Source organism: Pinus tabuliformis, chromosome 7 (assembly GCF_031772625.1).
Source record: "Pinus tabuliformis cultivar Carrire ecotype Pingquan chromosome 7, CPIR1, whole genome shotgun sequence".
Taxonomy (NCBI): Eukaryota; Viridiplantae; Streptophyta; class Pinopsida; order Pinales; family Pinaceae; genus Pinus; species Pinus tabuliformis.
Genome location: NC_142293.1, coordinates 1,347,087,268 through 1,347,231,446, shown reverse-complemented (window position 1 = coordinate 1,347,231,446; position 144,179 = coordinate 1,347,087,268). Strand labels below are relative to the sequence as shown.

Genomic DNA, 144,179 nt, shown 5'->3' with positions numbered 1-144,179 from the left:
TTCATCATCCTCACACGAGCTCTCAAGTAATATTGTAAGGGTTTCTGCCATACTATGAACTCAGTTTAATTTCCTCACTTAGAATGAAAAGTACTGAAGGTTACTTATGTTACAGGTGTGATATTCAAGTGCTACCTTGTTCCTCCAATTGAATTGCAAAGCATGAGGAAGGTCTTTCCTCCAAGGTAAAGGCTTCAGGTTTACACTAAGAAATCCTGTGTTTCCTCTTTCGTTATTCCTGTAGAGAGGGTTAACTATCTCATGGTGATTACAGGTCATCAATTCTCCCTCACCTGGAGTGGCTCTTTCTTAGGTAAGAAGGAAACTTAAAATGTTTTAGGTCTTATATCTGGTTAAAAAAAATTTCACGAAATCCAAGGTTAAATCCTCTAGTTTTCCCTTGCAGGTAAACCCTCTATCCAGCGTCTTTGTTGAAGCGTAACTGTAGAAGGCACCCTAATAGCATACTCATCTTCTACGTATTCAGGTTGGTCTAACATGAAACCCTTCAACAACATTGAAAAGGGAAATTTACTTTGTTTGTTTTGTCTACTATTGAGAGTAGTTAAGGGTTTTGATAATTTAGCATATGAGAGGGTTTGTTGGCTTTAATTCCAGCTCGACCAAACATTTGGTGCGTAAATAGTTTTTAGCTTCCCTTAAGAGGGTTGCCTTGATGCATAGTTTGGCTATTTTCTTTTCTAGTTGTTTATGGGTGCTCAACTTGGCTGCACGATATCCTCATTGTGTATTTATATTTATGACTCAAATGGTTTATAAATTATAATGTTGTACTCAGGATATTGTTTCTCTGTTTATTTGAAGTTTATTGTTTCAATGGTTTCATTTAAACTCTGTTGATACGAGGTCAGTTGGCTTTCAGTCCTTCCTTCTAGATTGGACGAAGATCTGAAATAGACCATAACCGCTATGTCATGATTATATATGTATTCAACATTTTGATTGATGATTAAATGGAAGAAAAGTTTGATAGCTTTGGACTGATTGTCACCCTTCGTATGTTGAAAGGATTGCAATGTTGTTTAATTATAGTGATAAGTTTCCATCCAATTTATGCATTACGTTAATATGATTTATGGTTCTATTGTCAGATCGATGTTGTTTCTTTGGATTCTTAAACTTATTTTTATTGCTATAATCTCAAATTTCCTATGAGAAGGAATTATCTTACATGAATTTTGAGATTCTTTTCTCTATCATTGCTTGAGATAGTAGTGTGTCATTTATCTTATGTTCTTATGAATAAATAGTTAAACTTTAGAATGAAATTAACAATATCAATATTTTTTGGTCATGTATTTAATAGATTGTATCATTGAGTTACCTCAACCAAGAGAGCATAATCCTATTAAAACATAGAATATACATACTACTTCTCCATGCTTAATACAATAGAATATACTTAAAGATTTAGCCATAACAATTATTTTTTGTTCATGGTTGAAAATAATGCCTTTCTAGCAATTAAGTAATAAGCCCATTTTTCGTCACTTATCTATTTATGATTGTTTTAGAGTAGTACAAATAATTTCTATTTTTCTGGAAGGTCTCACCACCGAGCCATGGACCTAGCAATTAAGTCCATCGTTCCCCTCCGAGCACTTCCTTCTCTTCACAATTACTAGGCATACTATTCTCGAACCTCAAGTCGCATACCGGTTCGACTGTTAGCCATAGTTTTGTTTCCCACTTGCTACTTTTGCCTAGCTCAAGGAAAATCTCAGCAACCTTTCTTGTCCTCTGTCGCTCCCCTTTCCCCATTCTTTTCCCTCTTTTGGGAAGGAAAGGTGGCAACTATTTCTAACTATCCAAGGAGTTATGTAACTGTTTTCATTAAATTTTCTTAACAAACTGTTTAAATTATTTAAATAAAAATATCATAATGTTTTGGCTTTTCCAACCTTAACTCTTTAACAAACTCTATTAAGAAAAATAAAAGTTTTTGCAGTATTGCGTAAAACTTGGTAAAAAAATAAATGTATATGCAAGAAAGGGTGTTAAAGTTTCTTTATTTTTCTTGGAGCAAAATTACCATGGACATTAAGATCTTTAAAATGTAACTACTCTAGTGTACCAAATATATTAAGGCTCTAAATGTTTATGACATTTTTATTAGATAATGACATTTAGATGTTAATTTTTTTAATAATTTTATTCTATTTCAATAAAGTTTTAAATATTTCAAAATATTAAAAAAAAATATTTCGTATTGATAATATTTTATTATATTTTATTGTTTGGATATAAATTCTTAAAAAAAAATTAAAACGTTTTATTTTAAAATAAGATTTTGATGATAATAGAATTAGTCGTATTCAGAAAAAAAAAAAAAAGATTTTGAGAATAGACTTTTTTAAGAGTTTAACTATATTTTTTCGACTTTTAATATAATATAATAACTTAAATATAAATTTTATAATAAATATAAATTTATAAACTAGATCACCAATATTATAATTTATCATTTAAATTATTAATAAATTTTAATTAATCAAGAAATATCTATTGGGTATATAATTATAAGAAATATATATAAAGGTTCACAAACTAGATCATCAATATTACAGTGTATTTATATTTATTAATTTAATATTTAACACATTTTAATTAATTAAGAAATATCTATTTCCAGGAAATTCAAGAAATTCGTTCACTTAAAAAGTATATATTCTTAAAGATTCACAGAGTGGATTATATTTATATATATATATATATATATACACACTCCATTTGATGTTATTTTAGTTGTAATACTGTTTTTAACTATTATTTATTTCAATGATTTTGTTTATTGTATTTATACCAAATGAAAATATGCATAAGTTTTGATAAAATATTTCTTTTGTGAGGTTAATTGATTGGGATTGTTTAAAAGAAGTTTGAATTAATGTTAAGTGATTTATTAATGAAATATATTTGGACAATATATTTATTTCTCATCAATTCAAAATTTATGTTATTTAACTTTTCTATAAATAGTTTAAAAAATATCATTTTTATATACAGTAATGAGTAGTAAATATAATCCGTAATTTGGTAGAAATGGATATCATTATTCCATTATTCTTTTTAGGTAATTTCATAGAAACAAATATCACTCTTTTATCTAGACACAATACTACCATTATTTCACCTAAGCACAATCAGTAATTTCTTAGAAATAATTGTCACTATTCTATTTTGTAAAACCGATATTTCATAAATTCCATAGAAACCAACGTAATTTCGAAGAATCCACACTATTTGAAATACAAATAAAAAAGTATACCACTTAAACAAATCTGAAACCATACCACTTAAATTAAATTCCTTTAACTAAAAAAATTATCAATATCAATAAATAAAAAATTTATATTATTCTTTGTAAATTACTATAATCTCATCAGGTTAAATGTATCTCTCTAGCATAGCATACTTAAAACACAAATACCATTCCAATAGACTTATATATTATTTATTTTATTATAAAATTACATATAATAGCATGGATACGTAGAACACAACCACCATTGCTATATTAAACAATTATTTATAATAACAGGATAAAAAAGGGAAATACATGTATAATTCATTCTAGATTCATTTTTTTTATTATTATTATTATTATTATTATTATTATTATTATTATTATTATTATTATTATTATTATTATTATTATTATTATTATTATTATTATTATTATTATTATCATCATCATCATCGATTCATTTTATTATTATTATTATTATTATTATTATTATTATTATTAAAATAATAATATATTTTGTAAATTTTATAAAATAAATATTCGAGCGAGATAAGATATATTTTGTCTTTTATTTAAAAAAATAAAAATAAAAATTAACCATATTTAAAAATATATATTAAATAGTTAATATACAATGTATTATTATTTTTCTCACTTTATTTAAAAAAACAAAATTATGAGTTTATTCAAGATTTAAACCTAGTTAATAAACCATAGTTTTTCATTAAAATCGTATGAGATGATATTTATTAAATTTAATTTTAAAGTAATTCAATCATATTTTAAAAGCGAATAATAATTTATTTAATTTTATTAATATTATAATAATTATGTTGATAAGGATACTTATTTTGAAATAGGGATTTTAAAATTTTAATTGAATTATCAATAATTACTATATGGGTAAGAGTCTAACTTTTTTGGAATTTTCTAAAATATTTTTAATGGTGTATAGAAATCAAAGTTTAAGATTTATCTTCAAGAAAGTTATATCTTTTTTTTTTTCTTTTAATTAAAAAATGTTATGTGAACAATTGTAATGTACAACCAATTATGGGTTTTTGGGCATGTGGTTCTCATAAGTCATCGTATTGTAACTTAGCTTGTTTACACATGATGAATCTCATTGTAAAGTAAGAGGTAAATTTCCATGGATAAGGATCTTCTTCCATGTTTTTTCAAATGAACATATGTCTAACTTATATATTAATTCTTTTTATATTTAATAATAATAATAATAATAATAATAATATTAATAATAGAATGTTATAATTTAGTTAGCTTTCTGATTTTTTAAATTTTAGCAATTTAAGATGTTTAGATAATCTTCGGCAAATTCACATAACCAATCTTTTGTCGACACATTTCGAACCAACCAGTGTGGTTCATCGTCAGGACAAGTTGAAGAACCAATCCGGCTTAGCGTGATTAAATAGAGTGTGCAGAGACTCCAACAGCTATAATGCTAACGGCTAATTTTGACCTAATGATCCTGGTCAAACCACTAAATTAGTTAATTAATATTTCTCGAAAAAGCTAAATTAGGTAAATAAAGGAATTCATTTGTCAATTTAAAAATAAATAGGTATATTATTATTATTATCCCAAATATTAAGAGAAATCATAGTATAATATTAATATTTTAATTATAATGGTCATTAATAAATTATATCTCATAATATATATTAATTAATCTATATTTAATTATTATTCCAATATAAAATACAAGTAAAGGTAATCAATTACTATTATTTTTAGAATTTAGTTATACTAGGTAATTGTGTAATAATTATTTAATGGTCCTTGGTAAGTTAGATCTTGTTCTTTAGAATATATCATATTTATTATTTAAATGTAATGGTCCATTAAAATGATAAGTTATATAAAATAATATATGTTTATTAAATAATCTATATCTACTAATAATTAATAATACCAAACAAATTGTTAAACCATTATTATTCCTAGAATTTAGTTACATTAGGTAAATCCATAATCTAGGGTTGTTAAAGCTAGGTCTATTAATAATAGTATAACTAATATTATAACTAATCCTTTAAACCTAATCGTCAAATAGTCAATATTAGACCAAAATTTATTTATTCCAATAAAATATTAAAGGTAACTAAGACCTTAGGTAAATATATTATTACTTACAAGATGAATATCATAATTTAGGGTTGATATACCATAATTTATCCTTTAAACTTAATAAATATGATATATTCTAAAGAACAAGATCTAACTTACCAAGGACCATTAAATAATTATTACACAATTACCTAGTATAACTAAATTCTAAAAATAATAGTAAGTGATTACCTTCACTTGTATTTTATATTGGATTAATAATTAAATATAGATTAATTAATATATATTATGAGATATAATTTATTTATGACCATTATAATTATAATATTAATATTATACTATGATTTTTCTTATTATATGGGATAATAATAATAATATACCTATTTATTTTTAAATTGACAAATGAATTCCTTTATTTACCTAATTTAGCTTTTTCGAGAAATATTAGTTAACTAATTTAGTGGTTTGACCAGGATCATTAGGTTAAAAATTAGCCGTTACCATTATAGCTGTTGGAGTCTCTGCACACTCTATTTAATCACGCTAAGCCGGATTGGTTCTTCAACTTGTCCTGGCGATGAACCACACTGGTTGGTTCGAAACGCGTCAACAAAAGATTGGTTATGTGAATTTGCCAAAGATTATCTAAACAATTATGGATCACAGAAGTCTAAATTCCTTAATAATTTAAGATGTATTATGAAATAAGTGCATTGATGTTTATTATGAAATACTAGAATTTTCCAACAATTTAATTTATATGGATACATTAGTTATATGAAAGGTTACTTATTATTAAAAATAAGTAGAAGGTGTATAAATATTCTTTATTACATGATATCTTGGGTAAATATAATATATTCCATAAAGTTCAAAACATTTAAATAAGATATTGTTGGTATTTTCAAATGTTTTTGTTCAAATATAGTTTCCTAGAGACTTGTATCAACTCACATAGGTGTCCCTTTGCTCAAGTTGTAATACATAGTTATGGTTATTTGTACCTATCCTATTACCATAAATATGGGATATTATTGTGTTTCTAATAATTATTAGATGTAATATAAAATCTCTCAATATTTCTCATCCTTCTTATCTTTTATGATTTCGTATGAAAACCAGCTTTAAGTGAAAGAGATTAGTTTTTTTGTCTCAGATCTACCTGCTCTGAGCAGAGAATGGGTTTGATACAGTGAACAGTTCATGAAACGATAAAGACTAAGTGAGATCTATTATACACAGGATCTATTATGTCTCAGCCCATCCTAGAAGAGCATCTCCATAGTTACAATTCCTTAATTTCATATATCTATGTGAGGGTTTGAAGAGACCATAAATATGTTAAAATAGATTTACGAAAATAGGCGGTCATTGAAATGGAACTCTGTGAAGGCTGCAAATTACTCATTAATCACTAGAATATCCCTACTTACCATGGCGGTTGGAATAGGAAAAGCATAAATTAACTAAGAGAATTAGATAGAGGGTTAATGACTTCAGAGTTAATGAACGGAAGTAATTGCACAGATACTATACGTGTAAATAGTCATGAAAGCATGTGTATGAAAAACATGAATGTAAACTTTGAATAGGCGTGCAGTAGTCTAAGTTATTCTTCAATTGATTTTACCATACATAGCAGGAGGCGAACATTAATCTCTGTTATGAAATCATGAAACGTAGAAAGCAATGGTGCACAAATGGCAACCCTAATACGAAGAACAATGGTGCAAATCTCAACTGAAGTAAAATTATAAGTGATTAAATCATTTCTTAGGGTGGAAGAGGTCACATGCAAAGCCTGTAGGGAAGTGGAATTTCCCAAGGGGAAATTACATCCTAGGCCGAGGCTCATTACGGTATTACTGACAAATTACAAAGTTTATTCAAAAAGTAGGTGGCCAACAACCTTAAAATACACATGCAAGCATATAACAATGTAATATATATATATATATATATATATATATATATATATATATATAACGTTGAATAACGCAATTCAGGTTGAAATGGTAGACAATATCTCTATTACTATCATTAGGAGCCAAAACGAATCCGATTACAGTCACCTAGGTGACGGTATTGGAAATAAAATTTCTTCACTCAGAAGTGTATATATATATATATATTAAGAGGAGAGATCATAAGAACCTATATAAGTTTTTTTTAAAGAAATAACCAGACAATATCACACAATTCGCCATTAACATGCAAGGAACAGTGGTAGCTAGACCCATTATCCAGAGGTACAACAACTCAGTTCCAGAGCCAGCAAAATAGGAGTTCAATTAACCTAGAAAGTATCATTGAAGGATAAACACATTAGAAAAGGATACACCGAGGAGGCTGCAGGCCCCCAGAATAGTAAATCTTAAGGAGTGTGAAAATAATTGCATTCAAACCACCACATAGTAGACAAGACTAGCACATGCTGGAAACATTCCCATACCCGAATTGTAAGAAAAATATTTAAATTATAAAGTTAATTACCTGAGTAAAATACGGGGCGGAGCTCGGTCACCTATTTTGCCGACACGAAATCATCTAGGAGAAAAACAAGGAAATCAAGTCAAAGATTCATCCCCAGAACATGATAGACAAACTCATTTTAGAAGAAACCTATGAAACATTGAAAACCTTGCATTCGCTTACTTGAAAGAGACGGGACATCAAGCTTCAAGTTTGAGTACCACTGAGCGAAAATCTCTTGAAGGGTCACGGCATCAAGCCTCGGTATGGACAGGAATTGAGCAAAACTCTCTTGAAGGAGGCTGGTAACATGCGTAGTAGCCAGATTTATGCCACGGACAGAGGAATCACCCTTAAAAAAAAATACCTTATTAAAATGCTATAAACCATGAGTCCAAGGGCTTATACAAAAGAAACCCAAAATGAAACAAATTCTCATACCTGTTCTGGCAGAGGGATAAGTTGTTGGTTGCGGTCGCCATAAGGAATGACAGAGTAGCTAAATAACGCCATACCAACAAGCTCATAAACCAAAAAGAAACCGTCCCTCTCAATAGGGGGAATTTGTGACATCATTGGCAGTTGGAAAAATACATCTAAGGTAGGGAACAATATCTATGTAGGGTGCATTGGAATGAGCCATATAGTACCAAGGAATGATGAACATAACACACTAGAGGACGGGGCTAGGTGTAGGTCTCAATGAATGAAAGAGGAAGAAGGTCAGGAGAAAAGGGGTTTCGGTTTTCAACAATGTGCCAACGCCATCGTTATGGAGCCAAAAAACCGCATCGTTGTGTGAAAACCCAAGCCACTTCACCGCCCATGTGAAGGAGTTGAAGCGGCAAACAATGAATGGATCTCCTCGTACAACTATCGTAGTAATAACAAGTCAAATGAAGGCATTGTAGCAGGTCGAAGGACCTCAACATAGATAAGTCAAATAGGCATTAAGCCCTCAGCCTCGGTAAAGTGCATCAGGGATAATAACCTAAGTTAGTATAAATTTCATGTTGTTTAATAACCAAAGTGTGCCATGACCAAATGTACATACAGGTTTCAATATAAATTCAATATATGGTAATAACCAAAGTGTGCTATGTCTACATAAACATATAGGTTGCATTATAACAGTAGCACCGATGAGACTATCCACATGGCATACTAGCTATGTATATCACAATAGCACTGATCCATATTCGAATGCACTCTAGTGAGGGAATAAGATGAATAACTAATGAATAGAAAAGAAAAATTGACGTGTAAGTGCTTAAGAATATTTTAGTGATGTGACATAGGGTGTGAGAGCCCATATTCTCCACTATGCCTTAATGAACCATCATAGCAGAAATGTGTATGAATGGGAAAATTGCACATGACTAACCTATGTTTCATTTTATTATGTAAACAACTTGTTGATTAAGCTTATTTTTCCATATAATGCCTGAATAGGTACCAACGGGAGACACACTGTATGCGGAATGGGGGGAAGGAGCCACCCCCCTATAAATACATTCATGGAGGTCATACAAAAGTTATAATGAGAATTGGAAAACCTAAGAGACAATAGTGAATGAATATTCTGTGCTAGTGAGGAGCAAGAAAGGGTGATCAAAACTTCAACAAAGAAATCAAGTCAGAAGACAGTGGAAGCAAAAATGACTAAAGGAGGTGAGTTTGAGCTTGAAAAATCATAGAGTGAAGGGGAATCAAATAAGACTCAATTCCATAAGTTTAAGAGGAAAATGAAGTGAGAAGTGCAAGGAGAGTTTTTGAATATTAAATGCCCCACGGTTGACATGGAAATGGTGGAGAAAATAGTTTTGTAGGAGGAATTTTGTAAGCATTTCAAAAATCTCTACTTGAGTGAGTGATACTATGATGATCGTGCCAAATAATTTCATGAATTAAAGTTGGGACAACTCACTATGGATGAGTTTGTATCCAAATTTACTAACCTACTAAGATATGTTCCATACCTCAAGGAGGAAAAAGCTAAAGTACAACGGTTCATGAATTGCTTGCTTATAGGGTATCAGGTACGAATAGAATTTGATAACACAAAAACTAAGGATGAAGTGGTGAGAAATGCAAGTTTATGCTATCAACAATTCATAAATAAAGGTGAGGGGTTCAAGACTTCGCCAAGTAAGGAGAAGGCCAAGGTTAATATGGGAGGAAAGAGGTGAAAACTATGGTATCTCAAGAAGTTTGGTCAGGATCACCAACGGAAAAAGTTTGATAAGGTGGTTGTGAATCAAGAAATTACTTCATAGGTAGGATTGAAAGTTGATAATATGAGTGTTAGAAGGGGAATGCATACAAAGAGAAAGGAGTATTGAAGTGTTGGTGATGTGGTGAGCCTCACTTACTATGAGACAAACCACACAATCCCTGGTCAAAACAAAGCATAGAAGCCATTCATAAACCTTCTACAATAAATGAGATGTCCAGGAGCATTATATGGATCAATGCAACCATGGAGGATATTCTCAAAATGTATGTGATGGAAAATCCTACCCAATGAGAAGAATTTATATATATTTGGTAGAATTCACGTATAACAACAACTACTAGAGCTCCATCAAAATGAGCCCTTTCGAGGCACTGTATGGCATAAAATACGATATCTGGTATATATACCACTTAGCTAGAGTCAATCCGAGGATAAATTAATTCTGGGGCTAGATTTATTGTAGGAAATGGAAGAAATAGTGTGCATAATTCAAAAAAAATATTAAAGTCGCACAGGATCGTTAAAAGAGTTATGGAGATAAAAAAAGAACACATAGGTAATTTAAAATAGGGAACCATGTATATTTGAGAGTGAAACCCTGGAAGAGCACTCTGTGTATAGGAACTTGTCCAAAACTATCTCCATGGTTTTGTGGACCATTTGAAGTTTTGGATCGAGTTGGACCTGTAGCTTATCAATTAACTTTTCCTAGTCACATTAAAGTTCACAATGTCTTCCATGTATATTTATTAAATAAATATGTACATGATAGTACTCACGTAATTGATTGGAAAATACTTCAGGTGGAACCTGAAGGTGATTTACTATCAGAACCACTTTGCATTCTCGACAAGAGAGAGAAGTGGCTCACCAATCAAGTTTTCCTTCAGGTTAAAGTGAAGTGGAGGCACTTAACTCCTGAGGAGGCCACTTGGGAATTGGAAGGTGAAATTTAGGTAAAATACCCCGCATTGCTTTCATCTTAGAGAAAAAAAAACTAAAATTGAGGATAGTGAAGAAAAAACAGAAGGAGAATGTAACACCTATCCCTAGTTGAGAAAGAAGCATTAGCACTTTTATATTTTATAAAAGTATGCTGATGTCTGCCATAGGGAAGTGATGTAATAATTTTTTTTTTGAATTAAAATGGAATGTCTTAGAAATAGAACACTGACAGATAAGAGTATATTATAATAATCCTTCCATGATTAAAATATAGAAAGAGTCTGGATAATAAGAGTGGATGGAAGAGAAAGGTCCACTAAGAACTTAGTTGGAGATAAATGCTAAGTTGAGATTGACAAAAAGCAATACTAAAGATAAAAGCGAGATTTTGGAAAAAAAAGGGGAAAATCCCATAAAGTGGGACGTCGCTTTTAAAAGAAATCTCACTAGAAAGAAGGTATAAAAGTGCCTAATGCAAGAATCAATAGGTTTTTGATGCGTTGGTTAGGAAAAAAATTGTTTTGGGGAGAACTTGGAAGATACAATTCTACGGTTTGGTGGACAAAAACGTTCGATATCTAAAGGAATTTCATTAGAAATTTTCGGGTTAAATGATATTGATGGTATAATTATTTTGGGTTAGTGTAAATTCCTGGAATGTTTCTCTAAATAGTTAAGGTTATAATTTATGTTATCTACAAAGTAAGTATGGAAAATATTACTTTCATGTCATTGGATGAATATATTCCTTTTTTTTCTTTACTTTTATACAACAAATTTTATTATAATTATTGTCATGTAAGGAGGGTTACTGTAAATATGGATTGATGGATATTTTGAGTAAAGTGGAGGGATTGAATTGGAAATCTGTAAAGGCTGGAAATTACTCATTAATTAGTAGAATATCCCTACTTACCATGGCAGTAGGAATAGGAAAATCATAAATTAACTAAGAGAATTAGAGGGTTAATGACTTCAGAGTTAATGAACATAAGTTCAAGAGCACTGCACAGATACTATACTTGTAAATAGTCATGAAAACATCTGTATGAAAAACATGAATGTAGACTTTAAATAGGCATGCAGTAGTATAAGTTATTCTTCAATTTATTTTACCATACATAGAAGGAGGACAGTGCATTATGCTCTGTTATGAAATCATGAAAAAAGAAACCAATGGTGCATGAATGGTGACCCTAATACGAAGAACAATAGTGCACATGTGGACTAAAGTAAAATTATAAGTGATTAGATTATTTCTTATGGTGGAAGAGGTCACATGCAAAGCATGTAGGGAAGTGGAATGTCCCTAAAGGAATCTTATAGTCTAGGCCAAGGAGCATTTTAGTATTACTCGTGAATTACAAAGTCTATTAAGAAACTAGGTGGCCAACAAACTTAAAATGCACACGCAAGCATAAAAAATTGTAAAATCACCCCTGATATATATATATATATATATCTATATATATATATATATATATATATATATATATCTATATATATATATATATATATATATATATATATATATATATATATATATATATATATATATATATTTATATATTTATATATATATATCTATATATATATATTTATATATATATATCTATATATATATATATATATATATATATATATATATATATATATAGAGAGAGAGAGAGAGAGAGAGAGAGAGAGAGAGAGAGAGAGAGAGAGAGAGAGAGACATCATTGAATAATGCAATTCAAGTGGAAATGGTAAGCAATCTTTTTATTACTATCTTTAAGAGCCAAAACATATCTGATTACAGTCACCAAGGTGATGGTATTGGGAATAAAATTTCCTCACCCCAAAGAAAAAATATATATATGTACATTAAGAGGAGAGCTCTATTCAATTATGGAGGGTCTCCACATAGAAAAAAAAATAGACACTGAGAGCAATGCTCTCTGTAAATAAAAAGGGTGCATCATAAGCCCATGTACAAGTTCTCTTTAAAAGAAATAACGAGAAAATATCACACAATTCGCCATTAACACACAAGGAATAGTGGTAACCAGATCTATTATCCAGAGGTACAACAACTCAGTTCCATAGCCAGCAAAATAGCAGTTCAAATGACCTGGAAACCAACATTTAAGGATAAACCCATTAGAAAATATTTTGTTGAGGAGGGTGCAGGCCCCCATAATAGAAAATCTTGAGGAGTGTTAAAATACTTAAGTTAAGAACACCACATAGCAGATAATGTTAGCACATGATAGAAACATACCCATGCCTGAATTGTAAGAAAAATATTTAAATTACGAAGGTAATTACTTGAGGAAAAAAAGGGGTGGAGTTCAGTCGCCTATTTCACCAAGACAAAATCATCCAGCAGAAAAACAAGGAAATGGAGTCAATGATCCTTCCCTAGAACATGATAGAAAAACTCATTTTAGAAGAAACCTATGAAAAACTGAAAATCGTGCATTTGCTTACCTGAAAGAGTTGGGACATCAAGCTTCAAGTTGGAGCGCCACTGAGAGAAAATTTGTTGATGGGTTGTGGCATTAGTCCTTGGTATGGATCAAAACTGAGTAAAAATCTCTCGAAGGAGACTGGTAATATGCAGAGTAGCCATATTTATGCCACAGATAGAAGAATCGCCCTAAAAAAAATCTGATTAAAACACTATAAACAATGAGGCCAAGCCCTTATACAAAAGAAACCAAAAATCAAATCAATGTTGATACATGGTGTGTCAGAGGGAGAAGTTATTGTTTTCTTTCACCATAAGGAATGTCAGAGAAACTAAACAATGCTATACGAAAACTCTCCTAAACCAAAAGGAACCCCTCCCTCTCTATAGAGGGATTCTAAAATGATACTAGTGGTTGGAAAAAAACATCTAAGGAAGGGAACAATAGCCCTATAGGGTGCATTGGAATGAGCCATATAATACCAGGGAATAATGAACAGAGCACAATAGCAAATGAGGCTAGGCGATGGTCTAAATCAATGGCAAAGGAACAAGGTAATGAGAAAAGGAGTTCAGGGTTTCAAAAATGCACGAACACCATCGATCTGGAACCAATAAATCTCCACCACTGCATGAAAACCCAAGCAACCTCACAACCCAATTGAAGGAGTTGAAGTAGTAAATAGTGAATGGGTCTCCTTTTACAATTGTTGCAATCATAACAAGTCAATTGAAGGCATCATCATAGGTCGAAGGACCTCAACATAAATAAGTCGAATAGGCATTAAGCCATTAGCCTAGGTAAAGCACGCCAAGGATAATAACCTAAGTTAATATAAACTTCATGTTTTGTGATAACCAAAGTGCACCATGATCAAATGTACATACAGGTTGCAATATAAATTCAATATAGGGTAACAACCAAAGTGCACCATATCTACATAAATATATATGTTTCATTATAAGAGTAGCATTAATGAAACTATCCATATGGAATACGATGTATGTATATTACATTAGCACTAAACCGTATTCAAATGCACTCTAGTGAGGGAATAAGATGAATAACTAATGAATAGAAAAAAAAACTAAAATTTGATGGGTAAGTGCCTAAAAATATTTGAGGGATGTGACACATCCTTTGTATATGTGAACATATACAAAAGCCATATTCCATATATATTCATGTAACAACCCTAGTGGGAATAATGTCACTCCTAATCTAAATACTCTTGTGTTGTTAGAAGAGTTGGATAAAAAAAATTTAGTCTATCATGTTCATTCTAGTGTTGATTTACCCAATTAAGGTTACCACCCATCTTCTAGAGTATCATAAATATGACTAGGTTTCCTTATTAAATTCTCCTTCCAAGAGTGTGAGCTATTAGATTAAGGTTGTGGATTGTCCTTAATAGCCTCATTATTTTGTTACATTTGGGAAATTTTTCCACCGATATATATATATATATATATATATATATATCTATATATATATATATATATATATATATATATATATATATATGTATATATATATATATATATATATATATATATATATATATATATATATATATATGCACCACACCATTGGAGGCCTTATCTCACCTTATTATATGCCACATTGACCAATTATGATGGGCTCACCTCCACACTCTTCGGCCAATAAAACCTCACCACATTTTCCTTATTTGGTGGTCGATGCCTATGTAAAATTCCACTAGACTTCAAACTCTGCACTACAAATTGGCGGTGCCCACCATCACATAGAATATGTGCAGGTCCTGGAAAGATCCCTGTACATTGAAACTATGAAGTCATTGCAAGTGACATTGCGAGGGTAATGTGTATGGCGTTTATGAGGGGGTAACCCTATAGAATGAGAAAAATGTAGAGAACCATTGATCGCGAGACCAACGACCCACATTCACTCCTACAAGGTCAAGCCCATTTCCAAACCCTCCAAGGGCACCCCATAGAAGCAGGTTCTAGTTTTTAGCAGAACTACAATAGGTTTTCTTACATGTGCATGATGTTGACCTAGGACCCATGTGCCACCTAGACACCACACATCACTGACCCACCATGTCACCTTGATTCCTTTGTCATGACATCCAACTTGACCTTTTTATTTCTCACCTCAGGGTGGGGACCTCTCGGACACATCATCCTAGTTTCATCACCTCGATGTTGTTCTAACCTGCGTCTCTTGGGCTTCCACGGAGGAGCCTCTTCGGCACGTCATCCTAGCCACTTATTGTGGAACTATATATATATATATATATATGTATATATATATACATACATACATACATACATACAAAGACACATTGACTTAGAACCAGAACACTATGAATGTAAAAAGGGTTTAGTTGGGACACTTAATGTCTCCTCCTCAAACCCTTGTACACAAATTTCGTGTTGTTTTAACTCACCGTTGAAGAAAAATTCTTTAATATAAATTACAATCATCATACCCTTACCAATCATTTTGGTTGAGCAAGTAAGTTAAGGATTTGATTGATCATCAAGGGTTAAAATAACCTCTATAGTGCTTACTCACCCTACCTGGTCTTAAATGCTTCATTTCGAGCCCATAAACATGACATATTTTGATGAAGACTGAAAAACCCATTTTAGATGCCATCATCAAGGTTACAAGTCAGAGAGAATTTTTTATCAGTGTTACTACATAATGATATGAGTATACACAAGTGAGGTTGCCATTAGATCAAAATCATAGTCAATAGGACCATTTAGTAAGATTAATTTCCTTTCCAGTTATCACTAGAGTTTATGCAAAGTTCAAGTATTTCATTTCACCCTTCAACTTAACAACCAGATATCAATATCAGTGTTTGTAACTAGGTTTCTCTTTTCCGAGCCACATTAGCACGAAATTTAAACAAAATGATCAGTGACATTCCTTGACTATCGATACCATTAACCAAAAAGAGACATACAATCACTAAATTTTTAGGTATAACAAGAACACTTATCACACACACACACACACACACACACATATATATTGTTTTTTTCTATTTTTTATTTTTGGGAAACTAAGTCTACGACAGGGACAATTCTCCCAACAATAGACAACTACAACCGAAGGTCGCTTGTAGCTATCACCCCTTGAGCTAGATTCCAGGGAGTGAGGGACTTTGCTTCAGGAATTTAAACACCGACTTCTAACTTAAAGAGGGAATCGAGAGGCATCATTCCTCCACCCACCTACCTTTCAACATTTCCAAATGTAAAAGGTATCTAGAGGCTTTTCAAGAGAATCCAGAGAACATGTCTCCACCCTTCGAGTAAACGCGGTGGTTTCACGCACCTTGGGGAATCTAAAATCCACTATAAACAACACTACAAGAAGGCTTAAGAGGTCCTCCCTGCAGGAATTCAAGGAACAATCCTCCACCCCAACCATTAAGGGAATCTAGAGAAAGACCATCTACACCATCTCACTATACATAGAATCAAGAGGCCATTGTTCCTAACCTAATAAATACCTTCATCATGCAAATCTTGCGAACCAAGCTGATATCACTGTAATCCTTCTTTTTCTTCTAGTGTCATCCTACTTACCCTTCTCTTCTGCTATTGCTAAATGATGAGTGAATGATTGAGTGAGTGCATGAGGTCCTCCCCACTCTACGAGGTGCTTGAATGGATAAAAAAAATTGTATGTGTGAGGTCGAACACCCTACCCCCATTTCATTTTTATTTTACTCTTCTATGTAGATATTGATTTCTTTTTCCTTTCTACCTTGTAGTGTTTTCGAAGATAGCATGGTTCTTTTCCTTCTCTTCCAATTCCATTAAATTTAGAAAAAAAATATCATTGAAAACACACTAACCAACCTTTAATGACTGTAAAAAATAGTTCATTTTTCCTGCATAAGGAAACCTCTGATATTCTAAGAAATAAATCTCCTCAACTTTGGAATTTGTGTCCATTAACTTCCATTTATATGTACAAATTTGATAGATATAAAATTCATCTCTCCTATATGCAACTTATCTATAGGTGTTTTATGCATATTCAGAGCCCATATTTTGTATATGCACATATACAAAAACACATATATGCACATATATGTTGTGCATAAACAAAGAATGACATATTTATATATTTTGCACCTATACATAAACCATTTTTTGTATACACACATAAGTACAAAAGTTGTGCATATATGGAAGCCATCTTCCGAATATGCACAAACAATATACATATACACATGGTGATTTGGACACATGGTTTGGAAACATTACTTGACATCCTTTTGGGTTTGGGCATGGAGGGATAGGGAACTGGTGGAGGTTCCTTGGGACTAGGAAACTGGGTAGGCTATTCCTAGTTGCTTGGGTGGAAATTTCAATTGGTTAGCTCAGACACAACACAAGGTATGACATTTGTGAATCTCACCATCAACTCAACTCAAGGTATTAGGTATCCCTTAGCTCATTTCCGACTTTATTCTCATAAATTTGATTAACAAGTATGTTTCATTGTTATTTAATTAGCTTACTACAATTCTTTTTCTATGTATTGTTAAGTTACTTGTGTATGTGCTACATAGGAACAATGTACATTTTCCTATATGCACACTTCCATATCTATGTGAATATACAGAAAATGTGCATATAGATGAATTTCATAAATGCACAACTAGGTTGAAAGGAAGTCTTACTATAAGTATTTTATCCTGCTTCCTTCTTCGATCTTGCTCACCAGGGTCAAAAAGAATTTTATTTCCCTTCGATACAATATTAGTGCATAAACAACATTTCAAACATGTAATATAGAATGAAAATAGAAATAATATAGGTTGGGAAAGATTTTCATTATTTTTGCATCAATAATAGACTAGAGTACATAGAAGAGTCCTCATAACCTCTGCCCTAGTCAGTCTCGTAACCTTTGTGCGCATTCCTATCCAAACCTCCCTACACAAGTTCATGCCAAAGAAATCCCACCAGCATTTTGGTATGCAGTCGTTTTTTTCTCCCCCTTGGTGACTAATGGAGAGCTCTTCTTATATATATTTCCACATTAAACCTTGACATATTCTTGACCATATTTGGGGTTCTAGTAAAGCATCACCAAATCAATAATGACTTGATCAAACATGACCATATCAACCTTATCCATGCAATATCTATGTTTTGTTTCTCCTTTTCAATGACAAAAGGGCACTGTTAGGCTTTATTTTTCCCAAGTGCATATATATATATGTCTTCCCTATATGCAAAAAATTTGTATATTCACATAGATATGCTAGCATACATATAAAAAAATCACACATATGTTATTATTTAAGTGAGTCATCTCAAAAAAATAACCTCCTTGAAGAAGTCCACCAAATTTAATATGCACCAGAAAATCTAAATTTTTGTGTGGTCTAAATTTTTTTTTTTAAGACTAATGCACATATTAGTGTTTTTGGTATGGGAAAGTTTCAAATCTTAATGTTATACACACCCTGGGGTATGGGACATGGTTTTCTAGAAACTGTGTTGGGTTGGGTCAATGGCCATCTATTTTTGTAAATATGTTTTAACATATTTCTTATCTCTACAAACCCTCACATAGATCTATGAAATTAAAGAATTGTAACTATGTATATGCTCTTTTAAGCTTAGCTCAGACATAATAGATCTTATGTTTAATATATCTCACTTAGTATTCATCATTTCAGACACTATTCATCATATCAAAGTCATTCTCTACTCAGACCTTGTAGATCTCAGGCAACACACTAAAATCTTTCACTTAAACCTGGCTTTGATATGAAATCATAAAAGATAAGGAGGTTGAGAAATATTGAGATACTTTACATTAGATGATCCATATTACAAATACACAATAATATCCCATATTTATGGTAATGGGATAGGTACAACAGATAACCATAACAATGTATTACAACTAAGGAGATGGATACCTATGTGAGTTATACATTTCTCTAGGAAAAAGCATTTTAACAACACATTTGAAAATACAAACAATGTCCTACTTAAATATTTTGAATTTCATGGATTATATTTTATTTACAGACCATATCATGCAATAAAAAACATTTCTATATATTCTACTTATTTTCAATAATAAGTAAATATTGTATAACTAATGCATCTATATAAGTTAAATTGTAAGTGCTAGTATTTCATAAAAAAAAACCAATGCACTTACTTCATAATACATCTCAAATTGTTAAAATTCAAAAATTCATAATATTAAATAAAATATGAATTATTATTATTATTATTATTATACTATAAAATTAATAAATATATAAGTGAGTCATATATTCATTTGGAAGAAGATCCTTATCTATGGAGATCCAATCTCACTTTAGAATGAGATTAATAATTTATAAGTAGGCTTAGTTACAATACCATGGGAAAATACCATGGTTTATCAATAACACATGATCAAAAAACCATAACTCGTTTCCAATTACACTTGTTCATATGTCATTTTTTAATTAAAAAAGAAAAAAAAGCATAATTTATTTGAAAATGAATATTAACCTTTGACTTGTATATACTATTCATAATATTGTAGAAAATTATATAGATGTTAGTTTCCTATCTACATAATAATTATTGATAATTCAATTAAAATTCTAAAATCTTGTTTCAAAATAAAAATACTTATCAACATAATTATTATAATATTAATAAATTAATATAAATTGTTATATAAATTTTAAAATATGATTTAATCATTTATAAATAATATTTAATAAATATCATCTCATTACCATTTAATAAAAATTAATGTTTATTATCTATTTTTAAATTTTAAATAAACTCATAACAATTTAATTAAAATATCGTTAATTTTTTATGTTATTTTAAATAAACCGAAAAAAACAAAGTATATTTTTTAAAAATGTATTATATCTATATATCTTTATATTTATTATTATCTTATTTATATTTGAGAAGATTAAAAAATGTTTTGTTTTGTTTTTGTTTGTTTTTTTTTCCTTTTTCTATATTTCAATGTTTAAGTTGAGAACTTGGGTCTTTAATTTATTTTTTATGGTTAAAAAACACATATTTATTACATTGTTTTATTATTAATATAACTTTTTATAAATAATATTGATTATTATATAATTATAGGTTAAACATTAAAATTTTGGCTCTTTTGTTTGCCAATGCATTTACACGGAGTGCAACATAGCTGCCGACTACCTATCCAAGAAAGCAGCGCACAGGGATGATGGTACTTGGTTGATCCATGAGGAGAAGGATAGTGTTACCTATCAGCATTATCATAGACTGTTTAGAACCACAAGCATAACTGAAGGCTCAACATGAGTCAAGAAGCTTATTTTGTTTATATGTAAATATTTATGTTTACTCCTACACTACAATGTTTTTTGCTTTTTGATCAGCTTTCTCCCTGTGTGGAGCACTATATCACTTCTATTTATCTTTTTTGGATAATCAATGCCTTACTATATGCATATGCTCAGCTTCTACAAAACAAGCAATGCTTTACTATATGCATATCCTCAGCATCTACAAAATGTAATTTTCTCTTTCAATGAAAATTACGACTTTTTCCACTGAAAAAAAAGTTAAATATTAAATTATAATTATATTTTAATTAAATTAATAATAATTGTTTTTTTTAATTTAACCACATTTTAAATTTAGAAATAAAAAAATTGAAAAATCACATACACATATATATATTATAAAATGAATAGGGAATTAGTTATACATGTATAAATCTTTTTCTTTTTATTTTTCTTATTTTATTTTATCTACTTACTTCTTATAGATAATCAAATAATGAAATAAATATGCGGTTTATTGTTTATTGGAATGGTGCTTGTGTTTTATGTATGGTAAGTGAGAATTATATATTTAGTATGATGTGATTATAATATGTATGTGATTATAGTAATTTATAATGAATAATATAGGATTTTATTACATTAATAATGTTAAAATTTTTAGTCAAAAGAATTTAGCTGAAGCAGTATGGTTTATGATTCATGTCTCAAGTAGTGTGGTTTGAAGTCTCCAAAAACATGTTCATCTTTATTTCATTAATGAAATATTGGTGCTACCAGATAAATAGTGACAAATTGAGATATTATTTAACTAGAATAATGGCGTTGATTTTTACGAAATTATCTAAATTAAATAATGACATATTTCTATAAAATCACAAATTATTCGTACTAATCATTACTATATAAAATAATAATAACAATTCTTTTTATTTATTAATAATTTATTTTTAAATAATTTATCAATTTTAAATTAATAACTTTCCAAATATTTTTCAACCATAAACCACTTAATCATTAATTCAAACATTTTCTTATTCCATACCAATGCAACCATTCGAATAAATAATAATAAAAAACAATATTACAATTCAAGTAGCACAAATAATAATAGAAAACAATATTACAATTAAAACAAGAGAAGCTGCGAGGCAGCGAGTCCCTGCATGAAGTTAATATTTAAGGTCTAAGCCAGTTCGAATACCAGTCGCAGCAGTTTAGCTTGTTTACTCCGAAGGATTCTAGTTAGCATTCAAGCAAGCAACACTAGGAACAGAGGCCATAGAGACAGAAGCAGGGGCATCATCAACACCAATTGCATAGAAATAAAGGGCATCAGAGGTAGAGCCAATTTCAGATTCTCCGGTTACAGGGCATCAAGAGCAGCATTCAAGTAAGCATACCAGCCATCATGAAATGCATGTCATGCATCCAATATTACATAATAGAGCTGAATTTTAAGAAGCCTGAGAGAAGTCAAATTACTCCAAAACCTCTACTGTGGGATGATTGGCTGCCTCTATAAAAAATTTGGCCTTTACTTCACTAGCATTCTCCCTGTGACCAGTACGCAGTAGCAATCAAATTACTAAATTAGCATCTCCAACTTTGCAATAACAGTGATTATGGAATATATGTATCAAAACTAAATCTCAACAAAGTAGCCTATGCAATGCAGTGTTTTGTCAATTGAATTAAAAAGTACTTTCAAATCCCTGTCAACTTCCAAATGCTAAATGGTCTTGTGAAACTTAAATTGGATGGATACTGACCTGTTCAGAACACCACCTAAAGCAGCAGGGATGAGCACGTCACAGTCTTCAAGCAAGAGAGTTTTGGGATCAATTGAATCTGCTGCTTCAAATCCTTTAACAACACCATTAGTCTTTGTGTGCTTCATTAAAGCTGGAATGTCAAGGCCATTGCTGTTCTTTATAGCTCCTGAAATGTCACTAACTGCTACAATCTTTCCACCCTTTTCATGGATAAGTTCAGCTGCCCAGGAACCGACATTTCCAAAACCCTGAAAAGGTCAGAGAGGTTTTGGTTCAAGAATGTATTTCAGTCTGTAATGGTTCCAATCCCCTCGAATTGATGTTATTGCCATATTTATGCAGCCAATTTCATTTCATTTAGTGTCCATAGATATCCTTTGAGTAAAGCAAAAGCATGGTAATGAGTTTCTTTGATGCAATTAGTGCAACTAGTAAATTCAAAGAAAGGCAAGCAAGATGGTGTTTTTTTTATGCGGCTAGACTTACATTCACAGTAAAGGCTAAAGAGAAAAACAATCTACCTGGATTACAAAACGTTGACCTGAGATGCTTTTACCATACTCAGCTAATAAAGCTTCTGTTGCAAACATAACACCTCTACCAGTTGCAGCATCCCTGCCAAGGGATCCACCTAGATCCTATCCATCACAAAAGAATCTTTCTAACATCAAAAAGCTATGTAAATTATACACTCAAGAGGTTGGTGAGGTCTTTTGGAATAAAGATTTATATACTTACAACAGGTTTTTGAGTAACAATTGCAGGTGAGTATTCGTGGAATTTTGAATGCTCGTCTAATATCCAGGCCATTGTCTATTCACATCAACCATGTAAGCATAGTGGATATTGAAGAAATATGTATTAAATCTCGGAGCTAATAACATCTATGTGGACTCCAATCAAATCATGGATCTTCTGAGTAAAGACACGAGTAAGCCTTTCTAACTCACTGAAACTTAAACTCTGTGGGTCGCAACCAATACCACCCTTTGCTCCCCCATATGGTATGTTAGCTATAGCAGTCTTCCATGTCATTAGTTGTGCTAAGGCATTTACCTCATCTTGGTCAACCTGCATACCCCAGCGATAAATATATTATTTATAGCATTCTCTGAAATGATTGTTGCAGGGTACACACCTGGTATAATTCATCTGAAATAAGTCCCTTTCCATGTGCAAAAGGCACCTGTGTGCTGTCAAATGCTTCATCTGTAATTCCATTTCCAACCAGATAACCCTGAAAAACTAGCCATGCAACATCGATGCCTTTCATGTGTGCAGAACTGTAATACCTCCATGGAAATTGAAATTAGAGAAATGAGCAGAATATTTACAAAAGAAAAACAAAAGGAAATATGGCTACCTTAAATGCAACATCGAAGTCCATGTTGTTGACTAGCTGAAGAGAGCATGAACTTTGCTTCTTCAATTCAACTGATCACCATTGATACAAAATTAGATATCCATTAGACTACCAAAATGTTGGCAATAAAACATAACTATCAAATGCTGAATATAATTTTGTTTAATATCCTTCCTTGTACAATAAGGCAAACATTTTTGTTTAATACCCTTCCTTGTACAATAAGGAAAGCATAAAAATCATACATAAGATGCTCATACAATGGTGCACTATAAATAGTATATACTATTGTCAAACGAAAATCACTTTGTATTTATGCATTCTACAGTTCTATCAAAACCAAATTATGAAAATGAAACACAAAAAAAAAAGAGTTTTATATATTAACTACAAAGGACACCAATTAAAAAGTTTCAAAACCTTCTTGCGTCTGCAAATTGACTAACTTTGTGGTGAGCAAAGTCGCCAAGATTTTTTGGGCATTGGTCACTACCCTGGACAGCAGATGAAAAAACACAAAATGCAAAACATGCATAGACTGACATTCGAACTAAAAATTGCAACAGCTTCCCATGCCAAACGCATTTGTTGTAGATCATATTTCCTGTGCTTTTTATGATGTCTATGATATTATTTAATTCAATAACTCCGTTCTCAAAGATCATCTTTTTTCTTGGAATGGACAAGAAAATCTATGTACACAACACAATTATAGTTAATTTCAGACAAATAGGCAAAGAAAATTGAAGCCTATATCATAATATTATGACAAATGAACCAAAGCATATTAGAAGGAATTAGTATTATGAAGCTATTCACTTACAGAGAAACGTAAGTTCTCCTGGCTGAATTGTGACAATTTTGTTAGCCATGACTAGTTTTATGCCAGGTAACCTGTATCCTTGAAGTTGGCCACTGACAATATAAATAATATCGAGTTCACAGAATGATCAATTCACACACCTACAATCCAAGCCACAAGAAACAATAAGTTATAAACAAAAATAATCTAGCTCACAAAAGCCTGAGTTTGCACAGAATTCATTGTGTGCTATTAAGAGACAGATCAATGATCTCATTATAGTTAATTTCAGACAAATAGGCAAAGAAAATTGAAGTCTATATCATAATATTATGACAAATGAACCAAAGCACATTAGAAGGAATTAGTATTATGAAGCTATTCACTTACAGAGAAACGTAAGTTCTCCCGGCTGAATTGTGACAATTTCGTTAGTCATGACTAGTTTTATGCCAGGTAACCTGTATCCTTGAAGTTGGCCACTGACAATATAAATAATATCGAGTTCACAGAATGATCAATTCACACACCTACAATCCAAGCCACAAGAAACAATCAGTTATAAACAAAAATAATCTAGCTCACAAAAGCCTGAGTTTGCACATAATTCATTGTGTGCTATTAAGAGACAGATCAATGATCTCATGTGCTAAAAGTGAATTCCTCCCCGGTGATCCGACAATATTTGGACAATCCATCCAAACACGGTAATTGCATGCATTCGAAAGAAAGATTTTACCCTTGACAAAGAGGAGGGAGATTCTGCCAATAACCAAAGTTTAATCAATGATCCAAATAAAGCCTGGAAGCAAAATCAAGAACTGACCGACAGTATACTCCTTCGCCTGCCCAAAGAAGAAAATAAAAGATTCACATCAATGCCAAAAATTTCAACACAGAAATCGAAAATACATAAATTCATCTGCAAAAACCCTGCTAATTTCAGAGGGCGAGGCAATAAACTATGTGAATTTGCAGTTCTATTATCTTCAAACAAATTTAGCGGGGACCTGAAGCAAAAATCTAAATCTATGATCGGAGACTCGCAAAGTTCTGCATAAAGTGTAAACTCTGAGTTATCGCAAATTACGAAACAATCTAACGAAAAGACTAGGCAAAAACCTAACTCTATACGGAAAAAACGGCATTTGTTTCCTGTTTGGAACTACGAATACTTTAAATGTAAAGTTCGCGTAATTGCCGAAGAATTTAGCAGCAGAAAACTTCCTCTTGAAAAGGGATACAACATTAGAAATTCCTCAGTAAGGGAAGTAAACATTGTAAGTTCAATACCTCTCTCAGGTAAAGAAAAGGCAAATTATGCACCCGGGAAAAGGTAGAATCCGGTGTCGGGAACGAGAGTCAAGAATTATCACCAGCAACTTCAAGCGAGTACCCAGTAAGATGAGCTAGGGCGTTACAGGCACCTGTGTGCTGTCAAATGCTTCATCTGTAATTCCATTTCCAACCAGACAACCCTGAAAAACTAGCCATGCAAGAAGTCAGTAGGCCTGAATGAAGCCTATGAATTTCAATTAGATTAGCAAAGAGACTGGACGTAGTAATAAACAGGCTAGTAATAAAAAGAAAAAATGAATAATTAAAAGTTATATAAAAAATTATTAAATAAAATAATATGACAATTAGAATATATAAATATATAAAAGTCGCCATAGCTGGACCGCTGTACTTCATGCTACCGCATGGATACCAAGTGTCACGTTAAGTCCTGACGGAAAATCCCAATGGCACAATTCATGCAGTGAATGAATGGCTTCTGTGCGCAGCAGGTGAACCACTTTCTCTGTGCAGTGGGTGAACCACTTGAGTTAATGGCTTATTTGAATGGCTTCATGCAGTTAATGACTTGGGAGAGAGACTGGGGCAAACCGACAAGAAAACGGGCTTAGGCTTAGGCTTAGGCTCGTTGGCAGGGGAAAGTTTGGAGTGGCCTTCTGAAGAAAACGAAAAAAAAAATGCGGGGCAGATCTTCCGGGGGTTCGTTTTCCCCCAAATTGATTGTGCTCCTCTGCGTTCCTCAATGGGTCACCTGTTCTTGAGAAGCCTGATGGACAAGGCCCTGAGGTACGCCAGAAGGCATTTATGCTGTCTGTAGCATTTCTAGATATCCGTTGATTTTGATAATTGGACCTTTTGTTCCTCACAGGATCCAAACTGAAGCAGTTGGAGGAGAAGAAAGGCATTGTTATTAGATTCGTTATTGGACACAGTGTTACAGCTGGTGGTATTTTGGATCGTGCCATTGATTCAGAAGACGCACAACATCATGATTTCCTTAGATTGGAACATGTTGAAGGCTACCACGAGCTCTCAGCAAAGACCAAGACCTATTTTTCTACAGCAGGGATTTCTTAACTACATGAAGATCTTGCCGTCAAAGAGGAGGGATTTCTTAACTACATGAAGATCTTGCAATCCTAACAATCCTCCATGATATCAGTGTCGTCATCAAGCCTTCTAGGTAAGTTTTTCATATGCCCTTTATTCCTAGCAAGATCTATTTCAAAAGCAGCAAGCAGCTCCACTAATATGAAATCCTGTCTGAAAGAAGGTGAAGATACCTCGTTCTGGGGCAAGTTTTGATTTACCGCCTTGTTCGGTAAGATTACTCCCTAGGGTTAGGATTTCGAAGATTGAGAGGCTCGACCAAACACCACAGTAGAATAACACGACCACGCCTTCATGTTCCACGTATTATAATGGCAGGTATACGGGCAGGCCTATTGAAATTCAGACCTCTATTGTGATCCAGCAAAACAAGTTGCACAATGGAGGAGAGACCGTGGCAGACCCGGCTATAACAAAAAAAAAACGAAGACCTCACCTGCAATTTCAGTGAATTGGAGGATCAGTCACCAAGTTGCAGAGCTTTTTTTCAAGCAGAGGCCTCACTGCAAATGATCGAGCCGGAGATCAAGGGTAAGGGGCAAAAAAAAAAAACGTAACTGAGGACAGATTTAGCTATGGCACAATTTGTCCGTGGGAATAAACCCAATTATTTTTCTCCCAAGATATTCAGAAAACTCCCTCTTGAAAAGGGATACAACATTAGAAATTCCTCAGTAAGGGAAGTAAACATTGTAAGTTCAATACCTCTCTCGGGTAAAGAAAAGGCAAATTATGCACCCGGGAAAAGGTAGAATCGGGTGTCAGGAATGAGAGTCAAGAATTATCACCAGCAACTTCAAGCGAGTACCCAGTAAGCTGAGCTAGGGTGTTACTGTGCAAACGCTCTGCATGCAAAAGATATTAGATGGGTTACATAACACGCAACATTATGGAACAAAAGCCTTAACAGAAATTAAACCTGGAACAAACCCTAGACCTCTCAGTAAGTACCTGAAGGTGCTTCCCTGCCATATCAAGTCTGCGACACCGCAGGAAACCGGGGATGGTGTGTTAGCTAAATCCTGTCTTGAAGATTATCGAGAGGCATAGTAAAATGTTGAAAAGCAACTTGTTTCCGCTGAAGAGCATCAGAAGGAACCCTCACCTTAAATGTAAAACAACAAATCAAAGAATGTGTGAAATTCTGGAGGAAACAGAAGTTACTAAAGGCACTGCGCAGAAATGTCTGAGAAGGTCGAGCGACAGAGATCCCCAGCAGGCTCACCATGCAAATGACTCGCAAACCCCACGGAAAAAAGGTAGAATCCAGTGTCGGGAACGAGAGTCAAGAATTATCACCAGCAACTTCAAGCGAGTACCTAGTACGCTGAGCTAGGGCGTTACTGTGCAAACCCTCTGAATGCAAAAGATATTAGATGGGTTACACAACACGCAACATTATGGAATAAAAGCCTTAACAGAAATTAAACCTGGAACAAACCCTAGACCTCTCAGTAAGTACCTGAAGGTGCTTCCCCGCCATATAAAGTCTGTGACGCCGCAGGAAACCGGGGATGGTGTGTTAGCTAAATCCTCTCTTGAAGATTATCGAGAGGCAGAGTAAAATGTTGAAAAGCAACTTGTTTCCACTGAAGAGCATCAGAAGGAACCCTCACCTTAAATGTAAAACAACAAATCAAAGAATGTGTGAAATTCTGGAGGAAACAGAAGTTACTAAAGGCACTGCGCAGAAATGTCTGAGAAGGTCGAGCGACAGAGATCCCCAGCAGGCTCACCATGCAAATGACTCACAAACCCCACGGAAAAACCAGGTACAATTGAACCATAGGATCAAAACCTTATCTAACCGACGGTGATGCCGCTCCACATGTTAAACCAAAGTACATCGAGAAGGATCCAACAGCTGTTGAACCACCGCATGCACCAGCTGCCAATGCACAACCTTGTTATAACCTTACGAAACCCTGCAACCTTAGCATATACCTTAGCATATACATATACCTGTTTACGAAATAAGGAATTAATGCTAGCATTAACACTAGACCGTTGACAGTCAGGCATAATGAAACTGGGCGTAATTTTCAACTTAACCTATGTTCGGGCCTCTTCCGCCTCGGGAAGAGGCCAAATAAGATAGAAAAGCTTCAGCGGAGAAGCAGACATAGGAAAGCGCTGAACTAATGCTAACCACCGTATAACAGACCTTATTCTAACCGCCGTATAACAGACAAGGAAAGTGCTGAACTAATGCTAAGTCGAGACAGAACGATTACTATAGTCCCTGCCGGATGCCAGATGGCAGGGACTAATAAGATGATAAAAGGAAATATTACAATTAAGCTAGTATCAATTAATATTGATTTAGAGTACAAGTATATATATAGATAAATAAATTGTAATATTTTTGTGAATGTTTTTAAAATATATATAGGTCTAAGTGAACACATTTCTTGAATTTTGTATCTTTTAAATTATAGAAACGTGTATAACACATGTTAAAAAAAAAATTCTTAATTAATTATAAATTATTAAAAATTTAATCAATAAATAAAAATAAATTATAGTATTGATGATGTGGTTTATCAGATTATATATATATTTCTTATCATAATAAATTTATTAAAAAAATTATATATAAGTAAATTAAAATTTATTAAAAATTCAATTACTGAATCTAAATAAATCTATCTATATCTATATATATATATTTATATTTCATGGTTATAAATTTATTAGAAAATTATATTTCAATTATAGCATGAGAAAAGTGAAAAGGCAAAAAACATTTTTTTAGAAAAAACTTATTATTAAAATTTGATTTAAAATAAAACTTTTTTAAGAATATATATTCAAACAATAAAATATTAGAAATTTGAAATATTTAAAAAATATTGAAATAGTATAAATCTATTGAGAAAAATTATCATCTAAATGTCATTATCCATTAAAAATATCATAAATATTGAAGAGTAGCACACTAGAGTAGTTACATTTCAAAGATCTTAATGTCTATGGTTATGGTTATTGTTAAAATAAGTTAATTACTCCCACATGAGGAGTTGGCTAAAATTAGAGAGTCAGTTAACTAAGGGTTGAGTGTTGAGCCAAGTCGACTTAAGTGATAGATGACTTTTAGTGTGTGGTTTCAGGTCGAGATATTTTATGCAAGTCGCTAGTCAAAAATGTTTAAATACACTTCACCATGTTCATTGTAAGAATCATGTTTTTTGTGTAATCAATAGAAAAGTCATAGATCGTGTGTTTTGTGTGACTTTGTGTTTTCTCTTATCTGCTTTTCCAACAAATTGGTACGGTTACAAGGAGTCACAAAGAATGGATTAGCAAAAAGCCATGTGGGAATAGAAATTTTTTTCTTGTGATTAATGCTATAACACACATTATAAGTTATACACATAGTGTTATAACTCACGCCAGTAGTTACAAGAAGTGAACTTATCATGATTCCGAAACACTCGGTTTCTTGTAAGATGCCTAGTGTTATCTCACTAACGCTAACAACCTTCACATACAAGGCATTAAAACGCAACCCTCTCATACCAAGAGGCACGTGAATAGATCGAATAATGTATTTTCACTACTACATAAAGGGGGGTTTTAAGACAATAGTTGAGACATGTTTTGGGTAAATTGTCTTAACTTGAGACAAAAAGAAATATGTGTATTGTCTTAAATATTGTCTTTATGTTAGTGTCTCAAAATATATTGTCTTCAAAATTCTCTCTATAAAGACAATATATAACACAAGGATTATTGTCTCTTAGGGGACAATTTCATTTTTGTCTCTCTTGAAGCGATTTCATTTTTGTCTCTCTTGAGACAACACTCGGATTAGATACAATATGTATTTAATACTAGCTATTGTCTCTCTAGAGGCAATACAATTTTTATTAAAGATCACTTTTGTCTCTCTAGAGACAATATAAAACAATGAATCCAGAAATATCTCACCATTGAAATAAATCTATATAAAAATAAATTTAAATAAAAATAAACTACAAAATCATTGATTAATTCATGTTAGCACACGATGGAATCGAACCACCAGCCTCCTGCTTGTAAGGAAAATGCTCTTCCATTGAGCTATCGAAATCCAGAAAACTACATTTATAACCATTGATTTAAAAAAAATAAAAAAACTGACACATGATCTATACTATTTATAAAAACTATAATCATTCAGATCATATTTTTAACTTACTAAAACTAGCATTTGCCTGAAAAGGTGCAAAGAGAGGTGAGTTATATCTCTAGCAAAAAATTTCAAAATCTTATATTAGTATACATTTAAGTGTTCATGCATATAGGCTATCTTGCTATAGTGGCATATCCCTATGTTGAGATTTCATTTCATGTTAAGACTTATTTTTCTTCATATTCTCCTCCACACATGTATGTGTCTATTATTGTGTATATTACCCATATAAAATTCTATAACAAAATGTCTTGATTTCCAAACATAGAACAAACATAATTATAATTTTTGAATCCACAATCTGTGATTGAGTTGTTATCAAAGAAAAATAAATCAAATGGAGTGGATATATTGTCTTGCACCTTTGCAATCAGTTCTCCCTACTTAAAATTTAATAGACCTATAATATGTTTTTCCTTTGAATTTTAAGCTAGATAGATTCATGGCTCCATCCTAGCTCCACAATTATTTGGGGCCCTCTATGGCTTGGGAGTTCCACACCAGCCATTGTTTATGATAGTGAAGAGTATTGATGACCAAGAACATGTGATAAAAATTTCATCTATTTTGCTAATAAATGCAAAGATATATCATGATAATGAAAAAGTAAACAACAGGTTTCTTATTAAACAAGTGGAAATTGATTATAAAAAGGAGAGGACGACATAATGGAAGACAAACTACTCTTCAATATCGAGTGCCAAGAAACCATGGTGCACACTGAACAAAATAGATAAGCATGACATGTGAAAAGTTGCAAAGTATGAACTGTAAAGTAAAAGGTCAAATAACTTCATACCATAATTGATCCAGCATGAGCTATCCACGAGTATGGAGTACATGCAAGAATAGCGCAATTAGACCAATTGTGTTGGTGATCACATCAAAGAAATGATCTTGAGCATATGCCTTCACAATCTCATTAGTAAAACTTTGACAATACATTATGAGGAACAACTTCACAAAATTAACTGAAACCATAATTCCAACCACCCAATGCCATTTGTCACCATCTAAAGATAAACCATCCTCCTATGGAAATTTGGAAATAGAGTTGACAAAAGTTAATTCCTTGTATGAAAATTGGAAAAATAGTGTCTCTCAAAATACAATACACAAAATTCTGACCATAAGGTACATGATAGAGCAATCAACAATATGATATGAAGCATGGAGAAGAAAATTCATGGCTAATATGAGCTCAATATTAGGGTAATTTTTAAGACAAGGCATATGATTATAACTGCACAAAAAAAAAACAAGAGTATGTAAAATGACTTATTAAAAACAAAATTGTAAGAATTAGCATACAATTAGGTCCTGAGAAAGGTGCATGGGTTTTTGGTGTTTGGGTGTTGTCAGCCCATGCTTCCTTTTAATCTATATTCATAAGACTAGAATTTGTAAATAAAGGGGTACTTGTAAGATTTGATGTCAAGATAGAGGGGTCTCTACTAATGGCCATACAAGAAAACAAGTTAGAAAGATTTTAATTTATATTTGAAAAATAGAAAGCAATTTTGCCATCTATGAGAGAATATATAAAAGCATAAATGCAGGCTTTTCCAACATAGTTTTCCTATGAGAGATTATGGAAACTTCAAATGTAAAAAGAAAATGTCCATATAGCTATTCGAATTCGACATTCATAATGAAAAATTCAGAGTATCTTACAATGCACTCAGGCTCACCAAACCTCTCTCGTAGTGAAACAACAACATGTTTGACCTACAAAATCAACAGCATATAAATTCTATTAATGTCTAAAATGGAGCCCCAAAAAATCCTTGTTCATTTTAAGGGAGGTTATTATTTAATGCAATTTATACATTGTACAAGTACAAAGATAGCACAATACACAATCAATGAAGCAAAAGAATGAAGCTTGACTAAAAAGTGTATTATGATGTTATGGGAGGAGGAGGTTGCATGGAAAATCCACTCAGCTAAAAGCTCAAACAAGGAAAGACATGCGTTGATTTGGATCTATAATATCTAAATAAAATTCCAACTAAACTTGATATGTTCACCACTTCCCATATAATTCTAGCTTACATCTTCATGCAACATCAATTTCAGTAACAACGAGCATGATCTCTAGTAAGTGTGCTTCAATTTATATAGGTTTGGTTTTGGTCTAGCAGAAGCTTGATGTGAGTCTACCCCAACTAACCTAAGTTTGATTCTCACTATATGCATGGTTGGGTATCCCCAAAGTGACACATGCTAAGAATTTTGTACCCACTCAGGCCAAAATTTGCATAGTTCTTTCAAAAATATAAAAGACGAGGGGATGCTTTAGTATGTATTTAGGATGGGAGGGAGGGAGTGTGTCGGAAAGTAGTTGTTGCAGAGAAACCAAAAATAAAAAATGCCAAAGCATGATAGATACATGGTAGAAAATCTTAAGCCAATCACCTAGTCATATGGATGGTCTCGCTTTTTAGACCATTGATATTGTGGTTTATATGCACCCATAACAATCTCAGTATCTCTTGAACCATCCATTGGAAGTTGGTTAATATGTGATGACCCTAGAATGATGTACTCATCATATACAATCATACCCTTTGAATGGACATAAATCATAAAACAACGATTTTTTAGAGCCCGAGCCTTTGACATAAATAATTTCAGTAAAATTTGAAGGACCTAACATCCAAAAGGACAATATGATATAAGTTTCAGTAACAGTAAAGATTCGTCAATTTTGAACTAAAAATTTATGAAGCCAGTCGCGAAATTGAAAGTAACTAAACTAAATGCTATTTTGTAAATTACAGGAGAAAGCCATTTTCTACTAAAGGTATTTAACTCAAAATATTCCATAAGGAAAATTAGTAATTGATGACAGCATAGATCATTTTGTGTAGCGGTTGAGAAAAAAAAGTGTGGATAAATCACATGAGGTTTATTTTCTAGAACTACACTTGCAGAAGGTGCTTCATTATCATCCCTTACTTCACAATTCCCAAGACAAAATAATTTCAAATAATCCTGAGGATGATATGTATTTTCCAGACCCGCTTCTTCCAATGCCTTGAAAATAGTCTGATATGTCATCTTCATAGTTTGTCCCTGCAATGCCAAATAAAAGCTTAAGATACAAAATAACTGAATTCTTAAAACATAAATATTTTATCATTGTAATCTGTATGTCCAATATAAATGTATATATATTGAAAAACCCAACAAATTAGTTCAACCAAACATCTCCAATGTTGTTGGGCATTTGGCTAGTTCTGTGCCAATAGGTGACCGTTCATATACTCTTGGGTAAGTGCACTTGTCTACACTGATGAGTTTACTAGGCATGCCATACATGAATGTGATTAAGTATTTTTTCGGATTTTTCCATGAGGTCTAAAGTTTCAAGGACTAATTACATATCATATTAAATGGAAGACAAAAAATAATGGATCAAAACAAAAACTGACTTGAGTACGTCACTTCCATCAACATTCTCCTATGATCTTAAGGTTTCCAACCTATCTTTTAGATGTTGGAACTTGCATTTTGAACCAAATTTGCAGATGCCAATTTTCATACAGTACTGAGTGCAATAATATGAAAATAAACAACACAACAAAAAGCTAAATTAAACGACATCAAAAGAAATCAAACATTACAAACACAGGCTAAATTACAACCATATCAGAAGGATGTGTGTTATAAAACATTTTTTTTCTTTGTTTAACCTACAGGACACTCGGGCTTGCCTGACCTCTCCAGTGGGGACTCACCTCTTGTGGCAACAACTAGCACTTAGAGCCACAAAAAATATGTAAAATTATTGGTCCCATCAAAATTAATCATGTATTATAAAATGGAACAATGTTGTTGCCGAACTTACAAGATTGGATATACTCAATGAAAGGTTACAACAACCTGAAAGTTTACTCGAGCATTCTTTAGATTGAAATTTACAATAAACATGTAAATACCCAATAGGAAGTTCTTATGATAACGCTGCAAGCAGTAGTTCAATATGGTACTAGAAAAAACAATTAGAGCTACAAATCTGTAGGTGGGAAGTAATAGAGACAACAAGACAACAATAATAGTAAGGCTATTATTGTTGCTACAATCTAAATGTCAAGGGTGAAAAAACAATTGCGTAAGGATGGTGAGAGCCATACCATATGAGAGAATTACAATTAGGCCCACGATTGGGAATTTTGTTTGTTAAAGGAATAAATATTTCATAGAAACAAATTACTCCCTAATACAACTGAAATGTGCTATCTAAATCATAAGTTTAGACACATTATTTAGGTGCATATAATCCTAATACCTTGATATAAAAAGTTAATAACATATTAAAACTCGCATGTGGTAATCAATTTCCACAACACAATCCACTAATAACATACCACATTAATAAGTTTTCCAGACTGGAAGAAGGATGTCTATTTACTTAACAAACACGGATGTGTAATCAAGTCCGCCTATCTTTATTATATGTATTTTGATGCTAATCATATTGGAACACACACGAATAGTAACAAGTACTACAATAGAATTTCGAACATATAATTGTTGTGATAGCCAAGGATCTGTCAATTTTTTCAATTTAATCTACTCCAGGTGAAACAAATTACTCCATATTACAACTGGGATGTGTTATCTAAGCGTAATACCAGACATGCTATTTAGGGCCAAATAATGTTTATGCCTTGGTATAAAAAATTAATAACATACTAACACTTACATGCAGTAAAAATTGCTACACAACCCACAGTCCAGTTATTATCACATTAATAGGTTTTCCACACTGGAAGGCATATGTCTATTTATTTCACAAAAAAATAGATACATAATCAAGTGTTCTTATTCTTATTATATGCATATTTGGGATAATTCGATTGGCACACCCAAACAATAACAAATACTACAAACAGTAACAAATACTACAAACTAATCTGCCTATATACGGTGGACTCTTGCTAAATTGATTTCTGTGCTTCCAATTTGGATTTTTCATGAAGACAGTAAGATAGCAAGTGATTCTTGCTAGCTTAAAATTATGAATTCATCCACTTGTATCACAGTCTCAATGTACTATATATAAAGTACTAATGGATAAATGCTGGAATGAGAATTTCACATGGGATGTTACTATTTCGCCCATATCACACAGTCTCAATGTATACAAGCCATCTACTACTATATATGAATTGTTGATGGACGTATGCTGTTATTTTTTTGATGATATATCCGAAACTTCCACTAAGGGTTGTGTGCAATTATTGTAGCAGTTGCATAACAAGTCACTATGATTTGGATGCACATCTTCCTAGGTTTTCCTTGTATAGTGACTATTGTTCGATGAGTGATGCTATGATTAAATGAAGAGCATAAGTGAATGCCTTATTGTATTGATTAATTTCCTCTAGTGTCACTTTGGTGATGAGATTTTTTATGCATGGAATGCCTTATAGTATGCCATTATTGTATGAATGTTCTATATATTAATGGGCTTCTTAATAATTACTCTAATATCTTAGCCTCCATGGAAATATGAAGCATATACCTTGTAGTTGAATGCCTAAGTTTGTCCACATGGAGGGTGATGATTTTTTATTAAATTGGTGTAGCAATTGACTTATGTATTTCCTATGCCTCCATGAGATGATTTAGCATTTCAGTGGATATAATCATGCATACATATATAGTTTATTTTTCACTATGAATAATACCAACCAATTTTAGTAAGATGTCCCAAAATCATGGAGTTCACAAGAACACTAGAGGTATGAGTGGCCATTAGGATGGCATACTAGTCTACTTTTCTTGGCTGGAGGTAAGTATTTGAATTTTAGGCACATCATTGCAGAACCATTTAATCTCATGAAGCTCACACCTAGTTTCTCTATTTCTAGTTCATAAGGATAAGACCCAAGTTAAATTGCTTAATGATGATAGCAGAGCTTCATAAATTGTATTGTAAATGTATTAATGTTGTTGGACAATGTTCTTAAGGTATCAGCTAAAGTTGCCTCAAGTATTAATTTTTAGGACACACATCCTATTGCGTCACATGTTCAATGAACATGGGGCCCCAAATGGACCTGTCCAGTTACATAGGATCTTATACATGGTAACATGCTCCTATAAGGTCTCATTACACATTTCTCTATATAATGTGCTAACAAGGACTCTTTCCATATTGATTTTCATATATAAGCCCTTGACACTAAAGCTTATTAAATTAGATAATAATACAAAACAGAAAAATGTGGCTTTGAAAAGAAGGAAAATAGTTGATCTAAGTCTCATAGCAACAAGATTCAACCATATTGGCTTGTGCAATGATGAAATTCCACAGCAGTACTAAATTCAACAAATTTTTTGTACAGTATAGGTACAGTATGTTCAATCTAATTACTAAAACTATAAGCACCAAGATGCCCATAAAACTCACAAATATTTAAAAAAACGCTTAATCTATAAACTAAATTGCAGAATTTTCAAGAAGTTTATTATAATTTCTAGTTGGCTTAAGAATCCTATAATACTAAACAACATGGTAATAAGTGGGCTTGAAGCAATGCCACTACAATCATTTTTCCAACAACGTTATATCATGTAAACATCTACCATTTTCTAGGATATCAATAGGATATTAGAAACAATACTGTAGAACTCATATTCGAGGATAAATCCATTAGGGTCTTGAAACATTGAGATGGGAAGAGCCCAGAAAAAATTAACAAAGTCAGAAAAAGCTTGGAGAACCTTGAAAAATGAACAGAACATGATTTGTTTTTAATTCATTTTCTAATCCAAAAGAGTATCACTATCACCGATTAAACACCATGTTTCCCCTCTATTGGCACATTGAGCTAACTCTCACTGGCAAAACCAAAAGCTGAGAAAAAATTGTCCTCAAAAAAACATTTGACAAATGGTTTGAGCCCTATCAAAATAGTTTCTAGAAAATATCACCGATGACTCAGCCAAATCACAACCTTCTCAATAAATAGTGAGTCGGAAAGGAATTTTAGAACAATTTTTTGGTAGTAATTTCTTGTTCGCATTACAAAACAGCTTAATAAATAAGAGAAAAATCACGAAGGAATAATTCACAAGAACAAATAACCAACCATAGCTAAAAAGGACATATGGTATATGTTAGGCCACTATACTACTAGTGTAACCCCTTATTGTTATTAGTACAACCCACTTATTATATTGATGTACCCATGTAGTGCCCATATTGTTACTATTGTGCCCCATATAAGCCCACTATTGTTATTATTGTGCCCTTACATTATTATTGTTATGTCGGCTCTGATTATGTTATGGCCCCTTAGACTCCTATATATAGAAAGGAGTTTTTTTCATTTGTATCATCCAAGAATTATTCATTTATGTAATGTAAAGGAGGTTTCCCCCTCGAAGAGGCTAAATTCTAAGTCATTGATTTATCTTTTCTATCTTTTCTTGAGCTGGTTTCATAACAGTTGGTATCAGAGCTTTGGATTCTAGGGTTTCGATGCTCCAAACAGGTCATCGTGGAACTTTCAGTATAACTTTTTTTCTACGACGTTTCAGAAGCTAAAAAAAAACCCATTTGAGAAGACATCACACTGAAGCTCAAATTTGAATTTCAGAGATTTTTTCACTATATTTATGGATATATGATCTGAGGAAGTTGGTCTTTTTGCAAACTCCTAAATTACATTCCAAACAGGTGACCTGGGGAAAATCATCATAACATTCTCTCTAAGCATCGGATTGAAATTTTGTCAGAAGGTACAGAAAGAGGACAGACTGTAGTTTCTTGTAGATGTCTTTTAGAGCCAAAGGTCGAAACAGTGACATGTGGGACTTCCTAAAGTTCGCCCCTCTGGAAAGGTCTATAATCAGGTCATTTTGGGAGATTGTGCATAACTCTTTCTTGGAAAATCCAATTTGGATCATACTTGTGGCATTGGAAAGAGGACACAGAGGGATACTACAGGTCACAATTTCAGAACATAAAGATTCGAAAGTATAGAGTTACAGTCATTTCAGGATCGAGCTCCTAAAATCAAGAAAAAGCAAGATGAGGAAGTTTGATGGCAAGGATCTGGTAAATTGGATACTTTAGATGGAGCAATATTTTGATCTACACAGTGTACCACTGTTACAAAAGGTATGTATTGCATCTTCATATTTAGAACCAGATCAATTTTTATGGTATGAAGGGCTTCGTTCTCGTAAACAACTTGTTACATGGTCAATTTTCATGGAGGAAATGATAGCAGATTATGAGGATACAAAGAGCAACACCTTCTTTAGAGCAACACCACAACAATTGGAAAGAGTAAAAGGGCTTTGTGACATAGTGGAAAGAAAATTATGGAAACCAGGAAGCATACCCCTCACAACTATAAAGATGGAAGTGTTGTTTCTCCTAGCCTTCCACAACCTACAAGGGTTACACTACAAAAATTGGAAGAAAAAAGAGAAAAAATGCTTTGTTACAATTGTGATAGCAAATGCACTAAAGGTCATAAGTGTGCTGAGAAGAAATTATTTTACATAGAATATGAATATGAGGAATAAAAGGATCAAGAAACATCAAAAGAAGAAGATATACACCAGGACCCCACCCCAGAGAAAGAAGAAATGAATCAGACTATATATTGTAAAGCATTGGCAGGAATTACCACTGCTCAAACTCTCAAGATAGAAGGACATATTAAGAAGAAGAAGGTGCAAGAAGTGAAAGATCACATCAAGAAAGAAGAAATGATTCCAACCATATCTTGTAATTCATTGGTCGAAATTACCACTCCTCAAACTATCAAGATAGAAGGACATATCAAGAAGAAAAATGTTCAAGAATTGAAAGATCACATCGAGCATCAAGAAGTGAATCCAACCATATCTTGTAAAGGATTGGAAGAAATTACCACTCCTCAAACTCTACAGATAGAAGGACATATCAAGAAGAAAAGGGTTCAAGCAGTGAAAGATCACATCGAGCATCAACAACAAGTTCTCCAAATTTTAAAGGATAACACCACTTCGGTGCAAAATCAAATGAAACAACAGGTAGATCAACATCATAGTGAAAAATGTTTTGATGTGGGTGATTGGGTATTTTTACTGCTACATCTCAAGCAAGCTACTTATGAGAAGGAAATGTTGGCAATACTACATGCACTAAAAAAATGGCGACCTTACCGAATGGGAAGACTCTTCAAGGATGAGGATGTGGAAGCATTGTTTTGTTCTATTTCTATTATCCAACCAGATTGGATAAATGAAGCAAGGGATGAATGGAAGAAGGATGAAGAAGTATGGCCACTTATTCAGAAGTTGCAAAAGATCGCAATTCAAACAATATTTCCAAAAATTGAAGAGGAAGGAAAATCATATTGGAACTTGGAGCAGTCACAGAAACAAGAACCCAACAGCTATGAAATTGATCAATTTCAGAGTATCTCATCAAGTGGAAGAACTTAACCGCTGAAGATTCCACATGGGAGGACAAGAATTTTATACGAAAGCATCAAGAACTACTCAAGCATTGAGGACAACGCCTTTTGAAGGAGAGGGGCATGTTAGGCCCCTATACTACTAGTGTAACCCCTTATTGTTATTAGTACAACCCACTTATTATATTGATGTACCCATCTAGTGCCCATATTGTTACTATTGTGCCCCATAGAAGCCCACTATTGTTATTATTGTGCCCTTTCATTATTATTGTTATGTCGGCTCTGATTATGTTATGGCCCCTTAGACTCCTATATATAGAAAGGAGGCTTTTTCATTTGTATCATCCAAGAATTGTTCATTTATGTAATGTAAAGGAGGTTTCCCCATTGGAGAGGCTGAATTTTAAGGCATTGATCTATCTTTTCTATCTTTTCTTGAGTTGGTTTCATAACAATATACTTATTTGAGAAAGTAATAAAATTAAAAGGCTATAAAATTGTACAAACAGAAATTGAGAGCTATAACCAACACCAACCTTGAATCACCCACATACCCACATCCCAATGCCCAATTGTAATGGCCCATGGGTTAAAGTTCAACTACTCAAACAAATTTTCAAAGACAACCTGCTCTAAATGGTACCAATCGTGTTTTACTTTCAAGGAAACTCACCTAGAAATTGCCTATAATGGTCACTTTGATCCATACCCCCAAAGCCTAGTTGACTTATTGGTGCTTAATCAAAACCAAAAAATCTTATAGCTAGCCCTAAAACTCAATTGGCTTACCTTAAAACACGATTGGTGTCCTACTCGTTGATCACAAATACATTTTATATTCACCCATCACCCATTATTGAAAATATAACTTGGGATAATGACTCCATTAGAAGTCAAAAACCTGGCTAACCTTAATAGTGAATATTGAATGTCAACTATATACAACCATTTCCCATAAGTGTCCAAATTTAAAATTCAATAGATCATCAAGTTTGTGAATTATTTTTAACCTTGATAAATAGCTAGCTATAGATTAGAAGGAATGTCTGAAAGAATTTTCAATCAAATTTGAAATAGAAAATAGTAAGGAAATATAAGGTAGGAAATTAACTATGACTTTACATTATATATCAATAGTGGAAAAAGGAACATATGGCTTTGCTTGTTTCTAGTCATAATGCTAGGATATTTGTCTAAAGTTAACCAATTAGCAAACAATTGCCTCAAAAAATTCAATTACCTTGCACTGGAATAAATGTTACTATAGTTTTTTTTCAGTACATCTATGTGTTTGGTATTGTCATTTATTTAGTATTGTCATTTGCACTAGTCAAGTACTACTGCACATTACTAAGCAGATAATCTATATGGTATTCCTTTCAAATCAGTTACCTATCAAGTAAAAGTGCCAAGAACTTGTTTTTCTTGAAGAAAACTTTTGGCCTTGACTACGATGCTCTGATTTCCAAAATACATGGTTGGTGAGGCTAAGCATGTGATATGACCTCAGTTCCATTAAATTCACCTTAAATTAGATATGTACATATTAAGTTGACCACTTTATTATTGTAGTCTTCGACCAACCAGAGTTTGCTTAAGGGATTGCAAGTATCCTCTAATTTGGCATCTATGTGTATGAAGTATCATCGAGTTTGGTATCTATAGAATATGCAGAGAATAAACCACAAGAAACCAACATAGGGGAAAGAGAGCTAATAAGTAAAACTGTTGATACTAAAAAGATGTGATAACACATATTTTTGTTTTAGATTGTGAAATGGAGGACATGTGTTTGTTAGACAATCCAGGAAGAAAAGTTTAAAACTACCATCCAATGAGAAAATTCTAATACAAGTCCAACTTTGAAATGATAGAATTTGTGAGCCAATTCAAGGCAACAAGATAGTAAAACGAAGAGTGCATTATCCATCTATAATAGTGAACATCATCCGCTATATCAAAATGTCTCTATTGCATGTGTTTTAATGTTTGCATTCTTTAATAACACTCTTGTATTGACATGAATGCCGAAAATTAAGATATTAAGGAGGCTCTCATTGATTCAACTAGTTGGTAGGTTTGACACTAGCAGTAGCCCACAAAATATGACACCATATCATTACATAACCATGGAAATATAATTGGCATTAATAGAACAGAGAAAACAACTATTTCTTGTTGAGGACATGAACAACTAGAGAAAACAGATATTGGCCCTTACAGGCTTCAATAATGAGAGTAGGAAATGCCAATTTCTATTCAACGGGTTCTGAGCTTCACTTAGTATAGAACAAAATTTCGGTTTATTACAAATAATGTACGCCAAGATACATTCGTTGTTCTAGCTTCTGACTTGAATGGATTTAAAATCATATTAAAAAATTGATTGAAACAATCTCTTTTTCTGTCTCAATGAACAACTGCATCAAAGCCTCACTTAATGATTAAATGGATCGCATCTTCAATGCATAGGTTCTCTACTTATAATATGTTATTAAAAAATGAGTAAGTTATAGAGTTTTTCTTGAAGGAAGTGCAAAGAATTCTACATTTTCATTGCGAGTCTTATAGATCACTAGTAGCACACTAAATATTGATCTCAATGAACAAATCCATTGTAGCCTTGCCTAATGATTAAATGGATCACATCCTTAATGCAAAATTTATCTAGTTATAGTGTTGAATTGTTAACGAGAATAAACTGGAGAATTTCTAAAAGAAAGTGTAGTGAAGTCTAAATTTTCATTCTGAGTTTTATACATCACTAGGAAGACACTAACCATTCAATCTTCACACTCATAACAATAATTGAGTCATTGTTCCTACCTCCTCACAAGGATTCTACATAGTAACAACCTTGTCATGATTCTAAGGGAAGAATAAATATGCGCACTAAGAGATGTGGAACCCGAAGGTTTAAGGGAATGCATAGAATTTCAAATCATATGTTCGAATATAAAAAAAACCGGCCCCATATGGCTATCAAAAACTTATAAAATTTGAAATCCCACTAAAAAGGAACATGAGTCTTCATTAAATGATGACCCAAAATGAAATTGGGCACCATTTGAATATATGCATAGTGGATCTTATGCATCTATAGGAAGACATTGAAATCGCCATGCTCATAACAAGAGCCAAGTTATTAGACCTATCTATTTATGGTTGTTTCATAGTAATAGCCCTATTACAATTCGAAGAGAATAATAAACATGAAAACTAAGAAATCTGTAAACCTAAAGTATTTAGATGCACAATTTTAAATTATACATTTCAATATAAAATTCTTACCATATATTGCCATAACAAACTGATATAGTTGGAAATCAGACTAAAGAGGAACATAGACCTTGATTATGGGGTCACCCAAAATGAAATTGGGTACCATTTGGACATAAAATATTTTGCTTGTGTGGCTATAAAAGGCTCATAAAAGTTAAAATCCAACAACTGCAAAACACCTGCCTTCTTTATGGGATGACCCCAATGAAATTCACAACCATTTGAACATAAAATGCTTCCTCTAATGGATGTAAAACATCCATAAAAGTTAAAATCTAATAAAAAAGGAAAATGTATCTTCTTTATGGGAAGAGCCAAAAGAAAAATGGGTATTATTTAAATATATAACTCTTGTAGTGTATGGCTATAAACAAACTCATTAAAATTGAAATCCAACTAAATACTATTAAATCCTAATTAACAAGATATAACCAACGAGACCCAATTAAATCCTAATTAACAAGATTAAATCCTACCCACTTCCCCCAATCCGGAGAGGGTGTTGAACATACCCAGGTAGCAGAAGCAGACTAGGGATACGAGAAGCACTTGAGGTGCAGTTACATTGCAGAGTGCTTAGTGGTGGTTTGAACTAGATCTTCCACTTTCCTTGTACCTCTCCAATGTTGCATCAGAGTGCTCAAGGGTGGCTCGATGTGGAGCATTTTCATTGTAGAGTGCTCTTTTCGTAGTGCTTCTCAGTTGTTGTGTCACAGTGCTCAAGGGTGGCTTGAGGTGGAGCATTTTCATTGCAGAGTTCTCGGGATTGACTTGATGCAGAGCTTCCTTTTGCCATGGTGCCTCTTGGTTGTTGCAATAGAGTGATCAGGGAAAGCTCAATGTGGAGCATTTTCTAATACGAGATGGAGAATAGCAACCCAATACTTCTTAGGACCATATACCACACAGAATGGAAGACTTGAACTTGCATGATGTGCTCATGATAAGCACAAGGGGGATAGGAAAAAATGATAAAATTTTAAGAAAAAAAGGCTTTGAAAAGGGCCAAAGACAAATAAAGGGAGTGAAAAAAAAATATTTTGACAAAATTACCTCATCATCAATTTCGGGAAAAGCATCTTGATTGTCGCTGGCAGAAGCATCTTGATCATCATCAGCACTGGACGCATTTTCCAGCTGATTGTCCTCATCATATTCGTCGTCATCTTCCATTGGCCAAGTTATGAATTTGAGCTCTTCTTGGTCATCCTCTTCTTCACCTATGCTCGATTGTTCATTCTGTGGTCATTCTTCCTCAGAGGAAGCCAGGTTGTCTAATGAATTCCTACTACGCTTGCCCATTGCATGGCTCGGCTCATCTATCGAGGATATATCTCAGGATTCATATCAAAAGCAGAGTGCAAATTGGAAACCCTTGAACCAGCGAGGGTTTTAAAATTTTACAAACAAATAAAACTATGCTTTGGTAGCTTTGGTAGATTTCATTGTCAGTCGCGTGAGGCGAGGAGGAGTAGATTTGAGTAAAAGGGTGAAATGTGGTTGCCACCCTTTTTATTGATTTCTTTCAATTTTTCTAGCTTTCTCACCATGGATTGGAAATTTTTCCTTCCTATTGCAATTTTTTTTCACTTTCTTGCCAAATATGAGAGAGTGGGAATGGTTCCCACCAAGGTTTAAAAGTTCCTGCATTTTGTTGCTAGGACTTTCTCGCACTTGGGTTGGGGTGAGTACAACCTCTTGAGTCCTTGTTGATCAACTTTGGTAGGGAAAGGTTTCTCATACACGTGCATGTAATGATTTTAATGGAGGGTGTTATAAGATCAATTTAAGAGAATATCTACAAAATGGAGAGGGTCATGACATCAATACAAGGATCTCCATGGGGTTGAGGGGTAGGGTATGGGTAGTCAAAGTAGTAGTAGATTGTAATTAAGAGTACTGCATATTACTTTAGAAAATATTGATTACAAATATGTATATTTTATGGTGCAAATGTAACAATGTTTTGAAATTCTTTTGTAATACATGGAAATGGTTAATTTTGGCATGGTTTTTAGAGGTATACATGTGTACATAATTGTGGAGTAAATGAATTATGGTGGGGGGATGAGGTTGAACCCCAACAAACACAAACAAGGAGATAAATTTAGGAAGGTTGGTGGTGTGGGTCAATGAGCATTGGGCTATTTAACTTGCTTTTACATACATTTGTCTTTTGGATTGAAATGTTTTCGATTAACACAAGAGATTGGCTATTATTTGATTTGAGACATTTCAATGTGGTAGAAGTGTTTCAAAAGTTATCAAAGCACCCCTTTGGCTCTACAATCACAACAAAATGGAATTTATTCTCTTAAAGTCACTTCAGACTTAGACATAGCCCCATATTCAATAAGAAACCCCCTTAAGAAGGCAATTCAGTCCATGAAGGGTGAACATGTCACGTGGCATAATTGAACACATGTGGAGGAATAATAGAAAACTATACTCACGTTCACTATCTCTACTACCCACCTCCTCATCTAGGGATGGGGCTAGATAATATTTCTTCTATCACTTCTGATGACTAATTATTGTAACTGGTGTATTTTTAGTTCTTCTTGTTTTTTGGAATGTAAGGCCTATAAGGCTGTGGGTCTCCAAGTTGGATATTTTTATTTTTGTTTGTACCATGGTAATATCATTGGTCAAAAACCTAGTCGGGGTGAGGCCACATGCATTTTTACACCCTTATAAATACTTTTTGATTAATGAAAAATCTTCGACTTACAAAAAAAAAAAACGCACTATACTCACACATAGTGAAATAAGCAATCCCCCATCGATGTTTTTCACTACTTTAAATGGGTTTAGTAGACTTGGATGGTTATAAAAATCATAGTTGAATGTAGATGACGTTAACTAATTTAACCAACAAAACATGCCTTCAACAATGGTAACTAGACTTACACTCCATTTACTGCATTAAACAATCAAGTGAGGCTCTAGCAATTGTAACCAAACATACAAGTCGTCGATCAAGTTAACCAACCTAACACACCTATAATAGTGATAATCAAAATGTACATGTTACTAATCAAGTGACCATTGTGTCATGCCTCTAACATGTGCAATTGAACATAAATGTTGTTGATGGGGTTGACCTATCTAACATATCTCCCACAATTGTAGTTAAACATGCATGCTGATTTGGTTAATCTCCTAGATAATGTTAATAAAAAATACATGTTAATATCCAACCTAACATGTTACTAATAGTGACAATGGAATGTGCATGTCAATAACTAAGCTAATTGACCTGATATGTTGTTCACTAAGATGATTAACACATAACACACTAAGCTGACCAAGTAGAAAAACCATTGGTTTTGTCATTGAATTGACATGCCTTTAATAGACAGAACTAAGTGTACATGATGTTAAACTAGTAAACCATCATGACATGCCTTTAATAGTAGTAACAAAGTGTGCAAGTTCTAGATTGGGAAAACCAAGCTAATATACCTATGATAATCATAATTGAACATACATGTTTGTTGTGATCAACCCTTCAAGTTTTTCCCTTCTTTTATACAAAATTAGGCGTCCCATGCAACTCTCAAAGTAGTTGTGATACATATACAAATTAATTTTGTATTTACTTGTTTGATTTATGTTAAAGTGTTTCCTCTTTAAAGTCACACGATTTGATCAAAAGGAGATTAAGGTATGTACACCTCCATAGATTAAATAGTTAAAGAAAATATTGGAGGGCATCCCTTGTCTCACAAACAACGGGGTCTCATATGTCAAGTTGGTAGCTGCTTGCATTATAACTTATTATTAAATACTATTCTTATTTTTTCTATTAATACGAATGATTCTAATATTTAATATATTGTTAAGGAGATTAGCCCTCGACTAATTAGTGAAGTATTTAATATTGGATGAGAGAGATGTAAGGCTGAAATTTTGTCTACTACGGGTTAAATTTGGTGTTTTTATTATGTCAATGCAAAAATATATTTCACACCTCTCCAGGAATCAATGAAAATCATTTACACATACCAATCAAAGGCATTCAATAGATGGTTAAAGTAGTGGTTGGGAGGAGTTCATTGTCAAATACATCCAAGGGTTTCCAAACTAGAGAAATAAGGCCACATGTTTGATTTATGGGCTAACATTTGAAAGATTGCTATGAGGAGAGGAGTTGGTGGGAGTCATTCTTATGGCAAGGCCCTGCACCTCTTCCTTTATTTCTTAAAGTAGGTTTCAAATAAGTGATTATAGATATATAATACATATAATATGCAAACCACTCACAACACAACAATATTGAACAATTGAATGAGATGTAACTTAATTTATCATTAAATTGAGGCTTCTTTGATCCATACCAATTTTTGAGACAAGTTTTCGGCGATAATGACATCAAAATTCATTTGTCGACACGTTTCAAACCAACAAGTGTGGTTCATTGTCAGGAAAAGATGAAGAACAAGATCTAGGCATATGTTAAATAGAGAGAGATCATTTAAACGGCTAGAAACTTAATTTAATTTCAATATATTTTTGCTTTAAAAAAGGAAAGATATGATACCATGGTGCAATACAATGATTCACCAACATTAGGCACCAAACAAATGACTTGGACCATGGACGTTATGTAAGATGACAATCATCCACTATAAACTATGATTATTAGCCACTCTGACACGCCTCATTTATGGTCACTCATTGGACATGCTCATGAAATTTGAGATCATTGGACATGGTTAAAATGCTTTGGTTAACATAATCTAGTATGGTGTGAAGGTCTTACCTAAAATACAATCTTTCTAACACCCTTTACAACAACATTACTTCACAAAAGGCATTTGACATTGCTCCATAATTTTTCCTTTGTATATGAGAAAGAAAAGAAATGTTACTTCTCCCCTATCCAAGATAATGCTCTGGATTAAAAATTGAACAATTTATCATGACATTTCATTTCTCTCTTCTTATGAACTTGCTCAATTAGCATCTAGATACGTTGTGAGATAAAACTCAATGTATGTATTGTATTTGGTATTGTGTCAATTATTCATTTTTTTTGTCTTAATAATGTGTTAATGTCCTTCCAATGCATGGTCATTCTTCAATTAAAATTTTGACAGGGAAAATCCCAATTTTGGGGAAACCCAAAATTTTATTGATGTAGAGTTGCTAGAGTGTAGAGGCATTCATATATTGATATATATCCTAAACAACTTGCACAAGAGAGGATGCCCGTGTTTCACCTTCAAGTCATCTTCTTGATTGTTGGTTCGATATGTTGAGGATATGGTTGATGTTTCGATATTGAATTCAAAATCCTTCCTTAACTCTTTAGCCAAAGAGGTTTCTCCTCAAGTATCTCCAATAATATCCTATGAAGAGTCATAACATTTAACTTGGAGTTATGGCCCACCACGATCGTCTAATAATTAATTGAAATAGCAATAGACCCCAATTTAGGGATTGGGTGGATCATATGGTGGGACTATGCTAGTGGGAACCCTAAATAAATGACTTGAAAACCCCTTGATTTTCTACCTTGATGGCATTCATCTGCTAAAGTTCTTGTTGGATACACAAGTCCTAGAAAACATGGCAAGGAAGATGAGAGGGATTTGATAAGGACATTAGGCTGTCCTAGGATATCATAAAGTGCATCCACATGGATGAAAATGGAATGGGAATTAAGGTCATAAAGTAGACTAGAGTTTTAGAGAAATAGGGTGCATCAAAATATTGTTGGAGTGTCCCAAAGGGAAATATACAATTATTGTCTCCTCTAAAATACAATATACATTTATTGTGGTGATAGTAACCAAAATATTCTTAGAAATAGTGTTATAGTGTTTGGTCATGAAAGAATATGTGGAAAAGAAATATAAATCTTTTGACTCACTCGCATAAAATAGATCATGTGGCCGAATCAAAATTTCAAGGAACATGTCAATGATCTCCGGTAAAATGGGGTTAGCAGCCAAAGATTACCTTCCAAATAATTTAAGGAGAGTAAGCAATATTTAGAGGAGGCCAACTATGGAAACCAAGAAGAGAAATAGCCAATGTACACAACCATGCTAAGAAAAAAATGCTATAGTATGAAAGGCACTATAAATTTAAATTATGAATACTAATATTCTTTGTAATGCCTAGAAGTCCTGATTGATACAATGGCTAGAAAAGACGATGTGTCCCTATCCATTATGATAGTGTCTATCAATAAAATTTGTAATATAATGTAAGTTGGGAAAAAACTAAATGCATCACAAGAGTACCATATTGTTATATGGTTGTACATTAATTTGGGAAAGGCTTGCAGTGAACATTAGATATTCAGTGAATATGCACAAATGTAAAATGAATCACACAGATATAAGGAAAACAACCTCTTCATTCATTCAGGTACTCAATACTGGAAATAGAGGGATGTGGATCAATTCAAAATGATTGAAGAATTGGGTGGAAAGTAAAAATAGTTCTGAAAATTTTATTAGTGGCTTGAAATTGAAAAACCATTCAAACACTTTTCATTTCAAGGGGAAACATATGATTTCATCTGAGTGGTTAAAAACTACTTTTAGCAGAGATTCATTGACCTCGGAATTATCTAAGAAGCTCTACCCCCAAATGGAATCTGGGAAAATGATATCTTTTCAATGAAAGTATTGATAACCCTTGAAGAAAATTCATCTTAAAATGTAGGATTTTACTTTACCTGTAACTTTAACAAGCCCAATGTGCAAGGGTAAGTGTTTTTGAGGTGCTAGGACATAACCTTGGCCCAAGATGGGAACCCAGTCGAGAAGGGGCTAGGGCCATGGTAACCCCCGGCATGGATGCTACAACACCATGCGCATATCGACGAGCCATGGATGCGACATTCTCTCGTAAATGGTTCTCAAAAGCGAACTGGAAAGCAATTGTCAATACTAATCTGAGGTTGCCATAGTTGCCACCATAATCAACAGATGTCCATGCTCTTGGTGATCCAATTTTAATGGTAGATGCAAGGTCCAATGTAAGGTTTGCACTCGAGACATCTAGTATGATGCATAACACAATTTGAAAAGTGATGAAGGCCACCATCCCAATCACTCAAAGGAGAAAGTGAACAATCAAAGCTCATTAATGTCCTTGTATACCTTGAAGAAAATGTAGGCCCTAATCATCCAGGCATCCTAAATTCATAAGAAAAGCAACTTTATGCCACGTAGGCCCAGATTTAAAATAATTTGTATCTCCAAATCACACAAAAACATCTAAGTGTGGTTATTTTCTAGGTGTTTACAATACTCTTCCTAAATATGCAATATTTTAATGTTTCAACCCCTAAAGGTCTTAGAAAAATACAATAGTTGCGAAAGATTTAAGGTGAAATAATTAAAAAAACATATTGGAGAAAGCTCTCGTTTCCATTTTTTAGAATATTTTTTGCCATAATAAGATGACATGAATTTTGTTAATGTAAAGATCAGATCAATTAATGTTTTCACAGGCCATGAATTGTATTAATGTAAATATCATATCATTTAAAATTTTCACAATAAAGATGATAGTAACATACTGAACTCGGAATATTTATCCCAGATTGCTATAAAGAATGGCATATAATGTGTGATTTAGTAGATTATAGATTTAAGAGTTTCGAACTCGTGTTCTATAGTCTAAAGTTTTAAAAATAGTCGTAGTTTATTGAAAAAATATTCACATTGAAAGCTTTTGGGCATGGGCATACCTATGGTGGCAACAAGGGCTTGAAGGGACTGTACAAATACCAGGCCAATCCACAACATTCAAAGGGAAAAATATATGAGTCATTTTCACCCCAATTTTCATTTGAGTGACTGGAATGCTTACATCGGCATAGATGTCTCTACTTCCAATTTATTGCCACTACTTCACCATTGTTTACGAGTTTCCTTAAGAATAACTCGAGCTATCTTGTGTATGTAGTAAAATCAGAGAAGAATGACAATGTCCTAGGAAACCAATCGAATGAAAAGTCTAAAGTGTAAATAAGGACTATCATGTTCTTGAAGGGCAACGTGGACACTAGATTCGACCTCAAGAAACTCATATCGGTGTCATAGCTCAAACCAAAGAGAATAATGAGGACATTAGGATTAGTGATTTTGGATCTTCGTTGGGATTGAAAGTTTTCGATGTTTTGGATTGGCAGTGTCGAATTAAATGAAGCACATAAATCATATCTCATAATATCCTAAACCAACATATCATTGTCCTTAATAGTGACCTTGCAAAGTATTATCATGAAATATGCATATTCGGCAACACCCACACTATTTTTCAAAGCAAAAAGAAAAAATATAGATAAATGGATACCATTACTACATATTTACAATATATAAAGTCCATATATAAAGCCCCACTTCAACACTTGTCTCCTTTGCACTCAAACATGGTTAGGTCACCCCTAAAGATGCATTAAGTTGTCAACAAAGAAGAGGTCATCCAATTCCACAACTATTCTTGTTCAAAGCTAAGGATAGGGGCATACAAAACAGAAAAATGTATCACGAGGTCATAAATCAAGATCATGAACCAAGCGAGGGAGCCAACTGTGAGGAGAAGAAATGCATAGTACTAGGGTTTGTAGTAGGATTTCAGTGTTGGGTACCATGGAGGGGCTTGAAGGGGGGGGGGGGGGGTTCTACTCCCTCTTATAGTCATGTAGTCTCTAATCATTTTAAGAAGCCCATGAAAGTGGAAACAGGGTGTACAGAAAAAGGAAAATAGGAAAATGGCAGAGCATAGAAGATGGTAGAAATGTAGGAGGAAGTCAGAAGAGAGAAATTTACAGAAGTAGACAGTCAGAAAGCTGACCCTAGAATTCAGAAAAAACCTTGTAAACCAAGGGCTTCCATCACACCCCGAGTGATGATAAGTGATCCAACACTACAGGTGCACAGGGAGCAGATGGCAAGCTATGAAGTGATATGCAAATTCATGGGGGTATGGCCAACGGAGAAGGCCCTACACACATGGATAAAGAACCATTGGAAACCTAAGGGAGATATAGATTTGCACCTTCGATCCAAGGGTTTCTTTACAGTTGTGTTTGCAAACATAGAGGATAAGGATAAGATGTTTGAAGGAGGCCCTTAGTTCTATGCGGCTGCAAGTCTCTATATGCGACCTTGGGTTATGAACTTCATTCTAGAGTGTGAGACATTTACTTTGGTGCCGGTATGGATATGACTTTATTCCATGCCTTTAGATTACTGGTAGCCAGAATCATTAAAGACCATAGGTAATAAACTAGGGAATTTTATAAAAATATCAGAGGCCACACTGCGTGGAAAATATACCTCCCTTGTCAGAATATGCGTGGAAATGGACCTCTCTGGGGCTTTTCCAGATTAATTCTAGAAGTTTATGATGAATATTGGGTGCAGGTGGTGGATTACGAGCATATACCCTTTAGATGTCGAAAACGCAATGAACACGGGCACTTCTTAAGAGACTACCTGGTAAATAAAATGGAGAGTAGCGTCAAAGAAACCTCAGGTAAAGAGATTGAAAGCTTTACTAAAGTGGGAGGAAAAGGAAGATGGGGGAGAAAGAACCAAAAGAAAAATCTATGAGGAAAAGTAGCCTAGTCATAATAGGTTCAAGATATTAGAAGAAGAAGAAGAGGGGGTTGAAATAGAGAAGCAAGAATTGAAGGACAATCCATTAGTGAAGGAAAAGGATGATGACATAGAGGATAGATCTGACAAAATCCAACAAAATGAAGACCATCCTAGCACGATGGAACTTGATAGAGGCCAAGAGATGACCTCAATTGAAGTGGGAATGGAGAAGCAGGAACTGTAGGACATATTGGAAAGGGAGCAACTAGATCTAGAAAAATTCCTACAGGAAGGAACTACCAAGAGAGTGGATTCACCACCTCAAGAGGAATTTAACAGAGTACAACAACTCTTCCTCTTGAGAACTCATGCAAAGGGTTCAGGGGTCAAAAGGAACCATGATAGTTAGGATAACGGAGGGATCAAAACTATGGAGGCAACAGAGGGACATGCTCCCAAGAACTCAGGAAGGAAAAGAGGAAGAAAAAGACAAAATGAGTTATTGATAGAATGTGGAAAACTCATGATAAACTCAGATAAGAAGAAATACCTACCTAGTTACTCATTTACAAATCTTTCTTAATGAAACTTACAACATGGAATATTAGGGGTCTAGGAAGTAAAAGGAAACAAAAAAATCTCAATAATAGAATGAAGGAGGAAAAATCAAATTTGGTATTTATCAAGGAAACAAAATATTTTGTAGAAAAAATAAGAGAAATTCATAGCAAGTGGCTTATTAAGTGTGAATATCTAGAAGTTAAAGCAGACAATGCAGCAGGAGGAATTCTTACACCATGGAACCCTTAGAAACTTGAAATCCTAGATGTTGAAGCGTCTAGGAATTATCTATCAGTGGTCATCCAACCTTTGGGGGACAAGGAAGTTTATTTAATTACAAATGTCTATGGTCCACAAAAGATTGAGGATAAATTCAAGCTTCTAACCTCTTTGGAGGAGCTAAGAGAAAGACATATGGACATCCCATGGATTCTGGGAGGGGATTTTAATATGATCAAATCTCCCTCAGAGAAAAAAGGTGGGACTAGATCTCTAGGTAGAGATTTCATAGCTTTTCAAAACTTCATTACCAACATGAGGCTAGTAGATACAGAAACAAACTTCATTGCCATAAAAAACTTAGATGTAGCAAAAAGTGAAGAAATCAGACAAGATATTGCTAAAATCCTGAGAACTGCTAAACCTCCTACATCTAACATTTCTAAAGAAGAAAAAAGAGCCTTAAACACCCTAAGAAATAATAAAAGCATAGTCATCCTTAAAGCAGATAAGGGCAATGCAACTGTGATCATGAACAGAAGTGAGCCATAAAAAACTTAGATGTAGCAAAAAGTGAAGAAATCAGACAAGATATTGCTAAAATCCTGAGAACTGCTAAACCTCCTACATCTAACATTTCTAAAGAAGAAAAAAGAGCCTTAAACACCCTAAGAAATAATAAAAGCATAGTCATCCTTAAAGCAGATAAGGGCAATGCAACTGTGATCATGAACAGAAGTGATTATGACAAGAAAATGGAAGATCATCTAAACAACAGTGGTTGTTATAAAATTCATAAAATCAAAGAATCATGCTTAGATGATGCCACTAAAAAGAAATTAATACCTAATAGTACCATTATTCCTAGAATTTATGGGGCCCCTAAAGTCCATAAACCAGACATTCCTCTGAGACCGATAGTTAACACCATAGGCTCCCCTACTTACCTGTTGGCCAAATACCTTGCCAAAAAACTCAGACCCCTATCTGGTAATACCCCTTCTTATATTAAAGACTCTTATTCTTTTGTTCAATGGATTAATGGCATAGAAATGAAAGACGAAGATCTTATGGTCAGCTTTGACATTGTATCCCTTTATACCATGATTCCTATTGATGAAGCCATTGAAATCATGAGAAACCTCACTCATAAAGATACTGTGGATCTTGTGGAACTATGCTTGAAATCTTCGTACTTCAGTTTCAAAGGCAGAATTTATGAGCAAACCCATGGTGTGGCTATGGGTTCTCCTCTATCCCCCATAATTGCCAACATCTTTATGGAGCACTTTGAGAAGAAGGCTCTCATGTCATTTCCATACACCCCTGAAGAATGGAAAAGGTTTGTAGATGACATATTTGCTAAGTGGAGTCATGGAAAAGAAAAGCTTGATTTATTCCTCAATCACTTAAATAGCCTCTCTAACCATATAAAATTTACCATTGAAATTGAAAACAACAACCAGCTTCCTTTTCTTGATGTCCTTTTAACTAAAAAAGAAGGGCCTCTTAGTTTCCAAGTCTATAGAAAGAAAACCCATACAGAAAGATATCTTCATGCAAACTCTCACCATCACCCTAAACAAAAGATAGGCATCATTAGAACCTTAACCACTAGGGCCGTCAGAATATCAGACCCTGACCATTTGAACGATGAGCTCAACCATCTTCTCAAAGTGTTTGAACTAAATGGCTATAATAGAAATACCATCAAGAAAGCCATGCACCTATCCCTAAAGAAAAATAACAATAATATTAAGGATCAAAACTTATCAATTCCTAAGATCTCCATTCCTTACATAAAAGGTACCACAGATAAAATTTCTAAAGTTCTCAATAAACATAACATTAGTGTAGCATTCACCCCTGCTAACACTATCAGACAATTATTCAACTCTGTTAAAGATCCTATAAACCCTAGCCTTCAGAAAGGTGTTTATGTGATTCCTTGCTCATGCGGCAAAGAATACATAGGTGAAACAGGAAGATCGCTTAAAGTTAGAATCAAAGAACACACTGCTGACTTAAGAAGAGAAAGAATTTCTAAATCAGCCTTAGCAGAGCATGTTCATTCTTCCTCTCATTACATCTGCATGGAAGAGGCCAAACTTGTTAAAAAAGAAGAACATTGTCTCAAAAGAAAAATTAAAGAAGCCATTGAAATAGAAAAAAGGAAAAATAACCTTAATCGTGATGATGGATTAAAACTGAGTAACACTTGGAAACCTTTATTAGAAACATTAAAAAATCATTGATCTGCTCTTACCCCTTTTATTAACCTTCCTCTCTCAAAATCGGTATAATGATAAGATCTCTCCTATCCTATAAGTCTAATTAATTAATTGAAATTAATAATTTGAATACACAAATTAAATATTAATAATAATAATAATAATAATATATAAACTAAGAATTAAATAATATAAATAAATAAATAAAATTAAAAATAATAATAATAAATATTTCAAATTAATCAAAGTAATTATATATACCAATCTTTTCTAATAAATATATAATTAAATTATTAAAAGAATAAGAATAATAATAATAATAATAATAATAAGTATAATAACAATATTAAATAAATAATTAATAATTTGATGGTAATAACGAATAAATACATAATAACAAAATAATAATCTAATTATATTAATAAATTAAATAAACAATATTCTAATAATAATAATTATAATAATAATAATAAATGATATTATTATAAAAATAAATAAATAAATAAAGTTAATAAATAATAACGAAATAATTAAATAATAATATTAATAATAATAACAAATAAAAAAAAAAAATGATAATAATAAACTAAGAAAAAAATCAATAAACTAAGGGGAAGAAAAAAAAATAAAAAAATTATTAATAAACTAAGAAAAAAATTAATAATAAACAATTTTTTTTTTCAAAAATAATAAACTAATAGTATTAATAAAATAAATAAATAAATAATATTCTAATAATAATAATTATAATAATAATAACAAATGATATTATTATAAAAATAATTAAATAAATAAAGTTAATAAATAATAACGAAATAATTAAATAATAATATTAATAATAATAACAAATAAAAAGAAAAAATTAATAATAATTATGATATTAATAACAATTAAATAAATAAATAAATAATAAAAAATTAATAATAATAATAAAAATATATATATATATCTATCTATATATATATATATATATATATATATATATATAAAATAATAATAAAAATGAATAATAAATAAATAAATTTAAAAAAAAATAAGCCGACCTAATTTCTCTCATCATTCCTTAATAACCCTCTTATATATATTAATGTTCATAGCTCTGGATACATCATTAATTTTAAAAGATTATCTATGGTCGCATCCCCTAATGATGGACTCACTTTGTAGTCCGAAACGTTGGGTTCACAAAACTCTACAACAGGTCATTCCTCCTCAATCTAAAACAATGATATCTTCACCTCGAACAATAAAAGGGGAGGGGCTACTCAAGTGGCCTCTAAACTAGATAGATTCATTATCTCTAAGGACCTTATCAGTTGTGATTCTCCCTTTTTGAGGCTTGGACTAGTGGCCCATTAAATTCGAAGCAACCTTTATAGGAATGCCAAGAAATAGACCTTTCGGATTTGAAAACATTTTGCTTACCCATCCGAACATCAACATTAACATTAAAAAATGGTGGACAGAAGATTTGAATGTTTAGGGTACTAAAATGTTCCTTCTCAGCGAAGGTTGAAACACATCAAACTCATGCTTAAAGATTGGAATAAGGATGAGTTTGGCAATATCTTCGAAGACAAAAATGTAGTTGAGGGAAAGCTTTAGGAAATTAACCAGGAGCTCATCAAAAAGGGATTCACCGAGGAGTGTAAGAGGCAAGTTGATTCGCTTCAATAGGACTGGGAAGGATTATGTAAGCAAGAGGAAATATTCTAGAAACAGAAATCGAGAGTTCAATGGTTAAAGGAAGGAGACATGAATACAAGGTTTTTTCGGAAGTCCACTATGGATCATCTATCTCATAACAGGATTCTAAAATTGAAATATAAGCAAGGAAAACAACTCAATACCCACAGAGAAATAGAATCTACTCTGGTTCAACATTTCCAAGGCATAGCAGAGGAGCCCCTCATAGACAAATCACATTTCATCAATGACTTCACTAAACACATTCAGAGGCTTGTGACAAGAGAAGATAATTATAATCTTAACAAGCCAGTGAATGAATAGGAGGTCAGTGAAGTCATTGAAGAAATGCAAAATGGGAAGGCTCTTGGCCTGAATGGTTTCAATGTGGACTTCTTCAAAGCATGCTGGAACATAGTCAAGGAAGATATTTTGGAGGTGGTAGAGGACTCAAGGAAAAACAAAACTATTTTGAAAGTGCTCAACACCTCTTTCATAGACTTGATCCCAAAGCAGGAAAATGGTATGACACTAAATAGATTCAGACCCATGGCATTATGCAATGTGGTGTACAAATTATTTCCAAAATAATTTCAAATATGCTTGAGCCCCTTCTTCCAACTCTGGTGTCTGAGGAGCAAACTGGATATGTGGAAGGTAGACAAATTCTAAACAATATCATTCAAGCTCACGAAGTGATCCACTCTTTGAAGAGCAATAAGCAGACGAGCATGATCATCCAACTTGATCTTGAAAGGGCTTATGAAAACCTTAGTTGGGCATATATCAGGGAAGTTCTAAAAGCATATGGCTTTGGCCATAACTGGATAAGATGGGTAATGGCCCTCGTTACCACCTCAAGCTTTTCAATACTGTTGAATGGATCACCATCCAAAACCTTCAAGCCTACAAGAGGTCTTAGACAAGGAGATCTGCTCTCACCCTTCCTCTTTATTCTCATGATGGAAGTGCTAGGAAATGTGATCAAGGCTGCCAAAGTAGAAGGAAAAAATTAGGGGATCAAACTCACCATGAATGGGGATGCTTTGACTCATCAACAATTTGTGGACGACACCATGCTACAGGGTACACCTACGGTCAAAGAAGCTCTTGCCTTCGAACAAATTCTTAAAGACTTTGCTATGGCTACAGGTACTCAGGTAAGCCTTACCAAATCGAAGATTTTTTTTTTGATACTGATATTGCTATACGGAGAAACCTCACCAGAATTCTAGGTTTTCAAAGAGAAATGCTACCCTCCAAATATTTTGAAGTTCCTCTAACAAACAAACCTCTAAGAAAGATAGTCTAGCAGCTTGTTATTAATAGACATCAGGACAGAATCCAGAAATGGACAAACAGGTCTCTGAATTTGGAAAGAAGACTAGTGCTTACAAAATCCATCCTAGAAACTATTCCTACTTTCATGTTTTTAGCACTCCTAGCTCCTAAAGAAGTTATGCAACACATTAGAAATATTCAAAGAGATTTTCTTTGGGGCAAAGTGGAAGTGAAAAAGAAATGGGCTCTGGTAGCCTGGGAAGATATCTTAAAACCTAAGACACATGGAGGTTTGGGACTTGATGACCCTAAAATCCTAAGTTTTGGGGGAAAAACTATGGTGGAGATGGCTAAAAGAATCAGATGCCCCTTGGCCCAAGGTTTGGAAATAGATATATACAAACAATTGGTAAGAAAGGGAGCACATCAAAATGTCTAGAATAATCAAAGGCTCCCACATCTAGAACAAAGCTTGGGATAACAGAGCTATTGTTGAAAAACATAGTTCCTAGGAAATCAGAGATGGAAACCTTACTTGGTTTTGGGAAGATAATTGGCAATAGGAACCGAAACTGCAGAGAGAATATTTTGACAATCTTAAGAAGGATACAGATGAAAAAGGGTTACACAGGGTAAATGACTTATGGGAGTAGGACAGAAATGAAGGAAAATGGAGAGTATGGAAGAATCTAATTTACAGTGAGGACTCTCCATTGAAGACCCAGGCTAAAGCTCTCATAGCTATCTTGGAACAGAGAAAGATTCTGATTTCAACATCCTCAGAGCAACTGAGAGGGGGAAAAAACAATGAATGGAACTTTAACCTTAAAGAGGCCAAGCGAATAGCCCTTGGGCTTTACTTTCCAAAACTTGATATGGTATGGAAGGACCTATGGAAGAATCAAATTTGAATGAAAATCAAACTGTTCATGTGGTTGATGCAACATAACAAGATTCTAACTTGGGAAAACCTACGGAAGAGAGGTGTAATTGCTCCATCAAGATGCCAACTTTGCAAATTAGTAGAAGAAACTATGGAACACCTTCTCAACCTATGCCCATTCACCTCCACCTTGTGGAATTGGGTAGCTTCAATCTTCAGACATTCTATCAGGGACATTGGCAGCATCAAAAGCACATTAAGGAATTACAGGAGTAATTTCTCTGCAAATGAAATAATCAACAAAGCTTGGGAACTGGTTCCTGGCTTTGTAATTTGCGAGGTATGGAAATAACACAACAATATAATCTTCAAGAACAGGAGTGGTCTTGCCCAGAGAATTATGGATAAGATCATAGGATAGCTCAAAGAGACTGTAGGAAGCCTTATAAAACCCCCCCTGAGAACCAACCTCATGAACAGGATAGGCATATTTTTCTACAGTTGGGCCTACTGGGGCTCTTTCCCTAGGGAATAACCAAGAATGCAAGTCATATATCAGCTGATAAAGATATCTGGCACACCCCCCCCCTTGGTTTTATGAAGTGCAATATAAACGGGGCCTCAAAAGGAAACCCTAGCAGTGCTGGGTATGGAGAAGTAATAAGAGATGACAAGGGGATAATAAAAGTCATCTTTCACATTCATCTGGGTAAAGCGAATAATAATATGGCAGAGCTCATGGCCTTGGAGCAATGCCTAGAAATCTTAAAGGAATCAAACCTACATAATACCATAATAGAAGATGATTCTGAACTGATAATCAACTCAGTTAAGAAAATATGCAATGGCTTAGTGCCAGACAAAGTTTCGAAACACTAGAGATTACTGCAAGTCTATCATCTTATTCAATCCCACTTGTGCACAATGAGAACCCTTATTTTCATTTCATGTGCGAAGAAATGCCAATAGGTTAGCGGATATTGTGGCTAATGAAGGTGTTCTATGTGCCAAAAGCAACATAATATATGAATGGTCAAAGACGCCTCAGGGTTGATTGAGGGATGAGTGCCACAAACAGGCATTAGTAGACAGGGAGATCTCCCATAACAGAGGAAATAAGTAGGATGATGAATAAGCACAGTGTTCTTCATGTACAGAGAATTTTAGTTGACATGAGGCAAAATATGAGCAGGAGGTCAAAAGCAAAACTAAGGTTTACTCTGGTTATTGGGTGGGAATTGGGTCACAGAAATCTACAATTATCAGTTTCAGCGGTGGGAAACTATTTACAGAACAAGTCTTTAAAGGTACATGAAAAACATTAATTGTAGCCTTTTAATCTTTGGTGCCGAGAACTTCATTAAAGAGTGGGCAGGTCAGCATAATCATGGAAATAAAATGCATTTCGTGTGGCAAACCACTCATTCGTTAACCCTCCATTTGAACCCAAAATGTGTTTAAGATTTGACTCTATAAGGCTTTAGGTCCGAAGGCGCAGTTAAGTTCCGCACTTGTTAGAGAGGCCTTTCGAGATTGCTTTCATCTAGTGAATTTCGAGTGGCTGAATTGCCTGAAGATTATCATCACGTTCAGACTCGATATGGATTCTAATGTCATTCTATTATATTTTCGGGTCCGTTTTTGTTGTTAAAGTGTGAACATGTTTCTCACCCAATATTTCACCTGGAACATTAGATCTACAGGGCTTGATCGAACATCCTTGTTGTTCGGTACGACCGAGATGGTAATGTGGAAAGATGGTTTGGGCCCAAGGTTTGGTCTATGGGCCCAAGGCTTGGTTTGTGGACCCGAAGCTTCATCTGTGGGCCCGACACTTGGGCTTGGCTTTAGCTTGGGCAACAGAGTCCTTTTTGTATATTATGTAACTTTTCTTTTGATTGGAATAGAAGGACCTACACTTGCTTTAGCAAAAAAAAAAAAAAAGATCATGAACAAAGCACACATGCCTACTAAATCCAAACCACAAGCAATCACATCATTGTGCAAAGATGAAGAAAGGGAAAGCACTATGCCTCCACTCGCTTGAAACTGCTCAAAATTCCTAAAATGGGCTACTCCAACAATTACTCATTTGCTTCTGAAGCTCCAAACCAAATCCCCCTACGTTAAACAAACAAGTCTATGTCAATAGGTTTACAAGAGATATCATCCAGAAATGTGGGGAAGCATCCCTTGGATTTTCCATGAGATTTTCCTTCGCAAAAATAATAATAATGACTATATATATGGGGTTTGTAATAGTTTCAAGTCTCATTACCAAAGTGGAACATTCCCATGTTGGGATTCCATTCCTTTGGAGTGGAGGTCCCTAATGTTATAGCATCCTCCTTCACTCTATTGTTAACATCAATAAGTGGTTTTGGTGTCATGCCCTGTGGGACCTCTTTGCTTTGTGGTTGTTATCTATGTTCAGATTTCAATATTTTTTTCTTATTAGAAAATTCTATAGAGTTTCATCATGTAACTTTATGATATCCATGAAAACCATTTCCAGCTTCTCATAATTAATCAAGAAACCTATTTTTCCATCCAATATAATATAGTTCAAGTCAACTTCAATTGTAGAAACCTTGCTTGGGTCCTCTTGATATTTATCCCTAAACGTAAACATATATTTCTTCTCACAACTTTTGTCACATATTCATCTGTTATTCCTTTGAAAATAACAAGTTGGTCCACCTAAGCTTCCACCATCTTATTGGTAGATTATGGCCTGCATATTCACTCAATAGTCATCTCAAAGAATTTTGACCATCTTTGTCCAGTGTCAGATGACCTGGAAAGGTTCGAGGAAAATCCTTCTCAATCTATATTTTCCATTTCTTAGCAACAGATGTTCCAAAAGCAATGTTCATGGTGGTAGTGCTTAGCATACCACCATCTTTTGTTCTCTCAAACAATTGATCACCTCCTAGAATAAGTAAAGTTTTGTAACATTTCTCTATCCTTTGTGTTTGAGTTGCAACAAAATATTTCCAAGGTTCTTTCCTAAGATTCATGGAGACACCTCCACAAACAAGTCTCTCTAATTCTTCTTTCCAAACACATGACTATGCATATGAGCCCTAAGTAGAATTTGCAACAAAATCACCCAATATGCTATCATTTTTGGATGCATCCGATATTGGATCACTCCATATCATAGAAATCTTCTTATGAATCATATAAAGGGACAATATTTCCATCTTTTAAGACCATGGGCTCCCACAAAGAAAGAAGTTTGCTTCCACTGTTGCGTTCCTTGTTAATGACTTAAGAAATTTCCCTCTTCCTAACGTGGAAACTCAGATTCTATTCTATGGCATCTAGAGATGGTCTTATTTGTGACCAGGTTTTAGTTTTACAGTTTTTGACATCCTACTTCACATTATGTATTTTGGATAGCTTTTCAGGAGAAGTTATCTCCATGTTAGTAGTAGCATTAGGACTTGTATCGTAAAATGAATAAACAAATGATTGCAACTTTCACTTGATAGTGAATCTAAGGTAGATATTTTGGAAGAATTCACATAAGTTTCTAGAAGGAATCGTCATCTTTTCGATCTCTCCTCAGATGACCAACTCGAAAACTCCAGAACCATTCCATGTTGTAGAAAATAGCTATTGTGTAAGCAAAAGAAATAAAAATGCAAGAATTAAAACTAGCATATTTTGAGGTAAAGGAAAAGGGAATCCACATGGCCTCACATCCATCAGCTCAGAAAATCTCTTACCTTCAAAAATATCCTTGGACAAGTGTGAAGGAGATCTATAGGTACATATGGGGCACTGATGACTATGTTATTTTCTATGAGGAAGATGGAGGTAAAAACCTTTAGTTTCATGGGTTCTTGATGCTGAATAGGTAGATGATATGAACGATGGAAATTCTACCTCTTCTTACCTATTTATTTTGTTTTGAAGGAGTTTTGAGTTGGAGTAAGAGGAAATGAGTGGTTTCCCAATCAATTATTGAGGAAGAGAACATTATAGTTTCTTGAACAACTAAGGAATTCATTTGATTAAAGAAATTATGCAGAGATATTGGGCATGAATAGGGGACCATGCCTATTTTTTGTGACAAAAATGAAAAAAATGCATCAAATGACAAAAAATGCATGACATAGGATGTGTTGCTAAGGAATTACAATGGCATCAATAATGAAATATCAATAATGATGTATTCACTAGCTAGCCAAGTTCCCAAGGTCTTGCTGGCACAATGAATCATGACACAACAACAAATTGGATAAAATTTTCAAACCGTGAGGTCACATGGTTGATTTTCATGATGCATTAATATTCCCTATGACAACATCCTCTTCTGAGTGCACTGGGATTCATAACTTAACTCATCAACTCAATGTCACAACAGATTACGGTAAATCACAAAACTATTTTTCCTTTTGAGAATATGGGAAACCATTTAGTACTGAGACATTTAAATAAAAATTAAAATCATTGAGGTTCTCATGCACTGTAAAAAAAAAAACTCACAATCATCTTCATGATACTATAAGCCACTGTCAAATTTATGGTTCATATTTCAATATTTTGGCCTTATTAGAAAATTCCATAGATTTCCATCATGTAATTTTATGAAATCCATGAAAACCATTTCCAACCTCACATCATTAATCAAGAATACTATTTCTCCATCTAGTATAATATAGTTCAAGTCAACTTCAATTGTAAAAACCTTGCTTGGGTCCTCTTGATATAAATCCAAAAATGTAAACATATATTTCTTCTTACAAATTTTGTCACATATTCATCTATTAGTCCTTTGAAAATAACAAGTTGGTCCACCTCAGCTTCCACCATCTTATTGGTAGATTATGGCTCGCATATTCAATCAACAGGCATATCAAAGCATTTTGACCATCTTCGCCCAGTGCCAGATGACCTGGAAAGGTTTGACGCAAATCCTTCTCAATCTAGCTTTTCGATTTCTTAGAAACACATGTTTCAAAAATAACATTCATGATGGTACTACTTAGAATACCACTAGCTTTTGTTCTCTCAAACACTTGATCACCTCCTAGAATAAGTAACTTCCTGTAAAATCTCTCTATCCTTTGTGTTCGAGTTCCAACAAAATGTTGTTAAGGCTCTTTTCTAAAAGCCATTGGGACACGTCCACAAAAAAGGGTCTCTAATTGTTCTTTCCAAAGTCATGACTCTGCATATGAACTCTGAGAAGAATTTGCAGCAAAACCAAAACCTATGCTATCATTTGTGGATGCATCCTAGATTGGATCACTCCACATCATAGAAATCTTCCTATGAATCCTCTAAAGAGACAATATTGCCATATTTTAATAGCCTGGGCTCCCACAAAGAAATAATTTTGCTTCCACTGTTGGGTTCCTTGTTAACAACTTAAGAAATTTTCCTCTTCCTAACATCGAAAGTCAGCTTCTATTCTATGGCATATACAGATGGTCTTATTTTTGACCATGTTTTAGTTTTATGGTTTTCCATATCCTACTTCACATCATCTATTTTGGATAGCTTGTCAAGAGAACTTCTCTCAATGCTAGTACTAGCATTAGGACTTGTATCAAAAAGTGATTAAACAAATGATTGAAACTTTCACTGGATTGTGAATTTGACGTAGATATTTTGGCAGAATTCACACAAGTTTCATGAAAGCACTGTCATCTTTCTGATCTCTCCTCTTATTATTACTTGTAAATTGTTTCGTATTGATGATACCACTGGAAAAGTTGGTGGCACATTGTAAATCCATATATATCACGGCCGAGTTCCAAACTTAACTAATTGCATAGCTTCCCATCCTCTATCCTTTATCTCGATTGTGTATTTCTCTATCGGCCATTGCATGATCATTTGAGAACCCTTGAACAAGATATAAGCTACAAGAAAACTCTCTTTCACCTGATTATTAATCCTAGAGCACTGATAAGAGGATTTTGGCATAGGGAATATTAATTCATAATGAGAATCAACCATGTGACCTCATGGTTTCACCGTTTTGTCTAGTTTGTTGTTGTCTCATGATTCATTGTGCCATTAAGGCATTGTCAACTTGACCAACTGGTGAATACATAATTATTGATCTTTCATTCTTGATACCACTATCATCCCTTAACAACACATCCCATGTCATGCATTTTTTTTCATTTCTTGTGTATTCTTGCATATTCTGAAATTTTCCTTCATAGTAATTATGACACATGAATAATGGCTTAATTACATCTTCTCCATCTTATCAAAACCTTTCATTCTATTGAAAAACTTCTCCCCATATGGGTGAAATTCCCAATCCACATGTGCACTTGTCTGGCAGAATGTGGCGGACTTTTGACCCACCCCACTCCTTTTGTTCGAGTACCCTTTCGATGTTTTACTCAAACATGGCTTGGATTGGACTGAAGAATAATATGAATAAACAAAGGAGGGTTTTATTACAGAAGAATCATATGAGTTGGAGTCCCTTGCAGAAGGAGGTGATGAACACTTTTCCTTTTTGGTAACACCATCCATAAAGAGAGAACTTAGAAATTTTGTGAGCTTTTCTCCTGGAGAGATTGTCTGCTTCGACTTCTTGGAATCCTTACCAGTCTTGGCCTTCCACTTAATATTAGCATGATAATTTGTAGGGTTGAAAGGATTCTCTATAGAATGAAAAGTTTCAACCCTAACCAATGAATTTCCATGTGAATATCGAAAGAATTATCCACAAACAACTCATCTTCATGCTTTGTCTCTACTACCGGTCACGTGATGATAATTTTCCTTTGTTTTAGCAATAGGAATGAGAGAAATATTTCAGTAGAGGGACTCCTATGCAAAGGTAAGGTGAACACGTGGAGTCAAGTTTGAGCCTTAACCTTTGACATCTAAATGAAAAAATCTGGTATTTTCCTATGTCTAGGAAGATTTCATGGTATCATTTTGGGAGGCTAAGTTGCTCCAAAGGGAATATAAAGAAACCTTATTTTAGGTGCATGTTCAATGTACATCGATAAAATTCCTTTTCCGATCCAAGAACAAGGGCGAAACCATGAAATTTCAAATTCAACAATGATATTCATCTTGTGGCAGTTGTTTTCCTAATTGAAGTAATACAACAAATATTAATTTTGCAAAGGATGTCTTCAATCTCTGGTCTCTCCTTATTTCCATACAGTATTGTTTTGTTTCTGAAGCCAATATACAAGAATTTCATATGAACAAGAAGCTTACACCTAAGAATTAATACAAAGAGAGGAAAAATAGTACTTACAACCCCCATCCACATTCATTGTTCTAGTGAAGTAGTGGTTGCCTCACTTGTTAATCCCAACTAGTGGGCTAAGGCATAACAACGAAATTGGCATTGTTGTTGAGGATGGTGTCCAATTCAAAATATTTATTATATTAGTTACAATGGTTTGATGAGGGCATTTCTTTGAAGATCTAATGACTCTAGGAGGAAGCAAAGCATTGCACCAAAATATTTTGAAGTGACATGTTCTATGTAGAGGCAAAGACATCTAACATGATTGAAGGCATTTGAAAACTCACCAAGTGACTCCATTGATGTCAAAAGGAGGTATGTTTGTAATACGTTTTTTAAATTTCATATGAACTTTTTAGCTTGAGGATAGATGGTTTTGTACTCTTCTTGCATATCACTTTTAATATTTTTAGTATAATGTATTTTCATTATGCATGCTCGCACTCAAATAGGGGAGTCCCAATTCAACTCTTTTCTCCTATAACCCCTATTCACAGCCATATTCCCTACCATTACTTCCTACCATATTTGTCCCTCTACTTTATATGGAAAGGTTGAGGTCAGAAAAGCATCAGATCACTCACTTTTCATGACTGGGATAGAAGAAGAAATACTTTTGAAGCTGCAAGGAACCTATGCTCGTGCATAAAACGTTTCATACAATTATCATTATGATGAAGGTACACTTCCATCAAGTCTTTTATTGGATGCCAGATTTGGACACCTGAACTATGACAATCTTCATTTGTTGAAGAATAATGGTGTTATTGGGTTGTCAACTATTCCTAGGAAACTTTAGCAATGTGATGCGCGTACTTTAGGAAAGCATAATAAACAATAATTTCATGATTCTCATTCCAAAGAGCGTAGAAAGTGTGAACTCATTCATTTTGATTTCTGTGGCCGTATGCATGTTCCTTCTACAAATGGAAATCAATATATGATGACATTGATTGATGACCACACTAGAATGTGTTGGGTTTATTGATGCTTGTTCCTCTTTCTTATTTCGGTTAGGTGCCCTCATAGTTTATCAAGGCTAAATCCTATTTTGGAAAACTTAGTTGATTGATGCCCTAGTTTGAGACCTCATCCTTATAAAACCCTAATCTATGATAACCATTTTTTTTGTTTGGAGTTGTGCTTGCTAGACTTAACTCTCCTTCCTTGAGTAACCTCAAGCCCTAGCCCTAAGCTTGCTTTGAATCCATTTTCCTTAACCCTAGATTAGAGTAAGGCACTAGTCTTACCATAATTTTTATCATTTTTGAAAATCCCAAAGTCTCATCCTAGGTAAAGGTTTATCTAGGGTTTGACCCTAAGCCATAGAAAAACCCTTAACTACTATCAAACCCTAAAATAATCAAATTTAGCCCTACTTGACCTAGGCGCCTTACACACTTGTTTTTCCCTATCTAGTAGGATAAAGACATTTACTATTGTTATAGGGTTGTATTAGCCTTACTATCAAGGTTTGAATGACTTTGATAATTTTTTATTATTCTATTTTTTATTGTCATTTTTTCTCACTTTAGATGGAATTATTACATAAATTTATGAGGAACTAGGTGCATAGTAACTTCCCTAGAAACTAATTTGCTATATTTAAATTGAAATGGACAAAATTACATTCAAGTTACATAATTTCTATGTAGTGTCAATTGGAGGGGCTTAAAATGGTCAAACCTCTTAGCGAGGGCCCAATAGGTTTACTAGAAATAGGAAACCAAATCTGACAAGCAGTGAGGGTATAGGCAAGATACAAAGTAAATCTTAATGCAAGGAAGTAATGCAAATGAGTGTAATTACTATATCCATATCATCAAGCATTTGTCATCCCACTTAGGATGCCTTACATAGTGCCTGGTTAGTCATAGGATCAATTTGGTCACAACCTCTGTAGCTTCAACAAATAAGTGGCAATACTCTTCATCTTCTAAGTTATTTTCAATAAAGAATATAGCATTTGTCCTGATCCTTATTAGGAAGGACTGCATGGCAAGTTGTCTTTGGACATCATCATTAATTAATATCCACAATTAAGTTTGATGCATTTGTTGAACATGACTCCCTCGGGATTTCAATCTAGCTAGTCTCGGTAAGATGGTAACTTTTCTAAAGTAGATTTTACCCACTAAAATGATTTATCGGGCATTTGTTGAGTGTTTTCTGGGCCATTTTTCCCTATCCTTCCAACTACCTTAAGATAATTCAAGGGATGGGTTGTGGCTAAAGCACTAAACCCCATCATCTGAAACATTCAAGTGGGAATAGCATTGATAAATTGACCCCCTACTATTAAGAATTATTCCCATACTATAATGACTACTCTTTATGAACCTAGTGTAGAGGAGTAGAACTTTGGCATGAGGTTGATGTTCATGGTTACTTGGATGATGGTTAGTGAGATGATATGTGCCTTCAGGATTGGAACATCATGCAAGCCTCACACAGAAAGAATAAGGATAAGCTATATGATCTGATGAGTTTCTCTCTTCTCCTACTTTCTTCTCATTTCAATAATTTGATTCAATAAATAGGGAAATTTCTAAGTTGCACGAAACACCGAAACTTTTCGATGTTTCTGAAATGGGTACATTTAGAAATGTCACCTCCCAGAAATGGAAACGTTGGTCGAAACGTCAGCCGAAATGTTGTATATCTATATATATATATATATATATATATATATATATATATATATATATATATATATCTGTGTGGGTGTGTGTGTGTATACACACAGATATATATACACACACACACACACACACACACACATATATATATATATAGACACACACATTATCTTTACAAGAAAAAAGGGAATAAGGCCCATAGTTGACAATTTTGAAGGGAAAACAAGTCTAGATTAACTCTCATATATTATTACATGATGGTCAAGTTTCAACCAAGTTTCGGAGTTTCTGGTATGGGTATGGCCCGAAACATCAGGTTCCTGGAAGTTTCATACAAAATAGGGAAATTGTCTTCTTTAGTTTGTTTTATCTTTCAGTCTGTCGCAAAAATCACAATAGTTTTAGACATGCACAGAGATGTAAAAATATTTTAGACAGACCCCTCTGAGAAATTCCTCACGTCAAAAGGAAGTACTTTAACAATTAGAGGGTTTTTGTATCCCCAAAAGGTATAAAATCATAAGCCTGTATATACAACCAGTTTCATAGATTTTAACAAAATGCACCATCTCACCTCTCACCTATTAGTGTAGTCATCCATTCATTGATAATTTTACCGTAATAAAATTCTACGATTGGAAGAAGATTGTTAACCATTCATTTAAACGTGTAGTAAATACCTGCAAAACCAAATCCCAATTGTAAAGCACATCATAGTCTTGTGGGTTCCTTTCAATTGTACTTGCGTACCTGTAGTATATATGTAGATGTGCATGAACATTAAAAGTACACATTGACATAAATATATGTTGACTAAAAAATTACTTCATTCTTCAAAACCTTTCAAGAAGTTACACATATTTAAACTAGAAAATCAATTCCCAAAATCTAAAACCAAAATGTAAGAACAATCACACCACCATAATCTGGCTGTAGGCATAATAATAGCTTATGACAAAGCATTAATTATGTTTCAAAAGAGTGCTACAAGGAAAATGATTTAGATGCAAAACTTAACATAAAATGTGAATACAATTAAAGTCTTAATATACCCAATCAGACTATCAATACTAGTATGGTATAGCATTGCAAACAAGATCATAGAAAGATGGAAAAATTAGCATTGGATAGAATATGACAATCGTCTCTAAACCGAAGTTTACTAAACTTTGCATCTTGAATCTGCAACGTTCGAGAAGGAATAGCCTAAAGGTAAAGGGAAGGCCTCCCATTTTTATAAGATAAAAAGGAGATTTTAGGCCAATAAGGAGGCTTTTATTCTTTTCCCTCCAAAATAATTTCATGTACATCTTTTTAAATTTAGAGGATTTACATATTATGACACAGAAACTACCTGAAAATTTCATGGGCATTTTTATGCTAAAATTTGCAGGATATCCTCAGACAAAGATCCTGTGATACTTTACTACTTTACACCACTAGCAGAGGTTGAGAGGAGGACAATAACGAGTCCTTGAGCTTTATCCTCTCTGTCATCTTAACTCTGTCAGGCTTGTAGATCAATACAAAGACAAACACAATCACAAGTACATTTTTTGTAGTTAAAAAATTACAGGCTAGAGGTAGAATGGAGTAAAGAGATGCCCAAGAATTTGTGCATTTGGTGTGTAATTTTAAGGCCTGGCTTGTGTTGGGTTGTTTACATAAAAGTTGGAGTAATGTATTGATTTCTTCTAATATCTCATTCGAATTTTATGGGATGTGGACTCTTGATCCATTCAGTTTAATTAGAATTTCTTTTTTTATAACTGTTGTGCATTGCAAGATCTATGTTGTTTGGCTGCTCTTTTTGCTAATATATATGAGAATGCAACAGATTTTCTGAAGAATTCAATTTCTTAACATGCATAGTAAAAGAAACCATTGTTGAAGAAGCCCATCTTGCTGGAAACCAATAAACATATAAAGCAAGACCTAGAAAAAGGGCCAAAGACCTTCAGCAAGAATTTAATGTGTTCCCTGAGGTCATTTTTCATCATGCGTTTTTTGGCTATTGGCTAGCTGAAGATCCCTATAGATATATTACATGTAATATTCCATGGGGCACAATACAGCCTCTTCGTATTCCTCAGCAAGTATAGTTTTAAAAAATCTCAGGCCTATTTCAATGCCAATAGTTGTAGCTGACATATGATTTGCCGAGATTTTTCTGAGACACATTTTGTTATTGTTGTAGGGGATTTTAATAAATGGATAATTTCCTGGACCCCAGATTAACAGTGTCACCAATTATAACATCTTTTTAAACGTATTTAACAACCTGGATTAATATTTCTTATGAACTTGGTAAATTCTTTGGGCTCTATCTTTGTGGATTGACTAATTGAGATTCATGGATTTCTTTGGTGATCTGCAATATTGCATTGAGCTCTTTAAACAATTTTTGTTATAGGAGTGGCATCTAGCAGCGGAGAAATTCATGGCAAGATGGAGTACCTAGTACAAACTTCCCCATACCAGGGGAAAAAATTACGTACAGGTTCTAGATGAAGGACCAGATAGATAGCTACTATTACTTTCCATCATTGTGTTTGCAGAAAGATGCATGGGGATTCCATTCCCTCCGCCTGATGGTTATATCACTTTTCTTATAGGTGACTAGTACAAAACCAATGCTTTAGCAAGTTATCAATCCATCCCTGAAACATGTATAGCTCTTAAAATTAAAGAACTGGGTATGTTCAACTTTCCTGTCCACCGGAATGTTCTCTTGCAAAGCATCAATCTGACCATATTCTTTCTTTGGGTAGATCCTTAGAAGAACACTTGATGTGGGCAGATCTATTGGTAATCTTGGTGTTTTGCACATTCATGGTCATGGGCTGCCCAATTAAATAGAAACTATGGTTGAATAATGTACTTATCACTAATCTATATCATAAGGAAGTTTTGGTAGATTTAGTACAAGTGTTTCTAGCCTTTCAATGTTTCACAAGATCCAGTTTATTTTTATTTTATCTGATGGATGTTGAATCCATTTCTTCTTCTCTTGAGATGTATCTAGAATGAGCCATCTGTTAATCTGTAGGGAAAACATACTGTCTTCGAATTTCAAATGTGGTATTGTCACCATCTTTGAACTTTAGGATGCAGGGTCACAAATTGAAGTTTGTGGAGGTAGAACGATCTCACATCATTGAAAATTTGTATGATTATATTTGCATTCATGGTGGCCAATCCTACTCTGTTCTAGTCACTATGGATTAGTTGTCTCAGGACTATTACATTGTTGCATCTACCCATTTCAAAATTCTTGTTATCTTTAATACTTCCATTTTATGCTACAACAATTCCCAGAAGCAGGTTTCTGGACCAATTCTAGGGGGTCCAACAACCCAAATTGATTGGTCTGCAAACTAGGCCAGAACCATCAGGTTTGGTTCTTGCCCTGATCACTTTGGTTTTAGCATAATGCATGTGTGAGGTAATCTTATAGATTTTAGTGATAGATAGATAGATGAATGTATATTTGTATGATTGATAATGTTTTATGATAACCAGAAAATATAGATAAAAGATCATCAGAGAAATTGGGGATAGTTGTTAAAAATAAATTTCAAAGAATGGTTAATGGTTTTTTGGTTTGAGTAGATGGGATTATGGCTTTCCATCTCATATATCCAAGTTCAAGTCTCTTGAAGCTTGTTCTAGACTGTATTGTTTAGGTTAGGTTCAAGAAGGAGGAAGCCCAAAAGAATCTCATCCAATCAAAGTTTAATTTTAAAATATCTAGGAGCTTGTACCTATCTTATATAATCAAGTTCTCAAAATTTGAATGGCTAATGTTGTACAAATGGAACTCGTCAGCTAGTGCGCCTCATCTAAATCCACAAGCATCTTTCCACTACAGGAAAATCAACATTACTTGAACAAGAATCCTCTCAAACGAAGCCCCCACCATAAATCAAAAACAACATTATGTAGTAAATAATGTTTGCTACAAGCATTCCAAAGCACCACTATAGCTTGCAGATTACTACAACATAAGTAGAGTGTTTGTCGCTAGTTCATTCCTGATAGTCCCAACGTTACATTATTTGCTCACAAGGAAATGCTTGTGCTATTAGTGGAATATTGTGCTTTTGTTGATAATCCAAGAAGAAAATACAAAGACCCATGACCAAATTCCAGTGGAAATTGCTACCGTTCGAGGGTAATTTGAAAGTATTGAGGAGTTGCATACAAGACTACAAAGTGTAGTCAAGGTATGAGAAGGAGAACAAGTAGGAAAATTTGAGGATTTTTCCTGCTATAAATAGCACTAATCTTTTGCAAATCCTAGTCAAGCCCTTAATACGTAAATCTTGCAAATTGGGTATGGAAGTGGCAACAACATTCAACATAGTACATTAATTCACAAATCCTAGAAACCCTAGATTTGAAATACATTCTTGTGTTTGGTCAGGGTTCCCTAACTAGGTTTTCAAGGGATTTGGAGGCCAATTGGATATCTTGGTCCTCTAATTGATCCATACATTTGGAAAAATTTAAGTGTTTGACATGTTTGAAGACCAAAAGCAAGAGAAATAAGGAGTGCACGGGACATAAGATTTTGGTATTTTTGCATGAAAACTTCATTCCAAACTCTGCACCCCATGGATGTAGAGAGTAAATCCCGCAGCCCTGCAAGTAGTGTTGTGGTGAGGAGGGGAAATAGTTATTGTGGCTCCTAGCAATCTCCACACTGCTCTCCATTTTTTCCATTTGGTTATGGGCTCCTGTCTGCCAAATCAAGAGTTTTTGTGGCTCCTTGCAATCTCCACACTGCTCTCCATTTTCTCCCTTTGGTTATGGGCTACTTCCAAACTATGCCCCCTGTGGATGCTAAGAGTAAATCCTGTGGCCTCACTAGTAGTGTTGTGGTGAGGAGAGGCAACAATTACTGTGGCTCCTAGAAATATCCACATTCCTCTCCATTTTTTCCCTTTGGTTATGGGCTCCACTCTATCAAATCAATAGTTACTGTGGCTCTTGGGAATATCCACAATGCTCTCCATTTTTTTCCTTTGATTATGGGCTCCTCTCTACGGAATCAATTCAGTGAGTAGAAAGAATAATAAATCCAATGGGGGTATGTGAAACTTGTGTGTAGTGCACAAATTATTGAACTATAGGAAGATACATTTAGACAATTGAAAAAGAGTTGGAAAAAAAACAACTTTTGATCGTGCAAAGTATATAAAGGTTGTTAGAGAATGCAAAATGTATCAAGGTGGTTAGAGTTGTAGTTTGTTCTCATCTAGAATAATTAGGTTTTCTCCAATTTCATTTTTTATATCCATTACTATGATGGAAAATGTTAATGCATATTTAATATTAAGATAATATGCACAAATTATTGAACATTTATAGGAAAATACATTTAGGCAACTTGAAAAAGAGTTTGAAACAAAATATTTTTTTATTGTACAAAGTATATAAAGGGTGTTAAAGTTACAATTGGTTCTCATTTAGAAGAATTAGTTTTTTTCATGTTGCATTTTTCATATCCATTACTGTTATGGCAAAGGTTAATGCATATTTAATATTAAGATTTATATGTAAGGAGTGAAAATATTGTTAGGAGGATGTATTATGTTTAGGGTGACATAAGATCTCTAAGCACCAATAAAATAAATATATGCAATATCACATAGTAGTGTGAGAGATCATGTTGGGATGAAGATACTTTGGACAAAGGGCGTTGTGCTTATTTTTGGGGATCATCTTCATTAATAGTTCCTTGAGGGGATGTTATTTATATCTTCACCTATGGAATGGTATGTTTATATTTTTAGCACAAGGAAAACTAGATAAAGTGATGAGTGACATTGATTTTCATCATCTATAACTCATTAATATATCACAAAAAAGGCCGTTTGCATGTTCGCCCACTTCTCTAATGATTTTGCATAGAAAAACATAAAATATTGATGATTGGTTGTCATAATATATCTAAAAGATCTAATATGCAAGACGTTTTAAAAGACCTAACTATATGGAAGAGCCCATTTACCTTCAGGCCTAAGATACTTATTGAAGAAAATGTTGATATGGAGCGCCATGACAATGGACTACTTCCATTTGGTACAAGATATAATATCTATACTAGTGCAAAATTTGGTTTTGATTTAATTTAGCCTATGCTAGGATACATGCTTCACCATATCATAGGAGAAACTCCTAAGAAAATTAGGGTATAAGGCAGAGATCTCACAAAAAGTCCAAGGTTTGTTAATTTCATGGCCTCTTTCTTGGATTCCATTTCCATTCCTCAATTATGTACTTATATTAATAAATGACAACCACTAAACTAATTTGATAATGTATTTGGAGTTTCCTTGCAAAAAAATAACTTTTTTTCCCCTTTTCCATAGTGAAAGTAGATTTATTTCTCTTGACTTAACCAAAAAACAAATGTATAATTTCAATGCAAATATGATAATAACCAACATCGATTTATTTTTTTCTCTTTATATGATGTCACTTGTGTAATTTGAATTGATATCTTAGATTTATTTTAGTGTCTTCAGAAATCCTAATAGGTAAAACTAGTGGACTACAATTCCGATATAAACAAATATCATTCCACTTTGGAGCTTTTTATATTTAGAAGTCATTAATAAATGTTAGTGCTTTATATGTTTCTCTCAAAAAGGAACCTATTGTAATAAATGGAGAAACAAAATGCATTGAGGAATAAATACAAGGTATGTGTATGATATCTACACACCCATAACTCACATTGATACACTAGTATTCTATTGTCTATTATGCTAGATGATTGATTAATGATTAATGTTATGATTAGCATTAAAATTGATTAATATTGACTATGATTTTAAGTATAACATTATCAATAATTTAATATTAAACTAATTTTGGCCCTCTCGTGACTCTTTGACTTTGATTAAATAACTAAAATTGTTTAATTATTTTTCATCTATTAATTCTTATTATTTGTTGGGGGGGGGGGGAATGTCAGTTATGTGACTTAAAGAATGGGTAGGTGAACCATTAATGGGGAATAAATATTTTGGTGAAAGAGAGGGAATAAGTCTTGGAAGGAGAGGATGGTGAGAAGGAATTTTGGTCATTTTGTCATATTTGGGTTTGTTGAAGTTTTGAGGAGAGAGGAGAGTAATAAAGTTGAAATCATTAGTATCATTATGGTCTCCATCCCTAATAATAACTTTACACTTCTAATTACTACCCATTTTCCTTCATTTATGACTTCATATTTTATTTGAACTTAATCTATGTCTTATGGATATAAGAAACATTTTTTAGAGGTCATATTTTGTTTTAAGTATATTGAAAAATTATGTATTTGAATTAATGCAATGACCAATACCCTGAAAAGGAGAGTGTTTCTTACCCCTATAAAGTGCTAAATCCAAAGGATATTTTTCCCAATATGATATTTTTTACCCAAATGCAATACATTGTATCCTATGAAAATTGAGTAAATGTATACTTCCCATGTTTTTTTATTGTATGATGGTATGTATTTGTTATCCTTTTAAACTTATAAAGTGAACAAAATTTGAAATATGTATATGTTAAAAATAAAACATAAGAACACATGAGATGCTCTCTTGAGTGAGATTTGAGTATTGATAATAGAAGGAGTTTATAATTCCTAAGGAGGAGCTTCATGCAGAGCTTTAGGAGGTTTTGGAGCAACCACACGTAGAGGAGTAAACAAGTGGTCGATTGGAGGCACCCACTCAACCAAAATCTTTTGTAGAGGCGAGGAAGAGGACCAGAGAAGCTGATAGTTTGGTATAAGATGCATGAGAGCATGTGTGAGCTCCTTCATCTTAGCAAAAGAAGATGAGGTTACGAGATAAGTACATTGGGTATATGGCTCTCATTATAGAGCTCATTGAATCAAAGCCTTCTTCATTTGAGGAAGAAATTTCTCAACCAGTGTGGGTTGATGCCATGGTGGAGGAGTATGACTCCATCATGAAGAAAAATGTATGGGAGGTGGTGTTGAGGCTAGAGAACAAGTTAGTAGTTGGTTCCAGATGGATCTACAAAGTGAAGCATGCAACTGATGGGAGCATCGAAAAGTATAAGGCTAAATTTATGGCCAAATGATTCTCTTAGGTAGAGGGAGTGGACTATAAGGAAACATTTTCACCAGTGGAAATATATTCCTCGATCATAACAATTATAGCATTAGCTACACATATGGGATGGAAGATCAATCTAATGGATGTGAATACCACCTACCTCGATGTTGTTGTTGAGGATGAAATTTACATAGAGAAACCAAAGGGATTTGCGACATATGACTCATAGACGTGTTTAGACTCAAAAGAGCCCTGTATGGTGGCAAACAAGCACCCTAAGCATAGTATACTCAAATTTATACATATATATCAGTTGATTTGGATTCACCAAAACTATACCAGATGCCAACTTCTATGATATTGTGGTATATGTCAAGTGTGTAAATTAGTAGTGTATGTTTATAACTTAATACTTAAAGGAGACGAGTAGTGATTCGGAGATGAAGGTAATGGGGTTGATACATTACTTCCTTGGGATAGAAGTATGGTAGGGTGTTGTTGAGATGTTTGTGAGTTAGGGAAAGTACATCACTAAATATTTTAGAGATTTTACATGGAGAACTGCAAGTCTATGGACACACCTCTACCTACAAACTAGAGGAAGGAAAGTGCTTCTTTATGAGAGGCCTAGATGCTAGCATATACAGATATCTTGTGGGATCCTTGATATATATGGTGAACACAAGGCCTGACATAAGTTATGCAGCTAATTAGTTGAGTCAAGCCATGGTTAAGCCCACCAAGCTTTATTACAAGGCGACCAATCATGAGGAGAAGGCTATGAGATGCTCTCTCGAGTGAGAGTTGAGTATTGATAATAGAAGGAGCTTATAGTTCCTAAGGAGGAGCTTCATGCAGAGCTTTAGAAGGTTTTGGAGCAACCACGTGTAGAGGAGTAAACAAGCGGTCAATTAGAGGAACCCAAGCGGTCAATTAGAGGAACCCACTCAACTAGAATCCTTCGTAGAGGGGAGGAAGAGGACTAGAGAAGCTGATAGTTTGGTACAAGATGCACGAGAGCATGTGTGAGCTCCTTCATCTTAGCACAAGATGATGAGGTCATGAGATAAGTACATTGGGTATATGGCTCTCATTATAGAGCTCATTGAATCAAAGCCTTCTTCATTTGAGGAAGAAATTTCTCAACCAGTGTGGGTTGATGCCAAGGTGGTGGAGTATGACACATCATGAAGAACAATGGATGGGAGGTGGCGTTGAGGCTGGAGAATAAGTTAGTAGTTGGTTCCAAATGGACCTACAAAGTGAAGCATGCAACTAATGGGAGCATCGAGAAGTATAAGGCTAAATTTATGGCCAAATGATTCTCTTTGGTAGAGGGAGTGGACTATGAGGAAACATTTGCACTAGTGGAAAGATATTCCTCGATCATATCAATTATAGCATTAGCTACATAGATGGGGTGGAAGATCAATCTAATGGATGTGAATACCACCTTTCTCGATGTTGTTGTTGAGGATGAAATTTACATAGAGCAAGCAAAGGGATTTGCGACATATGACTCTGAGATGTGTTTAGACTCAAAAGAGCCCTGTATGGTGTCAAACAAGCACCTTGAGCATAGCACACTCAAATTTATACATATATCAGTTGATTGGGATTCACAAAAACTGTACCAGATGCCAACCTCTATGACATTGTGCTATATTTCAAGTGTGTAACTTAGTAGTGTATGTTTATAACTTAATACTTAAAGGAGATGAGTAGTGATTCAGAGATGAAGGTAATGGGATTGATACATTACTTCCTTGGGCTAGAAGTATGGTAGGGTGTTGGTGAGATGTTTGTGAGTTAGGGAAAGTACACCTCTGAATAGTTTAGAGATTTTACATGGAGAACTGCAAGTCTATGGACACACCTCTACCTACAAACTAGAGGAAGGAAAGTGCTTCTTTATGAGAGGCATAGATGCTATCATCTAGAAATATCTTGTGGGATCCTTGATGTATATGGTGAACACAAGGCCTGACATAAGTTATGCAGCTAATTAGTTGAGTCAAGCCATGGTTAATCCCACCAAGCTTTATTGGAAGGCAACCAATCATGGGGTTGGGTACCTCAGAGGCACAACTAAGAATGGGTATGGTAGAGGAGGAAAAAGGGATTTAAGCTCCATGTCTTCACTGATGCAGATTGGGCAGGGAGTCCATTAGACAAGAAAAGTACTTCGGGTATTATCTTCAGTGTTGGGTCTCCAGCTATTTCCTAGTATAGTAGGAAATAAAGGTATGTGGCATTCAACTCAATAGAGGTTGAATACATGGCTACAAGTCAAGAAGCATGTGAGGCCATATGGACGACGAAAATACTTGTGGGTATTTTCAGTCAATCGATGGATTTGACAATGATTTATTGTGATAATTAGAGTTGTATCAAACTCTTTGCGAATCCAATATTTCGTAACGGGTCCAAGCACATTGATATCAGGTACCATCACTTGCGGAATTGTGTGCAGAGGAGAATTATGATGTTATAGTACTTTCTAATAGAGGAGCGGGATGCAGATATATTGAAAAATGCATCAAGCCAAGAGGAAAATTCAAATTCGATAGGTGCAGGATATGGGTGGTTCAAAATCCCTTTCTTGCTAAGAGGGAGCATTAGAAAATGTAACAAGAAAGGGTAAATTTGACTTGTTCTTTAGTCAAATTTAGTAATTTGATTTACCAAATCAACAAGATGACTTGGATGGAAGTTAACTTGTGTGACATGGCCTTCTCTAATTGTTTACTTAGTAAATTCTAGTTATAGGCTAGAAGTAGAGCTGGGCATGCAGTGTTGCTAAAATTTAGCAATCTAGTTTAGTTATTTTCAGTTTGACTCAATTAACTAAGCTCAAGCAACTAGTTGAGTTAGTTGAGTAGTAGAATTATTGTTAACTCAATGATCTCTTGGTAAAACTAGTCAATCAACTAAAAATAACCCAGACATGCATGGAATTTGGATTGTCAAACTAAAGTGGAGGAAAAGCCACGTTGTAATTATTAATTATATACTAGTTGAGTGTACATGTTGGGCATTGACGAAGACGATCAATTACTTCGGATTTGAACAAGGGAATAGTGAATTCCCTTATTATTTAGGAGTTAATTTCCTCAGGAATCTCCAAGGAAATAGGAGAAATATGGGGCCTTGAATTGACTAAGTGTTGGCCATAACAAGGAAATCAATAGGAGAATAGGTTTACAGTGAAGGTTGTGCTTAAGGGCTGAAGTAAGACTTCGTACTAGTTTTTCATTATCATATGATTAATGAAAAACAGTGAAAGAGTTCTTCCCTGTTGGGTATCCCTATAAATAATCGTGTTCTTGCATCTTCTTTTTATGGTTGCATGTCATTGCATGTGTTTCTAAATTGTGATTTCCCTTTCACAAAATAGTAGAGAAAATTTGTGACCTCTTATTTTCAGTTCAAATACATCAATAGTAGCAAATTTATATTAATTTTTACACTCTTGGGGTGTTGTAGGATACAAATATCTCAGCGACAGGAAGCTAAAATTGTTCCCAACACTCCCAATTCTGTATGGACAACAGTCTTAACCTTTAGGATTCTCACCCAAAATAAAATAACATTTTTCCAAGTGTATAAATGCCACCCTTACCTCAGATTTGATCATTGGGGCCAATGGATTATGGTTGGTGTTTATACACACAACATGGTTCGACTAGGGTGTCGTTTCACCAGTGCCCACTAGGTGTTGAACTTGCTAACATGTCAACAAAGTCATGTTCTCCCACTTCCTCTCAACCGTGAAAACATAGTGTATATGGACTAGAAAGAAACCCAGGCTAGGTTCATAAAGGAGAACTACAACTGTTGTGGGCCCACCTTCTTGTAGTTTTAAGGAAACTCATGGCTCAATTCCTGATACCTAAATTCTTAGCTTTGAAAGAATAAATAGTGTAGGGATTGGTTAAACTAAGTATACCCATAAATTTGGAAATCAACTAATTGAATATGAACACATAACATTCACCATGCACATAATAATGAATATCATATTCTAGGCACACTTTAAAATTCATGTGCATACATGAAACTATTATAATTACAAAGACACAATGAGCGTAAAAAATCAGAAGTTCATTTACATTTACAAACATGGAAGATATTTCACCATTCACAATGTAACAATATTCATCACACTCCATAAGGAAATACACATAAGCAACGTACACTTATCGATCTGTGTGTTTAATGATGATTGAAAAATGAAGGAAGGACTTCAACTCTCCACCCGATTATAAGCCAGCCACATTGCAATCTTTGTTGCAGCTAATTACCTTGATATAGATACAAAGTCTAAGGGGATGCATATTAATGGAAATTTAAACTTGAGGCTTAATCACATAACCAAGAGAAGGAGTCCACAGTTTTGTTAGTTTATCAACTGCTTTGCAATAGTAAGCACTGAAGTGACTCATTAGATGAATGCAACAACAAAAAAATTGTCTCTAATCGTATTAAGAAAGATAAAAGGGATAGAAGTGGAATTAATGTCTAGGAAATCTTCCAAGGAAAATTTGGCATGTTCTTCTGAGTCGTCTACCCCCAAAAAATGAAGATCCCAACAAATCATTGTCTTTATATAAGATAACGTGAATTTTTAGTGAAAAAATAACCTCGGTATAGGTGCAAGACAATAGTAGCCTCCAAGATGCCAAACTTACGGTGCACTATGAGAGTCAATTTTGCAGTTGTTGATAATATTGTCTTAAATTGATATGTTTTGTCTTAATTGTTAATTTTCTTAAATGAGTTTTATCTTAAGTGGTCATTGTCTTAAATATAAAGTTTTGTCTTACAATAATTTTGTCTTAAATTGTTTTTGTCTTAAATATAAAGTTTTGTCTAAAAATATTTTTATCTCAAATTGTTTTGTCTTAAATATAGATTTTTGTCTTAAAATATTCTTGTCTCAAACTGTTTTTTTCTTAAATTTAAACTTTTGCCTTAAAATATTTTTGTCTTACACTGTTTTTGTCTTAAATACACAGTTTTGTCTTCAAATATTTTCATCTCAGACCATTTTTGTCTTAAATTTTATATTTAAGACAATTCAATTGATATTAAATTTTAATGTAAAATAACTAAAATAAAAGTGACTTTTTAAGACAAAAATTTCCTTTTTCATAAAAAAATGTCTTAAAAGTACCCTTGGTGTAGTAGTTTATTTCCCTTGCCACATTTGAATTCTCATGGATTTTCTTGACCAAAATTAACATATGGCAATCTATCATCACCCACCTCACCAACATAATCATTGTAATCAGATGGACATGCAATGAAACATCTTAAGTAATGTGTGAGTTGAAATATATAATTTGAACTCTTTTTCATTTTCGAAATACACACTTTTGATTTATGAAGTCAAATTACCGTGTGAACATTATGTTAAACTGAGAGTTTTTTATTAACTAATTGAATACAGAAATCACTTCGAATAAGAATTGTTAATATAAAACACAATCAACGAGCGAATTCATTTTTTATTAATATATGTAGGGTATTTGTTCAATAAGAGAAAAATGTGTAGGGGAGGGCCTTCTATTGTTGTGTAGGGATCTGTACTAATTATAGTATCTGTCTCACACATCCATTAAAAAATCATCAGAAACCCTCCAAAATATGCACATAAATAGTTTATATTAAGTTATATAAGTCATATAATTATGTCCAAAATGGGCTCATATATTTATTGGACCAACAACTATCAAATATTAAACCTTAACATCACAAGTTGACAAGACAAAATGTCCCTAGTACCTATAACTCTAAATTACCAATTATGTCAAAATGCACTACAAAACATTCCATTCAATTCTATCGAGGACTACACCTTTCCTATCAAACAATCACCCACTGATTTCCACTCGAGCAACACATCCCATTGCTTAGTAATAACTGCACAAGAATATGTGAAATCTGTGTGAGCCCTATCTACATGTGTGCTTAACCATTCAACCTATTGAAGACAATGAATGAAAAAATTCAATTCAGGAATTAGTTCAGAGGATGTAATAAATGACACCAACCCTTTCAATTCAAGTATTAAACATACCAGCCTTTTCAATTTAGGAATTCGACATAGGAAAGCACAAGCATCAACCATGAAATATTATCAACCATTTGATCATGTAGAAATCAATCCAGTATACACATTTGAATTTGGGAGACAGAAATCCATGCGAATCTTCCCTACCAATTAAATTTTAGATTAGAAAACTATAAAACATAAACTCTTACTGATTTTCATTAAAAAATAATTCATTATACTCACTAGCTACTAGAGATATACAAATAGAGTGTGTGCACACTATTAAATTTATTATATTCATCAGTTGCTAGAGACATATAAACAGTGTGTGTGCACAATGTTACATTCATCCTACTCATTAGGTGTTGGAGACTTACAAGTTTGTTTTTGTTGAATAATGTTATTTTTTTTAGAAACAATGGTAAATTAAAGCCAGTATAGCCAGTATTACATGTTAAATAGATCACAAGATCCGATTAGAGAAACTTTTTTAAATGAATATCGAAACCAATGTCTATTTATCACTTATATATAATTATTAGAAATTATTTTAATTATTAAATTATCAAATGAAGATGAGATAACTACAATATGGCAAGAGCAGTACTACAAGGAATTAGACAAATAAGATACAACATATAATCATTTATTTCCTTATCAGAAATATTATGAGGAATATTTTGAGCAAAGTGTTTAAGAGCCTACAGACCAACCCATAGGCATTAAAATGCTATTTAATCATGATGATAATGTAGTAGTAGAAAAGGAATTTATTTCCCTTGATTCCACTTGTTTGCTCATGATGGGGGAGGAAGAAGAAGTGTAGGAGGAGGAAGTGTACTTAAATGATGACCGTCCCTTAAGCTATACCCTACCCATCTTAGAATGGTGTCTGATAATTTCATGGTGGATGTGAGAAATAAATATGAGCTACGGAAAAGATTGAATGCACCAAATTTGAGAAGGGAGAAGGCAGTAAGGGGGCTTGGAAATGCAAGAAGGGATGCACCTAAGGAGGTAGAACAAACTTATAGAAGAGAGGAAACATTGAAGGCCTATGATTTGAAAGGATTATCTATTCGAATTAGAGAAGAATTGAAATAAGTGGATCAACCCAGTTTAGTAACCAATTTCAACACCATTGTAACCTCAAATTTGACCCATGGAATTCTATATCAGATTACTATAATAGCAATGCTTCAGACCTTATATTTTTTGACTGTCTGCAATAGATCACTCTTCAAGAGAAATAATTTTTCAAGTGATTAAAAGAATACACTACAATCATTAATAACATGATCTGGGCCTTAGAAGATACTCACAGCATAGATAGGTTAATTAAATAAAGCCCGCAACCATGCAAGAGAAATTTAGAAAGAATTTTTATGTGTGAATTGAAAAGGATAGTTATTCCAATTAGAGAAGAACTGAAATAAGTGGAGCAACCCAAGAACACTTGGAAAGCTAATACTATTTAGAAACCCCCAACTTCCCAACAACCCACTTTAGTAACCAATTTCGATGCCACTGTAACCTCAAATGTGACCCGTGTAATTCAATATCAAAATATTATAATAACAATGATCTAGACCTAATATTCTTCGACAATTTGTAGTCGGTCACTGTTGAGGAGAAGTAAGCTTAAAAGTGATTGAAAAAATAAACTCCAGTCATCAATAACATGCAACAGACCTTAGAATATCCTCACAACCTATACAGGTCAATCAAATAAAGCCCACAATCATGCAATAAAAATCTAGAAAGAAATTTTATGTGTGGATTGAAAAGAATAGTTATCCAATTAGAGAAGAATTGAAATAAGTGGAGCAACCCAAGAACACTCGGAATGATAACACTAGTTACAAAACCCCACCTTCCCAATACCCTAGTTTAGTAAGAAGTTCAATGCCACTATAACCTCAAATCTGACCCTTATGATCCAATATTAGAAGACTATAATAGGAATGATTTAGACCGGATACTTTACGACATTTTTCAATAAGTCAATGTTGAGAAGAAGTAAGTTTACAAGTGATTGAAGATGTACACTCCAATCATCAATAACATGTGAAACAAACCATAGAATATCCTCACAGCCTAGACAAGTCAATCAAATAAACCCCACAACCATGTAAGAGAAATCTAGAAAGAATTTCTATGTGCGAATTGAAAAGACTAGCTATTCCAATTAGAGATGAACTCAAATAAGTGGAGCATCCCAAGAACAATCGGAATGCTAATACTAGTTAAAAGCCTCGAGCTTCTCAACAACCCAGTTTAGTAACCAATTTCAATTCCAAAAGAAAAATAATACAAAAAGATAAAATGAATGCCAAGAACAATGATTTGAGGACATGGAAAAATAGTCGGGTTGAAGAAATTATGTTATGTCAAAGTTGTTACAAAAAGAAGAAGGAAGAGAAAAACCAAAGTCATGGTTTAAAACTGAAAAGGAAAGTAAAATATTAACACTGATTGCAAGCAATTTAAGACATTGATTAAATGTTTGGATAACAAAAAAAGGTCATCTAAGGATCAATAAACAAGTTAAAATGCAAGAAAGGGTCAATGCCACTGTAGCCTCAAATCTAACCCCTACAATTCAATATCAGACTACTATAACAGCAATGCTTTAGACCTCATATTTTTCAACAGTTTGCAATAGGTCACTGTTGAGGAGAAGTAAGGTTACAGGTGATTGGAAAGATACACTTCAATCATCATTTACATGAAGAAGACCTTCGACAAACAAATCAAATAAGTCCCATAACGATGCAAGAGAAATCTAGAAGGAAATTTTATGTGTCAATTTTATGTTTGAAATTTTATGTATGAATCCTCACTATTTATTTCTAGATTTCATGTTTTTTGTGTGAATTTAATTATTCCAAGCCTCTTGCGATATGGAATTTTATCTGTGAAAACCCTTCCAATTATGAGTTTTATATCTGAGATGTATTTAATCACCCGTAAGGCTTACTTTAACAAAACATAATATTGAAGTTACAATATACAGATAAAGCATTGATTGTTGTTGCTCATTATTAAAAAGGCCAATGCATTACCTTGTTTTCTAATACAATTTTTTAAAATATTTTTTTTTGTAACTTTGTAGGTTGTTGCAGCCATGCCAAGAGTTTCTATTGTAGATCGTACCAGGAACGAGAGGAAGCGAGCGGCGATGGGGGGCCAGCTACAATCCAGTTCATCAGATGAGGATCGGGGGGTGATGTGAATGCTCCCAATGCACCCAATAATGTCATTGAAAAGGACATTATGGTGGAAGATCATGCTATCTCACCATCAACTGTAGAGGCACTTTCAACCACAGTGCAAGGTGCAAGTTCAACAAAGAAAATTAGTGCCAACAGAGGCTGGACAAAGTAAGACATGCTAGATGCAATTGATGACATCTATTTTAAGGGATATTCAATCCATGCCTCTGCAAAACAACATGGTATTGATATCTCTAACATACATTATTGGTTAAATGGGTTGACTAGTACAAACAGTAGTGGACCTATTACAATTATGACTGAAGAGGAGGAGGACGAGGTGGTTGAGTTGTGTAAGGAGATCACTCATTTTGGAGATGGGTTACATCTTATACAACTTAAATCCACAGTAGCTCAAATCTATCAGGGGAGGGAAAACCCCTTCAAAGATGGGTCTCCATATAAATCATGGTGGAGTGGGTTTTAAAAAAGGCATCGAGACCTTGTGCTACATAGAACTAAACTCCTTGATAGAGACAGGGCTTTAAATCTATGCCCTGCAATTGTGTCTAACTTGTATAACAGTCTTTCTACAGCATATGAGCAACACCCATATGCCCTAGACCATCTATGGAACTGTGATGAAACATGCTTACAAGCAGGAAAGAATTTTGGTATGTGGGTAAATGCCAAGAGAGGGAGTAGAAATGTGTCTAAGATTTTTCGTAAGAGGAGGGAGTGGATCACTATTATTTATTGTGTCAATGCAATTGATTCTTGAATCCCATGATTTTATATATTCAAAGGTAAAACAAAACTAAAAATATATATACAAAACTCTGAACCAGGTGTATGCATGGCAACACATCCCCATACATGGATGAAAAAGGAACTATTCCTGAATTAGCTTTATCACTTTGTTGCATCTATACCAAGTGGTGTCCCACCTGAAAACAGACACCTATTGATTTTAGATGGCCATGGAAGCCACATGGTTGTGCAGACAATTGAGGAGGCCAATAATTTGGGCATTGACTTGTTAAAACATTTCTAGCTCATACCACTTGCAAATTGCAACCCCTTGATGCCATCATGTTTGGGTCTTTCAAGAACTACTTCAGGGTCAAGCGAGCTTCGTGGATGGCAAAGAATGCAGGGGTCAAAGTAAAGAGGTCTGAGCTAGTTGTGTTGAAAAGTGTGCAACAAGAAATGTAAAAATAGAAATTGTTAAAACTAGCAATTTGGCTAGTGTGGAATTTTGGCCACCTTGGGTGAGAGGTGAAACTGCTAAAAATAACATCTTCTAAAAAATAGCATTTCTGGGTCCCTTCCTATTTATAGGAGTCCCTGCTCTATCTATAGGAAGTAAATTTGAATTTGGTCTTACCAACAGTTTGGAATATTAATTAATTAATTCTCCATGAGTTAATTAATTAAGGAAAAGCAAACTTGAAGTCTTTGTGAGAACATGCAATTATTTCTCGACTAGTTGGGGAATGTGTCCTTGATTTGCTCCACTAATTGAGGAATTTAGGATGAGTTCTATATTGAGAGGATGAGTTGACTTAGTTTAACTTAGTCAAGTTCAGCTAGATTAATTTAACAAGTTGTTAAATTAATGAGATACAGTTTGTTGATGCTTGCATGCATGTGACAACTGTTATTTTTAGATAACTATGTATTCACTCATGGATAAATTATGCATGTTAGTTCTATCAGAGACCCGGTTGAGATTAGATGTGGGACAGTGTACTATCAGATGCTAGGATATTTTTGGTAAGTATTCCTTGCATGTGGAAGGAAGTTTCTTCCTTCTATGACTGTGTAGTTGGACCTAAGGTGATAGCAGGTATGATCAAGCCAATTTACATGTGTTTTGTAATTGGGCCCCAATCAAAACTATGCAAGTAAATAGAGCTTGGACCTGAGGTGCAACCTTTATATACAGGGCTAGGTAGTCCATGAGCTACATCATCAGAGTACAGAGAGAGCAAGATATCTTTTGAACTGATTCTTTTTGTATGTTGTTGAGGATTTCCACTTGATTGATAATACAGAGATGGGCTTTTAGGCTGGTGCTTTTCTTGGATAAATTCCTCTATGTTATGTGCGATTAATTCCTTCTTATCAGTTATATGTGTTCATGCTTGATGTTGCTCATGGTTGATTAGCTTCCACAAAGTTTATGGTAGATGTAAATCTAGTGTTATGCTTTAGTACATTGCATATATTAGTTTGATCTACAAGTGAAATTTCTACATGATATCAGTAAGCTAGCTGATTTGTAGAGAAAATTCTACATGGTATCAGAGATAGTTGATCTATAGAAAAATTCTACATGGTATCAGAGCACAGGTGATCAAGGAAGAATAGTATACACGAAGGAAGAAGTTTATGGTTTCTAGATATAGATATCGAGTTCTTATCACATTTCATATTTCATCAATGGCATTCTATGTTTTTGGGCTTGAGTATGCACTGGATGGCAGCTCAAAATATATAGCCTAGAAGGATCACATTGACGAAGTATTAGAGGATAACAGGGTGAAGGACTTCATTTATCAAGAAGTCCCCAAGCCCTCGGGATCTAATGCCCAAGAGTTGGCGGAATGGAGGAAGTGTGTGGGTAGAGGAAGGAGAATCATCCTGGAGGGAGTTCGAGATCACATAGTCTTGAGCCTCCATGGGAAGGAGACTCCATTTTCTATGTGGAAAACATTGAAAGATCTTTATCAAAACAACATTGATCAAAGGAAGTTGGCACTGAAGGACAAACTTGAAAAGATCAAGTGTGAAAAGGGTGACATGATCTCTATCTATCAGACCAAGCTCACCATATGCAGGGATGAGCTTGCAAGTGTAGGGGTCATGACAGCTAATGATGATATGGTGAGTCTAGCACTCCTTGGCCTCCCTAAGAGCTGGCATAGCTACCAGGACTCGGTTAATGGAAGGGAGAAACTGCCACATTGGGAACAACTATTGTCGGATTTGATGTAGGAGGAGATCAGACGGAGCACCAGAGATGATTCTTCATCAATGGAGGATGAGGAGAATTGTGCCTTAGCAAGTAAGGCAAAGAAGGGGAAGGAGAAGGTTTCTCTTTCTGAATCTAGTTCTTCCAATGGTGGGAAGAAGGTTGACAAATCAAAAGTGCGATGCTTTCATTGTCAAGAGGTGGGCCATTTTGTTACAAATTGTCCACTGAGGAAATCCAAGAAGGGATCCGGGGAAGGATCTCAAGGTGAGGCACTTGCTTCATAGTTTGAGTTTGATTTCACACTCTTCACATGCATGGTTTCATCCATGGTGGGAAGTGGTTGGTTTCTTGACAGTGGAGCTTCTTTCCACATGACTGGTGACAAGAGTTTGTTCAATACTTTGGAGGAGAAATGTCCCTTGATACTCATAGCGATAGGTAATTATGAGAAGTATAGTGTCTCAAGTGTGGGCATGGTTATTTTTCAGAGAGAGCATGGAGCTCACCTTACCTTGACTGATGTCAAGTATGTACTAGGACTGAAGAGAAACATGGTGTCGATCATGATGCTGGAAGACAGAGGTTATGATGTAGTCTTTAGTAAGGGAAAGGTTTTCCTTAGACATATCATCAGTAGACTTGTGAAGAATATTGGTTCACAGGTCAAGAACCTGTATGCTCTTGAGGTTCAAGATGCATGCAAAGCCTTGAGTAGCAAGGAAACTGATGGAGACTTGGTGGTTGAGAGGGAGGTTATGTTACCTCTCAACATGCAGCACCAAAAGAAGTCTCAGACAATTATGGAGGAGTCATGATTGGTGCAGCAACTTTAGGAGGTTGTGGAGTAGCCACAACTAGAGAGACTGAGAGGAGATCGAGTAGAGACATCTACTCATGCAGAGACCTCCAGTAGGGGGGAACTTCGAGACAGGTGGGCAGAGGTATCACATGTAGTCATGCCTCCAGGTAGGAGGTGGGGTGATGTGGAGTGATCATCCAAAGGAGGAGCGGTAGGATCCTTAAGGTACCAAACCTCTTTGATTCGACTTTGCTATGGGAACCCCGATGTGGAGTAGCAGGAACTAACTGATTGGGTAGAGACAGATGCGGATGGAGTAGTAGAGAGAGCTATAGTGCAGGGAATCCCACGATATCGTAGAGCATGCAGGCTGCAACAATGCGAGAGGCACAAGTGTGTTGCAGAGTGCAGGGTAGCACAGAGAAGGGTGCAACGATACGAGATGCATGGAGATGTTGCAGTAGCATAGAGGTCAGAGAGGGAGAACTTGTCAGCAGTAGGTATAGCTTGAGCATCAGAGTATGTTTCTAGCCCAACAGAGTGGTGAGTTGGGATTCTTTTTGTTCCGAGTGTTGCTGGAGCAACCACACTTGGTAGATGTGTTGCATGCAGAACATTACAGAGTTATAGGATCAGGTTCTAGAGGAAGCCTTTCTTGTTGAGAGGTACTGTTGAAAAGTGTGCAATAAGAAATGTAAAAATAGAAATTGCTAAAAATAGCATTTTGGCCAGTGTGGAATTTTGGCCACCTTGGGTGAGAGGTGAAACTGCTAAAACTAACATCTTCTAAAAAATAGCATTTCTTGGTCCCTTCCTATTTATAGTAGTCCCTGGTCTATCTATACCAAGTAAATTCGAATTTGGTCTTACCAGTAGTTTGGAATGTTAATTAATTAATTCTCCATGAGTTAATTAGTTAGGGAAAAGAAAAATTGAAGTCTTTGTGAGAACATGCAATTATTTCTCCACTGACTGGGGAATGTGTCCTTGATTTGCTCCACTGATTGAGGAATTAATGATGAGTTCTACATTGAGAGGATCAGTTGACTTAGTTTAACTTAGTCAAGTTCAGTTAGATTAATTTAACAAGTTGTTAAATTAATGGGATACAGTTTGTTGATGCTTGCATGCATGTGACAACTATTATTTTCAGATAACTATGTATTCACTCAGGATAACAGATGCATGTCAGTTCTGTCAGAGATCGAGTTGAGATTAGATATGGGACAGTGTACTATGAGATGCTAGGATATTTCTAGTAAGTATTCCTTACATGGGGAAGGAAGCTTCTTCCTTCTATGATTGTGTAGTTGGACTTGAGGTGACAATAGGGATGATAAGGGCAATTTACATGTATTTTGTAATTGCACCCCAATCAAAACTGCGCAAGGAAATAGAAGCTTGGACCTGAGGTGCAGCCTTTATACACAGGGCTAGGTAGTCCATGAGCTACATCATCAGAGTACAGAGGGATCAGGATAGCTTTTGAGTTGATTCTTTTTGTATGTTGTTGGGGATTTCAACTTGATTGATAATAGAAATGGGGTTTTAGGCTGGTGCTTTTCCCAGATAAATTCTTCTGTGTTATGTGTGATTGATTCCTTCTTATCAGTTATATGTGTTCATGCTAATGTTTCTCATGGTTAATTAGCTTATGAAAAGTTTATGGTAGATGTAGATCTAGTATTATGCTTTAGTATATTGCATATATCAGTCTGATCAGCAGGTGAAATTTCTACATGATATCGGTAAGCTAGCTGATTTGTAGAGAAAATTCTACAAGTTGATATTGTAAGTAAAGTATTTAAAAGGGATCTCACACCTTTTAATACCAAGGATGGATTTAGAAGGGCTCGTATATGGCCACTTAATGTTTATTCTGCTATGTATAATATTAGTTGTAGTGAAGCATTTGATGTGGAAGGTCAAGAAGCAGCGAACTTACAAGACCATGTTGATGGTGAAGAAGATGTTGTTGTTGTTGAAGGTATAATGCCCATTTCTAAAGGGAACTTCTATGGTGATGATGATGAACATGTGAGTGCCACACAGTTCATTCATGAACCAACTTTAAATATCATGAAGGATGTCACATCCATTGAACCACTCACCAATTCTTCATGTGATATTCCATATGAGGGAGTTGATCAAGCGAATGAAAATGAAAAATTGATTTCAAATTATGATGCAACAAGATTAAACAATGAAATATTGAACACGCCAACCCATGTAAGCCCAACACCATGGTTGGCACAGGCCATGATGGATATCAACACACATAATATGTCTACCACCAATCAGGAAAGCATGAACATGCCTTAACAACCATCATAGTTGAACGTCGAAATTATTCATTATTTTGTGGATAATGGAACACTAGAAGAGGAGCCTATTCAGCATGAAGTGCTTGAATGAGACAATAATGGGGGCTAATCAGTTTTCTAAAAGGTTGAAAGCGAGGTGTTAGGTCCTGAGGAGCATGGGACATCAAAGCAGAGAATACTTGGTGCATTCCTAAAGCTACCAGTAGAGAGAGTGAACGCCTCATCAAGGCACTCAACATTAGATTCTCTTTGTTTGCGGAGGATTTCATAGTTTCTCACATCTGAAGATTATATGAATTTATTATTTATTCTGAACATTAAATAAATTAAATTTAGGAATCTGAAAAGACAAAGAAGGAGTTGTCCAAGGAAAAGAGAGAGTCGTAGAAGCTAGAGCAAAGGAGAGATTGGAAAGACAAAAATCAAGGGAAGATAAGGATCATAAAAAGTAATTGGAAAGGTAGGAGAGGGAGGCAAGAAATGTTTAACAGGTGTTGGAAAAGGAGGAGGGGTGACAAGTAGGGAAGACTATGGTACAAACCAATTTGTGGAAAATAGGATGATGTCCAACACGTTGAACCACATTTCACAACAAGAAACATCATACCAAGGTCTGATTAACATCCAAGTCACCCTCTATCATGCACGGGTTATGCCCAGCTCTTATACCCCTACCAGTGCAAGCTTAAATCCTAACTTTGTTTATATGACACCTACACCGAGTGTTGGGGTTAGTAACACAAGTGGACACTTGGGCTAATCAGTCCCTCCATGGATACAAAGAGGAAATTTGAGTCAACCATATGGAAATGTTCAGGCACATCCTAATCAACCAATTTTGCATAGTCCACCATACTTGGGTAAGGCAGGCAACCCAACAATTTCGGGCAATGCAGGAAATGGAGGCCATCAAACATAGGGGTGGCATGACATAACTTTTGTAACCACATTGCAATTTAAATTTTCTAAGGACATAATACGTTGATTGGTTTAATAACAGAATATACACTTGTACACAATTAAGGATTATCTAGTTCACCATAATGAGGATTCAAAATGATAAAAAATCCCATTCTCTTCAACATAGTTACGTCCACTTTTACCTGATTTGAGAATGTTTGTTTATGGTAATTGTGCTTATCCAGGAACAAAGGTAGATGAACTGAATTGAAGAATTTGAAATTTGTTGGGATAATATGATCTGTAGATAATTAAACTTTATTGGGATAATTTGATCAAAGTGAGATCAATTGAATTCAATAATCTGAACTTTCTTGAATTTGAATTTGAATTCTAATCTAAATTTTTTTTTCAATCATCAAAATATTGTCTATTATTTAGATAAAATCACTAACTAAAGAAATGACCATTTAGTTTAATTCTTTCCTCGGAAGCTTTAGTTTATGGTATTTTTAGGAGTCAGTTACAACAAAATTTTTAGGCATCTTATTGGTAACCAAGTTTTCTAGTTTGAATCACCTAGTTCCATGCAATAACATACAGGCATGTGTGGATCCATTAAGCTTACCTTTCTAGGATAATAAGGTAAAACACTAAAATATAAAGCCTTAAAGCTAATTCTAAGCACCTTCTCTAATGAATCAGCAAGAACTTTTCTCTGTTGCAATCACATATGGTGGTTGTATCTCCTCCTCACATATTCTTTTGGCCATGAAAAAACAAAGAGACTTCCAAACCTTTCTCTCACACCACGAATATACAACTCAAAGTGCAAGCATTTAAACCATTAGGGGAGGGTCTCCGTTACTTAAATTGAAAAGAGGGAGGGGGCGACTAAAGACACTGAAGAAAATCGCATGTATTTAAGTAGTTTCTATATTTAAATCTAAAAAACAAATAAACAAGCTAACAACATTTTTTTGCTAACAGATTAAATGTATTATATTGCTCACAACTACTAACAATTTAAATTTATTATATTGCTAACAAAAATTATTATACTGTCAATTACAATGGTAACATAATCATAGTCTAATCAAGTACCAATCATAATCCAGACTACTGATAATGTGTACCCACCATACCCTCCATCATTGAAAACCAAAAACTCTAACTCACTGAAAAAAAAAAATATAACAACATAACCACACGACATCATCTGCAAACTAGTACCATATCAACCTGAAAATAAAAACACCAGCCAAACAATCTAATCAAGATCATAGCCAGACCAATTAGCAAAACCAATAGCACCAACAAACTGAAATGCATCACCAAATCCGACCACAATGCCAGCTGACCACCCTGAAATATGTAGAGAGGAACAAAGATCTAGGATAACATGAGCGTTTTACAGAAGATTTTACACTAACTGGCTTTTACACGTAGGGCTTGAGTGATGTCTTCAAGAGAACATATTCCAACCATAAAAAATAGACTACACATTGCCCAAGCCAAACTTAGAATAAGTGACAATAACCCTTCTCACATACACAACAGTGTAATACACCAAACCCTAGTGGTGAGGGTGCAAACAAATAAATTATCACAATGAGACCACCAAAACACCAAAACTACTAAAACACAAAAACTACCAAAACACCAAAACTACAACACATTTGTGCCTTTCTTATTTTCATTTGTATTCTAGAAATTCTTTATACTTTCATGAAAACAATAAGATATTTGATATATGATGGATAAACTCCCTGTGTTTAAATCTATTTAAAATATCTTTAATAGTGTTTACTTACAAAATTTCAATCAAGACCATGATCTACTAGATTCCTCTATTCTTAAGAGATTCGAAGTTGAATTACTTTACCCCTTAGAGTAAATTCAAGCACATACTTAAAAGCTTAACTACTATACTCTAGATAGTACTATTTAAGGCTAAGTTGAAATTATAACAGAGTTATAAAATGTAGTCGAGAGGATACCTCTAGGAGAGAATACAAGGATTTGCTACGACATCATAAATGGCGTCACTTCCAGGGATACAAAAAAGAAGAATTTCCCTAGGGAGAATGGTAGTATTATGTGTTTGAAGTTGTCAAGCTACACATGATTGGCTTAACAAATTCACTTGGAAATTCCATTGGGAGAAATATGGCTCTAAAGAAACACACAAGATCAAACCTTATTCTCACATACACAGCGGTATAATACACCAAACCCATAAATTATCACCATTAGAACAACAAAACATCAAACCTACAATTAGAATAAATTATCACATGCATTGTGCCTTCCTCTATTATGCAACAAATCAGCATCAAAAATGCATTGTTGTTGCACAAACAACTTGATGCATAGAGTCTTCATGCTTCAAACCCCATAATTTACACAAAACACATAATTACACAAAACCCACAATTTACACCAAACCAACATAGCTAAAAGCATTCAAAAGCACACACACATAAGCTAATCAAAGGTACAATAATCCATCAAGTTAAATATGTTTAAAAACATAGGTAGATATAGCCTTGTATGGCAGTGTCCTACCTTCCAAATCTCTTTTCATCTGCTTCCTGCATGCATGTGCACAATAGGAACCCCATATGCTCCATAAATCATAGCTCCAACTGAAAATTGCACAGTGACCTACAAGATAGGCCTACCATGGGGTTAGACATCCAAAATATACATAAAACAAGCTAAAATCTAGAGTGTAGCTCAGAAACTTACTCTTTTACCTGATAAAACCCTTCGAAGCACTAAACCACCATAACCAGCACCAAGTGGAGATAAATCTTCCACAAAAGCCAATACACCATACCTAGACCAATACACCATACAGGGAAGGAAAAATAACACAATAAACCAGACCAAACACCAAATAACAACCTCACAACCTCTTGAACAAGAAGAAGAAATACCCCCATAACCCACTATCTGCAGCGCCAAGCACAAGTATGGCTGCAAGCAGCGGTGCAGTAGGGCCACGCAAGTACGAGGGACCAAAAACGCACAAGAAACAGGTGCGAACATAACGATTGAATGAAGGCTTGGACAAGTGACCACCCGGTTAACCTAACTCGCCCTAAACAAGTGGAACGGATCACCACATATTCATGATAGGTGTCTGGAGGCGGAGGACATATGTCATACGACACCTTAGCAGGTTGACGTGGCATCATTGAGCGCTCAGCTGGACGCATTCAACTAATGGCATCCCTCCTCTATGTTGCATATTTTCGTGTTCGAAAAATCACAGGATTGTAGTGATGTTGGAGTTTCAAACAAACACATACATACAATGGGCATTGAAATAGATCATTAATAATATTTTTATTATTTGTCTTTTCTGGTTGTTCCCCGTAGGCCTTCCGATTTCGACTGTGGGTGGATATGCGATGTTGACTTTATTTTTTAAGTTAATTGGAGGGACCAGATTTAACGTGGACAAATATACCTATACTTAGAATATGTTTCATCTGAGTTTCACATCAACGGTTGTGGCATGAGGGAGAGCTAACCATGGAAAGAAATTATTTAATTTTACGGCGGTGAATTTTTTTTGGCAACGGCGACACTCGCTCCTCTCCCTTAGAAACAAGCCATATCCCTGGGAAAGTAATGGGTTGAGCATTTTCTGTAATAGATTGTTCATTGAAAAGCACGAGGGACACTTCATCCTGAGAGCGACACTTCATTCTGTTATGATTTTGCAAGTATTCAACAGTTTTGACTGGCTATCAAGAAAATCCAATGATTGTGAGGACATGCGTCTTGATTATGGTTCCAGTATTGCTTGGACTTAGGAAAGCACACTATAACAAAACGTAATTGAAGCGCAAGCAGGTACATGATCAATGCGAAAATTTGAAGAGCCTCCGTGACCAGGAACCATTAGAAGAAAAAAAGAGACGTACACATGAAGAGTAGTTTCTTGGTCAGGGACCATTAGAGAGGAGGCAAGCGTTATTTAGGATGCATGCACACTCATCAAAGGTCATTAAACAAATTATCGCTCCTTGTTCGACGATAATTAAATAAATTATCACTTCTCCGGATGATGTCTACATAGAGCCAATAAGACGTTAGAATGGAACGCGTGTTGTTAGATTACAAGTTATAATTGGAACGTCATTTCTATCTCGGATTAGAAAATGCTTATGATATTTAAATTTATTTATTTAGATTTATTTTAATTTCAATATATTTTTGGATAATGCTTATGATATTTAAATTTTATTTATTTAGATTTATTTTAATTTCAATATTTTTTTTATAAAATGGTTAATATATTTAAAAATTATATATTTATACAAATTTACTAAATGTTAGATTGAGACTTGTGTGATCTTGTAGATAAATGATTTTTGGATAATCACATTATTAGGATTTGGTGGAATTTTCTAACTAACTAATTTGGTTAATCCTCACGAGGTGAAAAATTCATACATTTTTCATGAATAAATAGCAAAGATGCAGCATTGCCCAAGGTGAGCCATTGAAAACTAGCCATTGGAGATTAGTTAAACAACTAAAAAGTCTAAATGGTAGATATAAATGATTTAATATTCTAAATTTAGTTATAAAATAGTAATATATTGTTAAGAATACTACATAAATTAATAAGGGGTTAAAAACAAATTATAAATAGTAATAAAAATAGTTGTTAGGAGATTAAATATTAAATAATAATAAAGTTACAAGGGGGTTAAGAATAAGTTATAAATAATATTAAAAGTAGTAGTTATATAATCTTAAATAATAATAAGGTTATAAGGTATAGTTCTAACCTATTATAATGTATAGGGTTCAGAGAGGTTAAGAGTAGGTTTCAAAATATTCTAAAAGGGAAAGGGAATTATTTAATACTATAAATTCAATTGTATAAGGTTAAGAGAAGTTAAGAGTAGGTTTCAAAATATTAAAAAAAGGAAAGGGAATTATTTAATACTATAAATTTAGTTATAAATTAGCAGTTAGGAGTATGAATAATAGTAATATATTGTTAAGGATATTTCATAAATTAATAAAGGGGTTAAGAATAAGTTATAAATATTAATAAAAGTGGTTGTTAGGAATTTATATATAATATTAAATACTAATAAAGTAATAAGTTTTAGTTCCAAAATATTATATATTATAAAGGGAGGTTAAGAGTATATATTAATGAAGTAATTAAGATCTCATTAATTTAGTTAAAAATTAAATTTTAAGTTATAATTGGAACATGATTTCCATCTCGAATCATAAAAAGCTTATCATATTTAAATTTGTTTATTTAGATTTATTTTAATTTGAATATTTTTTTTTATAAAATAGTTAATATATTTACAAATTATATATTTATGCATACTTGTTAAATTTCTAGTATTTTTTAATATAATTATAATCAATTTTTTAAATATAATGAAAAAAAAATTAAGAATCAAAATTTATTTGTGGAATGAAATTTTGTCCTGACATAATTTTACATTTTACCTTCAAAAATAACAATAAAAAATAAAATTTGTTATTTTAGTTATTATTATTTAAAATTTTGGTTATTTTATTTAACCAACATTTCGTTCTTTAAATTTTATTTTATTTTTTCATTAATATAACAATAATAAGAATTTAATACATTCTAAAATTTCTTCTGTCATGGAAAAAAACACTTTTAATTCATATAGTTTTATTATTATTAAGTATTAATATTTATTTATAATGATGGGATCAAATATTGTATTTTTAGAAAATATTTATTATTATTATTTGGTAGTCTTTTCAATTTATTGATCATTTGGGTTAATCAATCTCTTAGGTGTATTAATCTAAGGGTTTATTTTCTTAGGGTATAATATTACTCATAGGTTTTATAATTTTAATCCTAGGGTTTGATATAAATCGCCTTGGTTTATAATCATGTTCAACTGTGGTCCAACGTCACATTGTGACAAAGATTTCATCGATATGAAAATCACCCATGGTCAACCATGGTCTAAAGTCGCATTGTGACAAATATTGTGTCAATCTTAAAATCAACCACGGTCAACCATGATCTATCATGGTAGATATAAAAATCAATCATGGTCAATCATTGTTAGTCATGGTAAACCATGGTCATCCATGGTCTAATGTCACATTGTGACAAATATTGTTCTATATGAACATCAACCTTATGTGAACCATAGTTAACCATGGTCAGCCATTGTCACTGATGGTCAACCATTATCAACCATTGCTAACCATGGTCCGATGTCATATTTTGACAAATATTGTCTGAATATGAAATCAACCATGGTCAATCATGTTGAGTAATGGTCAACCATAGTCCAACATCACATTGTGATAAATTTTGTCTCAATATGAACATCAACTATATGTGAACCATGGTCAACCATTGTCAATGACAGTCAACCATCATCAACCATTGTTAACCATGCTCAAATGTCACATTTTGACAAAGATTGTCTCAATATGAAAATCAACCATTGTTAACCATGGTCAACAACCATGTCTCATGGTTTGACATGACAACCATGGTAAACCTTGGTCCAACGTCGCATTCTCACAAAGATTGTCTCAATATTAAAATCAACCATGGTCAACCATTATCAATCATGGTCAATCAATTTCAACGACAATCCAATGTTGCATTGTGAGAAAGGTTCTCTCAATATGAAAATTGATCATGGTTAACCATGGTCAATGATTGTTGGGTAGCGGAGGGCCCGCGTAATGGTTTTGGGGCTCAAAGCCCACAGTTTAGGGTGAAATTATGGTAAAGACTCCACGAAGTACGTGAAGCGTGAATTGTAACGGGTCAAGTCAAAGGGTTGTCCGCCCGAGAATAATGTGGAATAATAGGAAGTGAGTCGGCTTGCCCATGGTCTACGGACCATGGGAATGTATAAGTAGAGCGAGGCTCTAAGGGTAGAAGGAAGTTAAGTTTTTGTTTTGGATCTTGATGATTATGGGTTTGTGAAGGCAATATTCTTTGCGTCTAAAAGTCTGAGTCAAGGGTGTTGGTAGATAGATAGAGGCTCTACAACTAAGTGTGCAGATGCCTGGTAGAGTCCGCAGCTGTGAGTGTGAACCCCTGCAGATAAGTGCGTAGGGCGGATCTAGTTGTATTGACGAAATATATTAATAGAGATAAGTTGTTTTCTAAAATATCGCAGATCTATTGTGTTATGGTTTATGCATTTGTTATATGAGTTTATATCTCTTTATAACTGTGCGCATAGGGTTTTATTGTTAAATGTTTGCTTAAAGACTATAACAAGAAGATCAGATCTATAATAATTTCTTTAATAAGAAAGTACGCCTGTAGTCCGATAGTAGTACAGAAGTGGTACGAGGCCACAGAAAGTTTCGCGACCCCCTCCAGTCCATATCAAAACATCCCAAGGGTGTGGAAACCTGGTTCCAACACCCTCCTTGCTACCTCAATTGAGACCTTAGTCCACGCTCCGTGGCCTGTTGCTGAAAGGGCCAGTAGCTGCGGGATTTGTTTGGCCAATAACTCTTCTGGACCTGGGTCACGGCCCAGTAAGCCAACAACAATGGTCCAACCATGCATTGTGACAAATATTGTCTCAATATGGAAATCAACCATGGTCAACTGTGGTCAACCATTTTTATTTTAGGGTTTATAATATTTATCTTAGGGTTTATAAATCTTGTATCTATAATATTAATCTATTGGTTTTATTAGTGCCTTGGGTTTATTAATCTAAGGATTTGTCAATCTGTTGGGTTTATTAATCTAAAGGTTCATATACCTAGGGTATAATATTATAGATATGGTTTATAATCTTAAAATAAATCATGGTCAACCATGGTATATCATGGTCAATCATAGTCAATAAAAATATTAGCCATGGTCAGTCATGTTCAACCATGGTCAACCATGGTCTAACGTCACATCGTGACAAATATTTTCTCAATATGAGCATCAACCTTATGTGAACCATCGTCAGCCATGGTCAACTATGGTTAATGACAGTCAACCATCATCAACCATTGTTAACCATGGTCCAATGTCACATTTTGACAAAGATTATCTCAATATGAAAATCAACCATCATCATCCATGGTCAACCATGGTCGAACATCACATTTCGACAAAGAATGTCTCAATATGAAAATCGACCATTATCAACCATGTTCAATAACCATGGTCACATTGTGTCAAAGACTGTCTCATGGTCCAACATCACATTGTGACAACCATGGTCAACCTTGGTTTAATGTTGCAATCTAACAAAGATTGTCTCAATATGAAAATCAACCATGGTCAACCATCATCAATCATGGTCAACTAGGGTCCAATGTCGCATTGTGAGAAAGATTATCTCGATATGAAAATAAATCATGGTCAACAATGGTCTAACAATGGATTTTGACAAAGATTGTCGTTGTATGAAAATCAACCATCGTCAATCGTAGTCAACCATGTTTTTTTTTTGGTTTGTAATATTTATATTAGGGTTTATTAATTTATGTTTTCATATTCCTAGGTTATAATAATATTGAAAAGGTTTATAATATTATTCCTAGGGTTTGATATGAATCCATTGGTTTTATAATCCATTGGCTTTATAATATAGATTCATTGGGTTTATTAATCACTTAGTTTTATAATAATGAAAATCTGGGTTTGTGACAAAGATTTTATCAATATGGAATGCAATCATGGTCAACCATGGTCAACCATGGTCAGTCATGGTCCACATTTCTCATGTATGGATGACCATGGTCAATTATGGTCTACCATGGTCCTATGCCACATTGTGACAAATATTGCCTCAATATGAATATCAACCATGGTCAACCAAGGTCTAACGTCATATTGTGATATATATTTTCTCAATATGGAAATCAATCATGGTAAACCATGGCCAATCATCGTCAACCATGGTTAATATACATGGTCTCATTGTGACAAATATTGTATCATCATATGACATCACATTTCGAAAACCATTATCAATTATGGTCAAGTATGGTCCAACATTGCATTGTGATGAAGATTGTCTCAATACAAAAATCAACCATGGTCAATAATCACCAACCATTGTCCAACACCACATTTTTCCAAAGGTTGTCTCAATATGAAAATAAATTGTGGTTAACCATTGTCCAACATCACATTGTGACATATATTGTGATAATATGAAAATCAACCATGGTCAGCCATGTTTATTTTGAGGGTTTATATACCTTGGGTTTATAATATTTATCCCTTAATATTATTCCCTTGGGTTTTTAGTATTAATCCATTGGGTTTAATATTATTCCCTTGGGTTTATAATACCTTGGGGTTTTATAATTAATCCCTTGGGTTTATAATATCAATCCCTTGGGTTTATCAATCATGGTCAACCATGGTCCAACATCACATTGTGACAAATATTTTCTCAATATGAAAAGAAACCAATGTCGCATTATGACAAGGATTGTCTCAATATGAAAATCAACCATGGTCAACCATGTTCCAATGTCACATTATGTCAAATATTGTCTCAATATGAAAATTAACCATGGTCAACCATGGTCAATAACCATTGTGACATTGTGACAAAGATTGTCTCATGATTCAACATGACATTGTGACAACCATGGTCATCCATGGTCAACTATGGTCCAATGTCACATTGTGACAAACATTGTCTCAATATGAAAGTCAATCATGGTCAACCATGGCCAACCATTGTTCAACATCGCATTGCGTCAGAGGTTGTCTCAATATGAAAATCAATCATGGTCAACTGGAGTCCAACATCACATTGTGACAAATATTGTGTCAATATGAAAATCAACCATTGTTAACCATGGTCAACCATGTTTATTTTAGGGTTTATATACCCATTGAAGCCCAAAATTGTCTCTTTTTCACAACCTTCGTACACTACATCTGCCTTCTTGTTTACTCTGATAAATGTAATTAGAATCAGTTTACAAGGTTCATGGTAATAGAAGGTACCTAAACATTTTTATTTAATAAGTTTCATTATTCTTTATTATTTAACTTAATATTTTCATGAGCTATTCAACTACACCAATTCTGGAGCTAATGACTAACTTTGCAACGTTCGATAGGTTTCAAAACTCCATTCGAGGAATGAGACATATGGGTAGGTGGCTAATAGTTTCCACAACAATATTTTCCTATGTTCATGACCTGAAATATCGATGATAAGAACACCACATAGGGTCAACCAACACAGAAGTCAACCAACAAAGAAGGAGCTCAAGGCAAACCAGGCAAGCGAGGAAATTAATGGAAGCGGATATTTAGCCTCATGATTTGCTTCTCCAATAGCAAATCATGAGTAAATCATGATATATTATATTTTTATGATATTGTTAGTCTCTATTGAGTAGGATAGGGTCCTAAATTTCTAAAAGAATTGATAGAAGTTATAAATCTACCTCTCGGCACGAAAAACAGAGTCTTGAAAATTATTTTTGAAAACTCTGTTTTACAATTATAAAAACTCTATTTTATTTGATATCCTTGTTGTGCATTATTTGGATGCATATATAATCATTTTAAGTAGTCATGTTGTTACCTACATCTTGCAGGAGGCCCCCCCAGAGTTGTAAGGTTTTATTGTTTTCAATTAACATTTGAATTCTTCATTTTATGTAGTGTTTAATTCATTCATCTAACTGTCCAATTTCGATCGTTAATGAATAATTTTGATAGTTATCACAGAGTTCATAACAGAGCATGTTTTGTTTAATTATTTTTCTATAGGATGAATGAGTGAAGCTTAGATCTCTTGTGCACATGATAAGTAGTCTGGAATAGTGTGGATTGATTGATGAATTGTATTGTTGTTTCAATTTGGTGAAGAGCATTTCAATTTCCAGTTAGTGTTAATTTCTCTTTTCTTGTCAGAGTGTTAGATTTCATTTCATTATTTAGTTGAGTAAGTGTGATATTTGTTTCTGCAAAGTGCCATCTTTCTTTCAAACAAGTGTGCTATTTCTTCCAAGTAAAGTGTGATATTTCTTTTAAACAAGTGTCATTATTTTGATTTCATTTCCGTTAAAGAGTGATAGTTGTTAAGAGAACATGCACATCTTGATATCTCAATTTAATCTAGGAATTGTTTGAATAATAAGGAATTCTAATACATATAGCTCATATACACTTCATCATTATACTAGCCCTGGTCGATAATTTATGTAGTACTTTAACATCAATTAAATTACCAAACATTTTGGGATCATTATTGGGGAACTGTATATAGGAGTCTTTTTCTTTTCATTAAAAAAAATGATATGCATAGGGAAAGAGATTCTAGGTGTAGATTTGTAAGTAAAGGTAGGAGTTTGATTCCGACTTCATCACTCACCCCACCATGACCTCGTAGTGTCGCACCATCCACACAAACTCTTATTCCATCATTTGTAGGAAGACATAGACTTCTTGAGGTACTTAGATCTAAAATCCAAACTAAATATTCACCAACTTCCTTTACTAAAGTCATAGTAGAAGTAAAAGATCATACATCCCCAACAAAAGGAGTAATTTTTCTATCTTCAACTTGAGAACGAATTCTAGGACAAGAACTAGAAATCACTAGTGAAGAGGAAGAATAAGGAGCCTATTTTCACATTCCATTGATAAAAGAGCCATAGGATCCATATGAAGAACTAGAAAGCCCAATTTTCGAACCTTACATTAGCTTCGAGGAATCTACAATGGAAAGAGAAGGGGAAGGAGAAGTACATAATGTGAATGGTGAATAACCTAGCATTGGAGGTGGAAGTGGAGGAAATAGAGGAGATCGAAGAGGTGGAGGAAGAGGAAGAGGAGGTGGTAGAGGAGATCCAAAACCTTTTGGATATCCCATATTTGATGAAGACACGAGAGCCACAATCAAAAATATCTCACACTCTCTCATCCCTAATTTCCATGGATTAAGAAATGGGGATCCTGAAAAATTTCTCTTTGAGTTTGGAGTCTTGTATATATCATATGACTACTCACTTCATACTCAAAAGTTGAAATTTTTTCCAGCCACTCTTAAGAATGCAACATTAAAATGGTTTATGGGCTTAGGAGTATATTCTATAAGAACATGGGAACAAATGAAAAATACATTCTTAGAAAAATACAAGATTATCGTATGCCCCATAATCTTAAAGATGAATTATTTAAAATGATGCAAAAAGAATATGAAAACCTTGAAGAATTTGTTGAAATAATTGCTTATAATGTGAAAAGGGCCAAGATGCATAATCTAGATGAAGAAATTTTGAAATCTATCAGAGCTGAGTGGATAGATCTTCTGAATTTGATGGGTCAAGGATGTATTTATGAGTTATCATTTAAATATATATGTGAGTTATGCATACAGATTTCAAGAGGAAAGGAAAGAATTAGCAAAAGTCAAAGAGATTATTTTATGTCTAAGATTAATAAATCTATAGCTTGGAGAGTAAGTAGGGTTGAAATAAGCAATTTTTTTAAAAAAATTAAAACAAATATTTTGTGGAGTCTTAGTGAAAAAATAGATACCCTTAAAGTACAAAACAAGCAAGAGGCTAAAAATGTTGCATTATCTATCTTTTGTCCAAAATGTAGAAAAAAGCATGCCTTGAGATAATGCCCACTTGACTTAAAAAAGTGAAGAAACTCGTGTTATATGTTCACAAAATCATGATATAAAGGGATGTCCTTCAATACAAGGTCTTAAATTTGTATATCAAGAGGAAGTCCAAATCAAGAAGAACCTCTTTGTTTTATTTCCAAGAGATCATGGGAAAATCCATAATCGAATATGACTCAAGTTTTGAACACTCAAACATATGCACAACCCTCACAAAGTAATTGGATTGCACCCATGCCTTGGCAACCTTAGCCTCAACCTTGGACACAAGGATGGAAAAATCCTTATGGAAAGTATACCCAATATACTCAATTTCAACAACATTACGTTGTTTTTACAACACAATATTTTCCGTAGCCTGTTCAACCCTCTCAACCTCAATATCCAAACCCACAACTTTCAATATCATTTCCACAAAATCCAAATCAACTACCTTATAAGCCACTTCAAAACCCAAACAATAAAAACTCACAGCCTATTTACAACACGGAAGGGAATAATTTCCAAAATTACATGATAACTCCATTGTCCAACGTAGATCTGTTAGAGTAATGGAAAAGAAGTCACCATCCGTTGTTATCTAGGAGTTTGAGAAGGATGACCTATCTGAGAAAGAGACATCTCTTCACTAAGAGAAAAATATTCAAAAACAAACCACCCCTTTACAATCTTATGATACTCCAATAAACGCAACCCCCATTATAGAACAACCTTCTGTTTTTGCTCAAAATCCATATTTTCCTAAAAGATCGAAAATTCACAAAGGGGTAGAAAAATAGATTTTGTTGCCTAATTACGATATGATAGCTAAAATGAAGAATGTTTTTATAAAAATTACTTTGTTACAATATATCAAATAAATGCCAAAATTTTCAAAGGCAGTTAGGGAGTGGAGTATTAAAAAACCATGAAGAGAAAAGAAAGAAGTTAAAAGAATCTAGTTGGTTGGGAAAATTGGAGATATCATGATGGGAAAGATAATAGTTAAAAAATATCTAGATCCAAGAAGTGCCATTGTGAAAACACACATCAAAGGTGTTGAGGTTCCAAATACATTGATTGGTTTAGGATCATCCATAAATATCATGAGTAAAAAGACTATGAATCAATTGAGACTTCCTAATCTTCAATATACACGTACACTATTGCAATTAGTAGATAGATATGTTATCAAACATGATGGTTTTCTATAAGATGTATTTGTATCCTTAGATTTTCGTAAATATCCCATTGAATTCATGATCTTCACACCCAAGAATAGTCTAGGAGGAAACCCATTGATTCTAGGTAGACCATTGTTAGCTATATTTGATGCTTTTATAAGTTGTAGATTTGGTGATATGTTTATCTTTTATGGATGTTTGACAAATAAATTCACATTATATACTCCTTCACAAACAATAATAGAGTTAAAAAGTGAACCATGGATAAATGATGATAATGAAAACTTTGATATACGACCAATTTTTACTACTTCCCAAATAGATGAAGAAGATCATATTTTGAATTTAATGAAGAATAATTAATCTTCCTGATATTGCGAACAATAATAAAAGTTTTCAAGAGCAATGTAATATTGAGTGTCTATCATCTCAACAAATGGCTTTACATTCTATGGAGAAATTTGGAAATTCTTTCATAGAAATTTTTCCAGGGAAAACTTTGAATATTAATGATAATCTCGAAGAATCTCAAAAAGAAAGAATTTGTGAAGATGTTACAAGAAAATTCCTCTCCTTATGCGTGGGAATACACTTATATTAAATGAATTGATCCTAACACTTGTATGCATCATATATATATTGAATAAAATTCACTACCAAGCCGAAAACCTCAGACGAGGATGAATCCAAATCTAAGGGAAATTGTTAAACATGAAGTAGAAAAATTGTTAAATGTGGAATTTCATTTATCCAATATTAAAAAACAAGTGGGTCTCACCATTGGTAATTGTTCCTAAAAATAATGGAAAATGGAGAGTATGCATTGATTATAGAAAATTGAATAAATCTACTTTAAAAGGTCATTTTCCACTTCGCTTTATAGATCAAGTCCTTGATACATTGGTAGGGAAAAAATATTTTTCATTCTTGGATGCTTTTAGTGGGTATAACCAGATCCAAGTAGCTCTAGAAGATCAAGATAAAACAACCTTTACCCGTCCATGAGGGACTAATGCTTATTGAGTACTTCCTTTTGGATTATGTAATGCAATTGCACCATTCGAAAGGGAATTTTTAGGCATTTTTTCTGATCTAATTCATGATTCTAAGGAAGTTTACATGGATGATTTTACTATCTATGGTAACTCTTCTGAAGAAGCTCTTAAAATTTTGGAAACATTTCCCATTAGGTGTAAAGAAGTAAATCTCACATTAAGCCATGATTTCTTTTTGTGATGTTCATTGAGGGAATTGTTTAGGCCACCATATTTTAGGAAATGGAATCATAGTGGATACATCTAAGGTGGAAGTCATTTCTAAATTATCAGTTCCAATTTGTCTAAGAGATGTTAGAAGTTTTCTTGGTTTTATTGGCTATTATAGAAGATTATAGAAAACATTTCAAAGATAACCTCTCCACTTTTCAAATTTCTTACAAAAGATTGTGAATTCATCTGGAATTCTGACTTCCAAAAAGCTTTTGAAACATTGAAAGAAAAGATTTCCGAAGCACCCATTTTAAGAGGAAAAACACAAAAACTGCCTTTTGAAATTTCGACTAATGCCTTAGGTACAACTCTAGGAGTTGTATTAAGACAGAAAGATTTAACTCCTTATGCCATTTACTATACAAGAAAAAATTTGACCCCTACAGAGTTAAATTACAATGTTAGAGAAAAGGATATTTTAGTTGGTGTACAAGCCATCAATAAATTTAGACATTATATCATTGGTTATGAAACCTTCATTCGCACAAATCATTCTGCAATTACATGTTTGATGATTAAATGAATTACTAATGGCAGAGTTACAAGATGGTTAATGTTATTAGACGAATTCAATATTACTATTTTGGATAGACCAGGAAACTAAAACACATTTGTTGACTTTCTATCTAGAATCGAAAATTATAATAAATATGTTCTTATAGAAGATACTATTCCAAATGAATATATTTTTATAGTACTTATTATATTTCCTTGGTTTGTAGATATTGGTAATTATTTGGCTATAGGGAAATTACCATCATGCTTATCTCGTCAAGAGAAACGGAAGGTTATTCAAGCTAGTGCATCTTATTTATGGACAAATAAAGAATTGTACAATACATGACATGACTTAATCATTCTGTTGACGTTACTGGACCCACCAACATGTAAGGGGATATCCCCGGAAAGAAGTCCCAATTACACCTCAAGCCATTTGGTGTAGGAGTCCCAGGAGTGGGTCGTACAGTAAAGGCTTGACTGTGGTTTCGCATAGAGGCAAGTAAGATGTCCATGTGGATAGCAAAGGTTGGACAGCTGCAGTAAGTCAAGGAAGGTGCATGATTGGTTCTAACACACAGGGGGTGAGGTGAGTGCACCCCTTCGAAACCTCTAATAGTACGTGTCTTGGAAGGAAACACAGAAGCGGAGATGCATCACAACATGGAAGGAAAGTTAGCAAGAAATCCAAACTGATGGTTAAACCAACAACACATTTCAGAAAGATTCATACATACTTATACAAAATATTCCATACATGCATGCATAAGAAAACAAATACATATGTCATTTAGAGTAAAAAAGATAGATGGAATACAATACAACATATACATGAAACATGTCGGCTTTGTTATATTAAGAAGTGTAAGTTCCAGTCATATAATACATCCATGTCCAACCACTAGTTCAAATAGCAGAATGTTACAACCACAACTGACTATTCCTCCAAAGAGATATACTAGCTATGTGCAATGGAGAAGCCGAGGTGCATTACAATACTGTCCAAGCTTTCTCTAAGATACTCCTATCGAAGCTTGGTCTCACCAAAAGCCTCTACAATGAGTTATGAGGGACTATTTATAGCAAAGGGTGGGGTGGCCCTTGAGATTCCGCTTTGTGACAGTTCATCTGCCGTCATGACTGTTCATCTACTCTATGACTATTACATTCAACTATCGACACTTGGATTTACACTTGACAAGACGTTAAATTACAATGCACATGGACCCATGTGAGACAAAATGGCTTGAGAAAGACATGCAGGACATCACTAACACTCAGATCATTGTGGTGAGACCAACTCTTTGACATCCTTATTATGGTCGATGGTGGCGAAGTGATGCTAAGCTTGGTCATCGATGATGGTGTCTGTGCACTCAATGGTGACATCTTTTTGAAGCAAAATCTTGCCTCCATTGCACTTGGGTACACTCAATGGTGACATCTTTCTGAAGCAAAATCTTGCCTCCATTGCACTTGGGTGCATCTGATTGCATGTGCATGGCTATCCTGAGTGCTACTGTACTGGCAACAAGTTGATGCATAGTGTCTTTGTTAATCTCCGAGCATGTGATGGTGGTCGTGCACATCAAGTTTTCAAACTACATGTTTAGCTCTAGTTGGACTTGCTTCTTGTATTTGCCTCAGTGAGTGTGCCAAATGGGTGGGATTGCATGCATGCACACAATTACATGCATGATGCTGAATTCCCTTGCATGCGATAAAAAACATTGCTCACCTTGTCTGCTCCGTTCCAGCTGCTAGGATGGATCTATATAGATAGATGCAATTTCATTCATCTATGCATGTTGCGCCCCCTGCTGTACCTGTTCTCACTGCAACTCATTCTTTTTTTATGCAGCTCTTATTCTTCCCTGAGTTGATGCTTCGACACACCCAAATCCTTCTTTGTTCCATTTTCTACCTTCACACGATATTCATGTCATACTGTCACCTCATAGCCTTAATCTCCAAAGTTTCTTTTGCCATGAGTGGATCTGCTTTGAACTTGCATCTTTTCTCTGCCTCTATGATGTCAACAACCTTCACCTTGCATTCGTCGCATGCAGGTGTGATTCCTTCTACTACTGCTGATGGTGTTGCTTGTTGTGATGTCATGGACATTGATCTTGATATCCTTATCCATGAACAACTTGATGCCTTCGTGGATAGGGAAGTTCATAGACACTTCATCGACTGCATCCCCAGTTGTGCTCTTAACAGTGTCTCTGACTCTGCTCTCCTGGAAGCCGTTGTACTTATGCTGCCGAAAGAGAGAAAAACATATGTGATTTCTGGAGACATAGAAACACTCACGACAAGAAATATTTCATTCGAAAGTGAAAACAAACTTAAGGACTGGCTTGCAACATACCTGTGTGATTGAACGTGAAGGTTGTGCAATTTCCGCCAGGACGTTGAGAGATTGAATGTTAAAACTGTGCAAGGCATAATTTGGGTTGTCAGGAGGCTGACTAACTACTAGAACTACACAATGCATAGTCTCGTCTAGCTTGCTGAGGACTGAAACTGGGCAATGTGCAATTTAAGTTAGCAATGACATGCAACCAGCAAACTGCATTGCTCAGTTTCTAGGGCCAGTAGGACACTGCCTCGAAGAATTGCCAATGTAGACCTAGAGGCTAGTGTTGGGCTATAATTACACAATTTCTAGAGGGAATGGAAAGCCTTTGCTTCTGGAAATGCACAGTGCTAGCTAGGCAAGGCATGATCTGGGCCAAGGCAGCCTAATCCGGCCGACAGGTGACTGAAAACATGAGAAGTTTGAATGCATGGTGAGATGAGTGCAAACATGAGTGAATGATCATACATTCAAACAACAAGTCTAGGATTCATAAAATGGGAAAGCATGCATGTGTGTGAAGTGATTCACCGTAACAACGATCGTCCTTGAAAAAACAGTGTCATGCATGTGACAGAAGTGAGATGCAAATGAAAAATAAAACAGTGCTTCTACATGATAACATACATCAAAAGAGCAACAAGCACTCACTAAAATCAAGCAGACAACACTCACACAAAGAAAAACAAAAAAAGCGATAGAAACACAACACAAGACATGAAAAGAGGGCTTTCCCTAAAACAACTGAGTTGAATATGATGATGAATCCTAGATGCAATGTGGGATGTAGAGATGCAAGGTTGATGCAAGGCATGAGCTCTGCAATGTCCAGTTAATGAGTTTTGATAAAATCAAGATTGTGACGTGCATGCCACAAATCTAGGAAAAGCGACACTTGGCGGGACGTTTCTCAAATGATCCTTGCATGTAACCTCCAATTGCTAAAAATAGATCCCTGAATCAAGGGATTCCTTTTCATGCTTCCTTGGGAGAAGTAGTCCATGCACGAAAATCAGTTTTTCTTGGTCCCAGAGGGAACCAATCAACCTAACTGCACATGCAAATGTCTACTCAGCTAAGCCAGAAAATGTGCATTTCTGGCAGGTAGCTGGGCTGGCTTCTCACAAAAAATGCACAATTTTTGGGTAGAGCAGTTGACTGCTACCCAGAATTGCACAATTTTTGGGCTGAGAAACCCTGTTAGGAGGAATTGCACAATTTTCTTAGTGAACATTGACAGACAGATTTGCACAATTCTGGAGCCTAGTGGGTTTCCAGACATAATTGTGCAATTTCTGGAGGGAAGGATGGTTGCCCTCCAAAATTGCATAATTTCTTAAGGGATCTACTTAGCGTGTAGCTGGACCAAATCTGGTGAAACAGCCAGTGAGGGGGATGCAACAAGCTTTGATGGATATGTTGTCATTATGTAAGAAAATCACTGAAGCTTGTGTACTTGATAAGGAAAGACATGCTTCATTGAAAGGTTGGTAGGGAGGCTCCAAAATGAAGCTAAGGCAAAATTTTGGAGGGTGTTGTAGCCGCTACAACACTTGGCAACATACTGGTAGAACTCCAACTCTTTGAATGGACCTTGTTCATTAAAAGTAAGTCTAACACCTCTGGAAGTATTGATTAGTTCTCAATTTGTCTTGGTTTTCGCACTTGCTTGATTGTAAGATGTAGCATCTGCCAAGCTCTTGGTTGATTGACACACGTTCAAAGCCAAGGAAACATAATTTTTTCTATTGGGGTTGAGGAGTATATTATTGCACACGCAGTATAGTCATCAGAGTCTTAGTTCCATCTCTGGTGTTGCTTCATTGTGACCAGGCCTGAACAACAGCCCAACGGAGTCACGCAGGAACACAAGCATCGCTATGCTGACAGTGAGCCTGGTCAATACCCCAAAGGAGTTACTTTCTTGACCTGTATTCTTAGGAAGCCTTTCTCTTCTCTTCTCTTATTCATTTTTCATCTTTCATTTTCCAGTTTTCATTTCTTTTTCATACTTCTGGATAACACTTATTCATTTCAGAGGCAAAAGAGGGATCCCAAATTATTGAGAGCAGAATAGGTTGTTCCTTTAGAGAAGTAGTTTATTATATACCTCTGACATGCATGTTAAGGTTTTCCCCCTCACCTTACTCTACTTGACTAAGAAGAAAAGGGTTAACACAAAAACAACCAGCTAGAGAAGGTTACACTAGTTAGCGCGCAAGCGTTGTGCTTTCACCAAGGTTTGCTTCCAATAGTACATATTTTCCAACAACGTATCATGGACTAAAAGTAATAAGTTCATCATATAGAGGCAGGATGATAGATAACCATGTAGTGATAGCTGCACAAGGCCTCTTATACTTTTACCCATCTTGTTTCAGGAGTCATGCATGGTTTCATGCGAAACGAACCTACGAACAAAAAGAAGCAAACAAAAAACAAAGCACAACAGAAGCAGAAGTAAATGTAGAGCAACTAGGAAAGAAGCAAGAAAACAAACAAACAAGAAAAGAAATTAAGCAAACAAGCATGCATGCAAACAAATTGAAAGCGAAAACTACTCCTACACCTAGGCTAACAGTGCATGGGCCTGATCACATGAAGTGATATTTCCAATGCAACCATCGGCGCATTGGTTGTCCCTTGTTGGTGAAGGCTTGGTCAGTAAGCAACCCGATGGTGTGAACCAACAAACAAGAAAGATATAACAATGAAGACAAACACACTTCATGTTTGAAAGTGCCCACAAGACATAAGTGAGTGCAAGTGAATGACATGTGGTTCATGAACTTGTCACGGTGTTGTGCGACACTACATGCAACTTTGAGGAATGCACATACTATTGATTATGACATGCAAGAAAACGAAAGAAACAAAGACAACTTGCATCATGAACGCGTGCTTGAAATGTAGGATTCCTCTAATTAATGAGCGATGGGATCGTGTAGTTTGAGTGGAGGAAGTGAAATCTAAGTGTTGGATTATTCTTCAGTATATAGAAATGAGTGATGAGGATCCTCAGTTGTTTGAACGGTTTCCTGATCAGAAGTGAGACCAACATCAAGAGAGCGAGGGCCTGACATAACCATTAGCTTGGGTTGAAGTGCCTTGATAGCTAGGGGGTTTTGACTTCGCCGACAAATAGATCATCGTAGACCAATGGATTAGAAGAATTAACAATGAATGAATCAACATCATGATTAGATGATGAAGTAGAGAGATCACAACAGGAAAGATAATAATACTCAAGATGTTGGTCGACATCCTCATGATTTGATGAATTGCACAGAGGGGTAGATGAGAAGAAAGGATGTTCACCTTCCGCATTTCTGGAAAAATAAGATGAAATATAAAGTGGAATTTCAATGAATGATTGGTACTCTTCATAGTCAGATGATGGACTGAGATCCAGTGTGTCCTACGAATGATCAACAATGGGTGCATTCGTGGATGGAGATACACATGAAGAATCAGGGATGGCAGGATCATCAAGGATGTCAGGAAAAAACGAAGGAGGTATGGACAAACAGGGATGGTCCTCTGCTGTTGGTGGATGTTCAAGCTCTCTATCATATTCCTCATGAATGCCAATGCATGTTGGTTGTGCAACACCAACTCTGTTGATAGATCGATCTTTGTTCAAAATAAGTGTAGAGTGCATAATGGAATAAAACAATATAGTTTCATCCAGAGGATGATCAAAATACGAAGACAAAGGTTGAGGTACAAAATACATGTGACGAGGTATGGAAATCAGAACCAAGTTTGAGCAAAAATAGGAAGGAGCGGTGTTAGGAGGATGTGATGGTTCAACAAATGTGTGTTCATGCTCTCCCACATCACTCTGCGATGGTGGAGTTCTTTGATCAGGGGACGATGGACAATCACTTATGACAGTGATCATCTCCATTTGTGATTCCGTAGTTCCATCACCGAAGTATTTTGACTGGGGTTTGAGCTTGATCTTCTTCCTTAGATGAGTAGATTTCTTAAGATAGTACTCGAATTAGTCCCAAAGATAGAAAACTTTCATTTAGCTCTTCAGAGCTTGGAACTACAAATCACAGAAGCATTGCTAAAAATCCATAGGTGATTCATGTGGAGCCTTCTATTGTTGTAACAATTTTTGGTTAAGAGGTTCTGGATCAAAATGATAAAAAGTGTCTTCAATGACATCACACAACTGCTCAAGTGAGTGCATATTGTCAGCCGGTAGGCTACACATCCACCGATGTTGAGATTCACGAAGTGTGTATGCAAGTAGCAATCAAGCCTGTTCATTAGAACATCCATCATCATCATGAAGCAAGAAAAGGAAGTCATGTAAGAACTCAGGCCAAGCCATTTCGCCTTCACCATCATACGTGTATGTGGAGAAGAGATCGAAAAACTCCCTCGTGATGGTAACAGATTCGACATGTGAAAAACATTATGGAGGGAGGAGAGTGCAAGACTCCATGATAGATATGAAAAGGTTCAAAACAGGGTGAGAGGACACAGCTTGTTATCTAGCCCTCCTTCTAGCACTAGAAATGTTGACGATGTTGGACCCACCAACATATCAGGGGATCTCCCAGGTAAGAAGTCCTAATTAGGCCTCAGACTATTTGGTGTATGAGTCCTAGCAGTGGGTCGTACAGTAATTCCTTGACCGGAGTTTCACACAGAGGCAAGTAAGATGTCCCTATTGGTACCAAGGGTGTGACAGCTACAATAAGTCAAGGAAGGTGCATGAGAGGTTCTAAGACACTAGCGGTGAGGTGAGTTCACCCCTTGGAAACTTGTAATAGTACGCAGCTTGGAAGGGAACACACGAGTGAAGATACATCACAACATGGAAGGAAAGTTAGCGAGCAATCCAAAGAGATGGTTAAACTAACAACACATTTCAGAAAGATTCATACATATACAGAATAGTCCATACATGCGTGTGTAAGAAAACACATACATATTTCATTTAGAGTAAGCAAGATACCTGGAACACAATAAAACATATGCATGAAACATGATGGCTTCATTATATTAATAATTTTAAGTTCCAGTCACACAAAAAATCGATGTCCAACCACTAGTTCCAATAGAGGAAGTTATAGCCACAGCCACCTGCTCCTACAAGGAGATATACTATCTCCACACAGTGAAGAAGCCAAGGCGCATTACAATACTTTCCAAGCTTTCTCTAAGATACTCCTATCGAATCTTGACTAACCAAAAGTCTCTACAATGAGTTATGAGGGACTATTTATAGGAAAGGGTGGGGTGGCCCTTCACATTCCCCTTTGTGATAGTTCATCTACCTTCATGACTCTTCATCTACTCTATGACTGTTACATCCAAATATCAACACTTGAACTTACAGTTGAAAAGACATTACATTACAATGCACATGTACCCATGTGACATAAAATGGCTTGAGAAATCCATGCAAGACATCACAAACACTCGGACTGTTGTGGTGAGACCAACTCTTTGAAATCCTCGTGATGGTTGATGGTGGCGAACTGATGCCAAGCTTGGTCATCTGTGATGGTGCTCATGTGCTCAATGGTGACATCTTGCTAAAGTGAACTCTTTCCTCCGTTGCATTCGGGTACACAGATATGGCTCCTCCATTCAGCTCATCTAATAACATGTGCATGGTCATCCTGGGTGTGACCAGCCTGGCAACATGTTGATGCATAGTGTCTATGCTGATCTCAAAGCATGTGCTGGTGGTCGTGTGCATCAAATTGTCAAAATAAAAGTTTGAATTTAGTTGGAATTGCTTCTTGTCTTTGCCTCAGTGAGTGTGCAAAATGGGTGGGATTGCATGCATGCACACAATGACATGCATGCTGCTGAATTCCCTTGCATGCGATCAACAACACTGCTAAGCTTGTTTACTCCATGCTAGCTGTTGGGATGGATCTATAAATTGTATGGGCATAGTTTCATCCATCTGTGTATGTTTCACCCCCTGTTGTAGCATTCCTTCAACAACTCATTCTCTATCTATGAAGCTCCTGTTCTTCCTTGAGTTGTTGTTTTAACAGATGCAACTACTTCTTTGTTCTATTCTCTGCCTTTGCATGATCTTCATGTTGCATCATCACCCTCAAAGCCTCAATATCCAAAGATGCTTCCATCATAAGTGGATATGCTTTGAACTTGAATCTTTTCTCTACCTCTATGATGTCAACAACATTCCTCTTGCATTCGTCGTGTGCGGGTGTGCTGTCTTTTGGTGCTGCTGATTGTGATGTCGTTGCCATTGATATTGATATCCTTGTCCATAAACAACTTGATGTCTTCATGGATAGCCCAATTCATAGACACTTGACTGACTACATCCCCAGTTGCACTCTTAATAGTGTCTTTGACCCTAAACCCTAAACCCAGGGCAGGTCTTGTTGTTTGAATGGAGTTTGCATTGTCTGTACTAATACACTATAGGATAGAATAAAGAAATACAGAAAATAGTAAAAGATGTCGCTGATCTAAATTGTTGAATCAAACGATGCATGTAGATATAAAAACACTCTATAGAATTAAATCATGCTTCGCAGCTATCAAGATAAAGTTTCGCCACATAGGAACTAATATCTACTCCAGATGGTTACTACCATTCTATTGATTAACTCAGTGTAAAAATATTATATAAATGGAATAGAAGCACATGTAATCCATGATTTGTACAGTGACAGCGAGAAACCATAAATCAATTAGCTAAACTAGCATGTATACTACCTCTATCACTGTAATCCCTGCCAAAGAGGAGGGCTCCTCCTCCTTAGTAGGGCACAAGAATAACACAAAAGTAATTAACAAATCAGCTCAAGAGCAGTAGCAACATCACCATACTTATTAATATTAAGAATAAACTCAGAATTACAGAAGTAGAGTAACAGTAATTTTCTATATGTTGTGTCCTTGTACATGAAAAATCGAGTTCCTTTATAGCTATTACAACCCAAAATTAGAAAACATATCAATCATGAGAATCCCATGATTCTCATGTTGATAAAAAATAAAAGTAGTTACAACCTATTTCTAAATAAATATACATTAGTTATGATTGAAATCGCTTGGGTCTTGTTGCTACCAAAATAAACAATACCTACTACTGACAACTATTATGTGGAATAGTACCCACATTTTCCAGCTTCAGTGCAACAACATTGAGTGAATGGTGGTTCGGGATGTCACAGCATCACTGGCGACAACACTTTTGGGATGACAATGGACTCTTATATCAACGCATAGTGTAACAAGATATAATGTGTAACAAAAACTTGTAACAGCATCCAGGGTGTAACATCGAACCGTTCTATCCTTCTATGTAGTTAATCCACACTGCATGTCTACTCCATAGATTTGTTCTCGCAAGCCATCACCTGTAAAGAAGAAGAGCTTCCCAAAATACTTCTTCATTACTCTCTGAGTTAGCCACAAAAAGAAATAAAGCCTAGTATTATTCGGTAAAATACAACAAAGTAATATGACAGTAGAATAGGTTAAAAAGGTGAGAAAATAGGGAAATGGATCATGTAAAGTCATAGGCCTCAAGGATAGAAAGGTAAAAAATAGGGAAAGAATGTGCATAAAATAGGTAAAAAACTACACCCAACATCTCCCCCTAAATGAAGTAACTACATGTCCCCATGCAGAGTCGCAACACCTTCTATTGTACCGTTGATGAAAGTTTGTGAAATTGTAGGCAGCAGTAGTGTCTTTGCCTAAAGCTCTAAACCCATTAATGGCCATCAACTAATGTGGCAAAGATTCCTCTTCGTAGTCACATAGGTGATAATCCGGATGATACTCCTCTACTGGTAACCATATCAAAGGAAATTTGAATATGAGGCCAATCCAAAACACCCCCAGTGTCTACAGAATCCGAGCATATTCAGGCACCCGTGTAACAACAACCAAAAGGTTCCTATACTCAAAAGGATCCCCTTCTTGTAATTCAATGCTACAGGCCTTAGTGCGCTTGAGACATCCTGCTAATGCTTAGATTTTCATATTTGCATACAGGTTGAGGCAGATTCTCATGATCTTTTTTCTATAGGTGGTCAATTGTTCTCTAATTTCTAGAGTGCTTAGGAATATCTTAAACTCGCACCTGAGTTCATAAACCATCCCTGGTTCAGCTCTGATCCACAATTTTGTTCTTTCCTCATTGGCTTCTACTAATTTATTGGCTAGGTGCCACTCAATCTGATTCCTCATGAATGAAAGGAAGGCATGCAACTACAAATCCCTCATGTAGGATAAGACACTTGCCACCATCTTCATGTTGACATAGTCACACATGATATTCTCCAAGAACAGCTCACATAGCAAGATCTGTTCATCAAAGTTGCACGAGTGAAAAATTTCTAAAAAAGTACGGGTTGAAGAACACAAATAGGACCTATTCTCAAAAGCTTTCTTCAATTGAAATAAATAATAACATTCCTAAAGGAACACTATGTATGACAGGGACGACCACCTACATGCTAGCATGTTTAGGACAAGGTCACAGAGTTTGGTCTTATTGTCCATCAAGTCAGAGACCTATTGATTCAGCTGATAGAGTTGTTCAGCCTTCTTCTTTATAGTTTCCTTATGCCTCCGTGCTTCCTATTATCTTTCCCATTCTTCTTTTAGCCATTTTTCTCGCAGGGAATCCATCATTCTTCTATGTACATTGAGTGAGATCACTCCCTCTTGTAGAGAGAGTGCCAACTGCTTCCAGTTTTATAGCTTTGGCAATAACAAAATCTTCTTAGAACACCATCCTTCATCAGGACCCGGTGTTCTTCCACATGCACTATCAATTGATTGTGTAACAGGCTCCTAAGGGTGAAACTGTTCCACCTCTGCTACTGGTTCTTATGTAGCAGTAGCTTCGTCAGTGGATTTTATCACAATTTCTTTATCTTCCTGGTCAGATTCCATTTTCACTACCAGTTCTTGTGTGATAGTAGTGTTGACTGTAGGCTCATGGATGTTATCTTCCCCTTCCTTCCCTTGGCTAACTTCCTCCTCCACTGTTGGCTTTGATGAAACAATAGTGTCAGCCAAGGGCTCCTATGTATCCATTACCCGATCACTTTCTCTGGATTTTTCCATTTCGGTTGTTCGTTCTTGTGTAACAACAATGTCCTCAATGATTACTTATGTATCAGCGTCCCAGATTTCATTTTGGGTCTCCCTCGATGTGGTGTCTGCTATGCAGACCTTAAATCTTGCTGCCACTAGCTTCTCAACACAACTTGTGCACACAGTTCCCAGAACATCTCCCCTTCTGGCCCTGTCCATGGCCTCAGCCAAAGCATCTAGCCCTGGGGCTCTTGGCTCAGCCTTTCCTTCTACTAGTTGTTCCCTCAACTCTCTATTTTCTTTTAATAGAATTTCAATTTTTGGACAGCAAGGATTGCGTTTTGCTCTTACCAGATGAAGAAGGTTCCTCTGGATGAGCCTACTCCTCATCCTTCTCCTCTACTACTTCTTTGTTCTTCCTTGACATGGAGGGTGACTCTGGGTGCCCGCTGACCCTTATCCTTTGCTTCGGCCTCCTGTCACCAATTGGTTTATCAACCGACCTCTTTCTAACGCTTATTGTCGAGGGTTGGGGTTGCTTGTTTGTCACCGCTGGAGCTTCCTCAAATGTCTCAGTTTGCCTCCTGTGGGTGGTCATAGGCTTCTTCCTCATGAATTCTTTCCAATTCTTTCCCTGGTGGCTCAAAGCCTCCAATGTAATGAGCTTGATAAGCACATGGCTAGTGATGCATGTTTCTGGATGCCTAACTATTTTCACAACTGCGGCCATATGCCTAATGTTTCCCAGCAATAAGTAAGGAAAGTTGACTAGCTACTGATGCTGGAGGTGGTTCAGCAATGGAAAGTGGTAATTAAACAAAATTGTTTCCCTTCCCTCACAAGTAATGTACTTGATGATCTAGATGGAAACATCAGCCCACGGCTGTGAGAGTGACAGTCTATCAATTCCACTTCCTTTCTTTATGAGTGACTCTTCTTCTTGGAGGAAATCCCCTTTCAATGTGGGGTCATTGACCTTCCTATTGAACCACCTCTTTCCTTCTATTGGTAATCATGTTACTCTAACAATCACCTCTTCCGTGACCTCTAGGTTCAACCCTCTGACCTCTGTCTAGTTTCTCTCCAAATTCTTTCCAAATTCCATGGCAACACCACCGTCTGATCCTTCCAACCTCTAGAAGAATTCAAACTAGCCTGCATACTTGAAAATCTAGCATGATTATGGGAAATCCTCCAAGGATTCTGTGAACCCTAGCTCGTGTCGTATTGCTGCTCCACCCATTTCTTTTGCAAATCCAGTGTTGTTTCACATCCTTCTCCCTTCTTGTACATGCTCTGGGGTCATCAACACACATCCTAGTTGTTTCAGCCTGCATTATTATCTTACAATTCTCCAAGCACTCTGAATGGGGATTCAATGCCTCTAGCAGGGGTAAATGGTAGGGTGGTAGGGTGGCACAACTGAGGATTTTGAATTGGGATTTTACACTTATGATTCGTAATGCACGGTAAATTTTACTTATTAATGGTGAGTCATGGGAGGTCTTGTCGATGGTACACTTACCATTTTTGGTATGATCGGCACTAAGTAACAATAATTGCTAGGTCATCATGACTTAATTGCGGGACTTTTCAAATAATCACAAATCATGCGATGATCACATGTCGCAATATGATAGTCGTGCTCGGTTGTTAAAAGTCATGTTAAGTTTCCATAATTACCAAATAAAGCGAATTCAATATTGCCTTCTGATGACGTACCTGGGTGACATGGGGCGAATTCATGGGCAGGGCAATGCACGAACCAAACTCCAGTAGCGAGATGCATGAACTTAATTCTGATGAAGAGGATCATGGTGATGTCTGCTATTTATTACAATAAAATATCTAGTTTATTTATGAAAAGTTGTCGACTGTTATGGGTGTAACAGCCAAGACCACTAATATATATTATTTTAATTTCTACAAAAAAATTAAAGAAGAAAAGATCATGTAACGAAACTTATTGTGAGATATGCTTTGAAATAACAAATGTTGTTATAGAGTGTGTAACAACCGCCACCAGGGGGTTTTCGACTACTACAAAATGTGTCTATTTATGTCTGGAAAAATTTTTCACAACCAGACTATTATTATTATTATTAGAGTTTAAAGGTGTAACACCCACTAACCGTAGTTGATTTTTAGCTGTTACACTTATTGGAAAAATTAAAATTTTTGTAGCACAAGGGGGCTTTCCCCTATTCCTGTAATCTATAGATTCGAATTTGTGACAATGTTGACAAATGAATCCCCTGAAGTAGGTTTGTGATATAACTGAAGACGGTGCCCACTTGCAAGCAATGGTGTCCTCGCATTGTCAATGGTCACCAAATTTACAGTCCCATTGTCAAAGACTGCATCTACATCATAGGGACCTAGCCATATGGTCCAGAGCTTACCCTTGAAGTTTTTAATCTTGAGTGATATAAGAGAGCCCAATATCCTTTCTGGAACTTCTTCTTGATGAATCTGTCATGCCACTTAGCTCTCTACTGCTGGAGAATCTTTCCTTGTTGGATAGCAGCTAACCGTTTCTCCTCCAATTCATTGAGATGGTTGAATCTCTACTTTTGTGGTGTAGCCAAATCCAAATTGACCTGCAATGCTATTCTTAGTGTCTTGATTTCAAATCCAATGGGGAATAAAAGGTTCTTACCATACACAAGTTCATATGGTGAGAATCCAGTGGTGTTCTTCCATGTAGTCCTGTATGCGCACAACACTTCTGGAAGTTTATCAGCCCAATTTCTTCGGTGACTGACCACAGTCTTAGTAAGGATCCCCTTAGTGACTTTGCTAGTGCTTTCCACTTGGCCATTTGCTTGTGGATGATAATGTGTTGTGATTCTATGATGATTTTATATTTTTCGAGCAACTCTTGGATCTTATGATATGTGAACTGGGTCCCTCTGTCTGTGACTATCTCCCTGGGTATGCCAAACCAGACAAAGATGTCTTCAAACAAAATGTCTAAGATGACTTGCTCTGTGGCTCTGGTTAGTGCCTTCACATGTACCCATTTTGTGGCATAGTTAGTGCAGACCAAGATGTAAGATCTCTATCTAGATGAAGGATTAATTGGTCCCACAAAATCTCTCAAAAGGTTCTAAGACGATTTGGGGCTGTAACGGCATCTCATCTGATTGCATTGGTTGGCCCATCCTTTGACAACCATCACATCCCTTCACAAACTTCTTGGCATCCTAAAATTTTTTTGGCTAATAATACCTTGTTGAAAGGACTTTGTATCTAGTTTGTTTGTCTACGAATTGCCTTCCACAAGTTTCCTCGTGATAGGCTTTAAGGATATCAAAGACCTCATCTTCTCTAACACAATGTCTGATCTGAAAACCTGGTCTACTATGATAGAGGTTCCCATCTATCCAGGTAAATGTAGCACTTTTTTGTATGATCCTTGTTTTATCCTTGGAGGACGAATACTGTGGAAACTTCCCTACAGCAAGATAATTGGCTATATTTGCATACCAAGGTGAGTAAGTAGAAATAGGAAAAAGATATTCATTAGGGAAAGAATTCTCAGTGGGAATGCAACTGTCATCAATAGTTAGCCTAGAAAGAAAGTTAGCTACTACATTAGCTTTTCCAAGCTTATCTACAATAGCAATATCACATTCTTGTAACAACAATAACCAACGTGTAATCCTACCATTGGTAATTGGCTTATTCATTAAAAAACAAATGGTAGAATGGTCAATGTGTACAAAATACTTGATACCTAGTAATATAATGTTTGAATTTGTTGATGGCATGCACGACTGCTAAGAACTCCTTCTCAGTCACTATGTAATTGAGCTCAGCCAGGTTAGATTTTTTCTTATGTAGTAAATAGCATAAGGATTCTTATCTTCCTGTTGGCCCAAAACAACACCTACAACAATATCAGATGCATTTGTAGCTATGTGAAATGGTAGTTCCCAATTAGGTCCTCATAAGACTGGAGCTACTGATACATAGAATTTCAGCTTTAAAAAGACCTACTCACACTTCCCTGTCCACAAGAATTCAACATCCTTCATGAGTAATGAAAATAATGGTGATGCAATTTTTGAAATTTTTTCTATAAATCTCCTGTAATACCGTGCATGTCCCAAAAAACTATGTACCTCTTTTTTCATTTTGGGGGTTGCAATTTTTAGAATTACCTCTATTTTTGTAGGGTCTACCTTGATTTTGTTAGTAGAAATGTAGTTTCCAAGCACAATCCCTTCAGTCATCATCATCTGACATTTTTCAGTGCTCAAAGCAACATTAGTCTGTACACATCATTCCAATAGTTTTTCCAGATTGACTAATGCTATTTCCAAAGCATCTCCATAAGGTGTGAAATCATCCATGAATATTTCTAGGCAGTCATTCAACAAGTCAGAAAAAATTCCCAGTATTTCCCTTTGAAAGGTTTTTGGCGCATTTCAAAGTCTAAAAGGAAGTACTCTGTATGCCTAGGTTACCCAAGGATAAGTAAAGATCATTTTATCTTGGCCTTCCGAGGCCATCTGTATTTGATTGTAGCCACTAAATCCATCCAAAAATGAAAGGAATTTCTTTCCGGAGAGGGTATCAAGGACCTGATCTATAAATGGTAAGGGAAAATTGTCCTTCTAAGTGTCCCTATTGAGTTCTCTATAATCAAAACAGACTCTCCACTTGCCATTATTTTTAGGAATGATGACAAGCCATGACACCCACTAATTGTCAGATATTGGATAAATAAAATTAGCACTTAGAAGTTTTTTACAGTTCTTCTTCCACCAGCTCCTTTAGTGTTGGGTTCATGTGGCATTGTGGTTGTCTGACTGGTTTGCAGCCATCCTTCAAATAAACATGATGAATGCATAGGTTAGGGTGGATCCCTTTCATATCCATATAGTCCCACGCAAATGCCTTTTTGTATTTCTGTAATAGCTATAACAACAGTTGGTTTTGTTCAATAGTCATGTTGGGGTTAACATTCAAAAACTTTCCAGATTCTATCTCAATTGGAAAACTATCAATATTCAAAGCAGATATCATTTGTTCAAAATATATATCTTGCACCTCTTCTTCCTCATTCTTAACAGAAGCAACAGAAAGTGAGTTACTAATAAAACCATTAATGACATCATCTTCTGTCTAATTTTTGAAATACTCGACTTTCCCCAGAGTGAGGAGTGGAAGGGAAAGATCTGACTTAGGCTCAAACACATCCCACCAAGGGTTGTATACATCCATATTTGGTTTTGGGGGGTAAAGGCTAAGGTCCTTGGTTTCCTGGCTGTCCGAGATCACCATTCACCCCAATCTGTAGGCTATAAATGCATCCACAGTGGCCAGCCAAGGTCTCCCTAGGATCAAACGATGTCCCCCCAAATTAGATTTAGGATGTAAGATAAGAAATTTAGCCAGATACCTCCATGAAGCTATTGTAATCATTATATACTCTAAAATCCCCTCAGGTTTAACACGGAACCTATCTACTAATTCAAGTACAATAAGAGTATGTCTAAGTCCCTGTAGCCCGAGAGAGACAAAGAGGTCATTTGTCATTACATTAATGGTAGCCTCGAGATCAATCAATGTGTTGCCTATGGGCTAATCATTAATGTAGACATTGATCGTAGGATTTCCTGCATCATTGTACTTAGTTACGAGTGGTTGAGTAGTCATTAATTCAGATAATTTCCCCATCACATGTATGGTCGCAGGGTCTTTAGGCTTCCTCCCAGGTTTCTTAATGCACAAATCTCTCATTGTTTTAGCATAAATAGTTACTTCTTTAAGGGCTAGTAGTAGAGGAATTCATACATGCAAATTTTGCAACTCCCTAAGAAAATTATATTTGGGCTCTGAAGTCATTCTAGGTTCGGCCAATCTCTAAGGATATGGAGGGTCCTGTGTTACAATAGTCGAATCTGTTGTTATAGGTGTATCATCATTCCCCGAGTTGGTTGTTACAACAATCACAGTTCTTCATGGGTGGGCTATTACAGATGTAACAACTTCCTCTATTTCAGTTGTTATAGGCACAGTAGCTGCCTCAGAGCTTCCGACATCTCCTCTCGATGGTTCACATTCCTCCTCTATAATGTTAGGGGAGTGACTTGGTTTAGTTACCTTTCCTGATTGTAGTTGTATTTTGTTAAGTCCCACGGGGGTAATAAGGTAGGTCTGCAAGGTAGTCAGAGCCTCTATGCCCTGAGCTTCTTTATTATTTGGATTTGGGTTAGGTTTCATAGGTAGTTAGGCTCACACAGGTGGTGGACGAGCAGGAGCTTGGAAAGGAGGTAACTACAACTCTTGTTGCCTGGGTAGTCCAAGCAGAGCTAAATTCTAGGTATTCCCTCTCCAATTCTGGTTCCAAGGATATGGTTTAGATTGAGGATATTGAACAGGAGGAGATGGATACCACTGGTTCTAGGGTGAAGGAAACTGTGTTGAAGGACAAGTAGGATATTTGCACAGATATTGTTGAGTATTATATGCATTTTTTGATGAATTGAAAGAGGAAAAGTATTGAGACATACCTGGAAGTCATGGTTTCCATGGCCTCGTTGGTGCGATGAAATAAGAGGAATGCACTTCCTTGCTTAATTCTCTGAGTGCTGCCTTTAGTCTAGTAAGCTCTAGAAATTTCCCTGTCTAATGCTCCAACTCGTAAATATTACAAAAGCTAATGATGTTCGATTCACATTCCCTCAAAGGATGTTTCTTTCGACAATTCAGGCAAAACATAGCCAAAGGTGTGTTAGCTTCTGCTTCTGTCCTCTTAATATGTGTTGTCGTTATCTAGGTAGAAAGAGTATTGAGGATATCGGTCTTGAAATTTTCGAACAAATTCACGATCTTCACTCTAGTTACTCAACCGCCTACAAATTTTTGTATTCAAGCAGAGGTATCTTGAATTGTACTCCTCCCCTTCAATGATCCCCGAGAGCATCTTAGGAAGAGCTTTACAATTTTATGAAATGGCTCTTGTGATATATATCCTTTTCCTAATAGGTTAAGGGTGTCAAGAAAATCATCCCTCATTCACCTAATAAATATAGTCTTTGAGATTTCTTGGTCTAAATCGCTATGTTTAGACCTCTGCAGATTATAGTGGAACCGTTCCACATAATCCTCCAGGTTTTCATCCTCCTTCTGTGTCATTCTAAATATCTCCTCCCTTAAGTCCCTCGTTCTACAATAGTCCTGGTACTTTGATAGGAACGTCTCCTTCATATCATTCGATGTTTGAATAGAAGCAGACCCCAATCTTGTGAACCGTCTCAAGGCTACCCCTTTTAAAGTAGCAGGGACTAATTTTAATTTCTATGCATCTGAGGTATAATCATAACTTCTACATAAGACATCGAACTCGAATAAAAATTTGTCTAGATCTTCCACAGTCATCCCCTGGAAGGATGGTAAGGGTGATAGAGGAAGATTTCTCATAGGAGCTTCACCTCTGATATCCTCGATTGGGAACTCAAAGGTGGTGATAGTAGCCTTTGTTTTGGCATTGTTGTGATTTTTTCCCCCATGACTAATTCTTCTAATCCTTTCTGTAGCAGACGTCCTTCAAATTGTTCTTATGATGGTCCTGTAGACGTTATTAGTGCCTTAGATACCCTTGGGGCTGGTTGTTTCACCGCACTACCTGTATCTAGATATTGATAAACCAACAAGTGCTTTTGCATCTCAGGTGTTCAATGTTCCCCTTTAGTTTTCCCTTGCCCCTCCTCCTCAAGTTATGGATACTAGCTTCCCCTTCCTACTCATGAATTGGATTCTTGATCTTGGCGGTATGGGTGCTAGCTTTAGAATGATATGGTCCCAAGATAGAGGAATCAGAGGTCTATTCTTTTGTTATGGGAGTAACAGCTTTCTGCGGCCCTATTTTTCTTTCATGCATCTGAGAGCTAGACTGTTCTTTTTCTACCCTGGAGATTAGTTCTTGGATAAATTTCTTCCTTCCAAAACCTACACTCTTCCTTTCATTTTTACAAATTGCTTTTCTTGTGACTAATTAGAGTGGGGAGTGATTTTAGTATCTCTGTAATTCGTAGAATTGCACACATGGACCCTATGTGTATTAACTGACACCCTAAGAGCCTCAGTCTTTGACAGTGGTAAGGCCACCCACGTATGTTACAGTGATGTGTAGGTTCTTACCTCTCGCCTTACCGCCCAATGACTGAAGAGCTAAAGACACACTAAACAAAACACCAAAATTCCCTAATTTCCCTAGTAGTCACAATGGTGAGCCTGCCCAGGTGTGTTACAGCAATGCAGGTTCTTACCTCTCGTCTTACTGCCCAACAACTCTAGACTAGGAACTCTTTATATCAAACAAACAATTTGGCTCACTATATCGTCAAATACCATCCCTGGAAACGACACAAAAATGTAGTTTTGTTTTAATAAATCTTAATCAATCGAGACTGCAACATTTAATTATCAACCCAAGGTAGGTCTTGTTGTTTCAATGGAGTTCGCACTGTTTGTAGTGATACGCTCCAGCCAAGAATAAGGAAATTTAGAAAAAAGTAAAAGATGTCACAAATCTAAATTACTAAATCAAACCATGCATGTAAACATAAAAGCATTCTACATAATTAAATCACACTTCGCAGCTATCAAAGTAAAGGCACGCCACACAGGAACTAATATCTACTCGAGCTGGTTACTACCATTCTGTTCATTAACTCAGTGTAACAACATTATATACATGGAACAGTGGCAAATGTAATCCATGATTTGTATAGTGACAGCGAGAAACCATAAATCAATTAACTAAACTGGAATGCACACTACCTCTATCACTACAATCCATGCCAAAGAGGATGGCCCTTTCTCCTCTGTAGGGTGCAAGAATAACACAAAAGTAATTAATGAATTAGCTGAAGAGAAGTAACAACATCACCATTCTGATTAATATTAAGAATAAACTGAGAATTACAAAAGGAGTGTAAGAATACCTTTCTATATGTCCTGTCCTTGTACATGAAAAATAGAGTTCATTTATAGTTATTACAACCCAAAATTAGAAAACAGATCAGTCATGAGAATCTCATGATTCTGTTGTTGATAAAAAATAAAAGTAGCTACAACCTATTTCTAAATAAATACACATTAGCTATGATTGCAACCACTTGGGTCTTGTTGCTACCAAAATAAACAATCCCTACTACTGACAACAGGTTATGTGGAATAATACCCACATTTTCCAGCTTTGGTGCAACAACATCAAGTGAATGGCAGTTTGGGATGTCATGACATCACTAGTGACAACACTTTTGGCATGACAATGGACTGTTGTATCAGCGCATAGTGTAACAACATCATGTAATAGAATCCAATGTGTAACAACAACTTGTAACAACAGCCAGGGAGTAACAACGAACCCTTCTACCCTTCTCTACAATTAATCTACACTACCTGTCTACTCCATAGCTTTGTTCTCGCAAGCCATCACCTGACAAGAAGAAGAGCTTCCCAAAATACTTCTTCAATACTCTCCTAGTTAGCCACAAGAAGAAATAAAGCCTCGCATTATTCGGTAAAATACAACAAAGTAACATGATAGTAGAATATGTTCAAAAGGTGAGAAAACAAGGAAATGGATCATGTAAAGTCATAGGCTTGGAGGATAGAAAGGTCAAAATGGGGGAAATAATGCGCAGAAAATAGGTAAAAAGCCACACCCAACATCTGCTCTCCTGGAAGCCATTATACTTGTGCTGCTAAGAGACAGATGAACACCTGCGATACCCAGAGACATTGCAACACTCATGGAAAGAAATATTGCAGTTGAAAACCAAAACAAACATGAGGACTGACCTGCAACATACCTATGTGATTGAACATAAGGGTGCACAATTTTCGCCGAAAGGTCGGGTGATTGACCGTGAAAACTATGCAAGGCATAGTCCGGGTTGTTAGAAGGCTCAATAATTACTGGAACTACGTAATGCACATTCCAACTTGGCCTGTTGAGGACTGAAACTACATAATGCACAATTTCATTTAGTAGTGACTTGCAACCAGCAAACTGAATTGCACAGTTTTTGGGGCAAGAAAGACACTACCTCCAAGAATTGCGCAATGCAAGCCTAGAGGCCAGTGCTAGGCTAGAATTTTGTAATTTATGGAGGAAAGGGAGAGTCTTTGCTTCCGAAAATGCATAATGCTAGACGAGCAAGGCACGGTCTGGGCCAAGGTAGCCCTGTCCAAGTCAAGGCAACCCAGTTTGGCCGACGGATGACTAAAAACATGAGAATTCTAAATGCATGGTGAGATTAGTGTAAACTAGAGTTAATGATCATACATACAAACAACAAGTGCAGGATTCAGAACACAAGAAAGCATGCACGTGTGTGAAGCGAGTCGCCACAATGACGACCGTAAGTGCAAAAGTAGTGTCATGCATGCGACAATAGTGAGATGCGAAGGAAAACTGAAACAATGCTTCTACAGGCTGACATACATCAAAACAATAGCTTGCGTTCACTGAAATCAAGCAGACAACACTCACACAATGTGAAACATAAAAAGCGACAGAAATGCAGCACAAGACATGAAACATAGGCTTACCCTGAAACAACTAAGTTAAACATGCCGAGGACTCTTAGATGCAACGTGGAATGCATATTTGCAAGATCGATGTGAGGCATGAGCTCTGCAGCATCCAATTGATGGGTTTTGATAAAATCGAGGTTGTGATGCGCATGCCACAAATCTAGGAAAAACGACACTTGGTGGGAGGTTTATGAAATGATCCTTGCATGTAACCTCTAGTTGCTAGAAATAGATCATTGAATCAAAGGATGACTTTGCATGATGCCTAGGGAGAAGCAGTCCATGCATGAAAATCAACTTTTCTCGGTCCCGAAGGGAACTAGTCAACCTAACTGCACATGCAACAGTTTGCTCTGCTGAGGGGAAAAATGTCCATTTCTAGGAGGGAGATAGGTTGGATGTCCAAAAAGATTACGCAATTTATGGGTAGAGTAGCTGACTACTGCCCAAAATTGCACAATTTTTGGGTCGAGTAGCCTTGCTAGGAGGACTTGCGCAATTTTCTCAGTGAACAATGACAGGCAGATTCACGCAATTCTAGAGCCCAATAGACTGCCAGAGAGAATTGTGCAATTTCTAAAGGTAAGGTTAGAACTGCATAATTTCTTAATGGAGCTGCTCAACTTGCAGCTGGACCAAGTATGATGAAACAATCTGTGAGGGTGATGCAAAAAGCTTTAATGGAGAGGCTATCATTCTGTAAGAAAATCACTAAAGCTTGCGTATTTGACAAGGCAAGACATGTTGCTGTGAAAGGTTGGTAGGGAGGATCCAAAATGAAGCTAAGGAAAAACTTTTGAGGGTGTTGTAGCTGCTACAACACATTCGAATATGTCTTAGAGTGGATGAAGTAACAGAGATATTAAAGGCTCGTCATGATGAACCATGTGGAGGAAATGTCTTTGATAAAATAACTGCCTATAAAGTCTGTCTTTTAGGATATTATTGGCATTCTCTTTTTAAGGATGCCAAAGAATATGTTAAGAGATGTGATAGTTATCAAATAATTCAGAAGCTTGTTCATTCAAATGAAATGCCTTTACAACCTCTAGTACTTATTAAAGCTTTTGAGAAATGGGCTTTGGATTTTGTTCATCCAATAAATCTGCCATCAAGAGAAAAAGAGTAAATTCTTGTTTGTACAGATTATCTAACAAAATGGGTAGAAACAAAAGCAATTCATTTTGCTACTAAAAATGTTGCAGCTTCATTTCTTTTTTAGCATATTTTCACTCGTTTTGGTGTCCCAAGGGAAATTGTGATAGATCAAGGTACTCAACTTATATGAAATTTTATACAAAAGATAATGGAGGACTACAAAACCAAACATCAGAAGTATAGTCCATATCATCCATAAGCCAATGGATAAGTTGAATCTACCAGTAACGTAATTGAAGAAATTCCTACCAAGACTGTAAATCTACATAGAAGGGAAGAAAATATTCCAGAATATTTATGGGCATATCATACCACATGGATAAAGACAACAAGACACACTCCTTATGAACTTGTTTATGGAAAGAAAGTACTATTCCTATTAAGCTCCAGATAAAGACTTTTAAAAAGACAACCAAATTGGGTCTTGATCTATCAAGAAACCAAGGGCAAAGAATGGAGAAATTGAATGAATTTGATGTAATATGGCAATATGTTATTCATAGAACCAATATCGTCCAACAACAAAGATCCATGTGGCATGATAAGTTTATCAAAGAAAGAAAATTCCAACCTAGTGATTGAGCATTGCTTTTTTATTCAAAGTTGAAATATTTTTAAGGAAAATTTCAAACTCATTGTGTTGGTCCTTATGAGATTGAAACTGTCTTTCATAATGGAGCGGTCGATATCAAAACCATTGATGATGAAAAAGTAACTTTCCTTGTAAATGGTAATAAACAATGAATATATCATAAACCATTAACAAAGGAATAGTTCATAACAAATATTCAAGATAATATTGGTTTGAATTTGATTAAGGAATATTCTTCTTCCTCTCTGACTTAGCTTTCTACTTTCTTTAAAAAAAAAAAATAAATATTTTTTTGTATAAACATGAAAACTAACATTGTTGGCATGTTTATACAGAAAATATAAGTTGAAAACCAAGAATTCTTGACAACATATATTTCCCTTTTAATTCCCTATTCATGTCCCACTTCTTTTTATTCCTCTTTTGAAAAATAAAACAACTATAGAATTGTCACTAATCTGTAGCTAACTTGACTCATTGCAATGAGTGAAAATGAAGATCTTGTAAAAAAAAATTGAATGAAGATTATAGCTAAAGCAACCTGAGTACAACGTGCAAAAAGACAAATCAAAAATCAATAATGCAAAACAACATGTATGTAAATATTAGTTAGATAATAAATGAAAAACATTGAATTGTGAAATTAAATAGATTTATGACCGTTGCTACCGCCATTTCGTGTAATGATTACCTTCATTATGACATGACGTTGGTTCTAACAAAAATATCTTATCAGAAGGATATAAATCCAATATGAAACCTTGTTATCATTCAAATTCACTCCCTTCCTTTTGTATAACATTCCACCTCCTTCGTATACCATCAAAGTTCCTTACATCATATCCATTCCACTCGACTCTGTTCCATTGTCGGAAATTCCTCACCTATTACCTAAATTTCATCCTCCATAACCAAATTCCTACCATAGCCTTGTCAAAGAGAGAAACTAAGGGTTAATACTTCTTTAGCATGGGAGTCCTTGTAGGCTCGGAGTCAAATGGGAAAAATTTCTTGAAGGATACCCACAGGTGAAACAACAATTGCAACAAGCACAGTGGTTAGGGTTTGTTGAAAAATTTGATGGGCATGAGGAATAAGTTACAAAATCATTTTCTTGGGCGTATGATGGTATAGAAGCAAAGATTGGAGACATTAGATTGGTTTTGACATAGTCATTTCTTGTATAACCTGCAGGATTGCCGAGAGTCAGGAAAAGTTGGTTCAAGAACCAAAATATCAAGGAGAAAGAATGGGATGTGTTCCTTAAAATCCCAGGTATGGATATATATGTCTTTAATAAGGGAATTTCAGTCACAGCCTTAAATAATAAATGGAGAAATGTTTTGTTGATTATTAAAAAATTCATAACTTGTGAAGGTAGGTTTTGAGACATTTTCTTTAACCGTGCTCGTCTGATGATGAATTTTCTTGATGGTAATGAAATCAACCTACCTTACTTCTTGCTTAATAGTTTGAGAAAAATGGCTGGAAATATTCAGAGGAAAATTCAATCCATAGATAATGCCTTGTACCATTGTGGGTTAGTGAAAATTTTAATTGAAACCCATTTGAAAGACAGAGGGGATAATTGGGATGATTTTCTAATTAGAAATAATTTCAAGGAAGCTAAATAAGAAGAACCTGGTGATAAGACCAGAAAGAATAGAGGAAAGTTTCCCTCAAACCCTAAGGAAAATCACGTGCACAACAAACACAGTAAGATCAATATTCTAATGATGAAACCCCTCTTATAAATGTGTTGGACACTCTTAAGCAAAAAAATTTTAGAAGAAAGATAGCCAACAATAAAGGGAAAAGTACATCAAAAGGAGGAACAGAACAAGAAAAGGCTAAAAAGTGTCCCTATACTACTGAAAAATCACCATCAACTATAAGAAGAAGTGCAAATCTTAACAAACCAATACATGCACAGTCTCAACAATCTCCATAATTTTTCAATTTAGAATAAGAAGAAGAGGAACCGATAATTCCAACACTAGTTGCAAGTCTAGCTAGTATAACTCCAAAAATTGATCTCGTCCAACAAGAAATATACGAGTAAAAAGAATCTCTATACCAAATAGCTACAAGAAAAACTATTGAATCATCTTCAAACCGAGAAGAAATTATTCGTTTTCATCCTCCAGAAAAACTCCAAAATTTAAACACTCTTAAGGAGGAAATCTATGAATCGAAGGTATTAAACAAACATTTAAAACAACAACATGAGACACTAAAAGCACAAAATGAAATCCAGAGAATTAATAATGACAAAATCTTGTCACATCTTGATTTATGGTATGATAAAAGTAAGAATCTGAACACTAAAAGCAAATTTCTTAAGAAAAATGTCATAAGTTTGCAGCACATAATCTTGATAAAGAAACCAAGGATGACAATAGTCAGTGTCAGGAAAGAAGGAAGAACCAACTTAGATGTTCTTGCTTAGGCCTCTAAAGATGCTCACTAACAGAGAAGGATTACAAATTTTGAAATTTTTTGCATGAGCATATGCAATGTCTTCTATGTGGGGGAATGTAGAAGCCAAAAATTTTCTATTTTTCACAACCTTCCTACACTCTATCCTCCTTCTTTTTTACTCTAAGAACTCTAATTGAACATAAGTTTACAGGGTCATGGAAATATCAGGTACTTAAACATATTTTATTTAATAAGCTTCATTGTTCTTTCTTAGTTAACTTAACATTTGCATGAGCTACTGAATTGCACCAATTATGTAGCTAATGACTATTTTTGCAAAAAATTTGAAGGTTTGATGGGTTCTGAATCTCCATCCGAGGAACGAGACACATGGGCAGCTAGCTAATAGTTTCCACAACAATATTTTCGTATCTTCATGATTTGGAATATCGATGATAAGAACACCACATAGGTTTAGTCAACATAGAAGTCAACTAGTGAAGAAGGAGCTAAAGGCGAGCCAGGCGAGCAAGGAAATTAATGGAAGCGGATATTTAGCCTCATGATTTTCTTTTCTGATAGAAAATCATGAGGAAATTATGATATATTATATTTTTATGATATTGTGAGTCTCTATCGAGTAGGATAGGGTCATAAATTTCTAAACAGATTGATAGAGGTTATAAATCTACCTCTCGGCACAACAAACACAGTCTTGAAAATTATTCTGAAAACTCTGTTTTACAGTTATAAAAACTCTATTTTATTTTATATCATTATTGTGTGTTATTTTGATGCGTATATAATCATTTGAAGGAGTCGTGTTGTTACCTACATCTCGCAGGAGGCCCCACCGGAGTTGTAAGGTTTTATTGTTTTCAATTAACATTTCAATTCTACATTTTATGTAGTCTTTAATTCATTCATCTAACTATCCAATTTCAATTGTTAATTAATACTTTTGATAGTTATCACAGAGTTCATAACAGAACATGTTTTGTTTAATCATTTTGTTGTAGGATGAATGAGTGACATCAATATCTGTTGTACACATGATAAGTAGCATGGTTGAGTGTGGATTGATTTATAATTTGAAGTATAGCTTGAGTTTGGTGAAGAGGATTTCAATTCCCAATTAGTGTTAATTTCTCTTTTTCTGTCAGTGTGATTTAGATTTAGTTTCATTATTTGGTTGAGTAACTGTGATATTTATTTCTACAAAGTGTGATCTTTCTTTCAAGCATGTGTGATGTTTCTTTCAAGTAAAGTGTGATATTTATTTTAAGCAAGTGCAAATATTTTGATTTTATTTATGTTAATGAGTGATATATTTACTTTCATGTAAGAGATATAGCTATTAAGAAAACATGTTCATATCGATATCTCAATTTAATCTAGGAATTTCTTCAATAATAAGGACTTCGAGTACATATAGTGCACATACACTTCATTAGTATACTAACCCTGGTTGATAATTTATGTAGTAATTTAACATCAATTAAATGAATAAATAATGGCTTGGGTTTATAATATTTATCCCTTGGGTTTAATGTTATTCCCTTGAGTTTATAATCCCTTGGATTTTTAGTCTTAATCGATTGGGTTTATATTTTTTATGTTAGGGTCTATATGCCCTGGGTTTATAATATTAATCCCTTGGTTCATAATATCAATCCTTGGGTTTATCAATGTGAGGGTTCATATCTATTCAGTTTATTAATCCCTTGGTCCAACATCACATTGTTACAACCATAGTCCTCCATGCTCAAACATGGTCTAACATCACATTGTGATGAAGACTGTCTCAATATGAAAATAAACCATGGGAAACCATTGTCCAATGCCACATTGTGCCATAGGTTGTCTCAATATGAAAATCAATTATGGTCAACCATCATCCAATGTCACATTGTGACAAAGATTTTGTTAATATGAAAATCACCCATGGTCAACCATGGTCATCCATGGTGAAACATGTTTATTTTAGGGTTTATAATATTTATATTTTGATTTATATACATTTGGTTTATAATATAGATCCCTTGGATTTAATATTATTCACTTGGGTTTATAATCCCTTGGGTTTTTAATATTAATCCATTTGACTTATTGTTCCCTTGGGTTTATAATATTTATATTAGGGTTTATACACCTTTGGTTTTTAATATTATCCCATTGGGTTTATAATACCTTGAGGGTTTAGAATTAATCCCTTCGGTTTATAATATCAATCCTTTGGTTTTATTAATCTAAGGGTTCATATTCCTAAGGTATAATATTATTCATATGGGTTATAATATTAATCCTAGTTTTTAACATAAATCCCTTAGGTTTATAATCATGGTCAACCATGATCCAACATTGTGACAAACATTGTCTCATATGAAAATCAAACATGGTCAACAATGATCATTTTAGGGTTTATAATATTTATCTTAGGGTTTATATACCTTGAATTTATAATATTGATCCCTTGAGTTTAATATTATTTCCTTGAGTTTATAATCCCTTAGGTATATTTTTTCTATGTGTTTATAATATCAATCCCTTAGGTTTACTAATCTAAAGGTTCATATTCGTAAGATATAATATTATTCATAGATTTTTTTTGATATTACTATTTAGCAATAAGTGATATAAATTATATAAAAAAAAATTATATTAATAAATAAATAAAAACTATAATTATATTAATAAAACAATAATTATAATTATAATTATAATTTATTAATTTAAATTAATTATTAATTATTAATAATGAATTAATTGATTATTTAATGAATAATTTAAATAACTAACAATATTTATATTAATAAATATAATTAAAAATATTAATAACAATATTTAATATATTAATTTAATATTAATATTAACACTATTAAAATGAATATATTAACAATATTATTATTAATATATTAACAATAGTATTATTAATATATTAACAATATTAACATTAATATATTAATTTACTAGATTTATAATATAACATATATTAAGTTAAAGCATAAAACATATATCAACCATATATAATTATTAATGCAGTTGTGCTAGTCATAACTACTCTTCATGTATTTGATCAACAAAACACATGGAATAAGTGAACAAAATAAAACTAAGCACATCGTGGAATGAAATCACTTGCCACAGTTACGAGAATTTGGCACACCACATTGTGTCATAGAAATGTTAGCTCCACGACATTCTAGCTCGAGAAAATATTTTCTAGCCATATGCAGTAAAGTTGTGTCTTGACAAACGAGAAGTAGTTACGATTCTAATCATCAAGAACTCCCATATCAATGAAATTACGAGATTGGTTTTCCTTTGCACTGATTTGATTCACTGGGGAACAATAATTTTTTATTCTAACTATTTTGTCAAATAAAATTGACCTCATCACAACGTGGAAATCGACATGCGAGAGAAACCTCGAAGTGCACAGGGCTTCGTTTCAGTTCAACTGAAGAAATCTGATGTGACAGGAATACTTGAAGCTGTGATTACAAGGCTTCCATTTTTTTTGGTTGAATTGTTTCAAATTTAGTTTAAATTTACAGTTACTACAAAATATAGAATTCTATATTCACTCTATTATTTGAATCCAATTAGTTTTGCAGTTTGTTTGTTTCGATTGTAATGATAATTGTACATGATTTTCTTGAAAGGGTTCGTTGTTGAATATGGGAAGCCTGTCTGGTGAGATCGATCTTGAGATTTGAACCATTATTTTGATCTCCAGTAATTGAAAGAGGACCGAGAAAACACTGCTTAATAGGGCCCAAACGATTTTTGAAGATGATCGAGTTTTCTTTCTGAAGAAAAAATGTTGAACTAAGATTTGCTTGAATAAACTATGGTTTAAATTTTTGGGAAACTTATTTTTAATTAAGGAATCATGCGTTGTATAGAGAGAACCTCGTATAATTATAAAATGGATAGATTACAAAATGAAAAGAGGCTACCTGTAGTAGTCGAGAGTGTAGTGCTGATACCAGGGTAGTAGTCGAGAGTGTAGTGCGCATACCAGGATTGTTGTAGGTGGTAAAAGAGAAATGCAAGGAAATGCTGGGAAAATATACCGTGATTGCGGAAACACTCTAACACTTTTGTAATTTTTCTTATTTGATTTTATTCAATCTATTACTTATTTCATCCCTCTTTTCCATAGTTGCTTTTAATCATCGTTTTCTCGATTCTTAGTGATCTGAATTTTGAGAAATTTGAAAATAACATATTATCATTTCGGTGGCAGGGATACAAAAATTGGCAGTAAATTTTATTGCTTTTATTTTCATTCAAATTAATTCAATTTATCTTTAGTTATATTCGATCGTTACTCTCTTTTAGTGACTTGTGTCCTAAGGGTGACAACTGATGTGGACATTTCTCTTATTTAGATTTCTACTAATTATTTTCGAGAATTTAGATTAATGGTAGATGCTTATTTTTTTATTTCAATTGGACTACTACCTTTATTGTAGCAGTTCCTAATTTGTTATTATTTTCGAGAATTTAGATTAATGGTAGATGCTTATTTTTTTATTTCAATTGGACTACTACCTTTATTGTAGCAGTTCCTAATTTGTTATTTTATTTTATTGTTGCTTTATTGAACTACTTCATAAATGAATGATGGGAAGAAAATTTAACTTATAGAAATTGTTACAGTCATCTTTATAGTCATCTTTATGGTATACTTATTCCAAGAATTAATTAGACAACTTTAGTTAGTTTCTTGCATATATTATTTAGTGTGGAGGTGAATTATTATATGTGTTGGTTTAAAAGATAACAAGTTTACATTTTCATAGTTATTTTTCTTTTATTTACTAGCATTAAGAATTATTGTTAATTGTAATTTATAATTGCATATATAAATTAAAATTAGAGATTGTAGTTCATTATATTTCAGTAGAGATAAAATATAGTTTATTCTTTGAACTTGTTACTTTAAGTTATTGTCATTTTATATACTGTATTATAACTCTTGTAAGGTTTGTATAGAATTCATTGTATTTTAGTTATTGATGGTGATATGATTCATGCATTATATTTTGTTGAGTATTTAACCTTTCTACTATATTTTATTAATTATTAGCATGTAATTTGAGGTAAATTAATAGTAATTTATGTTTACTATAGATATCACATTAACTAACCTTTAAATTTCCCCATGTTTCTCTTGTTCATCAGAAGAAGGATCCAAAGGCTAACAAAGCATTAACCGTGTCAGGAGTGACCATCCCAAATAGCTGCAGCTATTTAAAGGGCCTATGTTTGGGTCACATCCCCTATGTTGAGTAATGTCATAAAACCAGAATCAACACATTCCTATGTGCATCGACTATCTCAACACACATATTATGTATGTTAATATAATTGTATTCAGCAATTAGAGAGATCTTGTCATATTTATTTTTCTTAAAACAATACATCAACTAAAAATACTAAGTTCAAACATTTCCTTTCATAGTTATGGCCACACAGCTAGGCCATAGACCTTTTAATTTTAGCTAGGTTGTCTAAGGCCATATATTATTTTATTTTCATTTTTAATAAAGCTTCTCTATGCAATTCACACAACATCTACATGTTTATATTGCTACATCAGTCAATCAGTCTTTACTAGTTCCAATCAACCAACTCTTTTGGTCATTGTGATTTGAAAAATGAAAACCTTAACTCTTTCCTTTATTCACCATGTTGTAAAACAACAAAATTGGTGAAATATCCCATAAATCAACCATTTTAATCTACAACCCATAAGGAGTTGAGGTCCTTTTCATCCTCAGGTCTAAGCCATAACGGATTGCTTTTCCCTTTTCAGTGTCATTTGTAATTTATTTTTAAGGAACTAGAGGTTTTAGCTCTTCATTTTAGCCTTGATTAATTTCACACTTACCAATTTTTGCTTAAATATGACATTTTATGTACCCTTTCAACACTATTTATGTGTTCATTCGCCTTTTGTTGGTCTTGTGGGGAGTCCAACATTCCATTATTACTCTCATTTTCATTTTGTTAGTCTCTAATTATTTTACTTCCTTTATTATTTCCATAATTAATTTCCCCTTAACCACAATTTACTATGATATTCCATCTCATCTTAGACACATCATATATTTCGCAAGGCTCTCACATATGTGACTGCCCACATATTTCTAAGGTATCCTTTTGTCAACCCATTCTCTTGGTTGCAAACATATTTTTCTTGTATCTAATATATACATTTGTAGATTTGAATTTGAGACTTACACTTGAGTTCTTTCATTAGAGCATAATAGACTATTCTTTTAGGTCAAAAACTCATTTGATACTTCTTTCCTTTACGTTAAGGGAGAGGATACCTATGATCATGGTTTCTCTATTCAACTGTTCGAGTTTTAAAGCTTTTGTATGCTCATCTTAGAGAATGCTATTTCGAGGGTTTAAAAACCCTTCTTAAATGGTGGCATATACTTAAAATTTATCCAATGAACCTTAGGAGTATGCATGAACAGATCAGTTCAGAGATAAATTGTACACAAAAATACTTTTTATTCTCTATTTATAAATTAAAATTCTTACTTTCTCATATTATTCCATAACATATGTATTCTGATTACATACGTGTTTATATTCTTTGTAGGGCATCCCTTTTGTTGTTGAAACATTCACAAAAAATCCTCTAAACCATACCTTGTTTTTAGTTAATAGTTACAAGGTTTCAGTACCACTAAGTTTCTCAATATTAAGTCTTTGCACTGGCTTATCAGCCTATAAGACTTTGCCAATTTTTTTTCTTTCTCTTTACATAATTTTTGTAATGAGATTATTTACCAAGTTTTCCTTCGACAATACCACTTTCTTGAACAAAATAGTACTACATACTAGATTTAAATGTGATTCATAATCTTACTTTTCTGCAAATAAAACTATGCACTTATTTATTTATTTGGCTTCCTTTCTCCATTCTTATATTGTTATACGCTTAATTCACTTATTTATTTGGCTTCCTTTTTCCATTATTCTATTGTTCTACCCTTAATTCCATCCCTAAGAAGATAGACATGTATGATGACTTGTTGATTAATTCATATATTCATGATTAATTTTGCTATGAGAAAAATTACATGCCCTCTTCAGTATGCTTGAATATCCATTAATTCATGCATTTGGGAAAGGATAATTCCACAAAGTTTATCTTATACTTACTCTTTTGATACTAGGTATAATCCACATTCACTGCTAAGTAAAGAGTTAAAACGTTGATCTTTATTCTTAATGTTATACCTAATGGTTACTTTTTCTCCACAATTTGTTTCCTTGTATAGTATTCTCTCTTAGAGTATTTATATCACAATTTACTTTGATTAAACAATATTTTGTAGGAAACTTGTTGCTTTAAAATCCTTGCATTATTTACAGTAAAGTATTTACAACCTACTATTCATCTATTTCACTCCACATCTCTCTCTTAATCACAAATAATCAGTTGAGAAAATTGTTTCCTTGCTCTTATCTTGGATTTAACATATAAGGGGCCAACTCCCTTTAGTAATTTCTTTCACTACAAGGCATACTAGTTTTGTAAAGTGAATATAATAATGGAAATAATTGGACAATGCCCATAGGTTATGTTCTATAACAAAATTAGTTGGAAGGCCAATTCCCATCATCTCCACATCAGATAGAGAAATATACTACAGAAATCATTTCTTCTAAATCAATATGGAATTTAAAGCATTTTCAACTTATATACCAGCAAATACTTTGGTTTATACAA

At 34.5% G+C, this 144,179-nt stretch overlaps 1 protein-coding gene and 1 pseudogene across 8 annotated transcripts; both read right to left on the bottom strand.

The window, feature by feature from the left end:
- Positions 1–22,264: 22,264 nt before the first annotated feature.
- LOC149252549 (glutamate dehydrogenase 1 pseudogene) lies at positions 22,265–23,231 on the bottom strand (annotated as a pseudogene). The gene is made up of 3 exons (XR_016265461.1): positions 23,080–23,231; positions 22,556–22,806; positions 22,265–22,340 (listed from the first exon to the last, which is right to left on the bottom strand). The product of XR_016265461.1 is annotated as a glutamate dehydrogenase 1 pseudogene (transcript).
- A 10,810-nt stretch (positions 23,232–34,041) lies between these two features.
- LOC149252548 (uncharacterized) lies at positions 34,042–97,788 on the bottom strand. Of its 7 annotated transcripts, XM_089456689.1 has the most exons (4): positions 97,449–97,788; positions 97,266–97,377; positions 71,021–71,090; positions 34,108–34,384 (listed from the first exon to the last, which is right to left on the bottom strand). In XM_089456689.1, exons 1-4 carry the CDS (start codon positions 97,749–97,751, stop codon positions 34,372–34,374), a joined length of 498 nt encoding a protein of 165 aa, XP_089312815.1. In that variant the 5' UTR covers positions 97,752–97,788; the 3' UTR covers positions 34,108–34,371. The 7 variants fall into 7 exon arrangements, 4 of the variants coding, with proteins under 4 accessions (XP_089312813.1, XP_089312814.1, XP_089312815.1 ...); XM_089456687.1 differs by lacking the exon at positions 71,021–71,090 and having other exon boundaries at positions 34,042–34,384; XM_089456688.1 differs by lacking the exon at positions 71,021–71,090 and having other exon boundaries at positions 34,042–34,384; positions 97,266–97,364; positions 97,457–97,788.
- Between the last annotated feature and the right edge of the window lie 46,391 nt (positions 97,789–144,179).

Bases quoted from the DNA above. Each gene is read 5' to 3' on its own strand.
- LOC149252548 (XM_089456687.1), bottom strand. From the start codon at position 97,751: ATGTTCGCACCTGTTTCTTGTGCGTTTTTGGTCCCTCGTACTTGCGTG. The intron at 97,378-97,448 runs GTAAGTTTCTGA...ACCCCATGGTAG, and splicing joins GGGTTTTATCAGGTAAAAGA to GCCTATCTTGTAGGTCACTG. The intron at 34,385-97,265 runs GTAGGACACTGC...TTGGCATTGCAG, and splicing joins GATGAAAAGAGATTTGGAAG to GGACAAACTATGAAGATGAC.